At 40.6% G+C, this 116,259-nt stretch overlaps 4 protein-coding genes across 4 annotated transcripts; 2 read left to right on the top strand and 2 right to left on the bottom strand.

The window, feature by feature from the left end:
- Positions 1-18,524: 18,524 nt before the first annotated feature.
- nms (neuromedin S) lies at positions 18,525-23,599 on the top strand. Its single transcript, XM_085249441.1, has 7 exons — positions 18,525-19,129; positions 20,748-20,794; positions 21,197-21,253; positions 21,928-21,954; positions 22,046-22,099; positions 22,533-22,607; positions 23,336-23,599. Exons 1-7 carry the CDS (start codon positions 18,892-18,894, stop codon positions 23,366-23,368), a joined length of 531 nt encoding a protein of 176 aa, XP_085105567.1. The 5' UTR covers positions 18,525-18,891; the 3' UTR covers positions 23,369-23,599.
- An 83-nt stretch (positions 23,600-23,682) lies between these two features.
- Positions 23,683-28,964, bottom strand: pdcl3 (phosducin-like 3). The gene is made up of 6 exons (XM_085249440.1): positions 28,840-28,964; positions 26,444-26,561; positions 26,205-26,295; positions 25,719-25,862; positions 24,673-24,881; positions 23,683-24,251 (listed from the first exon to the last, which is right to left on the bottom strand). The coding sequence occupies exons 1-6, from the start codon at positions 28,843-28,845 to the stop codon at positions 24,106-24,108; spliced, it is 714 nt and encodes a 237-aa protein (XP_085105566.1). The 5' UTR covers positions 28,846-28,964; the 3' UTR covers positions 23,683-24,105.
- A 3,860-nt stretch (positions 28,965-32,824) lies between these two features.
- tbc1d8 (TBC1 domain family member 8) lies at positions 32,825-53,205 on the top strand. The gene is made up of 20 exons (XM_085249710.1): positions 32,825-33,194; positions 39,360-39,470; positions 39,628-39,746; positions 39,897-40,125; positions 40,344-40,584; positions 44,511-44,718; positions 45,902-46,099; positions 46,430-46,579; positions 46,767-46,917; positions 48,544-48,758; positions 48,887-49,004; positions 49,718-50,003; positions 50,155-50,284; positions 50,503-50,601; positions 50,733-50,801; positions 50,891-51,161; positions 51,269-51,334; positions 51,428-51,514; positions 51,606-51,715; positions 51,909-53,205. The coding sequence occupies exons 1-20, from the start codon at positions 33,068-33,070 to the stop codon at positions 52,299-52,301; spliced, it is 3,378 nt and encodes a 1,125-aa protein (XP_085105836.1). The 5' UTR covers positions 32,825-33,067; the 3' UTR covers positions 52,302-53,205.
- Positions 53,206-53,831: 626 nt separating this feature from the next.
- Positions 53,832-113,238, bottom strand: neb (nebulin). The gene is made up of 141 exons (XM_085249711.1): positions 113,177-113,238; positions 112,326-112,426; positions 111,937-112,024; positions 109,151-109,209; positions 108,357-108,464; positions 108,107-108,214; positions 107,885-107,989; positions 107,685-107,789; positions 107,428-107,532; positions 104,803-104,907; positions 104,048-104,152; positions 103,849-103,956; positions 103,281-103,397; positions 102,842-102,943; positions 102,650-102,757; positions 102,455-102,559; positions 102,239-102,337; positions 101,621-101,725; positions 101,407-101,514; positions 101,199-101,312; positions 100,905-101,102; positions 100,643-100,750; positions 100,432-100,530; positions 100,196-100,300; positions 99,917-100,024; positions 99,514-99,825; positions 99,191-99,397; positions 98,987-99,091; positions 98,783-98,890; positions 98,385-98,696; positions 98,048-98,254; positions 97,863-97,967; positions 97,632-97,739; positions 97,228-97,539; positions 96,899-97,105; positions 96,691-96,795; positions 96,422-96,529; positions 96,017-96,328; positions 95,718-95,924; positions 95,506-95,610; positions 95,300-95,407; positions 94,895-95,206; positions 94,608-94,814; positions 93,782-93,886; positions 93,542-93,649; positions 93,131-93,442; positions 92,788-92,991; positions 92,549-92,653; positions 92,346-92,453; positions 91,836-92,147; positions 91,516-91,719; positions 91,267-91,371; positions 90,961-91,068; positions 90,568-90,879; positions 90,260-90,463; positions 90,022-90,126; positions 89,819-89,926; positions 89,314-89,625; positions 89,015-89,218; positions 88,812-88,916; positions 88,391-88,498; positions 87,975-88,286; positions 87,678-87,881; positions 87,475-87,579; positions 87,049-87,156; positions 86,646-86,957; positions 86,340-86,543; positions 86,063-86,167; positions 85,820-85,927; positions 85,390-85,701; positions 84,976-85,179; positions 84,735-84,839; positions 84,513-84,620; positions 84,100-84,411; positions 83,702-83,806; positions 83,515-83,613; positions 83,284-83,385; positions 83,061-83,168; positions 82,650-82,961; positions 82,448-82,552; positions 82,239-82,343; positions 82,048-82,152; positions 81,816-81,923; positions 81,600-81,710; positions 79,814-80,011; positions 79,473-79,577; positions 79,264-79,368; positions 79,068-79,172; positions 78,852-78,959; positions 78,648-78,761; positions 78,277-78,474; positions 77,846-77,950; positions 77,617-77,721; positions 77,385-77,492; positions 77,157-77,264; positions 76,954-77,061; positions 76,723-76,827; positions 76,527-76,631; positions 76,335-76,433; positions 76,133-76,237; positions 75,895-75,999; positions 75,693-75,797; positions 75,383-75,487; positions 75,010-75,114; positions 74,797-74,901; positions 74,560-74,664; positions 74,338-74,442; positions 73,214-73,318; positions 72,003-72,104; positions 71,777-71,884; positions 71,576-71,680; positions 71,371-71,475; positions 71,175-71,279; positions 70,944-71,048; positions 70,721-70,831; positions 70,502-70,612; positions 70,262-70,363; positions 69,987-70,091; positions 69,364-69,453; positions 68,150-68,263; positions 67,750-67,854; positions 67,139-67,243; positions 66,347-66,451; positions 65,538-65,648; positions 64,729-64,839; positions 63,816-63,929; positions 63,027-63,131; positions 62,829-62,933; positions 60,458-60,562; positions 59,951-60,043; positions 58,971-59,063; positions 58,354-58,446; positions 57,933-58,025; positions 57,538-57,630; positions 56,832-56,924; positions 56,244-56,351; positions 55,717-55,903; positions 55,462-55,554; positions 55,114-55,254; positions 54,910-55,019; positions 53,832-54,684 (listed from the first exon to the last, which is right to left on the bottom strand). Exons 3-141 carry the CDS (start codon positions 112,001-112,003, stop codon positions 54,511-54,513), a joined length of 19,107 nt encoding a protein of 6,368 aa, XP_085105837.1. The 5' UTR covers positions 112,004-112,024; positions 112,326-112,426; positions 113,177-113,238; the 3' UTR covers positions 53,832-54,510.
- Positions 113,239-116,259: the final 3,021 nt, after the last annotated feature.

Here is a 116,259-nt window from a genome sequence, read left to right as displayed (position 1 = left end):
GTTCGCCCAGCACATCGCATCCCTTTGGCCATGAAAGACAGGGTCAGGGCAGAGCTGGTCAGGATGGAGAAATTAGGCGTCATTACTCCCGTCTCAGAGCCGACAGACTGGGTGTCTTCCATGGTAGCCACCAACAAGAAGGGCAAAGATGAAATCGGGATATGCATAAATCCTTGAGATTTAAACACTGCTCTGAAAAGACCACACCATCCCATGCGCACAGTAGAAGAAGTGGCTGCAATAATGTCAAATGCTACTGTGTTCTCTGTTTTGGATGCTAAGAACTCTTTTTGGCAGGTGTCATTGGATCAAAAATCATCCATGCTAACCACCTTCAGCACTTGTTTTGGTCGTTTCAGGTTCCTCAGAATGCCTTTTGGTCTTAACGCTGCCAGCGAGGTGTTTCAGAGAGCCATGGAGCAGACATTCGCTGGGTATCCATGTGCCATCATTGTTGATGATATACTCATCGGCGGAAGAACCATGAAAGAACATGACGACAACCTGAGAAAAGTCCTTGATCGTGCCAGAGAAGTAAACCTGCGACTAAACCCATTAAAGTGCAAATTCCAGCTGAATCAGGTCAGTTATGTCGGACACATTTTCACAAGCGAGGGGCTTAAAGCAGACCCTTCCAAAACAGCCACAATCAGAGAGATGCCAGTTCCAACAGATGTCCAAGCCCTGCAGAGGTTCCTGGGGATGGTCAATTATCTTGGAAAATTCATTCCAAACTTCAGCCATCTGTCAGCTCCTCTGCGACAGCTCACACACAAGGACAGCGAGTGGATGTGGGACACACAGCATCAGACTGCGTTCGAAGCACTTAAAGAGCACATGTCTAATCCACCTGTTCTGTCATATTATGATGTCAGCAAACCTGTGACACTAACGTGCGATGCATCACAGTATGGTCTTGGTGCAGCTTGCTTACAGGAAGGGCGACCTGTGGCATATGCTTCATGTACTCTGACAGACACTGAAACCAGATATGCTCAGATAGAAAAGGAGCTGCTGGCTGTTGTTTTCGCATGTACAAAGTTTCATGACTCCATTTATGGCAAGCCTGTGGTCGTAGAAACAGACCATCAGCCACTGGTCACCATACTAAAGAAACCTATTCACGCTGCACCAGCCAGATTACAGAGGATGCTGTTAAGGCTCCAAAAATACAACATCACCCTCACATATAAATGTGGAAAACACATGTATCTGGCTGACACACTGTCTCATGCTCCCAACAGCTCCACTTTCCAGCAGCCTGAAGAAGAGGACAACTTTGATGTCATGACGGTGAGCTGCACCTCTTCTTCACGCCTGGAGGAACTTAAAGGACACACAGCTGAGGATGAGACACTGCAAGCGCTCAGCTCGTTCATCAAACATGGTTGGCCACAACGACTCCACAACCTTCCCTCAGCAGTTCATCCATATTTTCCTTTCAGGGATGAGCTGATTGTGGATGATGGCATCATTCTTAAAGGTTCCAAAGCCGTGATCCCAAAATCACTGCAAGGAGACTACATCACCATCATGCACAGAGGACATCCCGGCGTAGAAGCTACCAAGCGGAGAGCACGGGGGATCGTCTTCTGGCCGTTCATGTCAAGAGATATTGAACAAACAGTTACTTCCTGCTCGGTGTGTAACAGCACTAAACCTCATCAACAAAAAGAGCCCCTTCATCTGCATGAAGTTCCAGAGCTTCCTTGGTCAACTGTGGCTACAGATATCTTTGAGTGGCACTGTCAGCACTATTTAGTAGTAGTCGACTCATACTCAGGCTGGTTTGAGATAGACCTGCTAAAGGATTTGACATGAAAAGACACTTCTCAGTTCATGGTGCTCCACACACTCTGATCTCAGACAATGGCAGGCAGTTTACAAGCCAGCGTTTCAAAGACTTTGCTTCACAGTGGGACTTTCAACATGTCACCAGCAGTCCAGAGTATCCTCAATCCAATGGGCTTGCTGAGAGAGCAGTGCGCAGTGCTAAACAGCTGATGGAGAAATCACACAGAGATGACACTGATGTATTTCTCAACCTGCTGAACCTCAGGAATGTTCCACGTGATGTGAACCTGGGTTCCTCTGCAGAACGACTTCTATCCAGACAGACTCGAACTACGCTCCCAATCACAACAAAACTGCTCAAACCACAACACCTTGAATCTGACAGAGTGAAAGCCCAACTACTCAACAAGAGACTGACTCAGAAGGTCTGTTATGACAGATCCAGCCGACCACTTCCACCTCTCAACGAAGGACAAGTAGTGAGGTTACAGACCCCACAGGGTTATGACCGCACAGGTGTGGTGAAGGAACTTTGTAAAGAACCTAGATCCTACCTGGTACAGTCAGATGGAAACACTTACAGGAGAAATCGCAGACACATATTGCCTGTGTCTGAGCCTGTTACTGTTCAGAAAGACACTGATCATCATTATGATGGACTGCAGGTTGTGGGTGAAAACAATGATGTAGAACAGTTTAAAGACAGCACTCATGTTGAGAGCTCTTCTGATGTTTTGCATTCTCCAAGACCTTCCAAGAGTGATGGTGTTTACAGGACACGCTTTGGTCGTGTGTGCAAACCAAATCCAAGATATAGGGATTAATTGGGTACTAGTTAAAACACAGAACATTTTCAGGTTTGATGTTTGAGCCAACAGTAACTGATGTCCACGCTTCAAGTTAAATTCTGTTTGAGGTGATTTTCAGTAGTAATCATATTTAACTTTATACAGCAAAATGATATTCTTGTCATGTTTATTTCTTCCATCTGGTTGCAAATTTAAATGTTCCTAAGGGTCAGCGTATGTCACCTTTTATGCTGTGATTATTATTATTCAGTATGCATTAAACTTTATATCCGGTTGGGGATGTACTAAAGAAGGGGGATGTAGATAACCTGCTGTTAGTTTGGTATTTTGTTCTAATCCGCTTGCCGTACCTCCGTGTAGGTGTGTGTATGTTTTGAGTGGTATAGACGCCATTCCGTTATTGAATCCAAGCATGTAAGTTCTCTGCTGCTGTGCTGGTTAATAAAACCACGTTAACTGAGATTACTGCTTCATCATTATCATACTGGTGAACATACAACACTTCCCAACACTGTACGCAGCTAATCAACGTCGTTGACGTCCTTATATGCCGACACCGGTGTTTTAGCTTGCAAAGCGGCGTGGCTGATGTGCAGTGAAGCCACGTTAATGACAACTAGTGATGGGCTCTTTTTAGAGAACCAGCCCTTTCGGCTCGGCTCACTAAAAAGAGCCGGCTCTTTCGGCTCCCAACCAGCTCTTCAGGTTGTTTTGTTGCTCTAATTAATTTATTATTAACAACAATATAAAATTATGCACAAAAGGAATTACTAATGTAAATAAAAATGTGGTTTTATTTATATATGTTTATATATAAATTTTTACGGTGGCCCCTAGAGACAAGACACGTACAAACTCCAAAACATATTTCTAGCGTTAACTGAACTTCCAAAACAGCTACCTATATCACTTAAATTACACAATTGAAAGCATGAAAGCATATGTGTATTGTTTGTGTATTTATACACAAGCACTCATATATTCAAATAATTAAAAAAAAAAGTTAATTTACCTGTTACTACCACACACCAAATCCGGTCTTATGTAGCCACTAGGTAACAAAAGCTCAACACTGCCCCCTAGCATCCTGTGTTTTGTACGTGTTTTTGACTGTGAAGGTTCTCAGTCAGGTCATCGTAGTCAAAGGAGCTTGCAAAGAAAAGCGTCTGGACTTCTTTAAGATGCTTGAAGACGTTTCACCTCTCATCCGAGAAGCTACTTCAGGTCTAAGGTCAAATGGTGGAGAGTCCCAGATATAAACCTAGTGGGAGTGACCCCCCACAGAGGGACAAAAGGACCCCCTGATGATCCTCTAATCGCCTGAGCCAAGGTGGGAAACTGGGTGGCTCAGGCGATTAGAGGATCATCAGGGGGTCCTTTTGTCCCTCTGTGGGGGGTCACTCCCACTAGGTTTATATCTGGGACTCTCCACCATTTGACCTTAGAACTGAAGTAGCTTCTCGGATGAGAGGTGAAACGTCTTCAAGCATCTTAAAGAAGTCCAGACGCTTTTCTTTGCAAGCTCCTTTGACTACGTGTTTTTGAGTTTGTACGTGTTTTGTCTCTAGGGGCCACTGTAAATATACTTTTATTTATTCACTCCACATAAAATGTAATAAATAAATCATATAATACAAAAACTAACTATTTACATTTTCAACTTTTAACTATTTAAATTTTCAGCTTTTTCCTTTTAAACAAATTTAAAGTGAAACAACACAAAACACTGCAAATCACAACACAATTAATTATAAATTAAAATATGAAAACAAAAAGAAGATGCACATTCTCTGTCATATGGACCTGTATGAATAAACTTTCTGAATCCTTTATCATCCGCAAATGAAAATAGTTGTGGATGATTACTATACCTTTCTAATGTGACGTTGTTTTTCCTGGCTCTCTTTCTCTCTCTCTCCCTCCCGCTCTGTTCCTGTGCTACTGCTAGTGTAACTACGCCCCCCCAGCGCAAAGCACAAGGCTCGCGTGCGGAGTGAAGCGGAAAAAAGTGTGAGAGAGAAAATAAAACACCAACGGCTCGCATCGCTCTAAGAGCCGTTTCGTTCGCGACCGACACATCACTAATTACAGGGTGTACAACCATTGGAGATGTGAGCAGGACCGATGGAACAATTGACGGAAAAAGTGTGGACTTTATACCAGTTTTTAAATTGTGTTGATAGGCCTCGTAAAACCAGAGTTATGATAAAAATATCTGCAATGTTTGGTTTTCTTCCCGAATACTATCGTTGTTTATATTTACTGCGGGAAGAAACGGTAGAAACGGCGTTTTATAAGGAAAGCGCTCAAAGCCCTCTCCGCCTGTGAGCAAAAACAAAAACAAAAAAAACCACCCTAGAAAAATGTACCATGTTGACCAATCAAAAAATGATATGGCAACATGGCATTTAGTTGTTTAGGAAGGGGGGAAATCTTGTGTAGTTAGTGTGTAGTGTAGTCAATAGTTTTGTTGTGTGTGTCAGAACAATGAGGCGACTGCTGAATGTTACAGGTGTTACAGGAGTGATACATCTCATGTTGTCAGGCCTGCAGGTATCAGGCTGTTGTTCTCCTTTATCACATAGTGGACAGAATTTATTTTTTGGAGTGGCACAAATGATTTGTGTGGCATCAGATTTGATGCAGAACATCTGATTGTTCTGTAAATAGTTCAAAATATTTATTTAAAAAACCACGTTGGCTGCAGTTTTAGGTAAACAGCTGCAAAAAACTTTGTTGTTTGCATAACTCAGTTACTTTTTTGAAGAAGTAACTATATAATTAATTGCCCAACATTGGTCATTATATACTGTATTTTGCAGAGAGAGACTTACAGGACTCTCTCCCAGACCAAAGACTCATACTCATAATACAAGTCAGAGCTTTATAAAAAAAAAAAACAAAAAAAAAAAAACCCGAAAGAAAGTTGTGTTTTCAAAATTGGAATTCAAGTTATTTTTACTTCCAATAGTGTTAACATACTACACAGATCATAAACAAGATTATTTTTTTACATTTTCATTGTAAGTGGACTGAAGCAGTTAATTAAAAGTAGTAGTTGATCATTTTAGTAAACCATGTAACTTGCATGGATTAGATGTGACCACGGTGCACACGTCTGCTGTTGCTCACAGTGGTCCGACACATGAAAAATTAGAGGGAACATTGACCGTGAGTTAGGTCAGTGAATTGTGTACTGTTCTGTAACTTGATCAAGTACTTATTCAGATGTTCAGCCACAGCCACTTTGTAAAGGAGGGTAATTAGGTTTGTTTTAATTAGGACCACACATGCAATAAAGAATAAACATTGCTGCCCTGTGGTGTTGAAGTAAATGTAAATGTGTGTGAAGCTGAATGGGCGCTGAATCCACAGAGCTGAACCTCCAAACATACAGGTGTTAATGCCTTGCTTTTGCTTTATGTCGTCAAACTCCAATGTTTGTGTAATTTTCTTCATAAGAAAGATGCAAAGCCAGTCAATGAAATAATCCTTTAACACATTAAAGGATATAACAGTTCATATAAACTCACCCTCCACTTTGCAGGCCATATTTTTGTAGTTTGACCTTGGTGGGCCTAGTGTACTATTAAATAGCCAAGTGTAATGTCTTTGTATCACTGTCACGGTCTGGCTGGCAGACCGTGGGGGTGTAGGGAAGGAGGACCCAGGCGCGGCGCTCTGTATGTAAACAGTGCATTTATTTACAGTGTATAAAACTAAACAACAATAAATCCCCGTGCTTTCCCCAGACTCCCGTGTCGTGTCTTCTCCCAGTGTTTGTGCTCTCCGCTCCCGTGTCTCAGCACTCCCCCGTGCTGGCTGCTGTCTGGCACTCCACCCCTCTCCTGGGGACACAATAGAAGCAGCCGTCAGGACACATAGAACCGTGGGCATACACACACTAACCAAGCACAACGGGGTGACTAACGAGAAGTCTCAAGCAATGATCCCAGGTCGGTGGGAGCTCCAAGACTCTCCTAAGTAGCTCCCCCGACGAGGCCTGATCAGCAGCAGGTGTGTGGCTTCAGGCGTGGCCAGTCCGTCAGCAGGGCCACACCCACCAGGCCTGAAGGCGCCCGCAGAAACACATACACACACACACACACACAAGCAGGGAGAAAGACAGCAACAATAATAATAATATAATTCATAACTGCTCAGGGATCCTGGGTCGCTCAGACCCAGGATCCCTGACAATCACAGCCTTATAAATACCTCCTTTCCTTCTCTGGCTTCAGTGGAAAATGTCATGTGATCAAGAAAAAGGGTTTCGAAAAAGCCAAAGGACCTACATTTTTTGATTAGTTATATACACCCACTTTGCTCGGTACACCTGCTTAGCCACTTGTTGAACAGGTACCTACCGTGGCATGGTGCCTGTTAGGCCGGTCTGACTATTTTAAACCAGCTGATCTACTGGGATTTTCCCACAGAATGGTTCAAAAAGAGAAAGCCTGAGCTTGTAGGAGGACAACAGTAGGTCAAACAACCACTTGTTACAACCAAGGCATGTAGAATGCACAACACATCAAACAACATTTGAAATACAGGGTGGGCCATTTATATGGATACACCGTAATAACATGGGAATGGTTGGTGATATTAAAGTCCTGTTTGTGGCACATTAGTATATGTGAGGGGGCAAACTCCTCAAGATGGGCCGTGACCATGGTGGCCATTTAGAAGTCGGCCATCTTGGATACAACTTTTGTTTCTTCAATAGGAAGAGAGACATGTGACACATCAAACTTGTTGGTAATGTCACAAGAAAAACAATGGTGTGCTTGGTTTCAATGTAACTTTATTCTGTCATGAGTTATTTACAAGTTTCTGACCACTTATAAAATGTGTTCAATGTGCTGCCCATTGTGTTGGATTGTCAATGCAACCCTCTTCTCCCACTCTTCACACACTGATAGCAGCACCACAGGAGAAATGCCAGCACAGGCATCCAGTATCTGTAGTTTCAGGTGCTGCACATCTCGTATCTTCACACCATAGACTATTGCCTTCAGATGACCCCAAAGATAAAAGTCTAAGGGGGTCAGATTAGGAGACCTTGGGGGCCATTCAACTGGCCCACGACGACCAATCCACTTTCCAGGAAACTGTTCATCTCGGAATGCTCGGACCTGCACCCATAATGTGGTGGTGCACCATCTTGCTGGAAGAACTCAGGGAACGTGCCAGCTTCAGTGCATAAAGAGGGAAACACGTCATCTTGTAGCAATTTCAAATATCCAGTGGCCTTGAGGTTTCCATTGATGAAGAATGGACCCACTATCATTGTACCCCATATACCACACCAAACCATCACTTTTGTTGTTCCAGCAGTCTTGGAGGGATCCATCCAATGTGGGTTAGTGTCAGACCAATAGCGGTGGTTTTGTTTGTTAACTTCACCATTCACAGAAAAGTTTGCCTCATCACTGAACAAAATCTTCTGCGTGAACTGAGGGTCCTGTTCCAATTTTTGTTTTGCCCATTCTGCAAATTCTGTGGCCGATCTGGGTCATCCTCGTTGAGATGCTGCAGTAGCTGGAGTTTGTAAGGGAGCCATTTGTGAGTAGCTAATATCCGCCGAAGGGATGTTCGACTAATGCCACTCTCCAGTGACATGCGGCGAGCGCTACGCTGTGGACTCTTGCTGAATGAAGCTAGGACAGCCACTGATGTTTCTTCATTAGTGAGTTTTCTTGCGTCCACATTTTGGCAAATCCAACACTGAACCAGTTTAACGAAACTTAGCAAGCAGTTTGCTGACTGTAGCATGGGAGATGGGTGGTCTCGTAGGGTGTCTTGCATTGAAATCTGCTGCAATGACCCGGTTACTGCGTTCACCAGATATCAACACGATTTCGATCCGCTCCTCACGTGTTAACCTCTTCGACATGTCAATGGCTGTGAACAAAGAGAAACTTTTAAATAACTCATGAAAGAATAAAGTTACATTGAAACCAAGCACACCATTGTTTTTCTTGTGACATTACCAATAGGTTTGATGTGTCACATGGCCCTCTTCCTATTGAAAAAAACAAAAGTTGTATCCAAGATGGCCGACTTCTAAATGGCCACCATGGTCACCACCCATCTTGAGGAGTTTGCCCCCTCACATATACTAATGTGCCACAAACAGGACTTTAATATCACCAACCATTTCCATGTTATTACGGTGTATCCATATAAATGGCCCACCCTGTACTTGGGGTTCAGCAGCAGATTCTCATTCTGGATACCACGCCGGTCAGCTGAGGCTAAAGTTAGCAAAAGGTCAGTAAAACTGTGCAAAAGAGGGATGGAGGGATGTAAAACCATTCTTCCAAAAATATTAATTAATTTATTTTATTTATTAGTTTGATGATTGGGACTGAGAGTAACATGTCAGTCTCAAGTCTCCCTTACACATGCAGCTGGGTTGAGAACTGCAGACTGTGCATACGATTCGCATCATTTTCATTCTCTTCAAACTCTTTAGCCAGCCTTCAGCCGCACCCTATGGATGGGGCTGTGTCGCTAGAAGAGACCACTACAGACACGATGAAAATGTTTCATCACAGGATAAACGCAATTACCCTCCTTTTAAGGGGACAAGTAGAGCCAAACCATGTGAGCATAACAGAGGACCAGACCCATGGTAGAGGTTACGGTTTATTAAATTCCTTTTTTTCTTGTTTTCTGTGTTCAACCACAGAGTTTACAAACTAAAACCAATTGCTTATATTTCATTGTTAGATTCTCATGACAGCTCCATTTAATAGTGACAAGTAGGTCAAAGTTAACACTGTGAGTCCCAGTTTATGCTGCTAGCCAAAGAAAAATAAATATTTTCAGTATTTTGGATTTTATAACTTTTAGAAAATTACTGTAGCTCTGCCATGTCCCTTGAGGTGTCATCAAACATTTCCAGCTTCATGATGTTTTTACCTCTTGTGATAAGAAGTCTCTTAAAATCAAAAGAATAATAGAAACAATAGCAACTTTTGTCTCCTTTCTAAAGCATCAAATCATGTTACTGTGCACATCCTCGAGCAAAATATATATATATGTATAATTTGATCACAGGTCACGAAAAAGTGTTGAGCAATGCCCTTTAAAGTGTATGTGTTTTCAGGTTCCCCGAGGAGCACTTGCGCTGCATCGACCATGTGAGATACGACACTGTGGGTCATTTTAAAGGTAATGCCTGCTGGCGGGGCAAGCTGAGTTATGGGGTTAATAAGGAGAAGAGCATTGATGGGCCTTAACAACAGTGTGATGTGGACTCACTCGTTAATGCCAGTGTGTGGTAAACACCCCAACAGAAAACAATGGAATATCAAGAATCTTTTTTTCTGTTAAACGCTGACTCTGGAGAGGAGCTTCCTGTTGTTCTGGTTGGTTTGAAAGGCAGACAAACAATTTAAAAGATCTTTGGAGCCTCTTAGGCCTACATCTTTATTTCTTTGCAATTACACTTCATCGATAACTAAAAGCAGAAGGGAAGCTCAACAACGGTTGGCAAATTCAGTCTCAATTTGGCAACCATTCTGTTTCACTTTTGTGACCAGCTGATCACACACAACCAATCCAATCCATTTAGGCATCCAGACATGGTGAAAAGACGGCCTGCTGATGTTTAAACTGAGGATCTTCACGAGGGGAAAAGAGTGATGTAAGTGACACTGAACAAGGTTGGTGCCAGATGAGCTGGTCCATGTATTTCAGAAAATGCTGCTATGCTGGGATCTCATATATATTGTATAACCATTTTTAAGTTGGCCCGAAGGAGAGAAAATATCCATAAGCTGCTGGAAAGGTAACTGAAACTCAGGATATGCTCTTCTGTATTCTGTTGTTACAAACAGTGTTGGTCAAGGTACTTGAAAAAAGTAATCAGTAACTAATTACTGATTACTTGACCAAAAAAGTAATCCCGTTACTTTACTGATTACTTATTTTCAAAAGTAATTAATTACTTAGTTACTTTTTAAAAACACAATTTACAACCTGAATAGGTGATAAAGCGATAGATCTTTCAGCCCAATTCTACTTTTTCTGCATAATCCATCATCCAAAATGTAATCAAATGGAAAAATCTCCTTTTAAAACTTGTTTTATTAGTTTTAATCTTTTAACTTTATGCATCAAGCAAAAATTTAATTATATGCAACATTCTCTGACTGGAAGAAATTTGTTTAACATTTAAACCTATTTTCTGCACATTTGGAATCAAACCCAAAGTAAGGTCAGTACAGCAGCAGAAGACTGGATGCCACTCACATCAGCTATCATCAGGAACCCGATGAACTTCATATGGGTTCACAAAATTGGACAGTAGATAATTGGATAAGATTGTTCTGATAGATTTCTGCTGTGACATTCTGGTGGTAGGGTCGGATTTTGACATAAACAACATGAACACATGGATCCGTCCTATCTTGAATAGTGAAACATACACAGCACGACGCTTAGATATGGCCCAACTGTGTGATGCTATCATGCCAATAAAGACCAAAATCTCCGTCGAATGTTTCCAGCAACTTATTGAATCTGTATCACAAAGAATTTTGGTAGTTCTGAAGGCCAAAGGAGGTCAAACCTGGCAGTAGCAAAGTGTAACTAACAAAGTAGCCAGTGGGTGTAAACAGAGCACACTGTGAAACTGGCGCAGAAGTCAGCGGACATCTGGTGGGTGGATGAGGTTCACGCTTTGCTCTCCATTCTGCTTTGGTCTTTCTAGTCTCCAAGTGATACAACGCAAGAAGGGTGCTCTGTCTTTGTGCAGTCATACGCAATCAAGCACCCATAACCTTTAGGAGGTTGTAGCGATGTAGCAGCAAATCAAACACATAGCCACACGCGCGCACACACACAAACAGAGGCAGCAAGCTTGGGTTATCCAATATAAAAGCGTCTCAAGAGATTCATAGTAGTGAAGCAGCTGTTGCAACAAACCAATCAGCCTAAATGCTATACTGGGAACCTCGAGACTGCAGGACACTTCTTCATTGGATCACACCGCCGTGTGCACCCATAGGCAGCAGCTGTACCGTCATGGCACAAACGTCAACCTACGACCACGGGGAGTTACATCACTAGTGTTTGGGATGCTAATGGGCAATTTTTGTTCAGGGAAGCATCATGCGCCATACTGCCATGAGAGTGTGACACAAATATTTCTGTCATGTATGTGACGGGTAGTGTTCAGAAATCTTCGTGTTAGTGCTGAAAATTCAGCTCTGATGTTTGTTAATGGGTGGAACGATAGAGAGCTGCATTTAATTCTCACCTCAGTGAGTGGAAAATCAGATCAGGTGGTGATACAGACGTGAATTCCTCAGAGGCTGAATAGTATCTGTCTCACTTGTTTAATAATATTCAGTGGATCATGTTACTTACGGTTCGCTTTCTACAGGGTAGTGAAGATAACAATAAAAGGTTTGAAAGATGGAAAGAAAATGATGAGCTATAATGTCTCCTGATTCATTGGATTCAGGTTTCAAATATTCTAATCTTGCAAATAGTGGCTGTCAGAATTACACTGTGAAGCTTTTGGTAGCAGCTAGCAGCACTCTGGAGGCCTCCTCTTTACTGTAAGATTCACACATGAGAACATATTCAGTGAGATTCATATTCTTGAATTGGTTTCACCTTATTCCACCGATGATCAGTTACAACAAAGGCTGAACACAGAGTGACAGCAGGCTGCTGGGGATGGATGGGTGGAAGAAACAGAATAGTTTCAATAATCTCACATAATCGAATAGTTTATGAGGAAAAACATGCTTTTGAGGCTTCAAGTATACAAATAATGCGCAACAGTCACGGTGAACTGGAGTTTCATTTGTTTACAAGAAAGCAGTGATACAGCTTTAGAGATCCTGTGAAATTTTTAATTTTGACTTCCTGGAAGAAGCAATCCGTATTTGTGACCTCATGCTGCAACGTGAATTCATTAATTTTAATGGGTCCGGTGTCGCTGACAAGCATGTCCACATTTGGAAAAACAACTCAACCCCCTGTAACATGGAAACTGATTTTTTTTTTTTTTCGGACACGATCTATTCTAAATAAAACTGGCAACAGATAAATAGAAACATGATACCAAACTCATCGAGTTTCTTTAATCAATATGGCCACAAGCACTGAGTTTAAAGGGTTTCTGGACAGACAGAAGAATCCAGTAGCTGAGGGTTTGAAGTGAAGATGTCCTGTGGTGGACAAGGCCTGTGTATATGTCACACAGTGGAAATTTGTATTTATCTTGTATATTGTTTTTATTCTGATTTTTAGTGTTTATTTATGAGTGTTTTATTTGCATGGTTTTATTCTGTTTCTATTGCATGGTTTTTAGTGTTTTATGTGACATGGTTTTTATCCACTGTGGACTGGCTGCACATGGGACAAATTAGCTGATAGGGACCACCTGCTGAGGCAGGGGTGTGTCCAGAGGTGGCCTATCAGCTGTGTAAAGACCTTTTAAAAACAGGCTAGCTGGGCACTGAAAGAGAGAGGCCCCAGACTGGAAGGTTAATGCGAGATGGCCAGTGTGATGCGGCGACCAAGTCCTGACCTCATGGAACGGCAACAGTAAGAGACAACGCGTGTGATTGGCAGCAGGGCAGAGGTTTACCTCTGCCTGCATTTGTGAGTAGGGTCTCTACTGTTGTTTACTGGGTGCAGCTGGATTGGGAGAGGGTCACCATGGCATGAGCCAGGGCCGCTTCTGGGACCATTGTTCTGGCCCCTATTTGTTATGTTGCAGGACACCGACGCAAGGGGAGCTGTGGCGGTGGTCGCATCATGGATTCGGGTGCAGAACGCAAGCCGGGCTGGGAAGTGATGGGCCAGCGGAAGGACAAGAAGATGGGTGGCTCTTTCTAGTCTGCTGAAGACGGGGCTGGCGTGGACTCTGCTCTAAAGGAGGAATTCCTGGCCTGCTGATGGACCCATAATGAACATGTGGCCTAATTATAGCAGGGGGGGGGTTTAGTGAATGTAGAAAATGGTAGTTTTATGGGTTTTAGAATTGTTTTTAGTAGAGAGCAAACATTTTATGTACATTTTAAGGGTGTTTTATTTGTGCTCCCTGGCCTAGTAATAAACTGTTTCTGATCAGACCTGCTCCCTCTCTGTGCCCATGGTATCTGACTCGCTTGCTCCCCCTTGTATTTTAAAGAATCTTTCTTTTTAGCGTGACATTCTGGCGCGACCGCTTTAGTGTCCGCCGCGCGTTACATTAATGTAACGCGCGGCGGACACTAAAGCGAGTCAGATACCACGGGCACAGAGAGGGAGCAGGTCTGATCAGAAACAGTTTATTACTAGGCCAGGGAGCACAAATAAAACACCCTTAAAATGTACCTAAAATGTTTGCTCTCTACTAAAAACAATTCTAAAACCCATAAAACTACCATTTTCTACATTCACTAAACCCCCCCTGCTATAATTAGGCCACATGTTCATTATGGGTCCATCAGCAGGCCAGGAATTCCTCCTTTAGAGCAGAGTCCACGCCAGCCCCGTCTTCAGCAGACAAGAAAGAGCCACCCATCTTCTTGTCCTTCCGCTGGCCCATCACTTCCCAGCCCGGCTTGCGTTCTGCACCCGAATCCATGATGCGACCACCGCCACAGCTCCCCTTGCGTCGGTGTCCTGCAACATAAATAGGGGCCAGAACAATGGTCCCAGAAGCGGCCCTGGCTCATGCCATGGTGACCCTCTCCCAATCCAGCTGCACCCAGTAAACAACAGTAGAGACCCTACTCACAAATGCAGGCAGAGGTAAACCTCTGCCCTGCTGCCAATCACACGCGTTGTCTCTTACTGTTGCCGTTCCATGAGGTCAGGACTTGGTCGCCGCATCACACTGGCCATCTCGCATTAACCTTCCAGTCTGGGGCCTCTCTCTTTCAGTGCCCAGCTAGCCTGTTTTTAAAAGGTCTTTACACAGCTGATAGGCCACCTCTGGACACACCCCTGCCTCAGCAGGTGGTCCCTATCAGCTAATTTGTCCCATGTGCAGCCAGTCCACAGTGGATAAAAACCATGTCACATAAAACACTAAAAACCATGCAATAGAAACAGAATAAAACCATGCAAATAAAACACTCATAAATAAACACTAAAAATCAGAATAAAAACAATATACAAGATAAATACAAATTTCCACTGTGTGACATATACCACACAACCAGTGATGAAGACAGTTAAGTAGCTGCATATTTGGGACTTCAGTGAATATTTTTCTAGAAGAACCAGTAGAACCATTTCACACTGTCTGCTTTTCCTGCACTGACACATTTCAATGACATTTCTAATGCTTGAAGTTTGAATTTTCATGTTTGTTACATTTCTGTTTCTGTTCCTCTGTTATTCTGGTATGATATCATTTTTTTGTCCTTTTGAGTTTAGCTCCTACATCAATTTTATACTAATTATCCTCTCCTGCGCTTCTAGTGCCCTTTCTGCCTTGTTTCAGCACATCCTTCTTGCCCTCTTGTGCTCACTCTTCTGCCATTTTTTAAATTTAATTTACTTCCAGCCAAGTTCTTCTCCTTTCCGTGTCTTGCTGTGTAATTATTAAGTGTATATACAGTCCTGTCTTCCACACACCTGTTGTAGGTTAACATTTTGAACTTTATTTTCAGAATGATTAAAATACATGCCTCCTATTTGTCTGCATCATGCAATTAGATGCCCAGGATCATATAAAAAGAAAACCCAAACCTTCTCGTGGTCTATTTCTAGGCGGCAATCATGCCTGCACATGGAGACGATAAGATTATGTGACAAAAATCTATATTTCTTAACATAAAAAAAAAAAACTCCAGTAATGTCAGAACCTGGCCACAACTATATAGAAAAAAAGAGATTATGGCAGACTGAACAAAGAGAGCATCTGACTGGCACATGCAGAACAGAGTCAACGTTGGAGCGCCACAGATCACGAGGGAATTCATTACAGAAAACTTAAAACAACAAATGAGGAGGCTGTTTCTATAGCAACTGGTAAGAGGGGATGCCATTGAGAGAGGGTGGAGGATTGGTGATACTGTGATTGGAGCCAGGTGTGCCAGATAGGTGTGCCAGATGGGCAGCCATAGACCAGCCATGGAGCACAAGCACAAGAGAAAGGATCAGAACTGGAAGCACAGGAGACCACAGACTGAAAAATATGGTTTTGCATCCTAAGCTGCTACATTATAGCTACAGCTCTGCTTTAACAGATATGATTTATCTAATATATCAGTCTCTACTGCTCATTTGGGGTGGCTGTAGCTCAGGTGGCAGAGCAGATCAACCGGTGGTTCGATCCCAGGCTGCTCCAGTCTGCATGCCAAATATCCTTGGGCAAGATCCTAACCCCATGTTGCTCTCTGATGCATCCATCAGAGTGTGGATGTGTATGAATGTTAGATACTTAGCAATTAAGCTTAGAAGTGAATGGGTGTGATTGGGTGAATGAATTAGTTGTATAAAGCGCTTTGAGTGCTCAGACAGAGTAGAAAAGCACTATATAAGAACCAGTCCATTTACCATTTAGGGAAAAACACTACCCACCCAACCCCAAACAGAAAATAAGAACTATCTTCTGACTGTAGCCCACAAACGTAGATTACTGAAAAATGTGATGATCATTATTTTCTGACAGGGTGAAAAGTATGGCCACCTCAGCGAGACTTAATGAAACACCTGTCTGTTAGCACAAAGATGTGTGTGACAGATAAAAGCTGTACCGAACCAGAGAGCAATCACCTTGGCGGTCACCGTGTCAAACCCCAGTATCCTTATTTTATTTTAAAAGTAGTAAAAGGCAATGTTAAAGTTACATAAGTCATCATTTTTGCAAATTTTCTTATTGCTATATCACTGTTTGCTACTCAAAAACTTCATTAGCTTGGTATCATAGTTTTTTGTGTTTCCTTTGAATAGCAAAGGTAAAACTGGTACGTACATACGTGTTACCTAAACTGAAAGTACAAATGAAAAAATAACCATTTATTTCTCATCAGATCCGTCATTGCTGTATGTTTTAAATCAAGCATTTGGTTTTTGCGTAAGTGCCGTGGAATGGAGCATGTCTATTTTTCAAAATGAGAAACAAATCAACTGTTTCTCTGTGATTCAGTCATTCCCATTTCCTTTGTTTTTGTACAAGGCAATCACACAAGATGACCCCTGATTACTAGATCTTCATATACGCACACTTGAAAGATTCAAGAGTAAACAATGTTTGAGTTTATTGCTTTTTCCCCCTTCCCTTTGTTGCATGACAAAGAGGCTCAATCAGCAGGTTGAGTAGACTTTTCATTTGATAATCACTTAAATTATGTTTAAGGTTTAAGCTTTTCAGTCAGGGTTTATGTAAATGCACTGGTACCCACAGTCATGCAAAACAGAATAAAAGCAAAGCTACAGAAAGATAAAAACATATTGCAAAACAGCAAAATATGAATGCACGAAATTAGTATTTGTATCATTGAAAAGTGTCCGTCTTTCTTATGCAGATTTCTTATGAAGACTTTTAAGCAAAAGGTATTAAAAACAATTCAGTTTTATTTATACAGCGCCAATTTACAGCAACAGTCACCTCAAAGGGCTTTATATTGTAAGGTAGACCCTACAATAATACATACAGAGAAAAACCCAACAATCATATGACCCCGTATGAGCAAGCATTTTGGTGACAGTGGGAAGAAAAAACTCCCTTTTAACAGGAAGAAACCTCCAGCAGAACCAGGCTGAGGACAGGGTGGGGCCATCTGCTGCGACCGGTTGGGGTGAGAGATAATCATAGATTATCAAAAAATATTAGATCATTTTTGTCTGTAACCTTTGGTTTAATATATTCCTCTCTGCCTGTCTACAACGAAAGTCTGTCTATCACAGATAACAGATTATCTGCTTCTTGTGGGACAGATTTTTTTCATAAAACCAAAACAATGAATAAAAAGAGGTTAAAAAACACAGCAGAGGTTCAGAATCGGGTGTTAATCACCTGTGAGTTGATCGCTGGAAAAAAAAATAGGAAAACCAAAACAATGAATAAGAAAAAAATTAAGTGTTTCCAGGGTGTAACAATGCAGATTCACCTTTATTAGTAGGTTTTGGTACAAAATCTGGTGTCAGTGTCAGGGGAAATATGAGTGCAGTGCTCTGCCTCCAGTCTACTCGATCAGAACAGTTAATCCCTGAAAGAATAACATACAGTGTCCACGTCACAGCACCACCTGACACAAGGTGTGCTGCTTAATCTGTTAAATAAAACAACAACGTATGCAGGCTTCAGGTCTATCTATCTATCTATGAATGCTTACTTCAGGAAGCTTTAGCAAGCTTTAACTTGCCCTGTAGCTTCTCATAGGGTTTTCAGTCTAACAGATGCCAGGCCAGTCTTACTTTCTCAGAATAAGATTTAGCTGAAAAATTAGACTTCCCTAGTTGATGAAACTCTTGTGTTCAGAAACTTTTAGAAGCTGCTGAGGCTTCTAAAGGGTTTTGAAACAAGTTAAAGCTCAATTCATGGTTTTCCCGAAGCAGAGACTCATTCCCTGACATTTCCAGATTATCTTTGAAGTGACAGGAATATTGCAAGTCCAGGGTTGCCAGGATTTAACACAAGTCATTTAGAAATAATGTGTCCTGTAAGAACGTACTACAGCATGTGATAACCCAGCAGAAACAGCAACATGCTGTTTTAGGTTGTTTTAAAGCAGAACTTTTTGACTAAAGCAAACATACCATATTACTCAAGCTCATACAAATCTCCTCATGAAAATTAATCACCGTCCAATCGCATCCCAGTAACATTTACATCAAGACCAGAACAGGAGAGCATGAATCTTCATATTCATTTATAGCTGCAGATCTTTGGAATCACCTGAGAGTGTCCATTTGTTTCTGTATCTTAATTAGGCGATATGTGAGTACCTCATACAGTTATCATTCGTTAATAACGATTTCCCAGCAGGAGTTCACATTAAATGCTGGTAATCTTTTTAACATTTAATGCAGTTTATTGGCTGTTTTTCTTAATCAGATTCACCATCCACTTTCCTTTTCCTGAAGGAGACCAGTCATATCTTTGTTATCAACTTGACGTCAGTCCACGCAGCAAAACAGCCCAATACTCCCAGAGCTCAACATTCCAAGTGCTCTGTATTTTTCCAACTCTACGCCCTGTGAGTGGAGCGAGAGAGAGAGAGGGAGAGAGAGATGGAGGGAGTGCAAGGTGCGTTGGAGATTGCGCAAGCGGGTTTGCTGATGCTCAGATTGGTGTGTTTGTGATTGGCCACCTGAGGAGATGCATGTCAGCCAGCAAAGTTGCGTGCTTTTAAAGTGCTGCGGGCAGAGGGCAATGCATTCAGAACACTCACAGCTGTTAGGAGACGAGACCGGAGAGCAGAGCCACGTCAAGCAGACCTTCCTCAAACACAGAGAGAAAAAAGAAGAAGAAGAAAGTGGAGATATGACTCTGTCAGCTGTGCAACAACTTTTTCTGCTGTGTTTATTCATTTGCTTTGGATGTTGGAGCACAACAGGTGGGTGAAGCATGATACTGAGTCAGATACATGTAAACCAGCACCATCGTCAAGGTGCATGAGTTGTTTTTGGCAGCTAAAATTAATCATGCTCTAAAAGTTGTTTTCAGTGGTGATCGCTTATAAGCAAAGTGTAATTTTGAGTGCATTTTTTAAGGTTTTATATCTTTATGAATGCGCCTGTAAGTTATGAAGCCAGTCGTACATTTAGTGTAAGTTTTTAAAATAATTATTTATGGTATACTAATCCTGATGCAAGAAGTGGAAAATTCCAGCTCACTATATAACAAATAGGCTTCATCACTGGTTTCAGGAAATAAGGAATATCTGAGTCATAGTTGTAGGACTATTTCAGCTTGCACTTAAACTCTCAGTATATGTTAAAAAAAAAAGCAATGCATAGGTGGATTCAGAGGCAATTAAAGAGGGACTAACACCACAATGTAACACAACGTAGCCAACATTGAAATGGTTAATAAGTTCTAACTCAATCATTCATTGTCACTGAATGATTTATCAGTGCTGTATAGATCCATAATGAGCTAATAAATATAGGTTGATGTGCTTTGTACTCAAAGATGCAGTATCTTGCGCAGTCTTTTTAATTAATAAGACTTCTTCACTGGATATTTTAAACAAAAGTATAAAATTGGTATGTAGTGAATGGATTGTGATGTAATGAATGGTGACTGGTGATACACCAAGATGTGATAGGCATAATGTATGATTCTGATTAATAATAATTCTTCATAAATTCCCCTATAGGTGATGTTAGCTCAAGGTTATCCCACTTTTTTAAAAAAAGTCATAATGTGTGCAAGTGCAAAAACTGGTACAATATGTACAGTCTTACTCCAGTCTGGGTGCTCTGCTCAGACTGGGGAAATCTTTTATAAATGACTCATTGTAAGAGAAAAAAATGCATTTATTATTAAAATTTAGTACCAGTAGAATTATATCAATGTAAAACGTACTCTATTACAAGTACCGATCCCCTATTAAAATGATTTATCAAATAAATTTCCCTTCTAAATGAAGGAGTGTGATACCTGGATGGAAAGCATTTACCTGACCTCATATTAAAATGTTGCGCTCTGTTTTAACTCTGAAACGCACAGTGACGTAAGCACATCTATGCAGACAGCAACATGTTAACATGGAGAAAATTGTAAATGAAATGATACAGAACCAGTGGATGTCGGTCCAAATAGGTTTTTTAATGAGATCTCTGAAATTCATAACACTATCTCCAACCTGTATGTTATTATTCTGAAATGTTTCTTTGACAGCTTAAAGATGCTTATTGAGGAAAGCTTGAACGTTTTCAGCATGTCGTTCGATAACAGTCACTCATGAGCAGCCCGAGCCTCACAGTCATATGTAGTATTGCATCAAACATACACCAGCAGCCTCCTCATATTAGAGGCTTACTAATAATATGAAATTTGAACACATAAAAATACAATAAATGATTATACAGGACTTCTAAATTATTATTTTGGACTACATATGCATGACATCGTGGTATCAGTCCAATTACAATATTACATTTATTGAATTATGCTGCCCTACTATAAAAAGATCGATAAGTATTAACATTATGTGTATCTTTATCCAGATGCCAGTCCTCTTGATCAGTGGGAAGACGGCATAGTGTTACAAAAGGTAGTGAGACTCTTCATTTACAATCATCCCTCCATCACTGAGGCATTTTTCAAAGTCTCTACAATTTTTGTTTTTGCTGTTGTTATTTTCCTCCTAACTTAGTGGATGATCCACTCATTCTGGTCTACATTTCTTGTGTAATTAGCACTACTTATTGCCAGTTTGATGAACAGTGTCATCTGCACTCAGCCACACATTCGGTGCTTTGAGCAACTCTGTGACAAGAAATATACAGACACTTAGAAGTTTGAGTACAAATGTTCTATTTTACTTTCAAACAGTGTTGATGTTGTGTTTTATGGGAAAATAAGAAGTAAGAATAGAAAAATCACTGGTCAAAGGTATTATGTTGCATTCACTGCCAGCTTTCAAGCTGTAAATAAGTGTACTGTTTGTCTGCAGGTGCGAGGGATCAGAAGTGATGATTTGAGTGGTGTCTTGCGGAGAGACCAGAATGAGGTAGGCAAACATTTTAAAGCTACTTTAAAGGTTTCTATTCTATTCTATTCTATTCTATTCTATGCTATAGGCCTCATGCTAACACTTTAAAGGGGTTTTCGACGTATGATCACAAACTATATGACTTTAAAAACTGCTTTTAATGCTTGACTTGTGAAAAACCATACCTTCAAACCACAGCTGACAAACTAATCCTTAAAAAATAAAAGTCCAGTTCAATAGATGGTCACATGTCAAATTTCAATTCTCTTCAGCAAGCTGTGTCAAATGCACGTCCTTTAAATAAAAAACATTACATCACAGCAGAGGCAGAAGTACAAAGAGGAGAAATGATGAAACAAAAAAAAAGTGCTTCTAAAAAAAGACAGTTTTAGACGGTTATCCTGACGGTTAGCAGGATAAACATGACTGTGTCTGGGTTGCTACCCAAGTTTATCTCTTTTTGAAGTTATGGAGTGGGCAGGTGAGCCACCGAGTCAACAGGAAGACAACATGACATGATACCACAATACCCAAAGGAAGTAACAGAGCTGGAATCATTGTGTGCTCTCTTACGTTTTGCTGAATTATTGCTGTTTTGCCTGTTTACTGTATTCAAGAGTCAATGGAGGCAGGATAGAGTGTGAGAACTTTAATTCTGTTATTAATGCCTAATTGTTTTCCTTCCCCCACAGGAGCAGGTTCAGAATGTCTTCAAAAGAGTAGGTTTTCTTCCCTAGTTGTCTTTACACTTTTCCATCATTTCTGCTGTTTGTTCAGCACCAGCTCACTGATTCTGCTCCCCCCCCCCAGTTCCTGTTTCATTACTCCAAAGCACGCAACTCTGTTGGAGCTGTACAAAAAGAGGTGAGCAAATGAGCAAACCAATCAAACTTAGTGTCTGATGTTTCCATTTATTTGTCATTTTCGAGAGTTATTGCTTTAATTTAATGCAGTGCTTAAACTGCTTTTGGTCATTTCAATTGGCAGCATGGGTGGAAAAGGAGAACACAAAACATCTGCTTTGAGGCTTTCAGGTTGATTATGAATTTTTATTCAAAACCTGTTGAAGTGAACGAATCTAAAGACTCTTTTTTTCACCCCCGAAAACGGCAAACAAACCTAAGTAAGTTTCAGTTTCAGAGCTGGCCATTTGGATGCTGTCGGCTCGCTCGCAGAGCTGATACAGCATGACAGCAGGTGGCAAATGCGACTTTAAATACTGAAATCTGGAGCGAAATTCTGGTCTTTTGGCCTACTCAGCAGATCCTCATGAAGCTCTCTCCCTTTCTTCCTCCAGTCTCATTCAGTTCACCCTCTCATGCGACTTTCACCAAAGCTTTCCCAGAGGAGAAAGAAGAAGGTGGTACTTTTGGTGAGAACACAGATCTGAATGCTTTTAACTGATTTTTTTACTTGGAGATTTCAGAGCAGGGTTATGAATGAAGCGGATAGAAAAACTGCAGACATTTGAGGTCATCTCTCAAGCTTAGGGACTTTTAAAGCTTCCTACTTAACAATTGGAGGTAGTAAACTGTTTTTGGCTGGTGAGCCATTCACGTTAATCAGTGTTTGCAAGCTGAAGGGGTTTTGAGCTGCTCAAGCAGGAACTGTTTATTGCTCCCATAATTCATTTCATCTCACTAAAAAATGTCTAAGTAGGCAAAACAATACAGTTAAGAAACTAGATTAAAATTTGGGGAAATAAATGTTTTTGGCACAGCACACATGAAAAAGTTGCCCAAACTGTCCTTTAGCCCCTCTAAAATTGACTCCATACACTTCAGAGATATAATAAATGCTAAAACTATGGCGCTAAAGTGAAAATGTGCATTTTTTCCATTATTAAGACTAAAAACAGCAGAAACATTTTCATCTCTTCTCTGCACATACAGCAGACATTCTCGAAAACACACACACGCACACACCCCATACTTTCCACTCATTTCTCTTCTGCCTATAAAGACTTAACCTTTTCAGGTAGTGAAGAAGTAGTGAACCAGTGATTAAGAATTAGCCAGCATGTATCACTTTTAATTGCATTACTACTCAGGTTCAATGTAGTGACTGACTCTTTCTCTTCATCTCCTGCTAATTAAACAGAAGATTCGAGGTCTGCCAGAGGGGATGTTGTAAAAGGAAACAAACAAACACACACGTATCAGAAGAAGAGCAGCTGGCAGATCCACCTGCGGACATCACACTCAAAATCAACTGATGGACCACGCAACAGCATCTGTAACTTTTTTGTTAACAGAAACAATTTGATTGTACAGCTGGAAAAAAACTGAAGTGTGTTGCTAAAGCTGCCGTGTGTCTTGTTGCTTGCAAATGCAAAAAAATAAATAAAAAATTGGTGTCATTGGACGGAAACTGTCACCAAGCAAATTTGGCAGATTGTTACACAAGACATGAGTATCTAAAACAAAACAACACAAAACCGTCACTGATCGCTGTGGCAAAGAGGTGAACTCACATTTAATTTACCAGAATTAAATGTACATGTACATTTTGTGACATAATTATCATGAAACGGTATTAAAAAAAGTTAAAACTCGTCTGTGATGCTTTTGTGAGGACGTAGTTGATACAGTTCAATGTTTATTCAAATTACAAAACAGTTGTTGTTTCCCCTGCTGAAATGTACTGTAGGATGATCATAATGCAGGTTTGACACTTTCCAGCAGCCCAGTGGCCTGTCCAAATACAGGACTGATCCAGTATAAGAGCGCCACCTACATGGTTACAACACACAACGCACATGCTGACAAAGGAGAAGCCGCCCCCTCTGCTCGGTTTTAAGGTCTTCACAGTGTTTTCCATGTAGCTGTCACACGGCTTTTGTGGTTGAAGTTACAGGTGTTTACTTTTTTTTAATCCTCATCCTCTGAGTCACTGTCTTTTCGTGTAGGAAGTGAACTTCTTATCGATGACATTAACTTGTCTTCGATTTGTTTCTTGGGGTTTTCCTCCAGGTCTGTCTTCACGGCTCCAGTTTCTGATAACCTCCACTCCAGCTCTGATTGGGACACACAACATGAATTATAGACACTTCAATCGCATAACATGAGGTATAGCCGATGCAATATCGCTCAACAGATTGACAAACTGCAGCGTCCAAAGTTACATGCAATACACTGAGATGTACTGAAAATAAATTCATAACTCTCAAACGAGCTTTAGTGACTTAATAGAATTCTAACAGTACCTATCATTAAAACCAAACTGCCTGACTAAAAGTGCAACTGCTGAAAAATGAAAACATGACAAAACAAATTTCAGATTAAATGCCAACACCTGTGTACCTACTTCCTGATATTTTCCAGTTTAAAACAAAACGATCATTGTATCCACTCAGAGATAGGTCTGTCAGGCCTACAGTCAGTTAGTTAGTTTTGTGCTTAAAAAATGTTCGGTTTTGTCAGCAAGTCGCCTCTTACCTTCAACTTTCAGGTTCATGCCCCCAAAGACCAGAGGACCGATGAACTGGGCCTTCATCTCGCCCTCAAAGTAAACAAAGATGGTGGGCAGGTTGCGGTCGGGGTAGTTGGGGATGCAGGTGGTGGAGATGGACTTGAGGAACTTGGTCTGAGGGAACTTCCTGGCTAATGTGCTCAGGTGCTGGTTGATGAGGGTGCACAGAGGGATGCTGGTAAGGGAGATGAATGGAGAGAAAACATCAGACTGACCTGTTGGTGGTAAACTTTGTGACAACAGTTGCTCATTTTTAATGTTAATGTCAGTAATTGTTTCCTGCCCCAAGTGAATGTGTGTGGAATATGAAATAGACAGCATCAGATCAGCAGTACTGAATGGTTATACCAATACGAATCACATTTAGGCACAGTACTGGGGACGTGAGCCACAACGATGGCCCAATGGCATTAATTATTTGGCCAGTTAGTTAATTACAAAATCTCCAGATTGCCATTGGCTAACTGATCCCTTCTTATTTTATCCAAACTACAAAACACAAAAACAGATATTCAAACAGCAACCAAGTGCATGAAGAAAAGAAAAAAAAATACTCATATCTAAGCAGAAGCATATAAAGAATGGAAATAACACATTATCAAATAAATTTGAGGTAATTTAACAAATCAAAGAATTTAATTTTAAGAATTACAAGACATTGTATTTTAAACAGCAACGGTTTGCAGTTTACCTGCTCAAAATACCAGGATCACCTCCAACCATGAAGTGTTCTGGACTTAGAACAGCTTTTCACATCACCAAAAATAAATTCTCTCTAACTTTGAGATTTTGTTCAATAGCATTTTAATTGCTGCAATATATAAAACTGGACAAACATAATCCGACTGTTCAATTAAAACATTTTAATGATAACAGCAACCTGGAAGTGCTAAGTCTATTCAAAGAAAAAGCATGTAAAATAACTGAGATTAATGGTAAATATACCCTTATAAACACGAAATGAAAAACTTCACTCGATATTTTCCTCATTCATGCTTACTGGATGACCTACCCCTGCTTGTAGAGGTGCAGCACCACCCAGATGCCATCTCCAGCCTTGTTGACCTCTTTGACGTAGTCCTGTCCAGAGATTTCTGCCACCTCACCGAACACATTCTTCATCTGGGTTGCTTTCCATTCGGCAAGACGCTTCTGTCTGCAAGGAGACGCAGCCTACATCAGTACCCCGACAAACTCACATGACTATCAATCCACAATAAAAGTTTAAGACAGAGATTTTCTTCTCTAGCAAAAATGTTTTCTTTTTCATGACCAACAGAAAATACTAAGTATACTTTTAACTACCACATTCTAGTTAAAATCAGCTTTTCCCAAGATAATTTAACAGTACCTCACCAAAAAAATAACAGATCAAGAGGTCTAATGGGTGCAAGCAGAAGGTGTAAACAAACAGGCAACTAACCACCAGCATAAAGCTGAAATTATTTATTCTTGTTCCACTCTACTTGAGTTGTGCTCCAGTTGTTGTATCGTTTACCTATACATCTCAATGGCTGCTTCATCTTCCTCACTGAACTCATCTTCATTTTCCTCTAGCTCTTCCAACGTCATGTCCTCATATGTTTTAACTGATCAGAGAAAAAAAACCCATTAACATATCAAATAATACATCTGAATATTTCATGTGCATTTAACTGGTATTTGCAAACTATGTTAGGTTGGATAAAAATTTGCCTTTTGCAGTTTAAGCTACAAAGAATGACTGATCTCTCTTACCAACAGACTGCTGTTGGAGGGCCAGCTCCTCCTCTTCATCCTCCTTAGGTGTCTCCTTGGGAGGAAGAATTCCTTTCTTTCTCAGAATATCATTCCACTCTGTATCTTCATTTGGGTCCTAAAGAGAAAAGAAAAAGGTTTCTTTTAATCTGGGTTTCCATGTGATGTGAAAAAACAACATGACATTTCCAAGGTCAGTCTTTGTGCAAACAAATTACTTCCACGAGTTAACTTGATCTAACAAATAAGCTAAGATAGTGCTAGGGCTGCTCAATTAATCGAATTTTAATCACGATTACGATCTGGACTTTCAATGATCATTAAAAATGACTGAGCCGATTATTAGCCCCTCCCTCATTTATCCGCGACACCTTAAAGGCCGGTCCGTGAAAATATTGTCGGGCATAAACCGGTCCGTGGCGCAAAAAAGGGTGGAGACCGCTGATTAAGAGGACCCGAGGGAAGCTCAGAAAGCTAAGCAGAAGTTATTTGGAGAGGAGAGTGACTGCCGTTGGTTGAAAAGAGAGGTAAAAAAAAAAAAAAAACTTCAGTGGTGTTGCACACTATTTTATATTATTTTCTAAAGTCATTGTTAACCCTTTAAATCCGGTCAGAGCAGCACGCTCCGTTTTGTGTAACTATTTTTAAATCCCTGTAGAACCTGAACCGTGTAAGCTAGCGCAATAATTTGTTTTGCATATGAAACCAGAGGAGTTGTACTTACAACTTATGCCATCAGCTTGTCCTCGGTCACGGTTTCCTTCCACATAAAGCTTTGCAAAAATTGCATAAAAAGCGCTTGCAGCAACAAAAACATAATATTCCAGAAACACGCTTTGCCGATCCGATCAGCTGTTCGTAACACTTCCCACAGTGAAACAGACGTCAGCGCGAACTGTCGCATGTCCGCCATTTCCTGGCCAAAACCGGAAGTGACGTCATTTTCGCGGAAATGTAGTTTTTTACTTGTAGGCCTTAAAAGCCTATACTGGTCATGTTTGACTTTTCTGAATAGTTTCTGGGATGCTTAGAACTCAAATTGCACTGCTGGAAATAGTTTGTTTTGATGCACCTGCTGTTTTCTTTGCAAATTTGCATCATAGGATTGTTTTTTTTGTTTTTCCTGCAGTATATAAAAATTGGTGTATCTCCAAAATAAAACTATGAAGACACTCAAAATAAATTTCCTGTTGTTGTAAACTATTTTTTGCAACTTTTTTGTATTTAAAGTTTTGAGGGATAAACCTCTTAAATTTCTCCAAGTAGAAATATATGTAAAAAAACAAAACAAAAACGATATAAATTTTTTTGTAGTTTATTGCACTTTTTTGCAATTAATGTAGTTACTATGGACTTAATGCATACATATTATTAAAATATGGGCTATAACAGTTATTTAGCAACTTGAAATGCTCCCACAAATGGCACTACAACATGTAAAAAAAAAATAATATAAGCTCTGGCGGACTTGGTTCTATAGTAGGTCTTAAAGGGTTAAATAAATATCGTCAAATAATCGCGATCTCAATTTCAGTGAAAATAATCGTGATTATCATTTTTGCCATAATCGAGCAGCCCTAGATAGTGCTATGGACTAAGATAAGGCATGTGCACTCTATGGGTCTGGATGTGTTTTATAGTTGCTTAAAGTGAATGTATAAGAGCTCTGCTATACTCCTATTTGATCACAAACTGAGTGGATTTGTTTGCAGATCATATTTTATGGGCACTCATTGGGATCATTTTCTGCGAAAGAAAAGCCTCATGATCCGTGAAACGTCCCTACTAGATTGGTCAATAGATCCCCTTTGATGTGACTTAGCAAGCTGATACCCAGCTTTGGGTGACTGCTTATCTTTATAGCCAATGTTAGAATGAGTGAATCCAGATAACGGAAACACAGCCCTGGGTATGTTGAACTCGCTTCGTAGTATAGGCTCCAGGTCGTTATAAAGTTAACATCAAAACATTATTTGTTATTTACCCTTTTAATAAACACTTATTAAACTCAAATAAACTATAAACATTTTTAAAAGACTACAGGTCACTGGATTTATCAGTGGTTAAAAGTTTTTACATTTTCTTTTATCGTTTCCACAAAATATTTTAGCAAATCTGCTACCATATAAAAGTCTTCGTGTGCCAACGTTTATTTTTAGTTTGACAGTAATCGTCTCAACTCTGGTCCAAGACTATTCCGAGACCTTTTAACTGGTTTGAAGTGTTACAGGGCTAGCTTGCTAGCTAAGTGTAAAGCTATTGAGTGCTCAGAGACACTGCTGGCTAAATATCTAGAAAATTAAGTCGTCACGTTACACGGCTTTAAATGACATTAAGTATTCTCATTCACAGCCGGTACGCTGTGACTTTTAACAAACTAAAGAAGGTTTACCAACCTGCATTTTGACTGATAAGAGTTCTCTGAAATCACACCACTGTTCCCCTCCCAGACGCGGAAATAGAAGGAGCGCAGCCAAATCGATTCCGACAGGAAACAAAAACCTGTGACTGTTTCACATGCGCACAAAAAATACCCAGCATTAAAATAGCCCCCTGTAACTATCTATATAATGTCTCAAACATTTACTGAACTAATTTTTTTTTACTGTGGTATAAAAACAAAAATTCCTGATTTTAGAAGGACTGGGAAAAAAACGCTTCACGGGGAGGACAATAATAACAGAGACACCAAGTTCCTGTTGAGGCGCAATATGCCCATATAAGGAATGAGAGCGGAGCATTCCATTTGTGGCTGCTGAGAGCGAATCCAAACAGGTGCCGCGCGCGCGCGCACACACACACACACACACACACACACACACACACACACACACACACACACACACACACAAAGAGTACAATATTTACTGTGGGATGTAAAAAGGGCACACAACGCAAAGCCTCTCAAGTGTAGGCAAGGCAAGGCAAGGCAAGTTTATTTGTATAGCACAATTCAAATTCAACAACAAGGTGATTCAAAGTGCTTTACAGAGACATTAGAAACAAAAACAAATAAAAAGCATGATTTAAAATTTATTAAAACAAGCAAACAAACAAACTAATTAACAAAAAAACAAAACAGTATATAAAATCAAAACAGATAAAATCAAAACAGATAAAATCAAAACAGATAAAATCAGTAGTTAAATGTAAGTTTTGAAATTTAAGCTTAAAAGTGTGGATTTGGTGCTTTATTCAAATGCAGCTGAGAACAGGTGAGTCTTCAACCTGGATTTAAATAAACTGAGTGTTTCAGCTGATCTGAGGCTTTCTGGGAGTTTGTTCCAGATATAAGGAGCATAAAAGCTGAATGCAGCTTCTCCGTGTCTGGTTCTGACTCTGGGAACTGATAAAAGACCGGATCCAGATGACCTGAGGGATCTGGAAGGTTCATACTGGGTCAGGAGGTCACTGATGTATTTTGGTCCTAAACCATTCAGAGCTTTATAGACCAGCATCAGAACTTTAAAGTCTATCCTCTGACGGACAGGCAGCCAGTGTAAAGACCTCAGAGCTGGACTGATGTGGTCCACTTTTTTGGTCTTAGTGAGGACTCGAGCAGCAGAGTTCTGAATGAGCTGTAGTTGTCTGACTGATTTTTTAGGTAGACCTGTAGCACATTACTAAAAAATTAGTGAATAGGTTATTAGCGATTCATATACGGATAGGTGCCACGTTATGCACACAATAACAGTAAGTACTGGTGTACATATTTTTTTATTCACAGATTTTCATAGATGTTTGCATGAAACTGGTAACACAGTGAGATCCTTCCGCTTGACCGCGGTCATTTTGTTTACTTAACTTCCTCTTTTTCTTCTTCCCCTTCTTCCTCAGCTTTACACCACTGCCATCCATCCGAGCTCAAAAATAATCACATGTGACTATATATGAATATAGATATATTCTTTTTGCTGGTCTGTCACTGTTAAAGGAGGGCGGAAAGCGAACTACTCAAAGCCCCAGATTCACCCTATAGGCTATCATTTTATTTATAATTTTATTTTGGGAGCTTCATTAATGTCAACATTGCCTGTCAAGTTGCACCATTAAAATATCCAAAAATTGAAGGTGTGGTGTTTAACAGATGTGCCTTAGAAAAAAAAAGGCCCCAGGTTTGATCACAGGAAACCCCTTTGGGCTTACCTCAGGAAGGGCTTCCGGTATAAGGACAAAAAAAGAGAGTCCCCAGTCAAAACATGTCGAGCGACCCCTTGTGAATAAAGGAGCCGAAGTTTTATTTTCAAATGAATGGGTTGGTTTATTGGCCCCTTAAAAAATCTGTGTTTAATCGAGTTATCATAAAGGTCGTTTGTGCTGTGGGGGTGGTTCGCTTCAAGCACATTCTGCCCACAAAAGAGTTATTTTTATGTCATATACTCTGTTAATTTTAGAGGTTTAGAGTTATTTAGATCTGTTGTGAAACTGTTCATTCAAACGCCCACCGCTGCAACAGGTTTTGTTCATCCCGGGCAACCTACAGTTAACCTTAAGCCAAGGATCCAGCAGATTGTTTGATAAAACAAGTACAAAGCGCAATCGCAGTCTGCAGTGACACAGAACAGGAGTGAAACCTTGCGTGGTTCAGTTTCAACCCACACTGTGGGAGTGTCAGAGAGCGTGGGTTTTAATGGAAGCAGGTGTGAAGTGCACCTGCCGGTGGATCTGTCGGGATAATATATCCTATATTATCTCTCTATGTGTTCCTTATTACACATTTCCAGTGTTTATCATCCAGGTCCTATACAGGATACAGGATACATTACAAGTCCTATAACATAAAAAGCTGTTTTCCACTCCACTGACAGTCTTTCAGTGTGTTACTTTTCACAGAAACTCTTTTTTTTACAGACCTGAGGGCTGTTTCACGCGAAGGTCCAATCACAGAACGGTCACTGGCTCACTACCGGAACTGGCGGAAGGGAAAGTTGGTGAAATGCGGAACAGGACAAAATAAAGTGAAGAGCTCTCACTCTGACCACGTTTTTCACAAACTGTGCGCTTTTTTAAAAACTTATTAATCAAAGTACAAGTGTTATAGCTGTGTAAGTTACTAACAAACCACAACTACTTTCCAGCTTTTACCTGACCACCATTCACAAGTTAGACTCTGCAGAACACGTTACAGTCATTTTCACTTATTTATTAGCTCTTTGGCTCAAAATCTGCTGCGGCTGATCTCAGTAAATCTAAGTTTCCTCTCTCATGTGGAAACTTATGCAACAATTGGCAGATGTGGTTAAAAGAGTTGCAGGAGAGCCAAAGATCAAATCCAAAGCAGACTGTTTTCATAAGAATCTACTGTAGCGGGTTAATTTATTATTTTTAAATTACAGTAAGTTTTTCCTGTTGAAATTGTTGAATGTTGAAATTTGACATTATTTTATATTAAATATTGAAGTTACATGGCACAGCTGGCTAAATAAAGGTGGGAGGTGAGTTTAATTCTGTTAAACTGTTTTTATTGTTTCTTTGACTGGATCGTGTGAGTTTGAAGAGGAAAACATGTGACTGAGAATATTCTGCATAATAATGGTTTTTCTTTTTTTTAAAGCAACATTTTGGCTGTGGCTATAGTGGCTAAGTTCAAAATTATTCCACAAACGTCACATCGACAGCTGCACATTAACAAATACTCTAAAGCAGGGATGTCACACTCATTTTACATCATGGCACACATACAGCTCAGTTTGAGCTGAAGTGAAAAATTTAAAAAAGTAGTGCAGTTTCAACAGTACATCTCAGTTTTTCTACATGATAAAAAAAATGCTGCTCTTGAAGCTAAATGAAAGAAATCTGTCAGTTTGGCTCTTTCGGCTTAAATTGTAATAAATAAATGTGTAAAATTACACCAAAGGTTCTGGTAACTAATTCCTGTAAATATAAAACAGTTTCTAAAAAAGTTTCTGTTAATTCACAGAAATTATTATTATTGTTACTTTTTTAAACTTTGTTTTTGTTTTTGTTTTTTTTCAAAAAAACAAACAGAAAACTACAGAAATGTCTATAGTAGAAAAAAAGCTGGACATTCTGTGTCATGTTTTTCTATGAATTATTTACCTTGTGTAGTGTGAATGACCATGAGAGGGTCTTTATGAGTAGGAAAAGCTGTAAAATCTGTGAAAATACAATTAAAAGTAAAAATATCTATGCTCTCCTTCTTTCTTCCAAAGCCATCCAATGGGCCGGATTAGGGTCTGTCCCGGGCCCATTCTGGCCCACGGGCCTTCTGTTTGACACCCCTGCTCTAAAAAGACCACTGTGGTCCATGAGTTATATTTTTATGTTGTTTCATTTTCAATCGTAACCGCTCCGCTCTGTATGTAAAGCTACGGGAAGTCGATTCAGCCACCGAGTGAGTCATCGTCTCTTATAGGCGATCTGTGAGTCGTGTGTACAGCTGCTGTGTGTCTGGTGTGTGGGAGCAGACGCGGGGCGAGGAAGTCCGAAACCTGCAGCTGTCAGGAGCTCAGGATGGCCATGGATAAAGCCGAAAACCCGCCGCTGTAGGAGCGATCGGGCCACCCCCGAGCCGAAAAACAGGCAGGTAAAGTTTATACTTCCCCTCTGTTGCAGAGACCGAGTCGGCAGAGGGCTCACTCCGGTCCCTCCCTGTTAGAAGAAATGTGGCTAAACCCCGATGAAGTTCTGCTCAAAAATGTGCTGAAACTCTGGGTGACCGAGAGGAGCAACGACTTCTTCCTGCTGCAGAGGAGGAGAGGCCACGGCGAGTCCAACAGCAGGATCACAGGTAAACAATAAAACAGTCAGCTACTGGAGCAACAACACCAAACAAAGGGGAGGCCATGCTGCCAGCACAGGCACACACACAGGGAGAGGGACAGGTAAAAGCACGGGTGTGTGGCAGATAAAACAGGTACAAGCATGGACAAAGAATGGCAACAGGCGGGGTCACAGGTAAACAACTGGGTGTCCAAAGAAGGGGTGTGTTCAGGACGGTTCTCTACAAAGAAAGATCAGTGTACACGTAGATCTGTTAAATCAAAGTTCAGCACATGCCTGGATTATAGCAGCCACGAGCAATCAGGAATGCCCCCGAGCCGCATACCTGTAACTCACACCTGCTCAAACTCTGCATCCTCTGAAGGGGACGTTAAACTACACCCACGAAACGTGCGGTTAACTCATGTTTACCACCAGACCACAAACGCATCCGTTTAAAACAGAGCACTTGTGTTACATTCGGACAAAGACAAATGCCTCACAAGACTCTCACAAATCGCACGAACTGCGATCTGTGAGAGTCTTGTGCACGAACTTGTGAATCAGACTTAACCTGTCAAACAGTGAAAGGACAGAAAAGAAACTGGGGCAAACAAACAAACTGATTCTGATGTATGATTCTTTCTTACGTGATTTATTTTTTTTTATCCGAGCATTTGCTAAATGTCTTTGCTATAAAACATAAAACACACGTTTGTTTCAGTGTTTGTCAGTATTGTACAGATCACAGTTGGATAACCCATTTCCTGCTATTCCTGGCGCAGTATTCTTTGAATTCTTGTGGTGACAATAACCATAAACATCACAAGAGCATTGTTGGCTGTTTTTAAAATTTCTTTTTTTATTGGACTTGTGTTCTAACCTGTTATGAAAAATTCCCCAAACAAAAGCCAGCTGAATTTGAACTCTGACCTATCACTGTAATTTCCTGTAGGAAACAGGCTTTGTTATGCTGTAGGGTCCTATTGTGTTAGCTGTTACAGAGGTGGCATCGTGCTGCTGTGACACTGCTGTCCTTTCTATTCTTTAGTGATTTTTCTATAAATTTCTGACCCCACACTTGTTGCAGCGGCTGCAGCTTGGCCTGTTTTCTGCCTCCTCCGTCTGGTTTCCTCTGTGTGTGTATTGCGTCTGTGTAACAGGCTTTGCAGGCGCACTGGACGCTTTTTTTTTTTTACATTAGTTGATGTTAATTACATTAAAGCGAGCATGTGCCTCATCCACTGTCTCCTTTTTACGATCTGTCTTCTTGCTTGTGGAGCTCTTCTCATAAAACGGAATAAGTGGGACTTCCTGGCTGGAGTTTACTTTGTGTTTGTTCCTGCTGTTCCCATAGAGAGAAGACAGAGGGTCAAAGGGTCAAGTCCTGCTCTCACGTCGTTTACCATTAACTAATTCAGGAACTGTAGAAAAAAAGCCACGCGGCAGAGTCTGTTTAGTGGCTCAGATTGGATTTGCTTCATGTTTCCACCTATTAATTAAATAGAAAGGCGAGTTGTGCATGTGGTCTCAGAACTCAGCTGTACAAACGCACTCTTCTGCTCTTATCACCGGTGACTACACTCTTCCAGCTGGATTTCTGAGAAGGGCTGGGTAACATCTGCAGCTGATCAGCCCGTTCACATGTTTCTATTTCAAACTAATGCCTCTCTCGTGTTGTTTTTAGTGTTTCCTCATCCGATCAGCGAGCCTCAGTTCACCACTCCAGCCTGAGCACAAGAAAATGATGTCCCGTTTATTAATTTTGATGCATTCAAGAGCAGACAGAGATCACGGCGTCGTGGATGTGAAAGCAGACGTCTGTTTTGCTTTGCTGCGAGCCTCCTAAAGGTCGCCTGCAGTCATCATGTCTCCACAGCAGTATTCCCCTACAATGTGACCGTTAGCAGAGAGAGGCAATGATTCACCGTGGCTCCGTTTTATTTTCTGGAAGCTTCACCAGTGTAAACCCCGTCTGGGTTTGTGGTGACAGATGGATAGTTTTGTGTTGCCAGGCTGCCGGATTTGCAGCTTCAGGCAGGTCAAGTTTGAAGCTAAGATGTGGTTTACATTTGGCTGATCGTCAGAGCTGTCTGCTGGAAAAGACTTATCTTTATATTTCTACCCCCTCATCTGCTGAGCGTTTCACCAATATGGGCTCTAAAGGGCTCATGAGCTGATGTGCGGCCTGAATTTGATTATTATTAATCAATTAACATAAAAACAACATCGTTTCTGAATGTTTCTCATGTCCATTGAAATACTTTGTGGATTTATGACTCTCTTTGGCACAGTCATGCGGCCTCATGGCAGGTTTTACAGGCTGACAAGCCTGAAGTTGTTGAACTATACTGAACCTCTTATAAGCAAGCATGCGAGTTCCTTTTCTGTTCATGCAGATTTGTTTTTGTGTCTGCGTGTGTGTACCAAACCAGAGAAGACACTGCTAAACACAGAGATAGAGATCTGGTTGCCCTCATCTTTTTCAGTCATAGCTTTGAAAAGCAGGGCTGTGCTCAGCTCGGGTGGGCTGATCTCACTGATAATGGCGTCTTTGAAAGATAAAAATTCTTTAATAGATTAAAGCAAAGCTGGGTTGTAAAACGTGAAAGTACCTTAAGGGGAAAAGTCCCAAACTTTGTCTTCTAATAAACCTTTTAAAAGTATTAGAGAAAAGTTAGACTAAGGGGCTTTGGGGTACTATGAGCCAGACATATTGGATTTGATGGCTGTGTTGACCTATTACAAATGAAATGCATCCATTTGGTCCTAGTTGCTGAAAGTGTCATTTTTAATGTCGACTGTCCTTAGTTGACTATGGTTAAGTGCGCCTGCAGGCCTGCAGAGAGGATGTGGCTACACAGCTCTGTGCGTATCTTATCACGATCAATACTTTGCATTAGTCCCTGTATCCAGAGGTTTTGTGCGATTTCCATACGTGTTATTTTGGTTATAGTATTCTAAATGGGTTTGATAGCCATCAGTGTGGGTTGTTGAAAATGTGAAACCTTAAGGAACCTATTTTTTTTATTATGTTTCAAACTCTTATGATGGGTGTGGTACTGCTCATGAAGCAATTCAAACTTATAACCCAGTTTTTCATACAAACCAGGTTCTGTGAGTCTTTATTTTTATTGCATTGTCATTATCTATTTTCAAATTGAAGAATGTGTGTAGCTACTCTCTAAGACCTCTGGAGTTCTCTTAGGTCATTTGCTATGTTTATAATGGCGATTAAGCTATCACTTTCTTATTTATCATAATGATTTTATTGTTTTCTACTCTTTCAAAGTTTGATGGACTTCTTGATTTCAAGTCAGAATATTGTCTGCCTCAGTGTGTGCTTTTTGCACAGAGGAAATACAGAATAAAAGTGGCACCAAGAGTGTAGTTATTTGGAGAGCATGATGCAGATTAGCTATGGTTCAGGAAGATGAAAACCTGATGACAGTAGCCCTATTGAGACCCGATGAAAGCTTCAGGCAGGACGTGGAACCATGTGTGCCTGGTCTGTTTCTATTTGCCTGATGACTGCAATGCACGGAGTCATTCAAATTTATGAGGGTTCGGGGCTCAATTTTAGCTTCAAGAACATCTGTGGAGTTGATTGCAACTGTGGAGATGCAGATTTCCTGCCGGATTTTGGTATTAAAACTGAACTGAGCAACTGTTTCAGTCGTCTGCTGAAGAGATGGGTGGATATTACATGCCTGATTACATTCGAAGTCCCTCTGTTTTTAAATGAGACTCATCAAAACCGTAATAAGGTTGGCTTCGACCTCTCTGCTGTGCTGGATGTGTCTTAAGTGGTAGTTTTTGCTGCTCTATTTGTCTCTTTATTGTGATTATGCCTTTGAGGGAAGCTAATCTGCATGCTGCCTGAAAAGTTTCCATTGGAACCAACTACGGTTTCCTCATCATCTGAGCCATATTTTATAATAGGCAAACACGTGTAGTGCTTCTCATAGACAGCAGACATGATAGGTGTCAGGGGTAGACATTTGTTCAAAACACAAGTAAGAGAAATGAGACAACTGCAGACCGACTCAGAGTGTAATTAGAAAACGTGCGCACGGGTGAATGTCTCTCTGAGAAGACACACACTCCGAGCACAGGCTCGCTTGCTTTATTTATAAGGCAAAAATGGGTTACATAGTACTTCCTCTTTTTAACAGTCAGGGAAGAGGTTAAACATTAAATCAACTTATCTGATCTTTCACACACTGGGATAAAAATACAGAAGTATATCATGCTTTATCTGACATCACAGACACTATAGGAAAGAATGCATCATTATATCATGCTGTCAAAACATCTCAAACACTTAGGTAAGGAATGCATCAGTTTTCCTTTAACAATAAACTTGGTTAGGTAATTCTTCAACAATAGGCTTGGTTATGTGAAAATATATGAACACACAAAATATAAGGCATATTTGGTTAGAATATAAGGCTTACTTGATTATATTGTATCATAGAGATTTGGTTATAATGTATAATGTAGAAAATCTTCTAACAATAGGCTTTATGATAACTCATCTAAAGCATACTAGCGGAATTAAAATCAACAAAATATTGGAGTTAAAAGCAGTACCAGAATTTAAAAATATGCAGTGCATGCAGTAATGTGCAAATGTTTTAAACCGTCCCTCATTTCTTCATATTTTTCTAGAAAAATGAGAAATGGGTGGAGTGATCATTGAAACACATGGGAACACAGTATATAAGGTAAAAACAGAGTTTGTACACATGCAACTCTTCGATAGACTTTCTTGAATTTTCTTTAAGTAGTCTTCAAAGCTCTTCTTTAGACGTTGGCTGCCTTTTGTTCAGTTCTCTGCTTCAATAATGTTGAGGTCCAGACTGTGGGGAGGCCCATTGTGTGTTTTTCTGCACACTGCACTGTCAGTGTGTTCGGGATCATCGTCATGCTGATAATGAAGCTCTTGGCAGTCAGTTTTTTTCCAGATTGATGCTTTCAAACTTTAAGTTGGTTCTTTGCCAAGTTGTTTGTCACGTGTATACACAACATTTGTTCATCCTTTGTGTTAAATGCCCTTTTTGCATTTGAATGATTAATCCATAAGGTCAGCATTAAACGGATTAAGAAACAAGCAAAAAAAAAACCAAAACAAAACAACTTCCCTCCTGAAAAGGGTCAGGCAGAATGACTGCACTGAAAATAAGTTAAAAGCAGCAAATATCCAAAGAAAAACTTTAAAAGACCTTTAGAAAGCTTTGAGAACTATTGCTCAAGAAGAACATTTTTAAGAAAGAGGGGTGGCTCAAGACTTCTACACCATGCTGTACAAGCAGAGCAAGTGCAGGCACATTACTAAAAGGCTGTGCAAACATATAGGTCATTTGATGGCTTTTGAAAGACTCCATGGGAAAAGGCATTAATTGCTCTGGTGCTAATACTGAACTGACAGAAGTTGGCCAAAAAAGATGAAAATGCTACATTTTCATCATTAATATTACCAATGTTAATGATTATCAAGAAATAAAAAAATAAAACCCTTTGTAATTCTAAAATAAAACAAAAATATAAATTAAAGGAAAGTGGATGGAGTGAAATCATGCGATGGAAAACCGTCAGTTAGGCTTATTGTGTATCCTGAAATTGGACACTGAAAAGTCCCTGCCATATGCAGTGAGTGTAATCTGAGATAAAGACCAGAGATGTATAAAACTCACCAGTCTTGTCCTCTTGGTGTTGGAAACAGCCTCTCTGGATGTTTCCAGTTTCTCCTTCTGTCATGCAGAAGTGAAATATTGCTGTCTGTTCGAGAGCTCTTCAACCCCGTCTCACTCCGCTGACAGGGAGACTGAAGAGTGGCATTAGTACACTTGTGAGATTGTGTTTTTCTGGTTGTTGTAGTTGAGGTTTATGTGATATTCAGTGATTATTTAAGCAATAGATGTGTTAGATCTTCTCAGCGTGTATGTGTCCATCACCTGCTGCTTCACTGCTGTGAGAGTTTAAAAGGCTGCAGACAGTATTTGAGCTCTTTCGCTATTTCTTATGTCCACTGATGGCTACTTTGGGGTTCATTATGGCTGCAGCAGGTTGCAGTATTTTTGCTAAATAATTCAGAGATAAGAACAAAATATTAACACTCACCAGGAAATGACTTTTCACACGGCAGAATTCCCACTGATTACTGATTGTCTGTGCTTTGCCATCTCTGCAGGGCTCCTGGTGGGGGCGCTTGACAATGTTCTGGACTCCACTGCCAGGGTCACTCCCTTTCGCATCCTCCTCCAAGTTCCCGGCTCCCAGGTCAGCTGGATCATTGCCAGTGGTGAGCTGAACCCTTATGCCTTTTTTTTTGTTTTGTTTTCATCTGTGTGCCTGTTGTGATCTGCAGCCTTGGGAGATTCCTGCATACTCTGTTGCCTTACCTTGACTCATTTGACCGGCCGGAGATGTTAAATTCTCTCATTCTTTGCTTTCATCAGGAGCTGCCATAGAAGAGGTGAACAAGCACTGGGACTGGCTGCTCCACAACCTGCTTCACTCTCTGTCTGTGTTTGAGAACAAGGAGGATGTTGCCAGCTTCGTCAAAGGAAAAGTCAAGGTCTGTAAATTGCCGGCATAGTCATAAAAACTCAGAGAGGATGAGTTTTAGATTGAAAGATGTGATTTTCTCAAAGATTTTTAAACGATGTGGTTGTGAGCCCATTTAAAAGTAGGCTGAAGTAATGACTCCAGCTTTTGTCTTCTGCAGGGCCTTATCGCCGAGGAGGTTCAGGGACGCCAGGCGGCCCAGGAGGATGACCCGGGGAAGTTCAGGGAGGCGCTCCGGAAGTTTGAGGTTCACTTTGGCCTCCCCTCGTCAGAGAAACTGGTGACGTACTACTCCTGCTGCTGCTGGAAGGGCCGGGTGCCTCGGCAGGGCTTTCTCTACCTCAGCATCAACCACATGGCCTTCTACTCCTTCCTGCTGGGGAAGGAAGGTCTGTACTCCAAAGTGAGAGCTCTCATTTTCGATCTAAAAGACTGCACTTGTTCATCAAATTGGTAATAACGGTACTCAGACTTTGGCATTTGGAGAAACTCACATTCTCTTTTAACAGTATTAGAAAAGCTTGCTGTGTAAACTATAGTGAGTGCGAGGTGGCTCTAAGCTCATACACTCAGTGGGATTTTATTCTCTTCTTCCTTCCCCCTTCAGTCAAGTTTGTGATTCCCTGGGCAGAGGTAACACGGTTGGAGCGGGTCTCCACCGCTTTAATGCCGGAGGCAATTCGGGTCACCACACGGCAGCGGCAAAGGGAGTTCTCCATGTTCTTGAACCTGGACGAGGCATTCGGAGTCATAGGTCAGCTGGCTGACATTGCCCTGAGGCGGCTGCTGGACAGCAAAGGCCTAGAGCTGGACCGAGTGCTGCAGCAGCCCGCACGCATCACCAAAAGGTCAGTGCCGGTTCAGGTGTGTGCTAACAATACAAACAGACAGTGAGTTTCTTAATGTGAGATTAAGCAACATTAGGAATAAAACAAAGTTATCCACAGAAAGAAGTTCAAACCTTTGCTCACTTCACTCTAATCCTCCCAAAAAGTTAGCAAAGAACTCATGTTGAATACCTGTGGTAAACACTGTTGCTGTACTGCTTTTTTAGTCAGGTCCTTGTAGATCGGGGTGGGCAACTCCAGGCCTCAAGGGCCGCTGTCCTGCAGGTTTTAGATCTCACCCTGGGTCAACACACCTGAATTACACGATTAGTTCGTTACCAAGCCTCTGGAGAACTTCAGGACATGTTGAAGAGGTCATTTAACCATTTGAATCAGCTGTGTTGGATCAAGGACACATCTAAAATCTGCATGATACCAGCCCTCGAGGCCTGGAATTGCCCACCCCTGTTGTAGATCCTTTCAGGCACGAGTCATTCAAATATTGCAATTATGCTTCTCTCATAAGCCTTTGGTGAGTCAGCCTGAAACTCACTACTTCCCTTTTTACACACAGCAGTATTACTATGTAGATTCCTGCCTGTGCTAACCCACTGAGTCAGGAACTCGGTTACACTTCACTCACAGTCTCACTGCTTTGCTAGTCCAGCATGAAGGCTGCTGAGCTCAAAGCATCACAGAGCCCACGCAGATCTGCTCAGTATGATGGAGCAAGCGGAAAATTTAAGCTAACACAGCCTCCCTGACACACCTGCTTGGGATGCTGCAGTATTAACAGTATTACTGAAGAATAAGAAATAAGTAGGTTTTATTGGGTAAAAATAATGGAATTAAAAAGAAAAGTCTGCTTAGGCGTAAGGTTTCATTGTGTTCTCAGCCTCACAGAGCTGCCGTTTCACAGCACAAGTTCAGTATCACAGGAACAGTGTGACACAGCTCCACTCCTGTAGCACTGCTGGTGCAGCGGTTTTTGTGGTGGGTGTGTGCATGTGTGTGTTTGTGTGCGTGCATGGCAGGGGGCAGCTTTCCAAAGCAACAACAAACATGGCGACAGAAGTTGTGCCGTGTTCTTTTGTGTATCTGTGTTGTTGTGTTTTTTTGTAATGCAGGCATACACTTTGTTTATTTTTCTAAAAAAAGAAAGAAAGAAACAAAACCCAAACAAACCTCAAAACCATTACAGGAAGTCAGGTTCAAAGCTTTATCTAAAAAAAAATGTGATGTGGTGTGTTATCCCGACTGGATAACACACCACATCACAGTAGTTGCTTTATATGTGTGTGTCCATGCATGTGTTTGAAGAAGAAGAGGAGGAAGGAATAGAGCTTGAAAGTACAGAGGGTCCAGAACGGGCAGGATGATGAATAGCAAAAGAGGAACTGAACGTGTGGTGATGAGACTGAAATCACAAGTGGCAGATGAAGGCAGCCAAATTCACAAAGAGAAAAAGAAATGGGACTTCCCATGGACGTTAGTATTAACATACTTCTTTGCTGGGATCCTCTCTTCCTCATTCATAGCCCACTCATAAAAACATCTGCAGTAATTCAGTTTCTATTCTATTTGGACTCTTTCTATATATATTATGAGAGGTCACATAAATCTGCACGCCAGTCGCTGTGCTGTGTTTCACATTTGAATGGTAAAAATGGTAAATGGCCTGTATTTATATAGCGCTTTATTAGTCCCTAAGGACTCCAAAGCGCTTTACATATCCAGTCATCCACCCATTCACGCACCCATTCACACACTGGTGATGGCAAGCCACATTGTCGCCACAGCCACCCTGGGGCACACTGACAGAGGCGAGGCTGCCGGACACTGGCGCCACCGGGCCCTCTGACCACCACCAGTAGGCAACGGTTGAAGTGTCTTGCCCAAGGACACAACGGCCGAGACTGTCCAAGCCGGGGCTCGAACCAGCAACCTTCCGATTACAAGACGAACTCCCAACTCTTGAGCCACGATCGCCCCTAATGCACATGACTAATGCACATGTCTCAGGATGTGAGAAGTAAGCCTCTAAACATCCAAATAACAGGGCAGAATGTTAAAAATGATGCTCGCACTTTAAACAAATGTAGTGTAAAGTGAAAGGATTGTGTTATAGCATATATACAGACAACGAACAGTTATTGTCTGTTGCATTTTAGTCGTGCTGAGGGGTCTTCTTTTTCAGATGGGAAATAAAAACATTTGGGTCAAAATAGAGGACAAAGAGCTGTGTTTAAAATTGAATTGATCTCCTCAGGGCACAACCAGCCTGTCTCTTGGCAGTTTAGAGGTTGGAGGCAGAAACTCACTTCAAATCTGTTTTGCATCTTCAAGAAGAAAGCCTACGTTTCTGCGAAAGGAGTTAAAAAGCAAAAATAGATTTCTTGCTTTTGCGAAAGGGTGACCAGACATCCCTGAAATACAACGCAAGCGCTCTCACCGCAGCTCTGAGGTCGGTTTGTTTTACCGACCAGATGGAGGTGCTTGTCACTGAAGCGTGGAAGTGTAAGACGACTCTCCTACAGACACATGTTCGATAGACCTGCTTCACACCAACATCTTTAACGTGGAAGAGCACAGTCGAATTTGAATTTCGGATTTTCTTTAATCCACACAGGGTCAAAAGTACACAGACAGCCTCTAACATACGTAGCGCTGAAGGTTCTACAATGTCTTTTAACTTCACAAGGCTGAAGCCTATTAATTTCTCATTGGTGAAGTCACTATTGACAAGTTATTCAAGCTTGACCGAAACTTGCAGCTGCCCACATGGACAAGCCAAATGAATTCTGGGGAAAGTTTTGTGGTCACATGAGACAAAGATTGAGCTATTTGGCCACAGAAAATGTGTTTGTGCCACCACATGTGGAGCATGGTGGTGGTAGCATCATTCACTGGGGCTGTTGTTGCTACCCGTGGTCCTTGTGCACAAGGTGGATAGAATAATGCAGAAGGAGGACTTCCTCCCAATTATTTAACTTCAACAGCTAGACGGTTGAAACTTGGACACAGTTTAGTGTTGAAGTATGACAGTGATACCTAACATGCATCAAAACTGGTTTTTGAACTGACGCAGTGGGCTAACGTTAATTTCGATGCTTCAGGAATGGGTTTCCTGGCCTGTCCAGTCATTACACTCTGCAAAAAGAACAGTTCAAAGAAATCATTAAAATTACAACCACATTCATGATGAGTATATTTAAAATTCTGGCCTCAACTGTTCTGTTATATTTATTTACAGAGCCTTAAGTGATGTGATTTGTCATGTCTGTCATTGGTAAATGCAGCTTAAATAGAAAACATGAAGAGCATTTGCACTGGGAAAGGATAAACGGTGAGGAAACAAGGGCGCTTCTCTTGTCTTGGAAAATTATAGGGTGGGATTGAAAGCTCTGCAATAAACTCTGCCGAGCAGCACTGCACTTAAGTGTTCTATTCTTGCACTGCAGTCGATTATCACGCACATAGCAAGGCCGTGCTACAGCTCCTCTTTGTCTTCGTTTAATGTGACGTTGACACAGTCGTGCATCATTGAGCGCAGCGCGTTTGTTCAGTGTTGAGCGTCACTGTTGCTGTTGCCGTTCACTGGCACAGCTTCTGTACTCCATTTCAAACAGCTGATACGGTTTTGGTATTTTGGAAGCTGTTAATATACAAGTTTAAGGGCTTTAAGGACCAGAGCTTTATTCTGTAGAGATTTATCTGTTTGCCAGAAATGTGAAGATTTGATTTCCCAGCCAGACTAAGAACTGTTTATATGTCCCTGTGTGTAGTTTTAGTGAAAGTGAATGAGACGTAAATATTTTTTGTCCTTTTGGACCCGTTTCCTCACTGACTGAAGTTTTTGTAATGTCATTTGCTTTTGCTTTCACTCCCCCACCTGTCTCAAACTGCCTCATTGTCTGACTCTTTCTCTAACGATCTCCCCCTCCCAGGATCCTAGAGGAGCAGGCTATTAGGGAATATGTTCTGGCTCTGTTTCGACTCCCACGGAGTGAAAACCTCTATGAGGTGGCCTCCTGTTCAGTTTGGACACCACACGCCCGCTGCCACACAGCCGGGACTCTCTACACCACCGACAGTTATCTGTGTTTCTCCAGCCGAGAGGAAGGCAACCTCATCCTGCTCATACCCCTCTCAGAGGTACAGTACTTGCCATTTAGCACATTATTAGAGCTATTACATACTTCCCTCCCTGACATTTATAACTGTGGCCTGCAGATGGCTCTCATAAAGTACAAAAGTTCAAGTTAAATCTTTAAGTGTCTCATAAAACAATAAACATAATGGACAGCAATCCAGGTTAAAATGCATTGTAAATGCAGCCATGTGGCTAATTAAAAGACTGCAGGTGTCTACAGGAGGTGACAGAAGGCCCAAAAACCTTTGGTCCCATGTCATGTGACAGTTAGTCGTGACTACCTGAACATAAATGCACTTGTTAATGAAAAGTCTGGCTTCATCTTTGCTGTCCCTATAAGACAGCTTTCACAGGGAGTCTTTGTTTATTCTGTCTGCCGTGGTTAACCGGTAACATGTGGACTGATTTCATGTGGTTGATCACGTGGCGCCCTGCAGAAGGAAATGAAAACACACTGTATACACTTTGTTAGCTCTGTCAGGAATGTAAAGGAAGTGGCTTTAGTAGCACTTGTCTCTTTGACACAAATTAACAGCCAGATTGCAAACTGTAAAAAAAACATGAAGGTGAAAAAGACAAACTTTAAGCATTTTGGGGGAATTCAGTCTTTTAGATCCTAGTTTGTAATAAAGTCTTTGCAGTTCATTGTGAAAGGAAGAGAGTATCAATTCAATTCAATTCAATTTTATTTATATAGCGCCAAATCACAACAAAAGTCGCCTCAAGGCGCTTCATAGATACAGAGAAAAACCCAACAATCATATGACCCCCTATGAGCAAGCACTTTGGCGACAGTGGGAAGGAAAAACTCCCTTTTAACAGGAAGAAACCTCCGGCAGAACCAGGCTCAGGGAGGGGCGGGGCCATCTGCTGCGACCGGTTGGGATGAGAATTAGCCGGTGGTTCAATCTGTTCAGTCATTCATACTTTCTAATCCTGTGTTTTCTATTGAAGCATTGTCTTTCACAAACCTAACCTACCCCTCTGCTCCTCCTGATTCTGCATACTTCGTACGTGTTAGTAATTTCAGCCTCTTGGATTCCCACTTTTGAAGATGTTTCTCTTCTTTCGATTCCAGCTTGAGCAGCAGGAGCCAGTCTGCATTCCTGCTCTGTTTTTGCACAAAGAACAACTGTGTGTGTGTTATGATGCGTTACCACTTCTTTTGGCCATTTTTGTCACCAGGTTTTGTCCATAGAGAAAGCAGACAGCACCAGCGCGCTGCCCAACCCTGTCATAGTGAGTATTCGGACTAAAAAGGCCTTCCAGCTGATTGAGCTGAACGACAGAGACGAGCTGGTTGAGAACATGAACTCCAGACTTCGAGCGCTGCAGTGGAAACGGTCCATGTTCCGCAGCAGGAAAGAGGGCAAGAGGAGCGTGGTGAGTGGGATGTTTAATTGGGTGGGACCTGCCATTTATACGGATAATGGAAAATGAAACAATGCAACAACACAACAGAAAGAACTAGTCAGTAATGTTCAGTACACTGGGTTGTTACCAAAATCATAAAGACAAACGGTTGCTAGAAGCACTTTATGATGTTCTCTCTAATCAAAGTTAAAATGCCATATGTGGAACTGGAAACATTTCCTGTATGACGGCTAAGGGAAGTACTGCAAGCACTGTTCAGCTCTAATTTCAAAGGGATCCAGTCAGAGAAATATTGTTTGTAATTACTGACGTTTCTTTTGTTCCTCACATTTTCCACAGAGCTCCCCAACACCTTACTACACCTTCTATTATGACACTGGGTACTCTGATGAAGAAGAGATAGAGGAGCATGTCCTGCGCAACACTGTCAACAGTGAAGCTCTCATGACGGCCTTCCACCAAAATCAACCAGGAACCAACGGCAACAAGGTGGGAGGAGTCTGAGACACTGTTCATCTAAACCTGTAACTTGATATATAAATAACCAATCGAATGAATTCAGAGTCACTTCAGATCTGATTTAAAAGGCTCGTCTCTCCCTAAGAGTTAGAAAAGAACAATATCCATCAGCTGAATGTAGTAAGTCAGGATCAGGAAATGTGTGTATTTGTGTCAGAGCACGAATCAGGTGAAGGAGCGGCTGTGGGAGGATCATTTCTCTGAGTTCGGACGTGGCGTCCACATGTTTCGCACAGAGAAGATCCAAAAGCTTGTGGCCATGGGGATACCAGAGTCACTGCGAGGGGAGCTGTGGATGATATTTTCAGGTATATAAATATATATGTGTATACAGTTGTGGTAATAAGTTTACATAGCCTGGAAGAAGTTATGCTTTTTTGTTTGTTTTGTCCATTTTTCAGAAATAATGATAATACAAAAACGTTACTTTCACTCACGGTCAGTAGTTGGGTTAAATCATTTATGCACAGCTCTGTTTTCCCTTTTTAAATCATAAAGACAACAGAAACAAGACCCTGATCAAAAGTTTACATACCCTGGAAGTTTTGGCTTGATAGCATAGGACCACGCAGATAGCATCAATATCACTGAGCTACTGTAAAGAGAACAGGAAGTAGAGGCATTTTGCATTTTGTATGGACAGCTTTATCATCTGAGAAAATAAAGTACCTCATCCATAACTACCACAAAAGACTTCAAACTGTCATCAATGTTAGAGGAGGGAAAACACTATAAGAACTGTTTCAAATATCTTAATAACAGACCGCTGCACACGGTCTGTGCTGCACAAGTGAAGCATCGTGTTGGTTCAAGGAGGCCATGCACTCTTCTGATACCCATCAACACGTCAAATTAGCAGAAGTTAATTAGGCTGTTTTAGCCTGCACGCAATTGTGGCACATCTGCAAAACTGGAACATATTTCCTACATGCTATGTGAAAATTGGGGTGTGTATACATATACATACCCCAATGTTTCAATTTTTGTATTGAAAATTATGCAGTTTAATGTGTCATTGTACTCTGAAATAAAAGAAATCATGGAATTAATTTATTGACCAAAATGTAATCTAAACTTTTGACTCATCAAAGTCGCCACCTTTGGCAGATATAACTGCCGTGGTGTTCTTTCTACAACAGGAATATTGTTCAGAAAGTTCCTCTCATATCTGTCGCAGATGTTCTCATTGATGTGCGGCACTTGTAGGTTGCTTTGCTTCCCCTCTTGTGTCCAGTTCATCCCAAACCAGCTCGATGGGGTTTAAGTGCTGTCTGCTCCATGTTTTCAAGCTTATCATCTTGTACTTTTTACCAGAGGTAATTCTGGCCTAGCTTGGACTCATGTTTTGGGTCATTATCTTGCTTTCGGATGAACCCCTGCCCAACTAGGCTCATACCAGAGGGTATTGCATGGCGCTGCAGAACGCTGTGGTTAATTATGAGCGATACACTGATGTATCTGCTGAGTAAAAACACAGATGTGGTAGGCCAGCACACACAAAACAAGAAGACACACTTTGAGATTAAATCTAAGTCTCACTGTGGTCCTGGCCCCAGCAGGCAATGAATCACTGTAAGGGTCCCCACAAGTATGGAATTACAGGTGTGTGTGTGTCTGTGTTTAAACCCAACCTGGGCTTCACATCCTCTTCTCTGCATCTGTTGTTCCTCAGGCAATGGCACTCTTTCAGTCAGTCAGATTTTATTTTGGTGTGTGGTCTGTTCCTCTGCTCATTCTCACTTCCTTTTATCCAAACATAGTTCCTGTGTGCCGCAAAGAATAACTAAAAATGAAACCAATCGAAGGTAAAAGGCACAGGTGTGCAGAATAATTTTAACCTGGGATTTTTCTTATAGCATATATATATATCGTTGGGGAACAAAACTGGGTAGCAGGTCATTCTCCGTTCTCTAATTCCTGTGTGGTTTGTGCAGATGCATCCTCTGACCTAGGGTCCCATGAGGGCTACTACGCCAGCTTGGTGCAGAAATCAATGGGCCATAACAACCTGGCCACAGAGGAGATCGAACGGGACCTGCACCGCTCACTGCCAGACCATCCCGCTTTCCAAAACCCAACGGGCATTGCTGCACTCAGGCGCGTCCTCACTGCGTATGCTCACCGCAACCCAAAGATCGGATACTGTCAGGTAAGCAGCAGTATTAGTCATTTTTGTAATGGTGGCACTTATAGTGTAATACTAGAACCACTCATGTGATTCAAGTGTTCATCCTGACTTTAAGATGCATGTGTGAATTTTGCTTTCTCTCTCACTAGTCTATGAACATCCTGGCATCGGTGCTGCTGCTGTATGCTAAAGAGGAAGATGCCTTCTGGCTGCTGGTGGCCGTGTGTGAAAGAATGCTGCCCGACTACTTCAATCGCAGGGTCATAGGTAAAGAGCCCAGAAGCTTTATTTGCTTGCAGCCACGCTTTTAAAAAAAGCACATAAGTGGTTACTGTGTTGCTGCTGTTACTGTGGTGCATGTACCGTTTCTGAGACAGGCTTTCAGAATAGGCATTATTTCCTGTGTTTGCAAAGGTGTTTATTTTTGCCCTGCGTGTTGCATTTGTAGCAATTTCCTTTTCCTTTTAATGTCCACATGTTTGTGGGCGTCACTTATTTTTGAAAGAACAGTGATTGTGGTCTGAGACTCTGTAGAAGCATAGATTCACAACATTACTTAAAAAAAAAATTAAAGTAAACAGTTTCCACGTTTCAAAAGAGGCAAAAAATCCCCACAAAAACCATTGATATATTTATTCTGGCAACAACCTGCCTCTAGTTAAAACACGGAAACCACATTAACATTACTTATCTTTACAGAACACAGCAGCTATTTAGCAAAGAGAAGTAAAGCCTTACTATAAAAATCTTTTGTGGAACTGCAGAATAGCACAGACTGAATAGCATGTTTATGCTGCCATCTAGTGGTCAGAATGATGAAAAAGCCATATATTAAGGAAAAATGGGCATCAAACAGGTCAGACTTATGAGAATCATAACACGTCTTGAATATATTTAACTTGGAGAAAAATTTGGACAGGCTTACATCCAAGGCCGTTCTTTGCCCCAACACTGTCTGACTCCACCGCCCTCTCCTGCAGGCGCTCAGGTGGACCAGTCTGTGTTCGAGGAGCTCATCAGGGAGCGTCTGCCAGAGCTGGCTGAACAGATTCCAGACCTTTCCACCCTCTCCTCTGTGTCCCTGTCTTGGTTCCTCACCCTGTTCCTGAGCGTCCTGCCGTTCCACAGCGCCGTCTGCGTGGTCGACTGCTTCTTCTTCCACGGAATCAAAGCCATCTTCCAGCTTGGTCTGGCTGTGCTGGAGGCCAATGCTGCGGAGCTTTCGTCCAGCACAGATGACGGGCAGGCGCTTATGATTCTCACAGGGTAGGTTTGCAGCTTGCTGGTAAAGCAAAACTCAAAGCATTGTGCCACTGATTGACATGAATGCTTTGTGCTTTTGTCTGCATTGTATGGTTTATAATTGTATGTGCACGGGTGGAATTTAACACCTCGTTGGCTTTCCTATGATTCCCAGTTTTCTGGACCAGGTTGGAAATGTAGAGTGCCCCGGTTTTCCGTCCTCCTCGCCTGCTGCAGAGGAAACTAGCTGCAGTGTCGCTAAGAGGCACACAAACATCACTGACCTCATCAATGACTCCTATATCGTAAGAGATGCACATTTTTTGCCTGATATTTGCCTTAAATAATTAGTTTGTGCACATTGTGCACCAGCTCCTTTACTTGTTTTCTTTCGCTTCCTTTTGTTAGATAAGTGAGCTTTTCACCTCTGGCTTATTCAACTACATTTTCGCCCTTCTTCATAATCCTCATTTAGTCATCACAGTTCATGAGATATCTTTCATGCTGTGCTCTCTGACCTCAGAAATTCGGAGACCTGACAGTGCGGCAGATTGAGCAGCTCCGCTGTCGGCACAGAATCCAGGTGCTCCAGGCACACGAAGACACCACCAAAGAAAATGCGGTGAGAAGACTGACACAGAATCTCAAACATCTTTAAAGCTGCTCAAAAGAAGCTTGAAGGACACAACAGTATTACACATACCCAGCTCTCAGCTGTTTACAATGCTCCCTTTTTTTTATGCGCCTTTACAGTTGAGACTGGTGTCGCCAGATGTTTCCATCCCTGCAGAGAACTTGGCCGACATCTACGATCTCTTCAAGGTTATTTTCCTTCCTTGCTGGCAGACTAATTGATGTGCGAAAGAGACCTTAAATCATTTTGTTTTCCTCTGTCCTCCTCCTCCCTGCAGACGGAGCACTTCATCACTCTGTACTGGGGGGACAGCAGCGCGGCGGCGGCGGCAGAGGCAGCAGCGTGGCACTACTGTGACTCGAATCGCTCCTTTATAGAACGGCAGTATCGGCTGGACCGACCTCAGTTTAAAAGCCTGTACGGGCTGCTGGTCCCGTGGCCCGATGTCTCCAACCAGCACACCGACACGCTGGCCAACCGCACCTTCACCCTCCTGGACCAGGACTGCGACAACCTGGTCACCTTTAGAGACTTTGCCAGCTGGCTGGGTAGGTAGAGGGAGGACAGGCGGGGAAATGGAAAATGCATAAAGCTGAAATAAAAAGAAGTTTCACTTTGCTCTGTCTCCTCATGTTTTTTCTGTTTTTTTTTCCAGACACGCTGTACTTTGGGGAGCTGAATGAGAAAATAAGGCTGCTTTACTGCCTTCACATCCCTCCAGGTTATTCATTATGTGAATACGATGACGAGTTATTGAGCTCTACTCTCATGTCGGCGATTTATTGATTCCTTTTGCGTTTGTTCGCATCTGCAGCTCTGACAGAAACTGAAGATGACCCCTCGGTTATGAAGAGCCCCCTGCTGTCCACAAACAGACCTCTCTATGTTAATCTGCCCCCTCGTCAGTGCAAACACGCTCCCTCGTCACGTTATTGCACTTATCAGGGGGATTTACTTGTGAGGCTGAAGAACTCTCTCTCTTGTTGTTTTAGGTGATGACAGTGAAGTGACAGATTACCAGGATCAGCTGAAGCAGATGCTCCAGGATCTGGCCACAGAGAAGGAGAAAGATGTGGAGAAGCCTCTGCCTCTCATGAACCAGGTATAGGAGTCGCATGCTCTCACCTTTCTTGTGTAAATTCAGAGTTTTGTTGTTTTTTTGTTTTTTTTTTAGATGTATGAAAAAAGTCAGATTTCTGACAAAAAGTCAAGACAAAAATATGTATTCTGCGTTAAATAATCAGACAAACATGCAGAAGTTTGTTGATTAACTCTCTTTGTTCCTTCTTGTGCAGTCGGAGTTCATCCAGTTCTGTAAAACGCTCTACAGCATGTTCCACCCGGAGGAGAATGAGCTCTTCCAGGCTATCGCCACAGTCACCAGTCTCGTGCTGCAGATCGGCGAGGTCGGCCATCGCGGTAAAATCGCCGGATCAGAGGCCAACAGCCAGGAGGGCTCGACGGCGGCGGGCGGGGTCGACGCCCGCAGAGGCAGCAGGAGTTCGGCGACAGCGGACAACGAGTGGACGGTGAGCTACGCTCAGATCCTGGCCTCACTGCTCACGGAGCAGGCGCTGGTGAACTTCTTCGAGAAGCCTCTGGATTTGTCGGCCAAGATCACACAAGCCAAGGAGAGTCAGTATCAACAGCGGGCGGGTTTGCTCACTCTGCAGCGAGCGAGCAGCTGACTCGAACGTGAACAGCAGGCTGCGAGCTGCAGCAGTGTCGTGTGATGCTGAAGAGCCTTAATGTAACCTGTGATATTTGTTGTGCTGATAACACGACTGCTGGGTTTCTTTCTAAGCCCTCAAACTGCTCTGACCTCTGACTGAGGACAGAAAGATGTTTTCTGTGAACATTTTTGAGAAGAAAAATGTTCCGGCCAATTCCAGTGGTTGACTCACTGGATCCGGGCATACGATTTTTCATTTAGTCCATTCTGGGCCATGGGAAACTTTACTTATTACCTTCTTGTGTCACCAAAAGGATGCCTGCAGCTCAGCTGTGTTTCAGTCCAATGATTTGTCACCACTTTGTTGTGTTTTAAAGTGTTTACTGGCTGTGAAGATAACGCTCTACGCTTCGTCTCACTCACTTTCTCATCAGAAATCTGCCTTATTTAAGTTTTACCTGTAAACCTTGCGATCAATGATTCAGCATTAAGGACAAATCTAGCATATGTACGGATAGTGTTTTTTTTTAATGACTAATTTTATTACTTCTATTTCGTTAACATTAAATGTTTTCGAACACACGCTCTCTGATTAAAGATATTTTTGAAAGCTTTTTCAGAATACTGGAAAAATAAATCAGCGTTTAATGAAAGCAGGAAAAAAGATGACACATTTTAAATAAAAATGTTGGAGGAAAATCACTTCTGTTTTCACTTCTTATTAAGCAAAATTAGACTGGCAGCAGCAGGATTCACATCATTGTTCAGCCTCAGACTTTTATTTATTTTTTTAAAATGTTTTCAGTGTTGGGAGATTATTGGTTCACTGCCGTGCTTTGCCTTTCACCCAATAGTGCTGGATTTTTTATAACTACAAAAATGTTTATCAGCCCATAAAAATAAATCCAAGTTTTCTTTGATCTTTACTCATTTTTCTCAGCTCCTCAGTCCTCCTGCCTGTGACCAGGACTCGAGTCGTTTTTACCCTCGATGTATGAAAGACGCGTGACACAGCTGGAACATACAAACCAAGAAGCTATTGCTTTGTATTCATACATCTTGAGTTTTTAATATGATCAACAGACTGATGATCAAGCTTTCAGCTCCAAGGTGAAGTGTGTAGGATTTAAAAAACACAAACAAACTGTGAAATGAAATGAGCTCTGCTATTAACACATCCTCATCTGAGATAATAAACCACAGCTGTAATAGGCAATAAGGAAACAATGGACATGATGAAGCTGTAACCACACAAATATTTAATCTAAAATTCCTGCTCCAAAGCAAACACGTCTCATTTAGTCATTTCCCCGTTTCCTCCCCCGTCTTTTCGGCCTGCCACCTCCTCAGAGGGGAGGGATTAATGCAAGGGGAGGAAGTGAGGAAAAGAATGAAGGATGTAAGAACCGATAATTGAGAAGGGCTCGTGTCTAGACTGTTTTGTATTTGGCTCGGGGAACTTCTACCGTTCGACTGGTGCAGTGAAAAGAGTTTTTAGCAGTGATCTAATGAAAGAGTCTGAAATGAAGAGGAGGAGGCAGAGTGGTGCAGGAACTTGGTGTGCTTTATTAGCTACTGATTGAAGGTAGAGGACGTGCTTTAGCCAGGACCTAAATAATCGGGAGAAACAAAACACACATTTTACTAGTGGCCAGCCTTCGTTATAAAGGAGGGAAAACTGAGGCTTGGCGCAGAGAGCTTCTCATGATTTCATCATGGAGGAGGTAGATGGTGACTTACTCCTTTCTAACGTTCATATTTTCTCTACATGGACTCTCCGTTAAAAGGGTTACATGAAACTTTTCGAGCCCGTTGTGTTTCAGAGAAAATACGTTGGACAAAAAAATGATAAATAACGTAAATGAAATGTTTGAAATGTACAAAATCAAAGGGCCAGTTTGTGTGTTAGCCTCGCTTTTCCAGGACAGGAACAGAATAGTTAAAACAATCTAACACGTTGTCATTCGTAGTAGGCACATTATGTATAATCAGATCTATTTATATGGGTCATGGCATGAAGCTAATATCACATCCACAGGGAGCGGGGGCAGCAGCATATTAATGATGACAGACTCCACGAGAATCACAATACAAGTAAAATACAAGTACAGACACTACAAGCTACACATTGCACTAAGCCACAGCTGTGATCACAGGAAGACCGATGAGTTTGCCCTGTGGATGCATCGCGCCCACTACGGAGGGACCGTGGGCGGGCTCTGTCTTTAGATTGCTTCAACGTAGTTGGCTGGCAGCATGCCGGTCTTGCCGGTACGCTGAACAGTACCGTACATCCAGCCTTCGTCGATGGACTGCACGTTGACGATGACGTCGCCGTCCTTGAAGGACACCTCGTCACTGTCGGCTGCGGTGTAGTCATACATGGCACGCACGGTTTTCTGAAGGAAAGAGATGGACACAGAAATTTTAAATTCAGCTTCTTTTCTTCAGGCCATAAAATAATGTAACTGATGTACTAAAATAATGATAATCCCACTGAACGTTTCAAACCTGCTTTACCTGACCACACCAAGCATCACCTGTAGCATCACTCCCCACAGGAGAAAAGTTAAACCATGTAAAGCGAATGGAGTGTATGTACAATATAAATATATGTTACTAACCCCGGTAGTAGAGGGGTGTGAGGGAATGGAAGAGACTGTGGTCTGCTGGGTGGCCACTGAAGATGACCTCTGCTGCAGCTCCACGGTCTTCACAGTAGCATGCTGGTAGCCTGAAGATGTTAAAATAACAAACAGATTAAGTAGAGGGGAAATTATTCTTCACTCTCAAGTGTATTTGTTGCTGTTTAGTCTGATGAGGGTTACCAATAGAGGAGGTCATGAAGCCATTGCTGTAGAGGGACATGTGGTGGTCAGCATCCTGGGACACCTCAGACTTCTCATCAGCCACGCCGCTCAAAGCGCTGGTGGAGCGGGAGTGCTCCTTGCTGCGACGCTGAGCTTGTACTGTCAGAACAGCATTAAGACATTATTTCAAATGCGTATTATTTATTTAACTATCAGTGACACACCTGCTTCACACACGAGAAGCAATACATAATCCTTTGCCAGTCACTTAGCTTCCCTGACATTTAATGATAACTTTGAATAAATCCATCGGGAGCATAACTAAAGCTTTGGCTCTCTGAATCGATCCTCTAGAATTTCAATCACCTGACATCATGTGCAGACTCCTGGACTGGATGTTGTCCTCAGCGGGGTCGTAGTCAAACACAGAGCCGGGGTTTGTGCGCCACACACGCAGATCTGAGGAGATGAATAGATCAGCCGATAACAGTCCGTATTACAGTTTTGCTTCAGGTATGTCTCTCCAGAATGTAATTTTGAGGTATTTTGTCTTTCAGTTTTATTTATTTTTTGCTAACAAGCTAACAACTCCTAAAGCTTAGTGCTTGCTGTTGTCGTTACCAGTGATGGTCTCCTGGTCGTGCTCTATGGCACGTCTCCTCTCCATCTCCACCACGCGCCTCTGGATGCCACGGTAGCTGATGTCGCTGAAGTCCTGCGTGTTCTTCTTCACACGCTCTGTCACAATATCAGTGGTGGTGGGAGTGAAGCTGCCCTTGCTCTTCTCAAAGTCCTCGTGGTATCTCACCTGAAGTGCACAAATACAGTAAGTGAAGCTGCAGGGCGGATGGACCAAACTGGCATCGATGCCAGCCTCCACTTTAACTACTTAAAATACTAAAATGTGTTGTCTGTCTTTTTTCTCTATACCAAACCCATTATTTCTCCATTATTGAATCAATTCTAATTTTAGTTTGTCTTTGTGTAGCAACATTGTTTAAGACTGGCGACCAGATTCTTGTTTTGAATCATTTTGAGATGATGAGGTGTCAAAGAGTACTGAAGCCTTACTCTTCAAGTAGTCAAGTAACAACGAAAGCACTTTTCCACTTAGAACAGAAATTAATCAAACAAGCACAAAAACTTACCCCAGAAATGATACGCTGAGTCTCCCTGACGCGCCTCATCTCAGGTGTGTCCAGAACAAAGGCGGCTTTGCCCTGGACCTGCTTGCGGAAGCTGTCAGAGTACAGAACCTAGAAATGACAGATCAAAAGTAGTAAGGATCTAAAATATTTCACACTCCCAAACCATCATTCAATAGCTGTTAGCATCCACAGCACAAGAGGTGTGGTCAGAGAGACTTAATGCCAAGAGGACACAGGCAGCTGCTGGGATGAGCTATGGCACTACTGGGATGAATTAGCAGGGAGACTTTTATTAAGTGGGCGAATTATTAAAAGGAAATAAAGTTATTTTCCAATCTTCAGTGGGAGACCGAAAGGAATAAGATCAAGTGGGAAAACAGCAGGAGAGATTAGCAGTGATGATGTGCACAGGCACACCACAGCTGGAGGTATTAAACATATTTTAAAAAAAAGAGAGAGAGTGCAGTCAGGTGAATTAATACGATTAACAAGAGCCAGGGGGACACATCAGAGTTAGAGAAGGGTTAAAAAGAGGTAGGAGTAGAACATTTCTTCAGCAGAACATGTTCTACAGGTTCTGAAAGGTACCGAGCTAATGTTTTCTTGGTTCCTTTTCACCCGCTCCATCTCTGGAGTAAACACCACAGGCGTTCCCTTGGCTGAACTGTCTTTATACAACACCTACAGGGCAGAAGCACAGCACCCCGAGGGGCCAATCAGAAACTCAAACATACAGACCACGCACACCTATAGGACTGCTTTCATTGACAAGGAGGAGTTTTCTGGAAATATCTGAGATTGATTAAACTCAGAGAGGTCATTTCTTTAGTTGGTGGCATTTTTTTGGTATATTATTTTGGTATATTTAAGCAGCGTCTGAGAAATTGGTCCTATAGAGTGATCCATCCTGGTAGCTCCTGCTGAGCAGCCAGGATCTCTGCTGTACGTGGAGACAAACATCCCTAATGCTTTAGCAGGAGATTTAGCTGTGAAGTGGAAATTAAGAGCAGCACACAGCAGCTTAATGTGAAGAAAGATGAGCTGCAGGTTAGAAGATAGTAGACTCACAGACCAAAAAGGAAGATTTTATTCAGTTTAGGGGACTGATGATTGAGGATTAAAATAATAAAGAGAAAAAGGCAAGGGTGTAAATTAGATGGATGGGCAGTCTGGGCCCTGGATGGAGCTTGATGAGATGAGCAAGAGATGATGAGGAAGGGGGAAGTGTATGATAGGCATTATTATAGGACTCTACTGTTCACAGTTAGGAGCAAACGTGGTACGGTTCCACTACCGAGCTGATGTGCTTCTGGGTTTCTTTGACTCGCTTCACTTCAGGGAGATCCGGTATAGCTGTTCCTCGACCCAGAGAGTCCTTGTATTTTATCTAACCAAATAAAATTTGGGGATTCGTGCAGAGAAAGTACAAAAAAAAGTAAGTAACAGATCAATAACAGAAAAACACGCAGACAAAAAGCCACAAGCGGCACCAAAAATCACAGCAGAGACAGAACATGAAATTAAACACACATCGTTCCCTAAAAAATAAAGAAGCAGGTTTATGTTAGACACACACAACAACTACTGGGAAGATCTACTGGAGGCTAAGGAGAATTGTTATGGCACTGTTTGAGGTGGAGGGATGAACGGATGCAAATCGGAGACTAGGGGTTCACTGCAGTGGAGTACCGTGCTAATATTTTGCTGATTGCGTTTAACTCTCTCCATTTCTGGCGTCTCTGATATTGATGTGCCTCCTCCCACGCCTTCTTTGTATTGATGCTTTGAATAAAACAGCACAAAAAAGTCAATTATTGTTGTAACACACTCAAAAGATGATTAGTTTTCAATTTAGGAGGGAAGGAAGGAATTTCAAAAAATTAAAAAAGACAGAAAAATTCCAAAGCGGAGTAATAAGGAAAAGGGAGGGTATTTTTGTCTCGTAAAAGGAAATGACGTATGGAACATGGTTAGGATGTAGGAGGGGAAAACCAGCGCTAAATACAGGAAAGGTAAAGTTTTCTAGATAAGTAAGATGAGATCAGAGGGCGTTTGGGGGGAGTTATTATAAGGAAGTCATATTAGGGTCACTGCAGTCTTTTTCCTCTACCAGGCTGATATTCTTCTGGGTTTCTCGGACCCGCTTCACCTCAGGCAGATCTGGTATGGCTGTGCCTTGACCCACAGAGTCCTTGTACTGTATCTGCCCATTGCACAAGTTACACAGGTGCAAAATCAGACGGTGACAAACAAAAGCACAGTTTGTACTGTAGACACATACACAGGCAGCTATTCATAAAAACAACATGAACACCTGAAATGAGAGGATACTGATTTCCAGACATATTTATGTATATTTAAAGGGACTAATGTAAAAATATGCAGGTTGTTTTCAGCGTGAGTGATGTTTAGTTTAGTTTATTACTTCAGGGTTCACATGAAATTAACAATGAGTTATTACGCAAGCTCTAAAAGTCCCCTGTGGATGATAAACTGTGAATTATTTTACAGTGGAAACAAGAAAAGTCCTCTAATGAGTTATAAAAATGAAATATTAGCACGAGGACAGATATCTGTAAAAAGAAAGTTGAATGTAAAATCATTATTTGAAGAGATTAGATGTGATGGCAGGTCTGGTTTTATTCTTTGATGCTAGAGGAGGAGGAAATATGGAGGGAGGAGTGGATGAGGAGTAATGAGGTAGGGCAGGGTCACTCTGTTGAGTACCGTGCTGACGTTGCGCTGGTTGCGTTTAACCCTCTCCATCTCAGGGGTCTCGGGCAAAGCTGTTCCTCCTCCCAAATCCTCTTTGTACTTAATCTTACACGGACGAGGAATCAAAGCATAAACGAGTGGTTAGCCTCACCGAGCGCTAATTTACTTATCTTGCACCTTTGGGAGTACACGTCAACAAAAGCACACAGAATGAGACAAACATCTATACAAACATTTAACAAAGAACGCACACATTTCAGGTGTTGACTTCAGAACAACTGAAATGAAAAGGTTACTGATCATATCGGTTTTCAGACGCAGGTGCATGTGGGTGATGCTTAGTTTAGTTTATCACTTCAAGGTTCAGATGAAATTAATTATGAGTCTGTTAAGTCCTCACAGTCCCCTGTGGGTGATAAGATTCTAATTATTTCACAGTGGAAACACCATCTGTTTACACTATATCACCAAAAGTATGTGGATACACAAATAATACAACCGTGTTTTGTTGAGACTGCATTTTAAAAGCATGGACATTCATGTGTTGCATTTACTGTTGTGTTTGCAGGGATTTGCTCCACATCAGCCACAAGACTCTTAATAAGTTCAAACGCTGAGCCTGCATGATGAGGTCTGGGTTCTGTCAGGGTCCAAATATAAAAGGCTTTTTTTCATGTACCCAAGTCTGTTAAGTCCTGTAAAATGAACAAATGTGAACTAACAGCCCCAAACAAAGGCACAATAAAGTCTCCACATACTTTTGGTCATCTAGTTCTTAGCATCTAGGGATTCTTTCTGGGCTCCAAAAAAAAATTAGAATGAAAAACAGGTTTCTGCAAAAAACAAAAACAGTTGAATATATAATTATTATTTGGAGAGATTAGATGTGATGGCAGGTCTGGTTTTATTCTTTGATGCTAGAGGAGGAGGAAATATGGAGGGAGGAGTGGCTGAGGAGTAATGAGGTAGGGCAGGGTCACTCTGTTGAGTACCGTGCTGACGTTGCGCTGGTTGCGTTTAACCCTCTCCATCTCAGGGGTCTCGGGCAAAGCTGTTCCTCCTCCCAAATCCTCTTTGTACTTAATCTTACACGGACGAGGAATCAAAGCATAAACGAGTGGTTAGCCTCACCGAGCGCTAATTTACTTATCTTGCACCTTTGGGAGCACACGTCAACAAAAGCACACAGAATGAGACAAACATCTATACAAACATTTAAAAAATAAAGCACACGCATTTTGCCTGATTACAACACTTTGAGCAAAGCGTTTCACACCACAACGTCTGCACTAAGAGTTTTAAGTAAAGGTTAAAGTATAGAACCAAGGGTTAAGAGTTAGTTACACAAATTAAAAACTGCTTGTTTTGCAAAGTTAAAAAAAATAAAATAATTTGCTCTAAATAAAGAAGGGCTGCATATCAAGGTTTGTTAAAAAATGTGGAACGCCAAAAAATGTGATATTAGAAAAAGTTAAGAAAAAATATTACGGAGTAGATACCAAGCTGAAATTCTTTGTATTCTCTTTAACACGCAGCATTTCAGGAGTGTCCTTTACAGTAGACACTTTGCCCTTTATGTTTTTAAGGTCAGCCTGGTATTGAAGCTACAAGGAGAAAAACAAAAGTGCAGTTAAGATGTTTCACAATGAAAAAGAGGTCAAGTCTTCACGTATATCCCTGATTAAGGCACAAAACTAACTGGAGTAGAACATTAAAACAGTACATACAAACAGAGGCGCCTCCAGAATTTTTTCATAGGGGTGGCCATGTGGGGGCCACAACTAAAAAAATGGGGTAGCACAGCAAAAACAGAATTTCCCGTTTTATTATGCAGTTGTGAAATATACAGTGGGGCAAAAAAGTATTTAGTCAGCCACCGATTGTGCAAGTTCCCCCACTTAAAATGATGACAGAGGTCAGTAATTTGCACCAGAGGTACACTTCAACTGTGAGAGACAGAATGTGAAAAAAAATCCATGAATTCACATGGTAGGATTTGTAAAGAATTTATTCGTAAATCACGGTGGAAAATAAGTATTTGGTCACCTCAAACAAGGAAAATCTCTGGCTCTCACAGACCTGTAACGTCTTCTGTAAGAAGCTTTTCTGTCCCCCACTCGTTACCTGTATGAATGGCACCTGTTTGAACTCATCATCTGTATAAAAGACACCTGTCCACAGCCTCAAACAGTCAGACTCCAAACTCCGCCATGGCCAAGACCAAAGAGCTTTCGAAGGACACCAGGAAAAGTATTGTAGACCTGCACCAGACTGGGAAGAGTGAATCTACAATAGGCAAGCAGCTTGGTGTGAAAAAATCAACTGTGGGAGCAATCATCAGAAAATGGAAGACATACAAGACCACTGATAATCTCCCTCGATCTGGGGCTCCACGCAAGATCTCATCCCGTGGGGTCAAAATGATCATGAGAACGGTGAGCAAAGATCCCAGAACCACACGGGGGGACCTGGTGAATGACCTGCAGAGAGCTGGGACCAAAGTAACAAAGGTCACCATCAGTAACACACTACAACGGCAGGGAATCAAATCCCGCAGTGCCAGACGTGTTCCGCTGCTGAAGCCAGTGCATGTCCAGGCCCGTCTGAAGTTTGCCAGAGAGCACATGGATGATACAGCAGAGGATTGGGAGAATGTCATGTGGTCAGATGAAACCAAAGTAGAACTTTTTGGTATAAACTCAACTCGTCGTGTTTGGAGGAAGAAGAATACTGAGTTGCATCCCAAGAACACCATACCTACTGTGAAGCATGGGGGTGGAAACATCATGCTATGGGGCTGTTTTTCTGCCAAGGGGACAGGACGACTGATCTGTGTTAAGGACCGAATGAATGGGGCCATGTATCGTGAGATTTTGAGCCAAAACCTCCTTCCATCAGTGAGAACTTTGAAGATGAAACGAGGCTGGGTCTTCCAACATGACAATGATCCAAAACACACCGCCCGGGCAACAAAGGAGTGGCTCCGTAAGAAGCATTTGAAAGTCCTGGAGTGGCCTAGCCAGTCTCCAGACCTCAACCCCATAGAAAATCTGTGGCGGGAGTTGAAAGTCCGTGTTGCTCGGCGACAGCCCCAAAACATCACTGCTCTCGAGAAGATCTGCATGGAGGAATGGGCCAAAATACCAGCTACTGTGTGTGCAAACCTGGTAAAGACCTATAGTAAACGTTTGACCTCTGTTATTGCCAACAAAGGTTATGTTACAAAGTATTGAGTTGTATTTTTGTTATTGACCAAATACTTATTTTCCACCCTGATTTACAAATAAATTCTTTACAAATCCTACCATGTGGATTCATGGATTTTTTTTTTTCAAATTCTGTCTCTCACAGTTGAAGTGTACCTCTGGTGCAAATTACTGACCTCTGTCATCATTTTAGGTGGGGGAACTTGCACAATCGGTGGCTGACTAAATACTTTTTTGCCCCACTGTAGGTTACTTGAAAAATATGGCAAATAACATAGAAGGAAAAGAATAATTATGCCTAGCTTAGGTCTCTGTGAAAACCAAATAATATTATGAAATCCATAATAATCTGTTTTAAACAGGATTAAAAGAGTAAATATATGGTGTCTTCCTCTCTTTTGTGCCCATGTTTATTAGAATTATTGCCAACATTGGACAATCTTGCTGGGTGGGGGCATTCGGTGGGGGGGCAGCAAATTTTGAAGTGTGGCTAGTGGCCCCCTGTGGCCCCCCTTGGTGGCGCCCCTGCAAACATATAAAGTACTGGAAATATAATTTTACAGCAGCTATAAAGACGCACATAGAGACACAAGATGCTGAAAGAACCTCAGTCAGGACGTGCTGACCTGTCCGGACGCGGCGTAACTCCTCGTGTGTTACTTACAGTGCTGAAGTTCTTTTGGTTCTCGCGGACTCGCTGCATCTCTGGAGTATCCAGGACTGGTACATAGTGAGACATGGTCTTCTCAGCCTCCTCTTTGTATTTTTTCTGTTTGGATGATAATACAATTTGTGATTTTTTTTATATATGCTAATGATTTATCCTGATGAGAGTGGTGGCTGGGTCAGTTCAGTAACCTACCTGGCTGACGATGTTCTTCATCTGCTGAGCATGGATGATGTCAGGGGTATCGATGACAGTTGTGTAGCTGGCTCTGTCCATCTCAGCGGTCTGCTTGTACTTAGACTGGAAAAGAAAAACAGCCAGTCAGCACTGATCATAAATGCAGCGGAAAATATTAACAGATATTCCTTTTAACACCGGATGTGTGCTCATAGTTTCACCAAACGTTAGTTTTATTTATTGTACCATTCTAGCCTAGTTCTTGTCTTCTGAGTTTTTGATGCCTGTTTTTATGTTCGTGAATACAAATTGACCTGAGCTGTCATTTTGTATTTACTCAAGTTCTTTCTTTGACTTTGTTATTTGTGTTTACTTCCTTCACTGTTCCCTTGTATCTGTGTGCTGTCTCTATAATTAGCATTTGTCTTTTAGTTAGTTCCCATTTTCCTCAAAGCTTGATTTTTCTTTGTGCATTATGTAAGTTTACTTCCAATGTTGTCATTGTGCTGACTTTTTTCACCCGTGTCTCATTCCCCACATGTCTCCCCTTCCCTAATCAGCCTCAGCCTAGTGTGAAGAAATAGCCCTCTCATCAGCCCAGTCTTACTCTGTCTAGTCTAAATGTTCGACTTTTGTTACTCTTGGAATCTTTTCAGTCCAAATTAACCTGCAATCACTCTGATTTTTTTTGTCTTTTACATAAATAATTAATTCATAATACCTTCATTTCATATCAGGGGCCTGCAGCTCACATTCTGGAAATCACTGCTCCAAGAAAGCGATGCAAAAAACATTTAAGATTCAGACCTGACTGAGGATCTCCGTGGCATTCCTGGCTCTCATAAAGTCTGGGGTGTCTGTAGCCAAAGCCAGCATTCCCTTGCCCTTGATCTCCTGCTCCAGAGACTTTTTGTACTCTCTCTGTAAACACCAAAAGTTAAAATTTTTACACATGATAATGTTACTGTAAAAAAAAACACAAAACGGGGTTTCTACTCATTCATACTGAAGAGGGCTGCAAAACCAGAAATCATGAGGGGTCAGAGAATAGAGAAAGTTAGCAGAATCTACGTAACGGATGTGGTAACAAGACTGAGTGTGAAGCTTGAGACAGAACTGAAAATAAAACAACAGCAGTCAGCAGTTAGAGACATGACATAAAATAGACTATTTCTACTTCTTCAGTTTGTTCATTAAGTCATCATACATCTATCTTGCAATCTACAAATCAACCTCAAATGCACTCAGAGTATATCTTTTCAAAAACAACACTACCGACAACAACAAAACAATTAAGAGATCTGCAAGCACCGGGATCACTTATGAAAAAAGATAAAGTCATTAAAATTCTATAAAAATTCAACATTGCATGTTTGACTTGAAAAACAAGAGAAGAGAAGATATGCTTTGGGTACAACTGAGGCTGATTTTTGTAGGATTCATAATACACAAATAAATATGAGTACAAGTGAAAATCATGGCAAAATTAAATAGGGTGCAGATGAAGGTTAGGTTATGGTCATGAAACACAAAATACAATGATGGGAAATTAGTGACATAAGAAAGCAGGGACAAGAGGACGAGTGAACCCAACAGTCTCACTTTTAGTGCAATGGTGAAGCTTAGTTAAGAGGGGATAGGATTCATGAAGAGCGAGATTGTTGGAAGTCATTCGGATGAGAGCGTGATGTTGTTCGCATCACCTCTCGGTCAGTCGTACCTCACACAGGATTTGAGTGGCATTTCTTGCTCTCAAAAGCTCCGGAGTTTCCTCCAGTACAGTTAGACCTTTACCCTTCACCCCCTCCTCTAGATCCTTCCTGTACTCTTTCTACAGGATGGAAGAAGAACAGAGAGACTGCAGAGAAGGGCACACAGGCAGGCCAGGCCAAAGCACACAGACAGACAAACGATACAGTCGGCAAGTTCTGCTGCTTGCCTTTAAAAAGCTCAAAGTCACCAAGTCTTTCCAAGTTACGCAGAGACACATTCACTGCTTTTATGTATTATCATTACAATCGGTGATATTGTTACAGAGAAAACTGGAGACGTTGGTGATTTTGGCAGGATTCTAATGAAAAAACAAGTTGAAACACATTTAATCAGAAAGAGCAGAAACAAAATCTTCATTAAAACAACAAGGAAATCAACAAGATGGGAATTCACATCAGCATTTCACCCTGTTGTTTCACACAAATGATTACATGCATGCAGTCTTGTCACATAAAGTTGGTGGTAAGCTACTACTTGGTGAAGGACTGTAAAATGAAGATCTATTCAATATCAGTTGAGTACTTTACTGCTAGGAAGACACATGATGGCTGGAGGATGGGTAGGTCATTATTATTCTGTAGACAATCATGCAAAAGTTAATAATAAACTAATAATACTGCAAAAGACAAACTGGGAAGGGCTAAAAAAAGTGGTGAAAAGAAAAAGAGACCGATTGTGATGTTGTCTTAGTACGATTATGAAGCTTGGGTGAGGTAAATAGGAGACACCATCAGATGTAAGTTGTCCTTTAGTTACCTCACTGGCTATTTTGGTGGCGTGTCTGACATGAATCATGGCAGGGGTGACCTCCAAGCCTGAGAGGTTCTTTCCCCTCATGTACTCTTCAAAGTCCTTCCTATAGTCTTTCTATTGGTCACAGAGATAACACAAGGGACAGACAGAGCTCAGATAACCACATGCAAGCAGTGCTGGTTCACAATGCAGCTCCCTTCATTCTTGTTTGCACCATTCTGCTCATGATAGCACCCATAACTGTATATCTGATGTCTGTAAATGTGTCTGAGTGCATGTGTGGAGGTGTAAGAGGTGTTTGTTGTGAAAAAGGAACTACACTAGGATATCGTATTGTAATTAAAATCTATAAAGCAGGCTCCAGGAAAGAGGCCAAACACATACTTTACTTTGACATCTTCACAGGAAAATAACCTGTCATAGCATTAAGTGAACAATACAGAAGTTTCCGGGTGAGTTTCCTTTCAGCGCATTTTACACTGCCACAGTATTACAATAGGACGACTGTAAAGAGCTACTGATGTGAATTTTCTGCAATTTAAAACATTTTGTGACTATAAAATTACTGAATTGCAGTTTTGGTGTAATAAAGTTACTAAAGGCATTGTAAAATGTTTTTCCATACTTTAGAATCATTCTGTAAGCATAACATAAACAATGGCTTTGCATCCAACTAGCAACAAGAGGCAACACAATACAAGTTAATATAGCGCTTAAGGAGGCACTAAAGATTTTAAGAGAGGTCTGCAATGGGAAAACGTACTGCATCTGTGCGTACTTCATTGGCAGAGGTTAACAGAAGGCTTATTTACCTGACTCTGCATGTGCTGAGCCTCCTTAGCAGTCACATATGTGGGTGTCTCAAAGTCCAGCATAGGTTTGCCCTTCTCCTTCTCATACTTCTCCTTGTATTTCACCTGTAACGACCCACACAAACATACTCAACTGTCTGCAAAGGAAAGACACACTGTGGGGATATCACATGGTTTCCGTTCATTTCTGTACGCTGGGAAAATCAAACAGAAAAGCTGTAAGGTGTATCCATCCAGTAAGATTCAAGACAAGTTAAATTACTGTAATTAATGTAAATGAGAACAGAAAAGAAAAGCTTGCACGGCTCTTCACTGCGACTGATTATGCAATCAAGGTATTTAACAGTGACTTGATATGAGAAATGACTCCCTGGAAAGAAAACTATAATACCAAATATGCTATATCATAAACAATTACAAAATGAGTATTTTTTGTTTTTATTTTATTTTTTATTTTCTTAAAATATCAATTTTAACAGCATTTTTAAAACACCCCATTAAAATTGTTACAGTATAATAAACATAGAAAGTATTATCAATTCAGTTCAATTCAATTTTATTTATATAGCGCCAAATCACAGCAACAGTCGCCTCAAGGCGCTTTATACTGTAAGGTAGACCCTAAAAATATACATACAGAGAAAAACCCAACAACAAACCCAACAATCAACCTGTGAGCAAGCACTTTGGCGACAGTGGGAAGGAAAACTGTCTGACACAGTTGAAACCCACAATAGTGTTTTTTTTACTGTGTCGAGTGCTCGTTGCCCCACGGGAGTATGAACCACTTACGTTACTTTGAAGTTCAGAAGCCTCCTTGTGATGGAGCTGTTCGGGTGTGTCGGGAATCATGTGGTAGTGACCCTTACTCTCCTCAAATTTCTTCTTGTAGCAGTACTATGGGGGATTCCCAGTAAAGTAAGGCAGCTCAGTACAGCGAATCATTACTTATAGAAAGAAACATAATAGCATTTAAACATAAGGGTTTTTAAAGTTATGTTAAAATAATTGTCAATCTACAAAAGGCAGGAAGAGGAAGTCGGTGTTAAGTGAACATTAATAAAAGACTAGTTTTGTTTGAACTACGGGGGGGAAAAAAGTCACTGAAAAGGTTAAGAAGTAGAGGTTATAGAGGGTGATAGTATTCGGGGTCAAAGGTCAAAAGTGAGATGGGTAAAGATCACTACCAGATGAGGTCAGAGAATGATGGATGTCTTTTATGATGGAGCTTAGTGCATAAATCCATGAGATGGTCAGCAGTTTGCTACATTTTGCCGATTGTTACTGTGAGGTGATGGAAACAGAGTTCAGCACACTGTGCAACGAAACCAAACTCGCTCGCTGCAGCTTCCTGTTTGGGAATGTGAGAGGGTTAAAGGTTAATAGTCACACAGGTAGCTTACGTCGCTGGACAGCTTGCTGGTGCTCGTGATGTGCTTCATGGACAGGGACTCGGCCATGTCGGTCACAGGTTTGTGGATCTTCTTCAGGTCACCCTTGTACTTCACCTGTGTGTTATATTGACAGCAGTCACATTAATTAGACACTATGGTAATATATAATGGGCGATATTTGTTTGAAATGGTGAATTTCACAGAAATGTAAAGAATTACTAGGATACATTTAGTTTGTCTCTGTTCTAGTAACAACACCAGGATGCCAAAATCAGATATTGCTTTACTCCCATAGATAAACCAATCAGACAAACTATACAAAAGTATAACAACTGTGGAAAAAATGAATGATTTTTTTGGCCTATGATAAAAACGGTGTGAAGTGATGATAAGATACGCGAGCACCCACCTCACTGGCCAGCACACTGGCTTCCTTGAGAGTCTTGTAAATCTTACTTTCCTTCAGGTCATATTGAGGTTTCTTTCCTTTCATCTCCTTATCAAACTTCTCCTTGTACTTCACCTGTTCATTAGCGTAGGATATGTGTACAAGTTAGTTTATGTATTGACTGAGAGGAAACCAACATCAGCCGACGTCTCCATCATAGTAAAAAACAACTGAAGGACAACAGTTTTTGGATTTGATTAGTGACTCAGATTCCTCGCAGATAGTTTTATAAAAGCTTTGCACAGGCTCTGCGCCACATTTTAAGTATTTAATTTGTTTTTTCTTTCATAAATATGTTGAGCAGTAATGAAAAGTGTGTAATAGATTGGTTGCAAATGTAAAACTGATTCTGATGCATTTATTAACTTTAAAGTTGATCAAACTGATCAGACAAGATGCTTTGTACTGTAAACATAAGCAAATAAAGCATCCTGTAATTCACATAAACACAAACATGAACTTCATATATAATAAAATATATATGGAAAAGGTAAGGCGGTGTGGTTGTGGACGCAGGTCAGGTGTGGTTTGGCTCCACAGGTCAAACCACTTTAGAGTGAAGGCAGAACACAGGAACACGTTTGAAAAGGTGTGCTATAAAAACATGTGTATATCTAACAGGAATTGTGGCTAACTTTTCACTACTGTAACCGTATTCCAAACTTTTAGGAGGGCCTACACCACCCCTTAGGATTGCGATGAAAATGGAGCACAGCACGGTGAACTACTGGACATACACATGTTTTTAAGAACAATTCAAGTTCATTTTTAGAAAAGCCTTTTGTCACATTCAGAAACAAACAGACATGGAGACTTAAAGGGAAATAATGGGAAAAATCTGAAAAGACAGTTTAAATAAACACATAGTATTAGCGCCAGGCAGCTAATGCAGTAACGCTGTTCTCTATGCTTAGCAATGAGGCACATCTTGTAATGGAAATATAAAAAAAGCAGAGGGTGGACACTGCAAAGAAAAGAAAGAGCAAATCAAATAGGAACTTTGTAAGATTTGATTTGTGAATCAATATTTTCTCAAAAGTTCCAGATGTTTATCTTAAAGGCTCAGTGAACCCTGTATTCAGCCAGTCTGTGGGTCAGCAGGAAGGGGGACAGAGAGACAGAGAGGACAGACAAGCAGCAGCAGTCCGTCAGTTTTAGGGCATAAACCTCCTTACATCACTAGTCACCGCACTCATTTTCTTAATGTGGCGCATCAGGGGGGTATCATAGGAAGCTGCTCCATGGAGGGAGGGCTTATCCTCCACCTACAAAGCGCAGTGAGATGGAGGGATGAGAACACACAGACTAGGATGTTATGGAAGTAGACAGAAGAGGAAAGAGATTAAGGTTGAGAAGAAGAGTTATAGTATTGAAGGATGGAGGAAGAGGAGGACAGGTATAAGGATGGTGGTGGGACATGTACAATGGTATGGTTAAACATCTATATCTACTTTCATGGAGTAACATGGATTATAATGCAGGATGGCAGAGGAAGCGCAGTGGAAGAGCTGCTAGTTGTATCATTAGGCCAACACGACTGCTGCTAAGCATCTACCACAGCACTACTAGTCTACCACAGCACTACTAGTCATTAGCTTGTGGAAGCTGATCTGACAGTTAAAATCCAGGCAGCTGATCTTTCCAACTGGCTGCCACCTAAATAAATAATTAAATGAATGAATAAATTAATAAACAAGGGAAGCCTTTTCTATGAGATGACAATCGTTGCGACCCAGTGGCAAAGGAACCCGACTGTCCAGGGCTGGATGAGACAGGTGAGCAAATTCATTTAGTGTACCTGGCTTGTCAGCTTGGACACCTCAGTTGCCAAAGCGATATCTGGGCGGTGGGCTAGAGAGCCTCCACGGCTGGCCTCTTCACGTGCTTTCTCACGGTAGCCAATCTGATGGGCACAAGACCCGACAAGAGTCAGTTGATCATGTAGAAACTACAGTACAGGGATGGGTACTATAGGGATGCTCCTTTTTTCTCTTCTTTTGTCTTGAGTTGAGCCTTTAAACACATTTACATGTACTGAGCTGGTGAGTCAGTATCAGTGTACTTCATGGTTACCTGACTGATGAGTTTAGCAGCCTGGGTAGCCTTCTTTATGTCAGGACGGTCGACTACAGTAGTGTAGTGCAGGCTGGCTTTGGCATCTTTCTTGTAGGCCACCTGTCCAGTTGAACAAAATTGGAAATGCAATATAGTAAACCTGACTTCCACATCCACAGACAACTATGAAAAGCTGAAAAAATTACCCCCAAGTCCAACTACCCCAACTGTTTTAGCCCATTTGTGGAAATGACTCACATTGCTCTGATTTTTGGCCACGTCCATGGCATGCTGAACATCAGGCGGCACAATCATGTGGTTATATATGGACTTGCCCTTTTCCTTCTCAAACTTTTCTTTGTACACTTTCTAAAAAGATAGAACAGCACATCAAGCCCAGCTGCAAACAAACAGTCCAGGGTTACACGCTGGCTGAGCTCATTTTGTGAAACGCATGTAATAGTAAGACAGTCATACCCCGCTGACAAGTTTGTTGACTGTCCTGCTGTGGGCAGTATCACGAGTGTCGGACAGGGTGGTGAATGAGCCGGACTGCATTTCCTTCTTACTGGCCTCCTTGTATTTGCTCTGATGAACAATAAAATAAAGAATAAAAACATTTAAAAACTCATAAGTTTTACCTAAGGGTATACTATATATACCCTATAGTACAGTTAATTTTTTGCTGAACAGTTCTTACCTCTGAGGCCAGAACACGCACAGCCTTGGCATGGAGAATTTGAGGAGTGTCCAGGACAGGCATGTAGTGTCCCTTTTCCTTCTCATACTTCTGTTTATATTTCACCTGGGATGGGCAAAAGAAAAAAGAAGCAGTTTAGGACATTAAACATCACATTCTTAAGCATCACTATCTGGCCTTTAGTAGTTTTAACTAAATATGGTGTCTCTAATAAAGAATGGGGAAACTTACCTCACTGGCCATTTCAGCATTCTTCATGCACAGTAAGGTTAACTTGTCATCGACCACAGGTATCACGCAGCCCTTCATGATCTCTTTGTCGTACTTGTACTCAACCTGTTGGTAAAATATGGCGGTGAAAAAAAGAGAGCAACAGTGCTGCATGTTGCTAAAATGACACACATTAAAATAAGAGGTCCCAACTCACATCGCTCTGCTGCAAGGAGTTCTTGGCAGCATTGACAAAGTCGGGCCTGTCCGCTGTCCAGATCCACTGGTTCTTGGTTGCTTCATACTTCTTCTTGTAGTCAAGCTAGAAATATAGCAAAATAAAACAGAATCAAAAACTGGATGTTAGCACAAATTTGGGTTTAAAAATGTCATTTGAAAATTCTGGCACTCGAGATGCTCACATTGGTGATGTTCTTGTAGGCCTCCTTAGCGGCACGGATCTCGTGAGCTTCGGGGTCAATGTTGATGTGGGCCTTGCTCTTTTCATACACCTCTTTGTACTTCAGCTGCAAGACACATAAAATATACAAAAGTACATTTTGTATTTTGGTTTCCTGTGCCAGTGTATGAAAGAATATTTTAAAAGTGCAGTGCAGACTTACATTGCTGGTGATCTCCTTGACCTTCTTCATGTGTTGTTGGTGTGGAGTGTCATAAGGTAAGGTGTAAGCCTTTGCCTTGGTCTTGTTATACTCCATCTTGTAGATGATCTAAGCAGATGTAGATAGTAACAGGTGAAATTTAAACACAAAAAAACCCACTGCTTCTTCACAAGTTCTTGTAAAAATCTAAACATAATAATAAAAACCTTGCAAACCCAACACTTACATCACTGATCTTCTTGCTGCGTTTGTGGGCCTCATACTCAGGAGTCTCCAGAACAGAGGTGAACTTGTCCTTGGCACGTTCATACTGCTCTCTATACTTCCACTGATAGAACAAGGATAATGTGAAAACAAAAGAAAGTTAGCATCATGCAATGAAATTGCTGCTGTATTAATTTGCTTGTCTTTATGAATTTTTTTGTTGTTGTTGTCTTTATGAATATAACAAGCAACTTCTAAAGTGGTAGAAAAACTGTCCAAGAAAACATCGAAAAAGTCTTGCAGACACTATACATATACAACCCTACTGCAGATTTTAAAAAAAGTCCTATTTCAGCTTCTTAAGAGTCAGTTGAGATGATAGCGCTAATTTTAAAACATCGCTAGCGTTATAGCATATTATAGCTAATTTTAAGGAAAAATTAATTACTTTTTTTTTTCTTGGATAGCTTTTAAACACTATCGGAGCAAGTTGGCTAGCATGTAGTTATAATTAAATCAATATGCAACATCGACTGAGTGAAACAAAGCAATGGAAAAGCTTATAGGCATGCTCGATGAGAGACGTGCACGTGCACAGAGGGATGCATTATTCATGTGACAATAAACACAGTTAAATGCCTTACCACCATCATGAAAGTCTGCAGTGCCCACATGGTTTAAGATGTTGTATGTATGTATGTATATATATATATATATATGTATATATATATATATATGTATATATATATATATATATATATATATATATATATATATTTGATTTATATATATATAGTTTAACATAAGAGAAGACTCTGTGATTGCTATTTTGGTCAAAACTAACAAATCCCAGGAGAAGCTATAATGTACTAAATTTTACTGCATTTCTGACTTTAGATACCAAATTGCTCAAAGGCAGTTGGGCAAACAGTGTTAAAGCTTCGGTAATGAATTGCCCATGAAGAAAAGCAAATGAGCGATGGAGGGATTAGAGCATGGAAGAAGGATGGACTATGTGGGAGTTAAAGCCACTTTTAAATGGAATGACTGGATGGAAAGATTTTCTGCAGGATGGGGATTTTATGTGATAAGACCTTGTCCACAAACAGCAGGGAGGAACAAAGTCACCTCCATCTATGACTTGAGTCTTATGATATATAACACATGGTCTATTTTGTGCCTGTTTGTGGACAGAGATCAAAGTTATCATGCTTCCCTTCTCTCTTTGTTTACCTTACTGCCCATAGTGGTCTGGTAAAGGGCTGTGAGGATGTCAGGGCGGAGTAGCTCATTGCAGCCACCCTTTAGTAGATCCTTTGCTCTGGATTTATACATTTTCTGTCCACATACACAATGACATACACACACACACACACACACACACACACACACACACACACACACACACACACACAGCATGCCATAGTTGAGGACACAAAAGGAAAACAGCAGTAACATGGGGGAGGACTGAAGAAGAACTCCGGATCCAAGTGTGACGATGGTGCTGTCTGTCCTTATCTGTGCCCTCAGAGTGACAGGGATGATCATCTACAGCGAGTGTGAGACGATCGGCTCAGTGGATTGAATTGTTACTGTGCTAGTGATTAAACTGTCATTTCTGATGGAGCAGATGAAGGACAACACTGCATAACACTCAGCATTCCAGCTGCTGTTTGAGTGGCAGTTCAACAGCAACCTGTGTGGGACAAAATGAAGAAACTGATACAAAAGGGAAAGAATTTTTTTTGAGTTGGGAGCTCTATAAATGCCATGCGATGTCCACCATCAGCAGTCCTGCTGACAACCTCATGCACCGGTGTCAGGGCTCTTCGGGGACCAGACCGGAGGTGGCAGGCCGGTGGTACAACGTGACCAGGGCGTTTACCTGGCTCATCTTCCTGTTCTCCCTGGCCAGTTGATATCTAGGATCATCTGTAGTTATGGTGAACTTATCCTTGGTCTTCTCATAGTCTGCTCTGTAAGCCCTCTGCTCAAAGTGTCAGAAGGTAGTTAAAAAGGAGTCCCCAGAGAACAAAATGTTTCATCTCGCGTCATGTGGATGAAACATTTTAAGAATTTAAGGAAGGTAAAAACTGACTGATGTAAAGAACAAAGGGAAACATTTTAAACACTTGACTTTAAGGGTAAACACAAAAACAGTCAGTGATAAACAGTGTAGGCAATTATAAAATACTACAGTGAATTCCTGTTTTTTTTTTACCTCCACGCTGAGAGTCCAATAGAGAAGCACAGAAAAATAGAAATGTGGTTAACTGTTTCATTTGATTTACAAATGCGTTAACAAACTAAATCCAATTTTTATTTATTGCTGGAGGTTAAAGAATGACGGGACTCACATCGTTTATGAGAACGGAGGCTTGCTTGACGGCTTGGAAGAATGGAGTGTCGCTGGTATACTTGAAGTTGCCTCTGTTCTTCTCAAAGGAGGCTTTGTACAGTCTCTGCAGACAAACAATACAACTTTTATTAAGAAAATACAGAAACTATACCTCGATACTGCAAATCATAAACAGGTGCCATATAAATAAAAATGAAGCTTAATGTCACTGATGCTTTACCTCACTGTAGAGCGTCTTGTTCCTCTCAGCCTGCACCAGCTCAGGTGTGTCCCATACAAAGCAGCCAATACCCTTCAGCCAATCCAGGTCCTCCTTATACTTGACCTAAAAAAACACATAAAATGAGATTAAATTAAATTGAAATGTTGTGTAGTGTCTCAGTGCTCATTGTACTGAATACTCTTTAATGAACTGTAAACATTTTACCACACGGTGAATAAAGTCACGAGTACTCACGTCACTAACGTTACCGCTGACAATCTTGCTGAAGAAGAGTTCGGGACGATCGGGGATGGACTTCCAGGTCCCCAGAGAGCTAATATACTTCTCTCTGTATTTAACCTGATAAGAGAGGAAAAAAACAGTAGATGGAGATGCAAAAGCTCAAAACATGTACATTTATAAAGACATTTATCGTTAACAATGAGCCAGATCATTTCAACTGCCGACCTCGCTAATGTCATCAGTGACCCTGCGATGGTAAGTGATGTCCAGAGCATCCTTGACTGTGTGGTAGTGTCCCTTGGAAAGCTCAAAGGTTTCTTTGTAGCGCAGCTGAAGAAACGAAGGAGAAAACGTGTCATATACATTCATCAAACACACATAATGTGATTTATAGCATCTACAAAAGGGTAAAATCAGATAAACAGATAAAGAATATTTATATTTTGACATGGGATAAAATTCACTATTAGTTAATGAAATCTCTTAAATTTGACCGTTTTCAGTGGAAAAATTATTAACAAACAGTCTGACTCCTATAATTCCTGAATGCATAACAGTTTCAAACTAAATCACAAGTTTCCTAAATGAGCAAACTCACATCACTGGACTGCAGGTAGGACTTCTTGGCACGGATCAGGAGAGGTGTGTCAGCAATGGCAGTGTACCGGTGTTTCATCTTCTCATACTGTTCTTTGTATTTGTTCTAAGGGAAGAAACGATTGAGACAACACCTTAGAAATTGGCTTCAGAGGAGACTGCAATTGCTGTAATTTCAATTATTTTGGCAAAGTATAAGAGTATATAGAAAGCAGCTACAGTAAATAGTGTAAACAAAATAAAATACAAACAATTTTAGGTTGAGGTTTCAGTGACAGCGGCATTAAATGAGAACGAAGGATCAGACTTACATCACTGTAGAACACTTTCATTTTTCTAGCATGGCCCATATTTGGAGTATTGATTTCTGGAGTGAAATGAGCTCTTTGTTTGGTAGCCAGATCTACGTACTGGTACTGTAGCAGAAGGGAAAAAATATGGATTAGATTATCAGGAAAGACACACACATACATATAATAGATTCAGTTATTCATGCTGTTTATTTGAGCTTGCCTGGTTAACCAGCTGCTGGGCCCACTTGACTCTCTGAATGTCCACAGAGTCTGCAGTTGTGGTGACTTTGGCCATGTCCTCCTTGCTCTGAGCTTTGTAGATCAGCTGGAAAGAAACAGAGCGAATGTCAAAACGTGTGGCTTTTGTTTTTTAGAATATACTGCAAGCTCATTTTTGTTTGGAAAGCAGATCACATGAAGCTATAATACGATGAAGCACATTTAGGAAACCAACTCACGTTGCTCATGTGCGTCTTCAGCTCAGTCACACGCTTATACTCAGGCGTGTCCAGGACCACAGAGAATTTAGCAAGGTTCTTCTTAGCCTCCACTGGATAGCTCACCTATAAGAGAGAAAAAATAGTTTATATGAATGATGCAGATGCCTGAATATGCATTGGAAAGGAAAAATAGGAATCCATTCTATCCAAAAAGACGTACCCTGAATTTGGTGACGTCGCGGACACGGACCATCTCTGGGGTGTTATACAAGAAGCAGCCAATGCCTCTCAGCCACATCAGGTCCTCTTTGTATTTCAGCTAAAAACACAAAACAATTTAAAAAATTATTTTAAAAAACATCTTCAAACTCCACCTTGTAGAGGTTTTGTTTTAATTTTATTCTTTACATACGTCGCTGGTGATCTCATTGACGTGGTGGTAGTGCATGAGCTCAGGCGTTATGGGCAACGATATCAGCTGGCCTCTGCTGTTGTAGTATTTCTCTTTGTAGCACAACTAGGGTAAGAAGGGAACAAAAAAAGTCCATCTTACAGCATGAATTTTTAAAAAAAAGGACATGAATGTTGTAATCTGTGGGTGCCCGTACGTCACTGAGGTGCTCCTGGTTCATCTTGACTTGTTTAATATCAGGAGTGTCATAGGTTGTGTGGATCTTGTCCTTTTGCTTGTGGTAAGTCTCACGATACAGACGCTGGAGGAGCAAGAAACACATGCACAGCACTGTTTTATGCAGCATTTAACATCCATCACAAGGAAATGAAATATTAATCTAAAACAGTGGGTCTGGCTTAAGTATAACAGCTGTGTGTCATCTTACTTCATTGATGATCTTGTTAGCCTTCCTTGCAGTGACAAAGTTGACACCCTCTGGGTGAAGAGTGTAGCCTTTAGCCTTCACCATCTCATAGGCCTCCTTGTATTTCACCTGCAAGGATAAAAACAAAAGTGTGTCATTCAGAGACGTCAAATTACCGTAAAAATAAAAAAGTTCTGATCTGCCCAAGCGTGTGTTTGACTTACATTGCTGGAGACAACAGTGTTCAACTTGACCTGCTTGATGAGGGGGGTGTCATGAGGCAGTGAATAACCGGTTGGCATGAAGCTCTTGTTAGCTTCTTTGTACCAGTTCTAAGAGAAGTCAACACACATGATGAGAGATGTTGTTAAAAATTTTAAATATTGATACTATACAATATATGATAATAATTGTTAAACAATCACACTGAATATGAAGGAACGTTATCTTACATCACTCTGGATGTAGTTGGCCAGACGGGCTCTTTCTGTTTCAATGGTAACAGCAGGAGCGGTGTTGGTGCCCTTGATATTGGCGTTGTAATCATAGCGGTAGTGCAGCTGGGAAAACAAATGGAAAAAAAAGATGAGATTTGCGATCTTACTTCTTTTCGTTTGTAATGTACAAAGAGAGTGTTAACAAACTACTGAGCTAGCATGAATCTAAGACAATAAAATCCCTTACGTCACTCAGGTTCTGAGCGTTCTGCTTGGCGGTCTCGTACACTGGAGTCTCCGTCACCACTGAATATTCTTTGAAAGCATCTTTGCCTTTGGCTCTGTACTTGTTCTAGAATCAAAAATGAAGCATAGCAATCATTTGTTAGGACAAAATCCTTATAAAGGAGATGAACTAAAGTTAGAAACTTAAAACAATGAAGAGGATGGAGAATGAGTGTGTTGCTTGGGCTAACCTCACTCTGAAGATTATCAGCGTTCTTGACACGGAGGATCTCTGGCGTGTCCCAGGCATAGCAACCAATACCTTTGAGCCAGTTCAGATCATCCTTGTAGAAGATCTGGGGAGAGGTAAAATGTTGTGGCTGAAATTAGTTTCAGTGCATAGGATTCAAGAATGTAGCTATTTGATTTCTTTTACATACAATAAGGCAACAAAACATCCTGACCTTTCATATTTTTTAAGAAATAAACAAAAAAGGAATAGAAAAAAACTCAGTGTGGTTTAACTGATTTTCAATATTCTCACAAAAATGAAAAACAAAAACAAATAAAATAAGAAAAAATATAAAATGTAAACATATAGGATCATAGCACAGAGAATGATAGAGCTGACAAAATAAGCAATAACAAGCACAGAATATCAAAGCTGAGGACTGCTACTTACGTCGCTGAGCTGTTCATTGACTTTGCGTGCCTGCACGTACACCTGCATGTCAGGCATGCAAATCCACTGGTGCAGATACTTGCGGTAGTTGATCTCGCTGACGGCATTCTGGGTACTACGGGCAGACAGGATATCCAACATGTCTGGGGGGATGTGGTTCTTGGCCTTGGTTTTCTCATAGTTCTCCTTGTACAGACGCTGCAATGATGGAAAAACAGATGGTTCTTTCAGTTGTCATATGCACAATAAAATCTACACAGGGATGCATGTTTTTGTAATATAGAGCTAATCAAACAACACAGCCGCTCTATTGCTCATCAAGAGAAATGTCAATATGTGGAAGGTGTAAGGGCAAAACAAATGGAGCTTACATCTAGGACGAGTTTTCCAGCTTTGACGCAACGAGCAGTTCCAGGATCGTCCTCCAGTGACTTGGGCAGGCTGTAGAGAGATTTGAACTTCTCGTAGTCCTCCTTGTACTTCACCTGAACGGGAGAGAGGATTCATATTGCCTTGTAAAGATCAGAAATTGAACATCATCATAACAATAATATGAAATAAAAATTGAAACGTACATTGCTGAGAATAATCTTCTGCTGTTTAGCGTGCTGCAAGGCGTTTGCGTCATGTGGAATCTGGTAACTCTTCGCTTTGATTTTGTCCCAGGTAGAAGTGTAGTTTTTCTGTTGATAGAAAAAGCCAGAACGTCACCATAAACATGTCATTTACAGATATCTATCACTTCTTATCAGTGACAGGAGGACAGACATTTTTACTGGATCTCCACTTACGTTGCTGAAAATGTATTTGAAGTTTTGGCATCTGACGTAATCGTGGGTATCCAGAACCGTGGTGTAGATGTGCTTCTCCTTTTGATAAGCCTCTCTGTAGTTGAGCTGTCAGTGATGAATGTTTCATTAATCCACTCAGTATGAGTTCAAAACTGAAACACTAATTTTGTAGTTTTTAAAAGTGCAGCTCACTCACCTCACTGGCCCAGGTGTGGCCCAGGACAGCAGTCACATAAGACGGGGTGTCTGTCACAATGGAGTAATTGTTGAACTCCTTCTTGGCGTTCTCTCTGTATTTAAGCTATACGGGAGCATATTATATAAGTACATTATCAAACACAAATAGAAAAAATCCAAATCCCCATAAACACACACACAATTCAGGAATCACATGTTTTTACTCACATCACTTTGCAGGTCATAGGACTTCTTGGCACGAAGAATCTCTGGTGTGTCCCAAACGTAGCAACCAATACCCTTCATCCAGTTCAGGTCATCCTTATAGAACACCTATCAAATGACAATAAACCCAGACAACATTATATATTTGCTTGCAGATAGAAACATCTATTAATGTGGGACGTGTAATAACATTTCTGGCGTTTATATAAATACAAAGATAAAAGATTTTGTATAATGTCTAGATAATGCTTCATGTAATACTTCATGTAATACAAGTTTGTACGGGATCTCGCACAACAATCAGGCACAACCAGGCGGCAGACGTGCACAGAAGAAGGACCTACATCACTGAGGATTTCGTTGGTCTTGCGGGCACGGATGGCGTCCTCCTGTTCAGGGTGGCAAGTCCACTGGTGCAGGTAGGTGCGGTAAAGAACATCACTCAGCATGTCCTGGCACCGCTTAGCTACCTGGTTAGCGATGATGTCGGATGGGATGTGGATTTTGGTTTTGGTTTGATTGTAGTCCTTCTGGTAGACCCTCTGTTTAGACACACACGATAGAAACTTACTGATTAGCGATGCAAAAGAGATTAATTTGAAATAAAGTTTACACGTATTAAAAAATAAGTTCAATCCACAAGGGTAACTAAAACACTTTGATAAACAAATAAACGGTCAGAATACATATCTATTGACCTTAGGATGAGTTAGAAACAATAATAATTAATTACCAATTTACACAACCGCCCCCTTCTCTATTCTTATATGCAGTCTATGATCTCAAAAATAAAATTAATACATTGAGACTTATTGATTCTATATACTTGTAATACACATATAGTGGCATCTAACATATTTTATTAATCACCATGTTTTTCTTTCAGCTACTCCCTTTAGGTATCGTCACAGCGGATCATCTGACTCCATCTTACCTTGTCCCCAGTATCCTCCTCTGTCACACCGACTTACTGCATGTCCTCCCTCACTACAACATGAACCTCCTCTGAGGTCTTCCTCTTTTCCTCCTGCTCGGCAGCTCCATCATATGTACTGTCCCTTATCGGCACGTAGCCAAACCATCTCAGCCTTGCCTCTCTAATTCGACACCAAACTACTCGACTAGAGCTGTTCTTCTAATATACTCATTTTTTTTCCATCTATCCATCAGCGTCACCATTCTCCAAATCCTACATCACAGCAGGCCTCACTGCTGTCTTGGAAACCTTCCCTTTCAGTCTTGCTGCTATCCTTCTGTCTAATGTGTTTTATTACCTCTGCTGAGGAGGTTATGTTTCAGACATATAGCACAACTTGTGACTGACTGACTGACTGACTGACTGACTGACAGACAGACAGACAGACAGACAGACAGACAGACAGACAGACAGACAGACAGACAGACAGACAGACAGACAGACAGACAGACAGATAGATAGATAGATAGATAGATAGATAGATAGATAGATAGATAGATAGATAGATAGATAGATAGAATTTTATTTCGGACATGCAAATATAATTGAAATAACAAGAGAAAAAACAACTTAAAAATCATCAAGTTTTCATGTATTTTTGTAGAAGCTCTTTTATTTTAAAACTTTGCATAAAAATTCTGCTGCCTTTGTTTGTATTGTCAACATTTAGGAAATTATACTGTTGTATCTGGATTCTGAATATTACATTAAAATTTGTATCCAGTTATCACGTCACATTTGAGCTCTGACCTCACTTTTACATTTCACATCTGCCTTTCTTGCAGGTGGGCCCCAAAATGTGTTATATCTTTTAATGATATAATATGTATTATATAGTACTATGAGTAGCATAGTATTATATAATAACTTCATATTGTTCCTACATAATGTTTATACAGTCAAAACATCAACATCTGTCATGCTCCCTTTATTTGTATTTTACTGCACTACAAAGTTCTCATAGTATATTTAAAAACAACAAAGAAAACCAAATTATTAGATACAAAACACAACATTGTTTCCTTAACAGTAAATACTGTCCAGAGAGTGAGCTGCCTCTTTGAGTGCCTGTTGTTACTAATGGTTTCTTATTTCTCAGTGCATTGTGTAGTGGTGTAGTTTTTTATACTGTACTATATTTTGTAGTATCTCACCAGTGCCTTGTTCTTTTCCTGGTCTCCACAGCGCATCACTTCAGGGAAGTCCACCAGGGTTCCAGCCATGTAGTGACCTTTGGCCTTTTCGTGGGTATCCTTGTACTTGACCTAATGGTGTTTAGAATGATAAAAATTGCAGTAGTGCAAGAATAAAATATATCATGTTATTAGATTTAATTTTATCACAGTTCTAAAGAAATATAAGACACTCACATCACTAGCAATGTCCCTGCTCTTCTTGGAGATGACCAGTGGGATGTATTCATGGTTCAGCTGGTAGCTTGAAGCCTTCGACTCGTCCCAGTTTGATTTGTAGAGTTTCTAAAACCACAAAAGGTATGTGCAAAGTTTAAGAAAAGCCTGGCACAATACATGTATATAACACAGAACTTACAATAAATAAATTAGAAATCTAGAAAGGATTTGATTATTATTTTTACGTTACCTCACTGATGATCTTAGCCACCTCCCTGCTATGGGCCAGTTGAGGAGTATCATCTGAGCCAATATAATGACCCTTTTCTGCATTGAAAGTCTCTTTGTACTTCAACTATTAGAGAAAAAATAACTTTTTTTCAGATCATTGCTCACCGGTTTTCCGATCGAGAGTCATTTTAAATATTAGATTTTGCATACATCACTCAGGTTGGCAGCATTAATCTTTGCCAAAACTATCTCTGGCCGGTCCACAACCAGGGTGAATCTTCCAAAACCTTCTTGGGCAGTCTTCTTGTAAAGTCTCTGTAAATAAAACAGAGCAGTGAGGCAAGACACAATGACACAACATGTGATTAAAAAAACCAACTGAAAAAGAGGCTGAATGTCATGTAATGCAGTAAACATACATCATTGAGAATCTCCTGGGCCTTCTTGACCTTCACATGTTCAACAGAGTCAGCTGCTACCCAGCCACAGCCTCGGAGCCATTCCAGATCTGACTTATAGACGTGCTAGAGATCGAAAGCAAGATGCATGTTAGGAAGTCAAGACAGACGTTTCTGTCAGATTATTATGTCAATATGATTAATAGTTACAAATGTGCTTTACATCGCTTTGCAGATCATAGGCTTTGCGAGCCTGGATAACATCGTTGGAGTCTGGCATGCACGTCCACTGGTGCAGGCGAGTTCTGTAGTTGTCGTCGTTGACTTGGATCTGGCATTTCTTAGCCAGTTCAAACTGCAGCATGTCCACTGGCAGGTGGAACTTGGTCTTGGACTTGTTGAAGTCCTTCTTGTACAGAGCATCGCTGGCGATCTTGGCTGAGTTCAGAGCCAGCATGAGCAGAGGGTCGTCTTGGACGCTGAGAGCACCAATGTGGTGACCGACCTGCTTACGGTATCCCTCCAGGTATTTATGCTACAAGACAGGCAAAAAAAAAAAGAAAGAACTTATTTTTACCACATTATTAAGTTGTCAGTTAAATCAAACCTGATTAAATTTTATCCTACTACTTACTTTGCTTTGCACTTTAGTTGTCTGGATGCACTGCTTGATTGGTACAGCATCTGGAGGCATGAAGTATCCTGTAGCTTTGACCTTATCCCATTCTTTGGTGTACAGTTTCTACAAAAGATAATGTATCACTTATTTTGCTAATAATAAAGCAGGAACTGCACAAGGCTGAAATTTGCTGAGTTAAAATATGCAGAAAATGCATCATATATGCCATCAGTCTTACCGGGTGAACATTCTTCGCCACTTCTCTGGCTGTGGCAAGAGATGGTGTGTCCACCAATGAGTACTTGGTCTTGTCCTGGTGCCAGGCCTCACGATATTTAGCCTGAGCAACGTGGGAGATCAAAATTCAGCTACCTGGAATTTGCCACTAGCACTATTTTGCCACACGGTTCACATTAAGAACAAAAAGTCAAAACCAAGCAGCATTTTGATGACAGGCAATCATCCCCACCTCATTCAGGACTTCAGCAGCATTCCTGGCACGGACTAAGTCAATTCTGTCAGCTGGAACCATGAATTGCTGTGTATCCAACTTGATCCGATAGCCTCTCTATACAAGAAAGAAATGGAAGAAACTATTCAGTGTGCATACACATACTTTTTATTTGTTTTTAAGTCTTAGTGAGGTACAAACTTACATCAGCCAGGATCTTCTGCGCATGCTTCACCTTCAACACCTCTACGGACTCATGTGGCATCCATCCACATCCACGTATCCACTCCATATCAGCTTTGTAAACAGCCTGAGAAAAGAAAGCAGGCAGATAATTTATGCAACTGTACACTATAGGACAAAAGTTGAAACATTGTTACTGGATGAACTGGACTGAAGAGTGAAAACAATAGTATTAGAGGAAAAACTGTAATGTATTTTATCCACTGTAAAAACAATAAAAAGTGTATTTGGCTGCCGAATGAGTAAAACGAGTAAAAGGATTTACATTTAATAAATGTTTATGATCTGTTCTCTACTTTCTGACTACACTGACACTATTGATTGGTAGAATACTACCCACATGTGCAACTATAAACTTACATCACTCTGGAGATCGTAGGCCTTTCTGGCCTGAACCACATCATTGGAGTCTGGCAGGCACGTCCACTGGTGCAGGTGAGTTCTGTAGTTGAAGTCGTTGACTTGGATCTGGCATTTCTTGGCCAGTTCCAGATTGAGCATGTCCACTGGCAGGTGGAACTTGGTCTTGGACTTGTTGAAGTCCTTCTTGTACAGAGCATCACTGGCGATCTTGCCTGAGTTCAGAGCCAGCACGATTAGAGGGTCGTCCTGGACACTGAGAGCCCCAATGTGGTGACCGACCTGTTTTCGGTATCCCGTCTTGTACTTGTACTAAAGGGAGCAGAAATTAAAGGTTAATGCAAGTAGGACTAGACGTAGTCAGCAAGTAGATCATTTCTTAATGTTAATTTTGTTTTGTTTTTTTAACTTACATCACTGATAATATCTCTGGAAGCTTTAGCCTTTAGCACAGAGATAGCATCCTCCTTGATATGGTAGGCTCCTGCTTTCTGGTCATCCCATGCCTTTGTGTACAATTTCTGCACAGAACAAGAAATAAAGTTTTAAAAAAATCAACAAATAAATCAACAAAAATTGTGCGTCTGCACAGACAAGTTAAAAAGTAAACACTGGTAAAGTAAACACAAACGTACATTGCTGATATTAACAGCGTTGGCCTTGGCGAGTTCAAAGGTGGGGGTGTCGGGTGGCACATGAATGGTGAGCTTGTCTTTATCCCAGACTTCCCTATATTTCCTCTGTCAGAGATAAAAAAAAAAAAAAAAAACCATTAACTGCTTCATCTTATCCACTTGAATAGATATTTTTATCAAATATTTGGGTTTCACAATTTAAAAAAAAAAATCCAAGAAACTACAGAAAGATGTTACTCACATCACTGAGGTTTTCAGCATTTTGCTTGGACAAGACAATAGCTGGGAGGTCAACGACACTGGTGAACTTGACCGTACTTGGGTGTTGGCGGTAGAGCCTTTCATTGAGGACAGTCTGGGCATGCTTCACTTTGACGACATCTATACAGTCCTGAGGTGACCAGCCGCATCCCCTGAGCCACTCCAGATCAGCTTTGTACACAGCCTACAAACACAAAAATCAGTTTGAACCTAATTAAATACAGAATTTGTTCATGTATGGTTTGAATTTGACAAACTGTGGGATGACTCAAAATGGATGTAAAAAGGTCTATTTAATCAGTTAGAGACAGATAGAGGCTTAAATGTTCTGAAAATAATTGAACAATCGATTAAAATCCAAAAAGTGCTTTCTACAACAATAGCATGTACTTACATCACTCTGCAAATCATAGACTTTTCTAGCCTGCACAACATCATTGGAGTCTGGCAGGCACGTCCACTGGTGCAGGTGAGTTCTGTAGTTGAAGTCGTTGACTTGGATCTGGCATTTCTTGGCCAGTTCCAGATTGAGCATATCTACTGGGAGGTGGAACTTGGTCTTGGTCTTGTTAAAGTCTTTCTTATAGACATTGTCGCTGGCAATCTTCCCTGCATTAGCGGCCAGCATAATTAGTGGATCATCTTTCACACTGAGAGCACCGATGTGATGGCCACACTGCTTGCGGAAACCAGCCTTGTATTTGTACTGGAAATATGGATAGAAATAATGCATCAGTTTCAAAATAAATTCAAAAATAACCCTACATTTACTGTGGTGAAGCAACAAAAAGACAAACTGGAGCAAGTGGGAAACATAAACTTACATCACTGATGATGTTTCTGGAAGCCTTGGCTGATATAACAGAGATTGCATCCTTGGGAAGGTAGTAGCCTTTGTTGATCATTTCCATATAGCCTTCACGATAAAATTTCTGGAGATAAAAGAATAATGCTTTTAGGGTCTCATGTTCTATACACTGTAATACAAAGAGCAGTACCTATGAAAACATAATCATTTGTACCATGCTAACATGTTGTAAAACCTATGCAAGAAGAGACTGTATTACCAGACTGGTGTTGAGTTTATTCTGCTGGGCCAAGATGATCTCTGGGGTGTCAGGCATTACATGAATGTTGGTCTTATCATTCTCCCAGGCAGCAATGTAGGCTTTCTGTAAAAAGCAGATTAATATACTCAGTATACATAAAATGACTCAAAGCCCTACAAAATAAAAAGTTAGTGTCATTGGTGTGACACAAAAAGAACCTCATATACTTTTGATGCACTACTTTTAAAGACCTGGCTCCCACAGAACAATAATGGATAAGATGTGCTATCTGTACCTTGTCCATAACCTGGGCATTGGCCTGAGCAAGGGCATATGGCATGTCAGCTGTATTAGCAGTGAACTTGAAGTTGCTGGGATGCTGACGATACTTTCTCTCACTCAGAATCTCTGCCGCTTTCTTGGCTTTCTCCACATCAATTGAACCAATTGGCACCCATCCCATTCCCTTGATCCATTCCATGTCAGCCTTATACACAGCCTGCAAGCCGAAGGAGAAGAAGAACCACAGGTCACAGCTACAGATAAGCCACAGAAGACAGAGACTGGAGCTAATATTCAGCAAAAAGTGATAAGTGCTCACATCACTCTGCAGGTCATAAGCCTTTCTGGCCTGAACCACATCATTGGAGTCTGGCAGGCACGTCCAGTTGTGCAGGTGAGTTCTGTAGTTGAAGTCGTTGACTTGGATCTGGCATTTCTTGGCCAGTTCCAGATTGAGCATGTCCACTGGCAGGTGGAACTTGGTCTTGGACTTGTTGAAGTCCTTCTTGTACAGAGCATCACTGGCGATCTTGCCCGAATTCAAAGCCAACACGATTAGAGGGTCGTCCTGGACACTGAGAGCCCCAATGTGGTGACCGACCTGTTTACGGTATCCCGTCTTGTACTTATACTGTGTGGCGAGCAGGAAGGAAATCAAAGTTAAGACAATAAATTTAAGCAAATAAAGTCAATAACAGAGAAGGAAAAACAATGTCACCTACATCGCTGATGATTTCTCTTCCATGTTTGGCAGCAACGACAGAGACAGCATCGGGCTTGAGGTCATAGCCCTTTCTGAAAATATCCTCAACGGCTTCCTTGTATATTTTCTGAAGGAAAGAGAAAATAAATAGTTACATTTAATCTGGGAATTCTCAAGCTAATTTTAGCAAGTCATATGTTAGCAAGTACACAGAGGACAAACTACTATTCCCTTCAATATGCCACTCTTGTTTTTTTTTTATAAACTTTTCAAGAATCACATATTTATATTTGATAATAATCATTGAATCATTTCAAATGCAAAAATACAAATTGAGACATAGGAGAATATTTTTATCTGCACATGAAGAAAAAAAAACCCTAAAAAAATCAATTTTATCTACTTGGATTTTATTGTCCTAATCATTTGTGCAGACAAAAAGTACCTGGCTGATGTTGTAAGCATTAGCTTTGGCAAGCAACAGCTCAGGGGTGTCAGGGGGCACATGGACCTTAATCTTTTCAGCATCCCAAGCAGCAACGTAGGTTTTCTGTGGTGGGAAACACAAAAGACAGAATGAAACAAAGTGCAAACAAGAGGACTTAACAGAAGGCAAATCAATGGAATTACAAACATAATACACTTTACCTTGTTCATGATATCAGCATTTGTTTTGGCTAAGACTAAAGGCATGGAGGTCATGTCTGTCTTATATTTCAGTGTGTCAGGTCTCTGCTTATAGAGGTGGTCGCTGAGGATTTTTGCAGCGTTCTTGGCCTTCAGCACGTCCAGTGATCCAATGGGGATCCATCCAACACCAACAACCTCATCCAAGTCAGCTTTGTATACAGCCTAGAAAAGTATACATGAATTCGAACATCAGAACACAAGAATAGTGACAAAATCAGCAGCATGGTTCACTGAGTATCCCGCAAAAGGACTTACGTCACTCTGGAGATCGTAGGCCTTTCTGGCCTGAACCACATCATTGGAGTCTGGCAGGCACGTCCAGTTGTGCAGGTGAGTTCTGTAGTTGAAGTCGTTGACTTGGATCTGGCATTTCTTGGCCAGTTCCAGATTGAGCATGTCCACTGGCAGGTGGAACTTGGTCTTGGACTTGTTGAAGTCCTTCTTGTACAGAGCATCACTGGCAATCTTGGCTGAGTTCAGAGCCAGCATGACAAGGGGGTCGTCCTGGATGCTGCGAGCGCCGATGTGGTGACCAACTTGCTTACGGTATCCTGTCTTGTACTTGTACTGGATAAAATTAGCCGAAAAAAAATTTATGTTACAAGTAGAACGATGCTTAAATTATGTTAAAGTGTCAGTAAACAGACACTTGGTACAGTATGACCACTTACGTCACTGATGATTTCCCTGGAGGCCTTAGCAGCCTTTACAGAGATTGCATCCACAGGGAGGAAATAGCCTTTCTTGATAGTTTCTTCATATCCTTGTCTGTATAGTTTCTGCAAAATAAGACATATGCACATTTTTTTAACTAAACTTCAACCTTTACTTTAACTTTCAATGTTCTAGTTTTGGCACCTAATTATAAAGTGATAAGGTTTGCTTAAGGGATCATATTCGCCAAGTCTACTGTAAGAATATCAGTGTGCTAGTAACTCAAGCCAAAGCATTCTGAATGAAGCTTAATGTCTTAATGAGTACACTTAACTCCTAACAGGTATTTTCCATTTTTTTGAAATTATTATAAATATTGAAAATATTTTGAAAGTATTCTTGTTGACATAATAAATCATGCTCTGAAATGATACTAACTTTGCTCATGGTTATTGCATTTTGTTGTGAGAGGACGATCTCAGGAGTGTCAGGTTTAATGTGCAGCGTGGTCTTGTCCTTCTCCCATGCTTCAGTGTAGAGGCGCTGGAAAAAACACAAATAATGCAGCGTTAATTAATGATTCTGACAAAAGTGATAACCAGATAGAAATGGCTTTGAAAGTCTTTAATGAAGAATTCTACCTTGTTCATGGTTAGGGCGTTATTCTTTGCCAGCACAAGATTCATGGCATCTACTGGGCTGGTAAATGGAACTTTGCTGGGATGCTGGCGGTACTTCCTTTCACTCAAAACTTCTTCAGCCTTCTTAGCTTTCTCCACATCAAGCGAGCCAATGGGGACCCAACCCAGGCCCTGGAGCCACTTCAGGTCAGCTTTGTAGACAGCCTGACATACACGGCAGAACAGCCTTGTGATATACTTTTAGTAGCACAAACACAGAATTAAAAAGCAATAAAAAGAATCATGAAAACAACTATTACATCACTCTGCAGGTCATATGCATGTCTGGCCTGGACCACATCATTGGAGTCTGGCAGGCACGTCCACTGGTGCAGGTGAGTTCTGTAGTTGAAGTCGTTGACTTGGATCTGGCATTTCTTGGCCAGTTCCAGATTGAGCATGTCCACTGGCAGGTGGAACTTGGTCTTGGACTTGTTGAAGTCCTTCTTGTACAGAGCATCGCTGGCAATCTTGGCTGAGTTCAGAGCCAGCATGACGAGGGGGTCGTCCTGGATGCTGCGAGCACCGATGTGGTGACCGACCTGCTTACGGTATCCTGTCTTGTACTTGTACTGGATGAAAAATAAAATATTATCATCAATGTCTTTGAACAGTTTTATACATTGTGTATGATGAATTTTATTGATTATTATTTTCTTATACATTTACATATTACCAAGCCCTTTACAGTGCCGTATCAAATCTATTATACCTATATCGCACTATTATTTATTCTTATGTAAATAATTCAGATTAAAGACACACATCACTGGCAATGTCCCTGGAAGCTCTCGCCGCAATGACGGAAATGGCATCATTGCGCAGATCATAGCCCTTCTTCTTGGAGTCTTCATATGCCTGCTTGTACTTTTTCTGTAAGGAAACACAATGATCCAACAGATGGAAGTTATATACATTTAAAATTCATAAGTGATGTGAGTCTTTCTACACCACAAATGCCTACATACCACACTGTAGTTAACGTTGTTTGCTTTGGCCAGAAGGACATCCATAGCATCGGGCATGAGATGGATCTTTGTCTTCTCGTTCTCCCAGGCTTCAATGTATGCTTTCTGCAGTAACAAAAACAGATAATGAGCAACTGTTTACATTACTACTTGTAAATGTATATATACATTTTATAATAACTTAATTTAAATACAACATCCAGTATGGCTGACGTAGATTTCAAATGGGATTTCATACCTTGTTCATAACCTGAGCATTGGCCTTAGCCAGTACTATGGGCATGTCTTCAGTGGATATTTTAAACTTGTAGTTGCTCGGGTGCTGACGATACTTTCTCTCACTCAGGATCTCACCAGCTTTCTTCACCTTCTCAACATCTAATGAACCTACTGGCACCCAACCAATACCCTGCAAAATCTTCAGATCCTCCTTGTACACAGCCTTGAGGAAAAAAGGATTTATTATGATTAAAAATATTCTAAAACTGGAAAATATATTTATTAATTAACATGATTATTTTACACCACTGAAATTCAAAGACTCACATCACTCTGCAGGTCATATGCATGTCTGGCCTGGACCACATCATTGGAGTCTGGCAGGCACGTCCACTGGTGCAGGTGAGTTCTGTAGTTGAAGTCGTTGACTTGGATCTGGCATTTCTTGGCCAGTTCCAGATTGAGCATGTCCACTGGCAGGTGGAACCTGGTCTTGGACTTGTTGAAGTCCTTCTTGTACAGAGCATCACTGGCAATCTTGGCTGAGTTCAGAGCCAGCATGAGCAGAGGGTCGTCCTGGATGCTGCGAGCACCGATGTGGTGACCGACCTGTTTACGGTATCCTGTCTTGTACTTGTACTGTGAAAATAATGATTGGAGTTAGCGGGGTCTGATATTTAAATATAAAAGTTTATCATTGTTCAGATCCAGTGAGCTTACATCACTGGCAATGTCCCTGGAAGCTCTGGCTGCAATGATGGATATGGCGTCATTTCGCATATCGTAGCCCTTCTTCTTGGAATCTTCATATGCCTGCTTGTACTTTTTCTGTTCATGATCACAAAAAACAGATTTTAAACATGTAATAAAAACAAAAAATAATAGTGTTCAGAATCATGAATACTTAAATACCTGCCTTGACATCTTATCAAGATATTAATGCAATAAATTCAATGATCTGAATTAATTATTCAAAACAAATGTTTAAATTGCTTAAACAGTAAAACGTTTTAATTTCCTACATACCACACTGTAGTTAACATTGTTTGCTTTAGCCAGAAGGACATCCATAGCATCGGGCATGACATGGATCTTTGTCTTCACGTTCTCCCAGGCTTCAATGTATGCTTTCTGTAATCATGGAAAAATGTAAACACTATCAACCATGAAGCTGTGCACAGAATCATTTCTTTACCATGTCAGCATTAGTACTTCACCAGAGTCATTCTGTATTAGTTATACTTTGCTGCATTTTGAGTGTTATTGAATTTTTACCTTGTTCATAACCTGAGCATTGGCCTTAGCCAGTACTATGGGCATGTCTTCAGTGGATATTTTAAAACCATATTTGCTCGGGTGCTGACGATACTTTGTCTCACTCAGGATCTCACCAGCTTTCTTCACCTTCTCAACATCTAATGAACCTATTGGCACCCAACCAATACCCTGCAAAATCTTCAGATCCTCCTTGTACACAGCCTAGAAAAAAAGAAAGAAAGTGTTGTGGCAAAAGTTGGCAGATATACAAAAAACTATATGTAGAAATATAGAATATAGAAACTGTATATATATATAAATTATAAATATATACACACATCACTCTGCAGGTCATATGCATGTCTGGCCTGGACCACATCATTGGAGTCTGGCAGGCACGTCCACTGGTGCAGGTGAGTTCTGTAGTTGAAGTCGTTGACTTGGATCTGGCATTTCTTGGCCAGTTCCAGATTGAGCATGTCCACTGGCAGGTGGAACCTGGTCTTGGACTTGTTGAAGTCCTTCTTGTACAGAGCATCACTGGCAATCTTGGCTGAGTTCAGAGCCAGCATGAGCAGAGGGTCGTCCTGGATGCTGCGAGCACCGATGTGGTGACCGACCTGTTTACGGTATCCTGTCTTGTACTTGTACTGGATGAAAAATAAAATTATATCATCACTGCCTTTAAACAGTTTTATACATGCTGTACAATGGGTTTTATTATTTAAAAAAATTCATGTATGCATTAATAAGCCCTATAAATCAATATCAAAACTAATATATTTGCACTATTATTATGATACAATTAGTATATTTTTTTATGTAAATAATTCAGATTAAAGACACACATCACTGGCAATGTCCCTGGAAGCTCTCGCCGCAATGACGGAAATGGCATCATTGCGCAGATCATAGCCCTTCTTCTTGGAGTCTTCATATGCCTGCTTGTACTTTTTCTGTAAGGAAACACAATGATCCAACAGATGGAAGTTATATACATTTAAAATTCATAAGTGATGTGAGTCTTTCTACACCACAAATGCCTACATACCACACTGTAGTTAACATTGTTTGCTTTAGCCAGAAGGACATCCATAGCATCGGGCATGAGATGGATCTTTGTCTTCTCGTTCTCCCAGGCTTCAATGTATGCTTTCTGCAGTAACAAAAATGAAAAAAAAAAAAAGACAAAAAGTACTTACATTGTGACCTCTGTGTGAATTTTACAATAACTTAATTTACATACAACATCCAGTATGGCTGATGGAGGTTTTAAATGGGATTTCATACCTTATTCATAACCTGAGCATTGGCCTTAGCCAGTACTATGGGCATGTCTTCAATGGATATTTTAAACTTGTAGTTGCTCGGTTGCTGACGATACTTTCTCTCACTCAGGATCTCACCAGCTTTCTTCACCTTCTCAACATCTAATGAACCTACTGGCACCCAACCAATACCCTGCAGCATCTTCAGATCCTCCTTGTACACAGCCTGGAAGAAAAAACAAAAACCAAGAATGATTTGCAATGATTGAATCTGGTGGACAACAAAAACGATATATAGTAAAAAAAAACACGAGTCCTGCAATATAATAATATTTTCATAATATAAATTATTAAAATATACTCACATCACTTTGTATGTTATACGCATGTCTGGCCTGGACCACATCATTGGAGTCTGGCAGGCATGTCCAGTTGTGCAGTCGGGTGATGTAGTTGAAATGGTTGACTTGAATCTGGTTCTTCTTGGCCAGTTCAAAGGCCATCATGTCCACTGGCAGGTGGAACTTGGTCTTGGACTTGTTGAAGTCCTTCTTGTACAGAGCATCACTGGCAATCTTGGCTGAGTTCAGAGCCAGCATGAGCAGAGGGTCATCCTGGATGCTGCGAGCACCGATGTGGTGACCCACTTGCTTACGGTATCCTGTCTTGTACTTGTACTAAAAAAGCAATAGTGTGACGTTTAGTCACCAAACAGCATATTAGAATAAATGTTCACATAAAGCAATACAGCAAAGAGAATATAAACTGACACTTACATCACTAGCAATTGTAGTGGAAGCTTTAGCAGCTTGGACGGCAATGGCATCGCTACGAAGATTATGGCCCTTCTTCTTGGATAGTTCATGATCCAACTTGTACAGTTTCTATAGCAAGAAATAATGTCAACAAGGAAACCATGTCTACCTTCAAATGGACATGCTAATAGTATTAGTGTAATTGTTTCCCTAACTGTCATCCATATCATTACAGACAGGAAACTGCATATTATACGATACCTCACTGTAGTTCTTCCTGTTTTCCCGTGCCAGAACAATGTCCATTGCATCAGGCGTGACATGGACTGAAGTCTTGTCTTTTTCCCAGGCTTTGATGTAGGATTGCTAAAGAAGCAAAATGTAATTATCGGCTTCACATAAAGTAAAGAGAAAGTACTTTTCAGTTATATTCATGACCAGTGTTGGGAAGGTTACTTTTAAAATGTAACTACAGATTACAGATTACATGCCCCAAAATGTATTTTGTAATGTATTCCGTTACGTTACTCAATGAGAGTAAAGTATTCTGATTACTTTGGATTACTTAATATATTATCATGCTTTTTACAACTACATGAATGAACTATTGCTGTGTTACTATTACTGAAGGTTACTTGCCATACCAATACCAACTAGATTTTTAAATCTTGATATAAAATGAGTAACAGTAGGTGGACATTAGGTAAGGCTGCACTTATTGCAGCGATCTTGTATAGAAAACTGTTCCGCGCATATATAAAACAGGTCCGCGGCTCTGAACCGTAGTAAATGGTAACATGTGCCGCGAGATTGAGACACGGGCATTAGAGGCTCTTAATGCGTGTTTTGTTTGGGTTTCCACCAGCGTGGAATTACCAGAAATATAGAGTTCATAGTCTTATGAAACAGGAAAAGACTGCCGTGTAATCCATTCATTTCAACAAAGTAACTGTATTCTGAATACCACCTTTTTAAACGGTAACTGTAACAGAATACAGTTACTCATATTTTGTATTTTAAATACGTAACGGCGGTACATGTATTCGGTTACTCCCCAACACTGTTCATGACAGATTCTCTTCTGTACCTTATCCATAATCTGGTTGTTGGTAGTGGCCAGTGTCAAGTCCATAGAGTGCATATCTTTGGTGAATTTGAAGTTGGTAGGAGGCTGACGGTACAGTTTCTCATTGAGGGCCTTCCCTGCTGATTTTACTTTCTCAACATCCAGCGATCCAATAGGGACCCATCCTATTCCTTTGATGTAGTGCTCATACTCACTCTTGTACTGGTTCTGCGGGGAATACACAAATGTTTATTTCACAGTGGTAGCAATTGTGTAAAATTGTTATCTGTTCAAACTTTTACACATACATCACTGGCAATAAACTGCATGTTACGAGCAAGTTCCAGGTTCATGGCATCAGGCAGGAGAGCATTAGTGTGCTGAATGTGTCTGTATCCAGCCATAGTCTGAGCAGCAGAAGCCTGCTTGGCATGGACCACACTGAGCATGTCCACTGGGGAGTGATACTTCAGCTTGGCCTTGTGGTAGTCCTTCTTGTAGTTCTTGTCACTCTGCATCTTTGCCAACTCCATGTAGTGAACCAGCAGAGGATCGTCCTGGAGGCTGCGGAAGCCAACATGGTGGCCTCTCGCCTTCTCATAAGCCAATTTGTACTTGTACTGTAATAATAAATACACACTTGGTCAGCATGTGTGATGGGCTGTAGGAAATAAACCCCTTGACTTGCTACATTTACTTTATTTTCTACTTACGTTGCTGGCAATGGTGGTGCCAGCCTTGGCAGCCAGAATGGGGATAGCATCTGCTTTGAGGTTGTAGCCTTTATTAGCCATCTCCACAACACCAGCTTTGTAAAGTTTCTGAAATTACATATGACTAAGGTAAGTGATTTGCATTATTAACAGCCTAATAAATAACAAGACTCAGCAGGTTTATTAATTTGACGGATTCCCCTTACATTGCTCATATTGAGGGCATTAGCCTTTGCAAGGAGAATCTCAGGAGCATCTGGCATAATATGAACAGTCAGTTTGTCCTTTTCCCATGCAGCAGTGTATGCTTTCTGCAAGAAAAAATCATTAGAAAAATCAAATATTAGTGTCAGTTCTGAACAATGTTTTTGACAATATTGTGTGGCTTTGTTCTCCAATTAAAGTTAAAAGATTTCACCTTGTTCATGATCTGATTGTTGGCAGTAGCCAGAGTCAAGTCCATGGAGTCCATCAGCTTGCTGTACTTGAGGTTGGATGGATGAGTGCGGTATTTCTTTTCACTAAGAATTTGACCGCCAACTTTAGCAGTCTCAACTGAAAGTGATCCAATAGGGACCCATCCTATTCCTTTGATGCAGTGCTCATACTCACTCTTGTACTGGTTCTGAGGGGAATACACAATTGTTTTTTCACAGCTATGCACAATAAGGGCAGTAACTGTGTAAAATTGTTATCTATTCAAATTGTTATACATACATCACTGGCAATAAACTGCATGTTACGAGCAAGTTCCAGGTTTATGGCATCAGGCAGGAGAGCATTAGTGTGCTGAATGTGTCTGTATCCAGCCATAGTCTGAGCAGCAGAAGCCTGCTTGGCATGGACCACACTGAGCATGTCCACTGGGGAGTGATACTTCAGCTTGGCCTTGTGGTAGTCCTTCTTGTAGTTCTTGTCACTCTGCATCTTTGCCACTTGCATGTAGTGAACCAGCAGAGGATCATCCTGGAGGCTGCGGAAGCCAACATGGTGGCCTCTCGCCTTCTCATAAGCCAATTTGTACTTGTACTGTAACAATAAATGTGCACTTGGTCAGCATCTGTAATGGGCTGTAGGAAATAAACTCCTTAACTTGCTAGATTTGCTTTATTGTCTACTTACGTTGCTGGCAATGGTGGTGCCAGCCTTGGCAGCCAGAATGGGGATAGCATCTGCTTTGAGGTTGTAGCCTTTATTAGCCATCTCCACAACACCAGCTTTGTAAAGTTTCTGTGAAAACATATACAATGACAGAAAGGTCACGCTACAGTTAAGGATCATACATATATTATATAGCCATGGCTTACAGCATAATGGTTAGATAAGATATAGATGTTAAATCATATAAATAATTGAATAAATAATAATAAATATAATTTGTAATGCCTTACATTGCTCATGTTCAGAGCATTAGCCTTCGCCAGCAGAATCTCAGGAGCGTCTGGCATGACATGGGTGGTCACTTTGTCCTTCTCCCAGGCTGTGGTGTATGCTTTCTGTAGGTCAAGAAATCAGTGAAAGGGGTCAATCACAATTTTTATCACAAACAAGACTATCTCTATTTTGAGACCCTATACAACACATCTGAAAATACTGCACCTTGTTCATGATCTGGTTGTTGGCACTAGCCAAAGCCAAGTCCATGGAGTCCATCAGTTTGCTAAACTTGAAATTTGATGGATGAGTGCGGTACTTATTTTCACTCTGAATCTGACCGCCAACCTTGGCAGTTTCAACAGCAAGCGAGCCAATAGGGACCCATCCAGTGCCTTTGACAAAGCTATTCCAGTCAGATTTGTAATCATTCTGGAAAAAAAAGTCATGACGCAAATTAGTTCCAAAGTAAAGATAAATGATCTTTTGTAGTTCAAATCTGGTTTTTATTATTTTTTTAAAATGGCATACATATGACTATCTTTGCTACTTACATCACTTGACTGGAGGTTCATGGTTCGACACAGCCGCAGGTGCATGTTGTCAGGGAGAAGCAAGTAGCTGTGAGGGATCTTCTTGTATCCAGCCATTGTCTGAACAGCAGAAGCCTGCTTGGCATGAGCCACACTGAGCATGTCCACTGGGGTATGATACTTCAGCTTGGCCTTGTGGTAGTCCTTCTTGTAGTTCTTGTCACTCTGCATTCTGGCCACCTCCATGTAGTGAACCAGCAGAGGATCGTCCTGGAGGCTGCGGAAGCCAACATGGTGACCTCTCGCCTTCTCATAAGCCTTTTTGTACTGGACCTAAAGAAAAAAAAAAAGAAAAAGTGATGTGTTGATTCTTTCTTTTTTACAGTTAAATTTAGTTAAATTTATTACATGCATTTATTACATACATTGCTGGCAATATGCCTGCCGTGCTTGGCATGCAGGATGGGAATAGCATCAGGCTTCATGTCATATCCCTTGGCAATGTCTTCCACCCACTTGTGCCTGTAATGACTCTGCAAATAAACAGCAAAGTGTTACAACAACTTTTTGCACAACTATGCTCATATACACCTTGAACCTCAGGAAATTGCTATTGCTTCAACTTGCATATTCAGTTAAATAATTTGTGCTCTAACCTCGCTAATAGTCTGGGCATTAAACTTAGCCTGGAGAAACTCGGGGCAGTCAGATGGCAGATGGTAGGTGTGCATGAACTTCTCTCCAGAAGCTTTGTATGTAGTCTAGTCAGAAAAAAGAAACAACAGTGAATGTTTAAAGAATCTCTACATAAGTATCTTCTGTTAAGAAAAGGGATTCTTACGATGTCCATCTGTTTAGTGTTGGCCATAGCCAGAGTCATGTTCATGGCATCGGTCTTGCTTGTATATTTGAAATTACTGGGGTGCTGGCGGTAATTTCTTTCATCCAGTGCAGCTTTAGCGGTTTTGGCTTTTTCAACATCCAGAGAACCAATAGGGACCCATCCTATACCTTTAGAGTAGCTGTTGTAATCTGACTTGTAGACATTCTGTGGGTATTTAGAGAAAATCTAAATTAATCAAAGGTCATAATCAAATATATACATATATGTAATGCTATATATGTTGTTCCAGGATGAGACCAATATATAAAGATAATAAGATGAAAAGAATACACACGTCACTCTGAATCTCCATCATGTTGCGACACAGCCGCAGGTGCATGTTGTCAGGAAGAAGCAAGAAGCTGTGGGGGATCTTCTTGTATCCAGCCATTGTCTGAACAGCAGAAGCCTGCTTGGCATGAGCCACACTGAGCATATCCACTGGGGTGTGATACTTCAGCTTGGCCTTGTGGTAGTCCTTCTTGTAGTTCTTGTCACTCTGCATCTTTGCCACTTGCATATAGTGAACCAGCAGAGGATCATCCTGGAGGCTGCGGAAGCCAACGTGGTGGCCCTTTTCTTTCTCATAGGCCAGCTTATACTTGTACTGTATTAAATAAAATGCAATATAAGTAATATTATTAAATGCATTAACATTTAAAAATTATTATGAAAAGCATAATTCCAGCTTACATTGCTGGCAATGTTTCTTGAAGTTTTGGCTGCTACGATGGGAATGGAATCCTCTTTCATGTGATGTCCTTTGAGCAGATCTTGGCGGTGAGAATAAGTGTAATAATTCTAAACAAAAAGATAAGCAGCGATATTGTTACAAAAACATTCACAATTAAATTTCTTTGTATGTTTCATATGTGCTTAAATCAATCTGCAGCTAACCTGGCTGATGTTGGCAGCATTGTATCTGGCTTGCAGAAATTGGGGGGCATCAGGAGGGAGATTGTAAGTGTGCATGAACTTCTCTCCGCTGGCTTTGTACTCTTTCTGTGTAATTACAGTGAAGGCAAGAATTTATTTCTTCTCTGAAAAGGACTAAATTTTAGATATGTAGCATAAGTCATTATTTTGTTTTGTCCTTCTCACCACATTCATGATCTTAGCATTGGTCTTAGCCAGCTCCATGCTCATGGAGTCAGTAGCACTGGTGAACTTGATGGTTTGAGGGTGCTGTCTGTACTTTTTCTCATTCAGAGCTGCTGCTGCCGTTTTGGCTTTTTCAACCTCCAGAGAACCAATTGGAACCCAGCCAATACCCTTGACCGAGGTCTCATAATCCATCTTGTAGTTGTGCTGAGAAATAGAAAAAAACCCAGAAAACAAGAAACTATTGTCAGACCAAATACCATTTTTAGAGAGTCCATACGGTTTATATTGCCATTAAGTCACAAGCATTGTTAATAACATACATCGCTGGAATTGTAGTTCATGGTGCGAGCAAGTTGCAGACCCATAGCATCAGGGAGAAGAAAGTATTTATGGTGGTGCTGCTTGTAGCCAATGTAGGTCTGCACTGCTGAAGCATGTTTAGCCTGAACCACACTGAGCATGTCCACTGGGGTGTGATACTTCAGCTTGGCCTTGTGGTAGTCCTTCTTGTAGTTCTTGTCACTCTGCATTCTGGCCACCTCCATGTAGTGAACCAGCAGAGGATCGTCCTGGAGGCTGCGGAAGCCAACATGGTGGCCTCTCGCCTTCTCATAAGCCTTTTTGTACTGGACCTAGGAGTTAAAGCACATGGAGCTTCTCTAGTTTTTTATATGTAACAATTATTTAAAAAGTGCAGAAAATTTGGTCTTTCAGAAAACTTACATCACTGGCAGCATGTCTGGCAGCTTTGGCAGCAACAATAGGGATGGCATCAGGCTTCAGGTCATAACCCTTAGCAATCAGCTCCTGCCAAGCAAACTTGTAGTAATTCTGAAATCACATAAAACATATAAACAATGTTTAAGGCATGTATCCATTATAGCTTTACGCAAACATGAACAGATGCACACACATACTGTGGCGATATACAGTTATATAAGTTTTAAAAGTGAGTTGAAAAAATATTTTATTTATTTTGCTTTTTTTATGTGCATTCGTCACCTTGCTGATGTTGTAGGCATTGCACTTGGCCTGAAGGAACTCTGGGACATCCGGGGGCAGAGAGTACTTCTGATGGATCTCCTCTAGACCTCGCTTGTAGAACAGCTATAAAAGAATAAATGTAACAGAGCAGAAATTAAAAGAAAGTAAGAGCAAACAAGAATCTTCCTAAAAGGGATCTTGGAAAAATGCAGAAGGAATTCGTTCTCCAGTATGAACAGTGACACTTGACTCACATCGCTCCTCTGAAGCTGGTTGACTTTGGCCTGCATCATGATGGGGTGGTCGTCGATAGATGTGAATGGGATCTTGTCTGGGTGTGTTCTGTATTTTTTCTGAAGGAAAAGAGTAAATAAATATTATTATTTTAATGACCTATCAGCTCTGAAATATGCATTTTGTTATTACCATGAGAGCAGATGTAAAGAAGCCATGTTGCACACATACCTCATTGAGGATCTCTGCAGCTTTCTTAGCCTTTTCCACTTCCAATGAGCCATATGGGACCCATGGAGTACCTTTGGTGTAGCTGTTGTAGTCAGCCTTATACTCATTCTTTGGTGCAGAGAAACACACAAAACCAAAACAAATGTTGATGAATATTTAAGCCCACAATAGCACATCAGGACATGTTGTCATATTATGATGAAAAAAGCAGAACTTTAGCAAAACTGAGCAGTTGGAGTCTCTAAAGTCTGTTTGGACTTACATCACTCTGGATAACGTTGGCTTTCTTGGCCAGATCCAGCAGGACGCTGTCAGGTGGAAGGAAATAGTTGGTGCTGATGCTCCTGTAACCAGCCATGCTGGAAATTGCCTGGGATTTCTTAGCCAAGGTGACTGACAACATATCCAGTGGTGTATGATACTTGGTCTTTACTTTTTCATAGTCTTTTTTGTATTCACGCTGTGAAGATATAAACAAGAGATTACTCAGTTGCCCTTCTTTTTAACCCCCATAAATTAATATTTATTAAAAATATGACATCAACTAATAACTTACATCACTCTGGATTTTGGCCAGATGGACAGAGTGCAGCATCTTCGGATCGTCGTTAATACTGAGGGCTCCAACCATCTTTCCCTTGTTCTTCTCATACTCCTTTTTATATTTAACCTAGTAATGAACAGAATTTATCATGGATTAGAATACATAACAGGTACTGCAGGTAATTTATCTGTTGAAGCAGTTGTTGAAGTAGGATACTTACATCACTGATGGCGTTTGTGTGAGCACGGGCAGCAAGGATTGAGATGGTATCCCCTTTGATCTCAAACTTTTTCGCTTTGGTTTTCTCCCAATCATACTTATAGCAGTTCTGCAAGAAGAAAGTGTGCCATTCAGGAAATTGAAATCGACAGTATGAGAAATCAAAGCTGATACGAGTTAAATTTTAGAGATATGCAAATATCGCAGTTACTTACATCACTGAGGTTAAAAGCGTTAACTCTGGACTGAATGAAGAAGGGGTAGTCTGGGGGTAGACTGTTCTTCATTTTTATTTCCTCGTACTTTGCCTTGTAGTTTAACTGCAGAAGAACAAAATGGTAATATTATTGTGTCAGTACTGCTCAGGGTATATTTTCTGATAAGCTGTTATTTGACTTTCTGTCACTGGAGGGCAGTAGTGTGCTATCAGGGCTCAGAGATGGTGACAGTTGCTTTCTCCACCTCCCCAACCCCTGTCTGATCACAGGGTTTATTCTGGGCCAACTGAATGCTTGTTTCTATTTATACTACAGAGAAATGGCTCTCCAGTTTCCATGGCGCCCATAGAAAGACAGCTGGGCTTCATAGATGATTGAGCAAATTTAAAGGTGATCTGCATATCTAGGAGAATTGGATTGACACAAGCTGGTGATTGCAAGAATTCCAGGCCATAAATGGACACCGAGAAAACAAAATAGTCACATTAATGTTACTATTATATGCAGGTATCACCTAAATGTTCAGTGCGTGTTTGTTAGCTTTACTGTACCAGTTTAAATTCTAGACTTTCCTACATTAGCACCAAGAGGAAGTGGTCCAAAAAAGGTACATACGTCACTTAGCTGTTTGGCGTTGATGGCGGCTTGAACTTGAACTGGTGAATCCACCACTTGTGTAAATTTCACTGTGTCTGGATGTTGCCGGTAAACTTTCTGAAAACCAAAGGATCAAAACAAAAATAATAATTGTCCATATACATATAAGAAATCCAAAAAGAACCTGGATCCATTTTATTGCAAAGAACAGTTTTATAATCAGCGACTACTCACATCGTTGCATTGATGAAGTTTCTTCCCAGCTTCGTATTCAGGCGTAAGTGTTTGAGGAAAGAAGCATCTAGTTTTAATGTCTTCATAATCAGATTTATATAGTTGCTGTGAAATACAAAAAGTAAATATTGTGTTATGAGGAAAGGCTTGATGAGGAATATATTAATACATGCTCAAATTTTTTAATGCACAAACCTCATTTTTCATTTCCTCGACTTTCTGGCAGTGAAGCATATAAAGGTCCTCATAGCTTCCAATGTAGTGGCCCTTCACCTCATTTTCATACTTATTTTTGTAATGTGCCTAAAAGAAAATCAAAACGTGTGTTAAAAGAGAAACATAAGTGGTTCATATTCAAAGAAATTTTAACTCAACGAGCTCTCTTACATCAGAGAACTGCTTAAGTACTGAGTCCATCTGAAACTTGGGCGTGTCACAGTAGTTGATGCTGAAACCCCTGGATTTCTCATAGCTAGCCTTATATACTTTCTGGAAAGGAAATGGCAAAAACAAAACAAAGTCAAACAACGATAAAAAAAATATATGAGCAGCTACATACATACTTGTGGTACAGGAAAAACTACAGGAGAGTAATTGCAAACAACAAGCAAACACTATGTATTTCACTTCCACTTATCCAATTCAGGGTCGTGGGGAGGGGCTGGACTCTATCCCAACAATAACAGGGCAATTGGCCCGGTAATTTAAGCAATAATTAAACAACCGCCTAAGATTTTATAATTTAGTTTTCCTGAAAAGGCAAAAGGTCTATCTTTTGTCACAGAAGAAAAATAAACTTTCTGCACAGGGCTTTTTAAACACCTACATCACTGAGGATAGTGCCAGCATATCTGAGCTGCCTCAATAGAGGATTCTCTGTGGCGGGGAGCGTGTTGTAGTCAGACTGTGCTTTTTTCTTCTCATACTCCTTCTTGTATTGGACCTAAAGACAGAAACAGATCACTGTGAGTAAAAAAAGAGAGGAAAGTGTGATAATGAGGTGTGTTCACATGGTTCAAAATGATGGCACAGTTGGTTGGCCAGCTAAGAAGTGTGTCTTTCGCATTTCTTGAAAACGATGCATGTTTCCCCTGTGTGTGAACGTGTGGGTGGCTATGAGGTGCAGAGCAACTGAAAAGCTTTGTCACACAGACTCGCATTTTATTCCTGCGTGCTAGTAAAGTAATGTGCATGGTGACAGTAAACCAAATGTGGATCTCTCAGTCATGCAGTGTGGGCACAATACAGTGTATCCCTGCGTCAGAGTGGACTGAGTCTCTTGACTCACACACTGCTCTGAGACATGGGTCAACTCTCTGTCGTGTCTTCCGCATGAGATCGGGCCTATAAAAATACTGTGTTACCTTTGTGTTTGTGCGTGTTTTCGCGCTTACCTCACTAGCAGCAATACGAGCCTTCTTGTTTGCATCATAAGTGGGTGTTTCTGTTTGCATGAAATAAATTTGGTCTTTTGTATCCTCATAATGTTGCGTGTATCTTCTCTGAAAGGAAAACACACAACAGTTATGTACAGAAAAAGGACAAAGAAAAGCAGAAATCTGAAATCCTTTCCTTTAAATAGTGAATTCTTACGTCGCTGAGGTTCTCCATTGCCACCCTGGCAGTCGCCACGTCGAAGTAAGGAGTCTCACACCACTGACCCTTTACATTTTTATTGTAATCTTCCTTGTACTTAAGCTGTGAGGAAAAGATGGCAATTAACATAAGAAGGTTTTTTTTTTTATTAAAGGACAAATGAATAAATCTCATATGTTTATATAAACACATTAGGAATGATTGGAATTCCTGTCATTGTTAGCCTCTCCCACCCAGCTTAGTGTTGCTACTAATATCAGAGAGCAGGTGGACTGATCCCTTTCTCAGGGTTGGTTGGTGTCTGGGGCTCCTGCTTCAGTGCTTACACTGTGCAAGGCCCAGTTTTCTGACTCTAAAATAAGCAAAGATATTTATTACTCCCATGTCTAGTTAGGGGATGAACACTGTTAATCCTAGAAAGGTTGATGAGTCTAGCGAAAACAGATGCACTATACAGATAGATGGATAGACTATACAATGGATTAAATAATTGTGTACTGGTCTCATATTGAATTTATGGTATTTTGGATTTTGATCTAAACTAAAACTGCACTGCCCCAATCACTGCTCACTGTCTGTAGTGCATACTCCTCTACTCTTATTAACTGAAAGCACTGAACATTGCTTTCAGTAAGAGTTTGTGGACTTAAATATCTGATCTATGTATATTTATAGCTTAATGACAAGAAAAATTCATCAGTATATCTACCTCAGTGATATTGGTTTTTGTTTGATTTAAAATTGTTACTTACATCACTGCGCTGTTGGGACACTCTCTTGGCCAGCTCCAATTCAGGAGGATCAGGCAAGGAAGTATACTTAGCCTTGCGCTCATGGTGGCCCTTCTTATAGTGAACCTGTCAATCACAACAGGAGTTAACATTTACTAAGACGCTCAATTCGTCAACATCAATACCTGACTTTCATGCACAGTTTGCCTCTACCTAAATAGACTGGTAATTTCCATGCATCGGGAAAAAAGTTTAACAACACAGAACCCAAGAGGAAGGAGACGTACAGATAACAGCTGTAATAAGAGCTTGACCTGATATAGCACCATGCACGATATATAATTTTCAATATTAGGTATTTACCGATATAATCAAATTAAAACATTAAGAGATGGAGGAAACACCCTCCAACGATATTACGAGTTTTGAGTCTTTTCTATCTTATCACCAGAGGGCGCTCTGCAACTTCCTTGTTAGCAACGTGTTTGGAACAGCACAATCACACCAACCAGCTGATCTGAGCAGAGTGTAAGGTTTTGTTACGCGACTTGTCATGGCACTAAAATATTATTATCTTTAAACTGCAGTCACATATTATCTTAATAACAACTCATATGTAACAACACACAACGAATGTTGGAGAAAATTTTTTCCTGTGTCTGAAAGAAAAAAATACTGGCCGATTCTTAAATCTTGGTCATCACCAAGTATCATCGTCACTGATAGAGGATAAGGTCAAAAAGTATCAGATCGATACTTTGTGATCCTATCTGTACGGAAGAGGATTAGTACGGAAGAGGATTAGGGCCACCGGGGGGGGGGGGGGGGGGGGGCATGTCTTTTTTTCTTCTTTTCTAGAATTCTGAGATTAAAGTCAGAATTCTGTGAAAAAAGTCAGAATTCTAAGAAGAGAAGTGAGAATGCTGACTTTAATCTCAGAATTCTGTGAAAAAAGTCAGAACTCTAAGAAAAAAAGTCAGAATTCTGAGAAAAAAAGAGTCAGAATTCTAAGAAAAAAAGTCAGAATTCTGAGAAAAAAAGTCAGAATTCTAAGAAAAAAAGTCAGAATTCTGAGAAAAAAAGTCAAAATTCTGAGAAAAAAGTCAGAATTCTGAGGGGAAAAAAACAGAATTCTGACTAATCTCAGAATTCTAAGAAAAAAGTCAGAATTCTAAGAAAAAATGATTCTGTGAAAAAAGTCAGAATTCTAAGAAAAAAAGTCAGAATTCTGAGAAAAAAAGTCAAGATTCTGAGAAAAAAAGTCAGAATTCTGAGGGGGAAAAACAGAATTCTGACTAATCTCAGAATTCTAAGAAAAAAGTCAGAATTCTGAGATTAAAGTCAGAATTCTAAGAGAGGGGGGGGGGGGGAGCGGGCATGTCTTTTTTTCTTCTTTTCTAGAATTCTGAGATTAAAGTTGGAATTCTGAGAAAAAACTCAGAATTCTGAGATTAAAGTCAGAATTCTAAGGGAAAGTCAGAATTCTGTGAAAAAAGTCAGAATTCTAAGAAGAAAAGTGAGAATGCTGACTTTAATCTCAGAATTCTGTGAAAAAAGTCAGAATTCTAAGAAAAAAAGTCAGAATTCTGAGAAAAAAAGTCAAAATTCTGAGAAAAAAGTCAGAATTCTGAGGGGGAAAAAACAGAATTCTGACTAATCTCAGAATTCTAAGAAAAAAGTCAGAATTCTAAGAAAAAATGATTCTGTGAAAAAAGTCAGAATTCTAAGAAAAAAAGTCAGAATTCTGAGAAAAAAAGTCAAGATTCTGAGAAAAAAAGTCAGAATTCTAAGAAAAAATAATTCTGTGAAAAAAGTCAGAATTCCGAGAAAAAAGTCAGAATTCTGTGAAAAAAAAATCAGAATTCTGACTAATCTCAGAATTCTAAGAAAAAAGTCAGAATTCTAAGAAAAAAGTCAGAATTCTAAGAAAAAAAAATTCTGAGAAAAAAGTTAGAATTCCAAGAAAAAAGTCAAAATTCTGAGAAAATATTCAGAATTCTGAGAAAAAAAGTCAGAATTCTGAGGTTAATCTCAGAATTCTGACATTTTCCTCAGAATTCTGGAAAAGAAAAAAAAAATGATGTGCCCACTTTTTTTCCCCAGTGACCCTAGTCCTCTTCTGTATATCTCATATTAGTTGGGCTCTAATTGTAAATTGTCCTAAATGTAAGTTAAACTGTGATGTATGACACATCCGAGTCAGCACAAACAAGTGGACACTGAGAGGAACATTTCAACATCTTTACACACACCATACGTGTTTTGTAATTAACAGTGTGGTAATTGTCAATTGTCTTGTAACACTACAAGAAATAACACTAGTAACTGTCTAAAATAGAAAGCTCTAGGTGGTGTAATTCTATGTTATAATTTGCGTAATTTTATTTGTCTGTATAAAATGTTTTTGTTCTTTCAAAAAGCAATTTAATGATGCAGAGATAGTTAAAATGTATAGATTTGAAGAATTAACAACTTATAATATAGTATATATATCATATTATAAGACATATCAAAACAGACACATTAAAGCAGAGGCTGGCTCAATACAGTGTTTTTTTTGTTTTTGTTTTTTGCAGATATAATAACCACAAACACACATTGAAAGTCTGAATAACACGACAGATATAGATAATAAATTTTACTTACATCACTAAGGACCTCCTGAGCCTTGGCCACCCTACGGAGCTCAGGACTGTCACTGTAGGGGTAGTACATGGTCTTATCTTCATCCCAGGCCTCGGTATAAAGTTTCTGAACAAGGTGTAACGTTATCACTTACTACGTGAATATAAAACATTTTAACAGATATTATAGAATTGTTAAATTATGCAATTATGTAATTTGGAATTTTTTTTAAAACTTTGGACTTAAAAGTCAGCCCTTGAATGCTACACTGGACTTACTTTGCTGTAGTTAGCAGCATTCTTCACAGCCTGAACCAGCTCAGGAGCATCAGGAGGCAGCAGGTACCTGTCCTTGGTCTCATCCCACTTCTGTCTGTACAGAACCTATAAGAGATAACAACAGCATTTGTGTTATACAATCAGCATTAACGTCATATTTATTCATTCTCTTTGTATGTTGGGAGATTTGGGTAACTTACCTTGCTGATCAGCTCAGATACATGCTTGACGTGGGCAATCTCTCTTGCTTCACCGTCGTACAAGCTGGTTGTCCGAGCTTTGTTTCCCTCCATACGGTATTTAACCTGAAGATAATGCGTGTTATTTCAAATTATTCCTCAGTAAAGCAAGATCCAATCATATTTGAGACCAGAGGCATATTTTTATGTTTTATAGTGTATTCATCATATCTTAAAGAGTACCTCGCTAAGCTGCTCCTGGGCCTTCCTGATACGAATCATTTCAGGCGTATCAGTAACGATGGCAGGAGGTGTCCCTTTGGACATTTCATAAGCCTGGCGATACTTATTCTGTCAGGGACAACGGTCATAAAATTTAAGTAAGTAATTAATGTCATACAAAGCAGGAAAACAACCAACAAGTAAAAGCAAGTAAAAAGTCAAATAAATGTGTATATATACATGCAAATAAAAACTCAAACTTGTTTCTTACGTGGCTGAACTGCTCCAGCATCTTCTGGCTATGGGCCAGGTATGGAGTCATGAACTTGGAAGTATCCACCTTGACCTTCTTCCTTACTTTCCTGGTGGGCAAGCCAGACTGGGAGAGGACAGAAGAATACAATTAAAGACCAAACTAACACATGGATCTCGTTTTATTGATTACGGTAGGGGGAATTGCCAGGAAGGAAAACGACAGGGAAAGCAAAAGGACTGGTGATACTTTCAAAAAGCAAACTTCTAGATATTTAATTACACTTCAATGCAAATGTGTCGACTGGACAATGATCTGATATTTTCAATATGAAGCAGGATTCCCACTGCTCTAATTACTCACCTCGAGTTAGTGAAATTATTTAATCATCAATGATTTATTCTATTTGGACAATGGAGATTTTGTATACTAAGGTTACGCCTGCTGAAATGTAAATGAATGAAAGACAAACCCAAGGCAAGCACTTACACCTACATTTTAAATGACTTGCATGCAACACAACATTGAGCAGCACATATCCACAAAGGTTACACTACCATATTATATTTGTTGGCCAGCAAAGCTGCAGGAAACCAAATTACAAAAGCCATGTGTTGTCTTAGTAAAAATGCTGAATCTTAACATATTTAACTTATTATTTAGCTCTAAAAACCTGCCAAAGCCAAACAAGACAGCACATTATCTATACTCTATATACACATGCAGGAAAGAAGGGGGATGCACCATAAGCCATAGGAGACAAGGGTCTCCTGCCCTGCTTGAACCGTTGTGCCTGGGAGGAGGTGTTTTACCTGTAAGAACTGAGTCTTGTGCTCAGTGACAGTCGTCGTTGAAATCTGCTCAACATATTACAAATATAGGAAACACTCTGGTTTTTCAAAATTTCCAGGACAGATTATGGGAGAAACAGCAAAATATTTGTTTGGATTGAGGGTGATTTTTCCACAGCTCTGGCATTCATCAATTACTGCCACTGCCACTTTCAGCACTACGAGTAAGAAATCACTCTACACTGTATCGTGTTAGCAGCTGTTCTAGCAAATGCCCCCAGGCAGGCTAATAAGTAGAAACAGAGAAGGTTGTCATCGGGGATTTTTGGTGTAACCTACTTATCACCGGTCCACTCAAATAGAGTCACCTAAAGGAGGGGCAAAATTTCCAAAGGTGAAAATAGTATGGCTGCTGTCTAATTAAGCTTATTTTAAACAGAGGATAAAGAAGCATTAATATTCTATGTGAGCCCGAACAGCCTGAATCTTTGATCGTCTGACCAAGTCTAAAAACACTGCATACTCACATGACAACTGTTCTATTCTTATTTGTTATTTCATATACAAATGCTTTTGTTATCAGTTGCTACAGGACACAACAGTACACAAGCTGTTTGGACAGCTTTGTAATCTCCACGGCTGTTCACACATAGGTCTTATGGGTTTAAAGCACTGATTCAGCCAAACAACAAAACAAGAAAAAAACAAGAAAAAAGCCCCACAATTTAGCTCTAACAAAATCAATTTATACAGGATGTTTTTATTCTGTTAGCTCGGATTTTGAAATATCTCACCAAAGAGCGTTCTACCTTCAACTTAATATAATGCGGGGGTGCTGTATTTAGTTTCTGAGGCTTACATATAAATACACTAAATAAAAGAAAAGTCCCACTCACCTCAGTTAATTTAGAATTTAGAGGGTTTTCTTTTAACTTTTTGTAAAAATGCAAATGTGAATTTTTAAATGTAATTTCTAGTGACGACTTAGTCACTGACAGCCTCTCACATACATCCCCATCCAGGAATAGCACTTCTAATTTCTAACTTCCTTCTTCTTAGGATGAAGAGCGTTTACATAACATAAGGTTGAACATTAAGAGACAAGAGACCTTAAAATTTAGGTTAAATGAAAGAAAAGCCAGAGCTGAGAAAGAACATCTCAATCGTTTTTATCAACATTCGTAAGCGGCTTCAGTATATGAATCTCTCAGACAGGAGAGAACCATAGGTGTAGATGAACCACTGTAACTAAGCATCCCTACAGTTCAATGCAAAAACACTCCTTGTCTGCAGGCCACATTCTTCCACGCATCCACCTCCCATAAGCGAATTTCTAGCACTGTGATATTAACCTGTTCCAGCCTATCAGGGGCTGATTTACAGCACAGTGGCCCGTCTAATTTTCTCCCCTCCCTTTCCTCCTTCCTCCACTCTCTGCCAACGTGCTCCAGAAGTCCATTTCTAAATTTGCCTGAATGCCAGATAGAGAACTGTACACTTTGCTCCTTAATGACCTGAGAATTGAAGTCATTTTTTTTCTTCCTTTTTAGCGTTTATTATTATTATGATATAGAAACAAGTAAGAAATTTGAAAAGAAATAACTTAAATAATGAGTTTTTCAATGTTTATGTATTATGTATTAAACTAATCATATGTTTTATGTCTGACCTGGACAGCACTATGTTTCTCCCCATTCTGTAAATTAAATACGAAGCCATCTTACATTTTATTGAAAACAATGCATCTTTTCTCCGCAGTACAGATGAAAGTTCTAGTGAAATCAGAGTGTATTGATTTTGAGCGTAATTATCTTTCCTACCTCCCAAACGATTTACATCTCTTCACAAAAGGTAGTAAATCTGTTTGAAACAGTTGATATGTTATATGGGAGTTAAATGATTTTTTAAAAAATGTTTGCTTGGTTTGGATATTCTGACAACCAAGAGCAGTCATTCAGACTCCCCTATAAGATATCAGCAATATTAAGTTTGAACAAATACCAGGCTAACTTTAATCCTAGTTCACCAGGAAATATGGGATTAAATGTTAGCCTTCTGCTTTCACTCTTCCATCAGACACTGTCACAGAGAATGTAAAGGGACAAAAGGGACTCTAAAAGCAGCAAAACTGTGATGAAATCATGGGGGATGTGAGCACTCAATCTGGAGAAATATTTCACATGGGAAAATAGTAACTTCCAGAAACTGGCACACCCCCAAACTGCATGTAATCCAATCTTTGCGTGTCTATCATACACAGGAGGGACGCTATGGGGATTTAGGTGCAAATAGATCATTGCAATATATATTCCTCCTCAAGCAGTGTAGTGAAATCAAATGCTGGGATCTATGGAAAAAAGTCACTTTACATGTCAGACTTGTACGATTACATCTGCTTTACATGTGTTGCTGTCTGGCATATGTCAAAGGCTCAAGTAAAGGTATTTGCAATGCCAAAAGGACACAAATAAAATGCAACATTATATAATTAATAGAACTATTTTTCCATAATTGACTGTTAAGGGCAATCCAGGCCATCAGAAGGAGTCCATCTGAAACAGGATATACCAGCAGTCATGTATGTCTCCCTCCATGAACTGCTGACTGTAAGAGGTATCGTCACTAACCAAACTATTCATAGGGCCTTCCACTGGACTTGGAGATCCCACACTTAAATGTATTAAATGATATCACAGCTGAAGTTCTATTATCCAGATCAAAAGCCAAAATATAAAAAATGCAACAAGAGTACTTTAGGATTTAGTTACATGTGCAATTAAAAAGGGATCCACTTACCCTTTCCACAACCTCCTCCTCCTCCTCCTCCTCCTCCTCCTCCTCATATTCTTCATATTCCTCTACAATTTCTGTCATTTTGAGACGATTTGAGAGATTCTACACAAAACACAGATCACATTTTCAGGTATGCGTTACTCTGAGGGAGTAATATATATATATACATATATATATAAATTAAAAAAAAAACACCACAGTGTAGTGAAACATAAATGTTCTACGTGTTCTTTCAAAATAAAATCAAAAATTTTAAATGGGATATAATGGGACTTAGAGAAGATAGGACGGCTACACCAGGGATATTTCAACCCTCCTCTTTTTGTATATGTAATATTTATGTAAACATATATATAAACTATAACAGCAGCATATTGGCGTTTAAACAATGTCCTTGCCATACCAGCAAAGGTGTCTCGCAGTAATCTCTGACAGTAAGGAAGCTTCACTTTCCATCCAACAGGGCCTCAAACTGACAGTCCAACTCTGTGATTTGCCCAATTCCTAAACAAAACAATAACACAATGTGTAAAACACTTTACAACTTATTCAATGAATAATTAAACAGGGAGATCTGCAGAGTTTACTGTAATAGGTGAGACACTGACTAATTTTAATAGGCATCTGATTTTTGAATATGTGACTGCCACCCTTCCTCCCTTATGTGCTACAACACAGTTCAAAGGACTGTGCCTCCTGGCTGAAGGTTGGCGACAGCTGTCCAACAGCGCTCCAGCTATTTGACATGTAAGCTAATGCCACAGCCTGATTGGCTGACTCTGTTTAGCAAATGGAGATGCAATACCTTCTGAGGCTGCAGGTTAAATATAGGATTGCATACTAACTACCTTTTTTAGTACATGGATGCTCTCCCTTTGTATTAATATATCTATATTTTCTCTGCAAAAGAACTAAAGAAATCGCCAGAATCATAGAGGTAGAAGGATGAAAAAGCCAGAAAGCTTCAGAGACTATGGAAAGAAAACAAAAAGATTCCGACTCCTGCTGAAATTTCAGATACATCCAAAAGATGGCCTTGTCTCAAGTGACTTGGAGAGTCTTGTAGTTCTGGATTGTTTGGTTACTCCTTCAATGTGTAAAAGATTGTTCACACTCCTTATTCCTCAGCAGGGTATTCTTGGATCCAGATGGCAGCCAAGGATGGAAAATATGGATCTCCAAGCAGATGGAAAGCCATGCAGGGTGCAGACAACATGGATATTTGTTGTTTTTTGCATCCTTTCCTTTGCTTACCGGTTATGTTAAAGTTTATTGGTCTCCCAAGCCACCAAAGCCTCCCCAGCTTCCCTCCAGAGAAACGCTGGGCGACAGCACACAGCTGCGGTTTCTACCCAGGTTATCATGTGGCTGACACAGCCAATCACAGAGAACTGCTCTCGAGTTTCAAAATCTAAATATACCTATCTGATCCTTTCAGAAAAGAGCACCTGTTGAGGGTAATGCATCAGCGGTACAGTTATGAGGAAGGCAGTGGGCACTGGCAGTGGGGTCTCAGGAACACAAAAGTAAAGCCAGACTGTGACAGTGCTACCCAGTGCGAATGGCTTTGTGACAGACGTAATGTTGACAAGCAGCAATTTTCTGTAAAAGATATGGAAGTATGTATGACCAAGGCGTGAGCCGGCGAGGAGAAGGCTAGCTTAAAGCAGAGCATGGTTCTCAGTGTCAGATCTGTTGAGGTCATCCATCAGCTGATCCTGAGCTGACTACATCCTGTTAAGAACCAAGTCAACATCAAGCTGAGGATACAAACCAAGAAATGAGCATATGCCTCCAAAAAGTACAAATTAAAAATGAATAGCTACTCGAAGGTGTTGCTACTACACCACCAATGCCCCTTGAATCAGAAATAAGCCTCTTAGAAATTAAAATGTCTAAGAAAGACTTGATTAATGTATTGAAATTATGACTGAGAACATCTAAATAATATATTTTTAAATGATTTTTTTGCATTGCAATCCTTTAAAATACATCTTTCCTGTTTTACTGCCATGAAAACAGTTTTAGGATTTTTAAATTCATTGTATTCCTCACTGTCACATGTTTTTGTGCACATCAAATGAAGACATTTTCAAAACATGAACAACCATAAAAGTGCAAAATATTGCAATTCCTATTGCTGAAAATACATTTTAAACCTTGTTTGGAAGTTTGAATTAATGCTTAAACTGTAAGCTGTAATGGCCAATTCACCAGCTGCCCACTGCTTTCTATTAAGTTAAAAACACCAAGAGAAGAAATCAATATTTCTGCCATCACAGGGGCAGCTCTAGATGTCCTCCTTTTTCATTCTATAAAACAGAGTAATATAGTTTAGCACCTCAAAGGCGAAGCAGCTGGTACTTTTTTTAACAGTGAATTTCCAGGCCGGTACAGCAGAACACTCAGGTGTCGTGTGAGCCACATGCAACAAAAAAGAAAAAAGCATTTTGCTATTATAAATAAATCAAGAACTATTTCTGGACCTCAACCATACAGCTGAGGTCCAGTGGTAGCTATAATTAACACAGCAATTCACTGTAAATGTATAGAAGACCAAGAAGTACCCTGCATTTTCTGTTCAGATGATGTGCCTCTATCGCTCTGGTATTTTATATCATTACTCTCACTCACTGCACCAGGAGCAGGGTGCTACCCGAGGACGAGATGGACAGCAGCAGCTGAATATCTCCTCTCTCGCTCAGTGTGCCTCTCTCGAAAGTGGTGGTGACCCTCCATTCTCTTATGAACTGGATGCTTGCTGCTTGGTCCTCATTGCCAACATCACTGCAACTAAAACAAAACAACAACTTGAGTGAGCTCACTTTTCCAGTTACCCCAAGAGATATCTACCCATGGTATATACAGGATCTGATGAGGACAGATAAAAATATTCTAGGCCTTATATTTCAGTTCCAAGTTCTGATTTTTTTTTACTTTTTTTAAAATTTTGGATATTTCTTGCTTGTCCCCATAGAGTGAAATATATTGCTCCTGAGAAGAATGAAAAACAAAATATAGTTATTAAATATAGTTTCTTATTGATTTTCTAAATCTAACAACAAACAACTGTTTTAATAGTTGCAGTTTCTTTTGGAAGCGTGTGCACTATTTAAATTTCAGATTTTATGGTGCATCGAAGATAATTATGATTCTGCCATCCCAGTGCCAAAGACACCCAAGGAGGTGGCTATGTGATGCATAGTCATTGGACAAAAACGACTGATGACCAGTGAAACCAGAACACAACAGCTGCAAGACAGACAGCTACAACACAAACACTGCCATGGGTCAATGATAAACCACCAGCACCTAGGATAAGTATGAAGCCCAGTGAGGTAAGAGCTTAAAATTAAACTAGATGGTCAGTCATAGAGGGACTTTGCCAAAAAGATGCAGGTGATATCACAAATAATAACCTATCAAAATGTATAAATGATGATATATATACCCTACTTTTTCTAGCTCTATAAGACACATGCAATAAGCTGGTTGGTTCTTGTAAGCAAGAGCTGGACTGATTTAATAATAAAATTTTTATTCTTTTTTGATGATTGAACAGTCAGTATTAGCATCATTGTTGTGAAGACACTCACTGACCACCTGTTCAACTGCTCATTAACACAAATGTCTAATTAGCCGTTCACGTGGTAGTAACAAGTACTGAGACATATAGACATGGTAGAAACGACCTGCTGAAATACAAAGAGAGCATCAGAATTAAGAAGAAAGGTGCCAGATAGGCTGATCTGTGTATTTCAGAAACTGTGATCTACTGGGATTTCCCCACACAACCATTCAGGGTCCATAGAGAATGGTCTAAAACAGAGAAGATATGTAGTGAGCTGCAGTTTTCTGTGAAAAAATGTCTCTCTAATGCCAGACGTTAAAGAGTAACGCTCAGTCTGCTTCAAACTGATAAAAAGGTAGTAGTACCTCAATTACCAGTCTTTATAATCAAATTATGCATAAGAGCATCTCTGAACACACAGTGCCTTCAAGCAGCTGGACTAAAACAGCAGAAGACTACATCGGGTGGAGCTCCTGTGAGCGAAGAACAGGAAGGGGAGGCTACATTTTGCAGAGGCTCACCAAAGCAAGACAAAAGAAGAATGGAAAAATATTGTCCGATGAGCCTCAATTTCTGGTGTATTAGAATTTGGTTTAAAGAACATGAAAACATGTCTCCATCCTGCCTTAAATAGATAGTTCAGGCTGACACACTTTGGGCCCCCTACCTGAGTGTTGCTGCTGACCATGTCCATCTTGATGCTTCGCGCAGGATAATGTGTCTTTTCACAAAACTCAGATAATCTCAAATTGGTTTCTTGAATATT

This window comes from Mchenga conophoros, linkage group LG16 (genome assembly GCF_057382185.1).
Source record: "Mchenga conophoros isolate Kocher_MC1m ecotype Shallow Benthic linkage group LG16, M_conophoros_male_GT1.1, whole genome shotgun sequence".
Classification (NCBI taxonomy): Eukaryota; Metazoa; Chordata; class Actinopteri; order Cichliformes; family Cichlidae; genus Mchenga; species Mchenga conophoros.
Note: the sequence above shows the minus strand (reverse complement) of the source record. Positions and strands in the feature narration are given on the sequence as shown.

Coding starts and splice junctions, on each gene's coding strand:
- nms (XM_085249441.1), top strand. CDS start 18,892: ATGCATGTCAGCCAGCAAAGTTGCGTGCTTTTAAAGTGCTGCGGGCAG. Junction 21,955..22,045: donor TTCAGAATGTCTTCAAAAGA/GTAGGTTTTCTT, acceptor CCCCCCCCCCAG/TTCCTGTTTCATTACTCCAA. Junction 22,608..23,335: donor AGAAGAAGGTGGTACTTTTG/GTGAGAACACAG, acceptor CTAATTAAACAG/AAGATTCGAGGTCTGCCAGA.
- pdcl3 (XM_085249440.1), bottom strand. Junction 26,296..26,443: donor CCTCCAACAGCAGTCTGTTG/GTAAGAGAGATC, acceptor TTCTCTGATCAG/TTAAAACATATGAGGACATG. Junction 24,252..24,672: donor CATGAACCTGAAAGTTGAAG/GTAAGAGGCGAC, acceptor TGTCCCAATCAG/AGCTGGAGTGGAGGTTATCA.
- tbc1d8 (XM_085249710.1), top strand. CDS start 33,068: ATGTGGCTAAACCCCGATGAAGTTCTGCTCAAAAATGTGCTGAAACTC. Junction 39,747..39,896: donor TCGTCAAAGGAAAAGTCAAG/GTCTGTAAATTG, acceptor TGTCTTCTGCAG/GGCCTTATCGCCGAGGAGGT. Junction 46,100..46,429: donor AAGAGGGCAAGAGGAGCGTG/GTGAGTGGGATG, acceptor CATTTTCCACAG/AGCTCCCCAACACCTTACTA.
- neb (XM_085249711.1), bottom strand. CDS start 112,003: ATGACAGAAATTGTAGAGGAATATGAAGAATATGAGGAGGAGGAGGAG. Junction 78,762..78,851: donor AGAAGATTATTCTCAGCAAT/GTACGTTTCAAT, acceptor TCTCCCGTTCAG/GTGAAGTACAAGGAGGACTA. Junction 70,613..70,720: donor TCAACAAACTTGTCAGCGGG/GTATGACTGTCT, acceptor CTATCTTTTTAG/AAAGTGTACAAAGAAAAGTT.